This window comes from Lepidochelys olivacea (genome assembly GCF_965140295.1).
Source record: "Lepidochelys olivacea isolate rLepOli2 genome assembly, chromosome: 3".
NCBI lineage: Eukaryota > Metazoa > Chordata > Testudines > Cheloniidae > Lepidochelys > Lepidochelys olivacea.
Window position 1 is genome coordinate 4,358,657 of NC_140413.1, and position 139,941 is coordinate 4,498,597.

The following is a 139,941-nucleotide window of genomic DNA, read 5'->3' on the forward strand; positions in this document are numbered from 1 at the left end:
AGGCATGTCAGCCTGACACGGATCCCAGGCAAGACAATAGACCAACGGGTATGGAACTCAGTTGCTAAAGAATTAAAGGAGGAGGATGTAATTAATGACAATCAATATGGGTTTATGGAAAATAGATCCTGTCAAACTAATGTGAGATCTTTTTTATGAGATTACAAGTTGAATTGATAAGGGTAATAAGGCTGATGTAATATACTTGGACTTCTGTAAGGCATTTGACTTGGTACCACATCACATTTTGATTATAAAACTAGAATGATACCAAATTAACATGGCACACATTACATGGATTAAAACTGGCTAAGTGATAGGTGTCAAAATATAATTGTAAATAGGCAATCATCACTGACTGGGTGTGTTTCTAGAGGGGTCCCACAGGGATCAGTTCTTGGCCCTATATTTAGCATTTTTATCAATGAATGGAAAGAAAACATGAAATCATCACTGTAAAGTCTGCAGATGACACAAAGATTGCGAGAGTGGTAAATACTTAAGAGGACAGGTCACTGATACAGAGAGATCTGGATCACTTAGTAAGCTGCTAAATGTAAACATGTACGTCTGGGAACAAAGAGTGCACGCTGCACTTACAGGATGGGGGACTCAATCCTGGGAAGCAGGGACTGAAAAAGATTTGGGGGGTCATGGATAATCAGCTAAACATGAGTTTCCAGTGCAAAAGAGCTAATGCATAAACGGGGGATCTTGAACAGAGAGGTCATTTTGTCTCTGGGTTTGGGACTGGGGCGACCGCTGCTGGAATCCTGTGTCCAGTTCTGGGTGTCCACAGTTCAAGAAGAAGGTTTATTAATTGGAGACAGTTCAGAGAACAGCCCTGAGAATGATTAAAGGACTGGAAAACCTGCCTTGTAATGACAGCATCAAGGAGCTCCATCTATTTAGCTTAACAAAGAGGTTACAGCATGACTCGCTCACAGTCTCTATTTACCTACATGGGGAACAAATATTTGTGTTAAGAAAGGGCTCTTCAATCTAGCGGAGAAAGATCTAACACGATCCAATGGCTGCAGATGGACAAATTCAGAGGGAAACACTGTAAGGCGTACATTTGTCAGAGTGAGAGTAATTAACCATTGGAACAATTTACCCCAGGGCCTGGTGGAGTCTCCATCACTGGCAATTTTTAGAATCAAGACCAGCTGTTTTTCTAAAAGATCAGCTGCTCTAGGGATTATTGTGGGGCAGGTCTCTGGCCTGGGTTACCCAGGGGGTCAGGCTACATGATCACAGTGGTCTGGCCTCGGGATCTGTCCACGTTACTGGGCTGGGTAGAGCCGTGACGGGGTGAGATTTGCTCTGTTGGGTCAACAACCATCTGCACAGAAGTTACTGTCACCCCTTGCCAGGAAGCGGCCAGAAATCGCAGCCAGGGCGGGTCCCACCACCTTGTAGACGCCCGGCAAGGCGAGGCCTGTTTCCTGGATCTTGCCTTGGCGCCGTCTCTCCTTGGCACAGCCTTGCCTGCCAACCCCCCACCCCTTCCACCTGAGCCCTGGCAGGTTTGCGCCCCCCGGCCGTGGGGCACGGCTCCCCGGCTCAGAGCCCCCCAAGCCCTGCCTGCTGCCCTGCCCCACGGGGGGCAGCCCGGGGGGCCCGAGCCTGCTCCAGTCCATCCCAGGGCTTGCGGCCGGGCAGCCCCTGGCCCCAGCCCCGCTGCTCGGTGGGGCCGGGCGAGGATCGCCCCCCCCCCCACGGGTGGGGGAGGGGGGTCAGGTTGCAAAAAGGGGCCTGGGCTGGTTCTCTCAGCTGACTGCGGTCATGTGACCTCCCTTCCTCCGACTCCTCTTCCCCCGCCCGGGGCTCGCTCCGCCCCTGGAGCTGCCGCGGCGGGCCCGGGTGGCGGGGGGAGCGAGCCCGGCGCCGCAGCATGGCCTGGACCCGGTACCAGCTCTCCCTGGCCGGGCTCATGCTGGCCACCGGCTCCATCAACACCCTCTCGGCCAAGTGAGTCGCCGCGGAGCGGGAGCGTAGCTTGGGGGGGGCCCTGCCCCCGGGTCCCGGGGAGCAACGCGGGGGGCGCTGCTGGGGGGGGGCCCTGCCCCCGGGTCCCGGGGAGCAAGGCGGGGGGCGCTGCTGGAGGGGGGGGCCCTGCCCCCGGGTCCCGGGGAGCAAGGCGGGGGGCGCTGCTGGAGGGGGGGGCCCTGCCCCCGGGTCCCGGGGAGCAAGGCGGGGGGCGCTGCTGGAGGGGGGGGCCCTGCCCCCGGGTCCCGGGGAGCAACGCGGGGGGCGCTGCTGGAGGGGGGGGCCCTGCCCCCGGGTCCCGGGGAGCAACGCGGGGGGCGCTGCTGGAGGGGGGGGCCCTGCCCCCGGGTCCCGGGGAGCAACGCGAGGGGCGCTGCTGGCGGGGGGGGCCCTGCCCCCGGGTCCCGGGGAGCAACGCGGGGGGCGCTGCTGGCGGGGGGGGGCCCTGCCCCCGGGTCCCGGGGAGCAACGCGGGGGGCGCTGCTGGGGGGGGGGCCCTGCCCCCGGGTCCCGGGGAGCAACGCGGGGGGCGCTGCTGGAGGGGGGGGGCCCTGCCCCCGGGTCCCGGGGAGCAAGGCGGGGGGCGCTGCTGGGGGGGGGCCCTGCCCCCGGGTCCCGGGGAGCAAGGCGGGGGGCGCTGCTGGAGGGGGGGGCCCTGCCCCCGGGTCCCGGGGAGCAAGGCGGGGGGCGCTGCTGGGGGGGGGCCCTGCCCCCGGGTCCCGGGGAGCAACGCGGGGGGCGCTGCTGGGGGGGGGCCCTGCCCCCGGGTCCCGGGGAGCAACGCGGGGGGCGCTGCTGGCGGGGGGGGGCCCTGCCCCCGGGTCCCGGGGAGCAACGCGGGGGGCGCTGCTGGCGGGGGGGGGCCCTGCCCCCGGGTCCCGGGGAGCAACGCGGGGGGCGCTGCTGGCGGGGGGGGGCCCTGCCCCCGGGTCCCGGGGAGCAACGCGGGGGGCGCTGCTGGCGGGGGGGGGCCCTGCCCGCGGGGGGCGCTGCTGGCGGGGGGGGGCCCTGCCCCCGGGTCCCGGGGAGCAACGCGGGGGGCGCTGCTGGCGGGGGGGGCCCTGCCCCCGGGTCCCGGGGAGCAACGCGGGGGGCGCTGCTGGCGGGGGGGGCCCTGCTCCCGGGGAGCAACGCGGGGACGCTGCTGGCGGGGGGCTCTGTCCCCGGGTCCCGGGGAGCAACGCGGGGGGCGCTGCTGGCGGGGGGGGGCCCTGCCCGCGGGGGGCGCTGCTGGAGGGGGGGGGCTGTACCCGGGTCCCGGGGAGCAACGCGGGGGGCGCTGCTGGAGGGGGGGGCCCGGGTCCCGGGGAGCAACGCGGGGGGCGCTGCTGGCGGGGGGGCCCTGCCCGCGGGGGGCGCTGCTGGAGGGGGGGGCCCTGCCCCCGGGTCCCGGGGAGCAACGCGGGGGGCGCTGCTGGCGGGGGGGGCCCTGCCCGCGGGGAGCAACGCGGGGGGCGCTGCTGGCGGGGGGGGCCCTGTCCCCGGATCCCGGGGAGCAACGCGGGGTGCAAAGAGATAGGGGGTGTTTTCTGTGGGCTCCCCCCTGGTCTGTCTGGTGGGGAGGGCAGGAGATAGGCTCTGATCTGGGTGATCGGGGCTCCCCTGGCGGGGCCCTCGGTCTCCCTCCAGCCCTCAGTAAATGGGGGGAGGCTGGGTGTTGAAGGGACCCTATTTCTCTTGGGAGCAGGGTTGGGGGAGCTGGGGGAATGGCCCTCCCTTCCCATGGGGGGAGCTGCGGTGGGATGGGCCCTTTGCTCCATGTTGAGGGGGGGTTGTAACCCTGTCACTACCCCGGTGGGGTTAAGGTCCTGCTGCTGTGCGTGTGGACACGGCCCGTTCCGTGCCTCAGTTCTCCACCTGCTGCGCCGTGTGTGGCCGGCGCTTAACCCACTGGCATGTGTGTGTCCCGTGCTCTCGGCTCCAGAAGGCTCTCGGCGGGGAGCCCGGCTCTGGCCCTGGAGTAACGGGGCACGGAGCCACGGGCCTTTGATGCAGAGCTAATGCTCTGAAGGTCAGCCGGGAACAGCCCCCCGCCAGGCACAGCAAAGTGAGTTAACCTGTTGCCGAGGTCGAATCCTGTCCGGGTTGGGGTTCTCCTTTCATAAGGTGGCTCAGCGTGAGGAATAGCGCCCGGAAACGGAACAGTCCCTCCTCTGAGGGTGGCAATGCCCCGCTCTGCAAGGGAAGTCGTAATATCCCTTGCTGGGCAGTGCTGCACCATATGGGGAGGGGAGATTTCTTCCACCCATTTCTCTCCCTGCCCCCAAAATGCCAGGCCACTGCCAATCAGGTATGCGCTGAGATCTCCTAGCCCGGCCCACACAGCTGCACCTGTTCGGCCCGACAGCTACAACTTATGCATCTGTCCATGGGCTGGTCCCGCCTATGGGACTTGACTCTTCACCAAGCTGGAGCTAATTCCTGCCGTGGGGCTGTGTGTAAACTCGCTGTTAAGTTGCTTCTGGTTTCTAGGCCTTGCACAGGTTGCAGTGCTATAAAGCCAAGGACATGCAGTTGGTTAGAAATGGGGCTTCCTTTCCCTCTGCAGCCAGTGAAAGAGCTGAGAGTGGGGATTTGCCCTCTTCCCTTCCTGCAAAGCCTGCATGGGGAGAGGGATAGGAAGCCAGCTCTGATCTCCCGGCTTCTTGCGCCCTCAGGCGAGTAGGGGGGCGGAGCGCTAGCTCCGAGCGTTGTCTACCCCGTCTTTGTTGTATCCGAGCGCTTTGCCGCAATGAATGAAATCGCAGATGCGGAAACTGAGTCATGGGGAAATTAAAGCAACTTGCCCAAGGTGGCCCAGGAAGCGACCCCACATGTCCTGAGCCCCTGCCTTGGCAAGCGTCTCAACAGAAACCTCTGATTAACTGTTTTGTATGCCTCTTGCGAAATGCAGAGCTGAGTCAGTGTGGTGGTCAGCTGGCGGGGTTGATGGGTGTCTGGTCATGTGGTAGGTGAGGTCAGGCTCTGCCCTGACTTGTGCAGAAACTCTGCTGACTTAGCGTGAAAGACGTGAGCAAAGTCAAGAAAGCGGCTTCCACTCTGTGACATACCGGGGCGCCTTCCGTCACACGCCCCCTGCCCTACTTCGTGACTGTCTGGGTTGTGACCTCCGGTCCCTCTAGCTTTTCCTGCTGAGCTTTGAGGTTGCATTTTAACACATCTTTCCTGGTGCTCAAAGCATGGCACAGATGCTACCTACACTCGTGGTGCAAGATGCAACCCATGCTCTCTGCTTCTCCAACAAAACTCAGCTTTGCCTCTCCTGATTTCCCCACCCCGGTTAGAAGTGACCTTGAATCCACGGGCAATTTAATTTGCATGGTCGATTTTTAAATTCAGGCCGGTGGCACAAGTGGCTCAAGGCCGTTGCTGTCATGGAGTCCCTGGGCGATGCTCTGGAACTGCTCCCTACGAAGCCAGTCAGGACTGTGGGGAAGTCTCCTTTCTGTGAGCAGCCTGTCTTCAGGACACACAGCTCCCACCTTCCTGGGTCTGACCTCGGAGCATTCAGCCTCCTCTGCCCCTCCGTGTGCTTCCCCCAGCGAGTCTGCCCAGGCGGATTCCGGGGGAAGCCAGAGGGTCTTGCCCCCCAACTCCGCAGTCAGACATGACTCTTAGCCAGCCAGTAAAACAGAGGTTTATTAGACGACAGGAACATGGTCTAAAACAGAGCTTGTAGGTGCAGAGAACAGGACCGCTCAGCTGGGTCCATTTTGGGGGGCAGTGAGCCAGACAACCATGTCTGCACTTCACTCCATGTCCCCAGCCAGCCCCAAACTGAAACTCTCTCCAGCCCCTCCTCCTCTGGGCTTTTTCCCTTTCCCGGGCCAGGAGGTCACCTGATTCCTTTGTTCTCCAACCCTTTAGCTCTCACCTTGCAGGGGGGGAAGGGCCCAGGCCATCAGTTGCCAGGAAACAGGGTGTCGGCCATTCTCTGTGTCCAGACCCCTGCACACACCTGCCCTCTAGGGCTCTGCAAGGATCATACACCCTTACCCCACCACCTAGATACTTAAGAACTGCCTAGGGGAAACTGAGGCACCCCCACTCTATTCAGAGGAAACGTTAAGAACAGTCCTGCTTCGTCACAGTTGCTGATCTGATAGGGGTTGTACTTACATCCAGAGTGCGTTGGACTGATTGAGGCTGGGAGACTTAAGGTGGCCTCTGTACGTGGCAGTAGCCCCCCATATGTTGCACAGGTTGGGAACCGGAATGGCCACGCCTGGGGATGTTGTGATATTTGGAACAAAAAAAAAAAAACTTTGGAGTCAGAACAAAAAAAAATGTTCCCACACGATGGAAATTCCAAAATATTTCCTCTTGGGAGCAGTCAAACCCGCTTTTGAGCCCTTTCACTTTCATATACAACGGTTTTGACTTTTTCCTGTTTGGGAAACTGCATCGAAATCCCCTTGTTTCTGTCACGTACGGTGGGTGCCGGTTAGTCTCAAACTCTCTGATCCCCGGGAAGTGTGTTAGCCGGAAGTTGCTGAGGAGTGAAAGGCCCGTGCCTGGGACAGCAGATTGGGGTGGCAAGGGGCCCGCCACCTGCACAGGAGGTAACACAGGAGTCCCGCCCCTGCGGCGTGGGAGGGGAGGCCAGTGGGTCGGGCAGCAGGGAGGGGGCCCTGCAGCCTGGATACTGGGGCTTTCCACTGGGGACGGAGTACTGGGGAATGTGGAACTGCATGGTACCTCTTCTTGTTTTCTCTGGGTTGTGTCCTGCCCTGGCACCTGGCCTCTTGGGCTTGGCATGTCCCAGGGCTTGCTTCCCTGGCTGCAGCCCTACAAACCTGCCTGCAGCCAGGGCCACGGGAAGCAGGATCCAAGGTAGAGTCCAGGGAGGGGTTCCGTGCAGCCCCATGAACTCCCAGCATCCTGCTCTCCATGGAAAACCCTGGCTGCAGCTTAGGAGCCTGGGCTTGACATGTCCCAGGGCTTCCTTCCTTTGCAGCCCTACAAATCTGCCTGCAGCTGGGGCTTTCAATGGGGAAGGGGGGCCTGTGGGCCTGCACGGTACCTCTCCCTGCTCCAAAACGTTGCTAGTATCCAGGGTGGATTTGATTTAAATCACTAGTCAGAAAGACTCGATTTAATCATGGATTTCTACATAAAAGTGCCTTCTTGTTGGTTGTTATAACCTCAGTACATATTCTTCACAACTCAGAGATAGATGTAGGTTTCATTTTTAGAAGGGACACACTACACACTTTTAATTTTGATGTTTTATTTTGAAAACTTTTCAGATGAGTTTTACAGCTATATCAGAAAATGATTGTTTGGTTATTTCATTTACCAAAGATAATTGAAGCAGATATTGAGGAAGTCATTGGGAGGTGAACTATCTCCAATTCAAAAGGTTAATCTTTAATATTTGGAGGACTTTCTTGCCAGGCTGTATTAGGAGGAGAACATCACCAGACAGACATTTCAATTGTTTTATTTAACAATTTCTCACCTCTATATATTATTTATTTAAAAGAATTTTTGCTGTTAACAAGTATCTTATCTCTGGAGACACAAATCCACAGTTTGAGAACTGCAAAACTAAGCATCTCTGGTGGTATTTTCTAGACTGAGCACTGACTCCCATTGGGTAGATAGAAAAATTAACCTAAATAATCTCTACAGAAGCCCCTGGAACCCCATAAGATTGGGTCCCTAATCCACAAAGTTTTGGAACTCATTTACAAAACTTTTCTTAAACGTGACATGAATATATTGTCTCAAACTATAGAATTAGAATGTATAATCCCTATTCCATGATGAGATCTTTGAGCTATAATGTATCTTAATTAAAACTATCTTTAGATTGATTTTTGAGGAAAAAACCTTTTTATCAAAAAAATCCGATTTAAATAAAAAACAGATTTTTTTTTAAAAATCATTGATTTTTATCCACCCTGCTAATAGCTAACTCCTGTTAAAGTCCGTGCGACGGGATCGGTGCTCAGGGGACCGTTGCTAATACTCGAAAGCTGTCTTCATCAGCATTGCCAGTGCGACGCTGGCAGACTAGGTGCCCGCTCATGCCGAAGCCCCGGCCTCGCTGGGTGCTGACAGATGCATAGGTGGAAGCCAGGTCGAGTCACTTGTCTATGAGCTCAAAGTGCTTGTGTTTGGTGTTTAAACTTCCTGAAAACTAGTGGGCTGTTACCTGCGTTCATAGGTGCTGATTTCCTCTCCAACCTAACCCGGAGGGTGCTCGGCCCTGCCCAGCCCCACCTCTTCCCACCCCTGCCCCAGGCCCCACCCTGCCTCTTCCCACCACCTCCCCTGAGCATGCCCCGTCCCTGCTCCTTCCCTCCCTCACACGCACCACGGAACAGCTGATTGCAGCAGGCGCGGGGGGGGGAGGGGGGGAAACGTGGCTGCCTTTCCATGTGTGTGTAACACCAACAGACCTCGGTCGTTGGCAGGCAGGAGGGATTGAACCTGGGACCTCAGGAACTAAATGTGTGAGTCTCTCCTGCATGAGCTGAAAGCCATGTGGCTCTTCGCTAAGGCTGTAAAGCAGACTCATTAATCTCGAAGTGGTCTTGGTGCCACTAGATGGGACAGAGCACCACGCCCAGAGGTGTGTGGGTTACAGGTGCTCCAGCCCTGGCGTATCCGTGGAGTCGGTTCCTATGCCTGCAGCGTTTTCACTTGTCTGTCTCCCGCTATAATGGAGCAGCGAACGTTTCCACTGCGTGTACCCCGTCACTGAGGCTGTGTCTACACTGTCAATTGAACGACCAAACGGTGGTCTTTCAGAGGAGTTAAACCCAACACCTCCCCTCCTGCCCAAAAAGACACAAGTTTTGCCGCCACGGTCCCAGTGTGAACAGCGCGTGGCCGGCAGGAGAGTGCAAATGCTGCTCATGGCGGGTGGAAGAGTTTTGTCGGCAGGAGAGCCGACAGACAGTGGCTACACTGCGCGGCTTTTAGCGGCTCGGACACAGCCACGTCACTAAACGCTGTGTAGTGTAGACGCAGCCTTAATAAGCCCTCGATGGGGAGAGAGAGCCTCGAGAATGCAAATGAGGAACTTTAGCAGGAAATGTCACTTTCAAAGCAAGTGGCCATTGTGTGTGGTGATCGGAGAGAAGACTCTAGATGCATTTCTCACTCTCTGTCCTCAGAGCCCACCCATGGGTAGTGACCCTGGCAGCTTGTTTTCTGGGAGAAGAAGACAGAAGTGTGGATTCAGGGAAAGATCCTTGTCTCTGGTCTGTCTGGATTCTAACGGTGCACCAGACGAGGGAGATCCCCAGGGTTATTCTGGGTAGCTCTGAGAGACTTTGGGGAAACTGGCAGATTGCTACATCTCCGCTACCATTTGGAATGATAGACTCTGACTCACCTGTGCATATATTTTACCTGCTTTAGCCCCTCAATAACTCACTTTTTCTTTGCTAATAAATCATTAGTTAGTTAACACTGGTAGCCAGTTCTCGAGTAGTCTTTGGTGTAAGATTTGTGGTACCAATTGATGGGGGTAAATGACTGGTCTCTTGGGACTGGGAGCAACCTGATGCGGTGCGCTTTTTGACGTAAGCGACCACTGATCACGAAGACCAGTTTGTCTGCGTGGCGAGAGAGACTGGAGAGGCCAAGGGGAGTGTCTGTGACTCCGTGGTAAGACTGGTCTAGTGACCCAGGAGTTCACATTCTCTTGGGGAAATCTGATTATAGACCACCCCACCCGTTTGGGGTGTCTGCCCTCTTTTCTGACAGTCTGCCCGGAGGTGGGCACTCACGGTCGCGAGCCGCTCCAGGCAGCGCGACAGCGAGTAACCGGCATCCACTACAGCAGACGGCGTGTGTGTGTGCCACGGGCACTTTGTGAGCAGCTCTGCCCCTATGAAGGGTGGACACGTGTGTGGCAAATCATGGGCGCTTAAAGATCGGGGAAGGGGGGCGGAGAAGATGGAGAGGCTGGAAGCCTGGAGCAGTGTGTTTGCCCTGCCACTGGTTACTCCCCTTGTTTTGTGGAAACGGGGGCCTTGGCTTCTCAGGCTTCAAACTCGGCTCTTCTCAGCAGCTCGGGGGTCTGAGAACAAAGCCCTGGAAACACCCCCTTTCCCCACATATCAAACTTCCCTTCCCCAGGTAGCACTTTGCATCCCCGTTCTGCTCCGCACTTCTGAGAACAGGCTATCCATCCCTGAACCTCCCCTGGAGCTCTCACCTCTGTGTAATTACCTGGGGACTGACCTTGTGAATTCCTCAGCTAAGCTAGCCGGGTTCATGTTGGCTCTCTGATGTGTGGGTGTCTGGGGGGTGGGGGTGAGGTGTTAGGCGCACATGGGAACTAGTTAAACTGCTGGCGAGACAGATCCATCCCTAGACCCAGTCACCCACCTCCCCTGGCCGTCATCGTCTAGGAACAAATTAGGAGTCCCGCAGAGGCAGACCCGAAAGCACGTCCGATCAGAGGATAGGAAGCTAGTTGGTGAGACCTTGGGTCTGAATTGCAGCCACCTCTGGGGTGGAGGTGATTGTGCCAGTATTGGAGGGGCAAGGGAGACCATCGGCTTGAAGCACGGGGCCGGTGGAGCCTCGAACGTAAGACCGGCTCAGCCCTGCGTCTTTCCAAGGCAGAGAAGTCGCTGCGGCCAGGATTCTGATCTGTCACGTGAGGAGTGGCTGGCATCCAGAGCTGGTGCCTAGACCCCGTCGCTGTTCCCTCTCTGGTTTGGCGGAACTGGATGCTGGGCCGGCAGCTCCCGCTGAGCAGCGCGCCTGCTGGCAGCTGAGCGAGGATGTGGCATAGAACGAGCGTGATTGGGGAAGGAAGCTAATCACAGGCCCTTGTCTCTCCTTGCCTGGCGCCTGCGTAACATGGGTGTGAAGGGGCAGGGCAGGGGGAATTGGGCCCAGGATCAGCCTCCGCCCGTCTTGCAGCCGGGGCAAAGGCAGTGCCGTTCGTAGGGGTAGAACGCTCTCCCCTTCCTGTCCCCTGCCAGCAGCTGATGCAAACCCCCCGGGCGGCCGATGGTGCTGTTCTGAAAGCTGCCCTTGGGCAAGCAGTGCTGGGCTGGAGCTGGCCCCATGGCTTGGACACACTGGGGCAGAGGAGGGGCCCCTCTCTCTTGCTAGCCTGTCGCTGCTGGATGCAGAAACCTGCCTCCAGATGGGTTAATGTTGCGGGGGAAGGGGATGGGAGGCGGCTGGACAGCTGGTTCAGCCTTCACCTCCCCAAGGGCTGCCCCGCCATTCCTATCTCCGCATGCACAGGATCACCTGTCTGCAAAGGAGGTGCTGCTCCCTGGTTGGAGGGATCCCCGGCTCTCACTAGGCATCTCTCTTTCCCCGCAACCATGGCTGATCTAGTGAAGATTAATGCGGAGCTGACATCTGATTCCCAGGGGCCAGCGCTCTCTTACTCTGTCTGTTACATAGAGGTGTCCGGTTCGCCTCACTGTCACTCCCTGCCAGGGTGGGGCTGGAATTGGTGCCAGGAAACTTAAAGCTTTGTGCTCACCACTGGGCTTGCAGGCGAGTCTGTACAACGACTGGCCACGTGACAGCCCTTGTGTCTGCAGGCCCCTTTGAAAGCAACCTTTTCCCTCCTGGGAAGTATCTGCTGCTGGGGTGGTCTCCAAAGAGCGCTTTATCTTGGCTGCATGTCAGGAGTTTTGTAAACTGTAACACTGGCTGGGAACTCTTTGACAAATCCCTGACAAATCCCTTTTTGTCCCCCAAAAATGCTAATTTGTCAAAGCAGAAAGGGTTCACAAGATGGGGCTGGTTTGGACGAATCTCCCAACTTGGGAGAAACGTGGCAAGTTTTCCAGTTCAAAGTGACTTCTTTTCAGAACGTAAGCTTGCTAGGCTGAAAAGAAAAAAGAGAGACGATCAAAATGAAACACTTGGCTTGACCCAAACAAAAATCTTCTGACAGCTCGTTCGGCCACAGACGTCAAGATCTTTGTTGCGGTTCCAATTCGGGATGGTAAAAAATTCAAAACTCTTGAAAATATTCCTGGGACGGGGCAAGCGTTCCCCGCTGAGTGTGAACTGCAGAGACGTCGGTCCCCTGAGGCAATGGCCCCTCTGCCAACCTGCCCCAGAAGTGAGGGCTGGAGAGGGCGGCCCAGCTGCAGTCAGTCTCCAAATCACCGACAGCAGTGTGGGTACGTGGGGCACTGTGTTGCCCACTGCTGGGAGGTGTCCCTGATACTGCACTGTCATTCTGGGTGGGTGTCATGGCCATGGGGGACTTGAACCCCTGACTTTGCTCAGACAGTGTTCTGTGGCTTGCCTACGCAGCTAGAGCTCTGACAGCTTCTCAAAGCAAGGCTCTTCCCTTTGTTCCCCGGCTGGACTGTGCACGCTGCTGCTCTTAACCGCTTCCCCAAATCTGCAAGCCTGTGAAGCACGCCCAACGGCTCCCATCAAAGAGAGCCCTGAGCGTCACTGGCCCAGACTAACTGGAACAGCTCCAGCCTAGTGATCCCGCCTGAAAAGTTGGACTTATTCTCTAGGAACAGAAATCTGGGCAGCCAAGGTGACTGGAGTGAGACAAATGCAGTCCCCTTCTGTTCTGATTCATTGTCCGTCTAGTCCTGGTGACATATTAGGCTAGATAAAGCAGCAGTATGTGTCCAGTAGGCCAGGCCCTGTGTATTCTGCAGCATGCTTCTTAGTTGCAAAATCTATCCTTTGCTCCAGAATTGCAAGGGTCTGGTATTTATGGCTGTCAGGTAAGCCTTCCAAATGCAAACGGATGCAGTGTAGTCCTTCTGGGGTGGCAGCCAGGCTGAAACGCCCGCTAAGGGAGGGGTGGAGTGCCCCCTTCAGGTTGATGTGTTAACTCTGCTTAAATTGCCAACTGTCTCACTGCTGATCGCTTAAAAGCCATCCAGCTGGTGGGTTTCTCCTACCCTCTCAAACTGTTAAAAGCCCCAGCTGTTCCCTCCAAAAACCCCTCACCTTCCGCCTTGCAATCTAATCTTCAGCAATGTGGGGTTTATGTTGTCAGAACACGTAACACATGGAGAACTTGGGTGCAGCTTAAAACACATAATGTCAAAACACATAGTGCAAAGGACACAGCCCAGATTGGATGAATCCCTTTAAATTCAGTCCAAAAACGCTGCTAGAGAACTTGCTGACACCAGACTGCCGGGTGCTGGGCCCGGGGCCTTGATGGTCGGCCATGATTTTGCATTTGCAGGGAGCTGGACTTGACCTGAAACACTTTCCACCTCTCAGTTCTGTCGTGCAGGCTGCCCAGGGCAGAGGCCAGGTTGTGTGACAGGAAGACGGCGCTTTCCCCGTCCTGGATATACCGTGATCTGTGGGGGGGTATTGAATAAAGCTCATTTGTTTATGAAATGCTGTGAGCCGCTCCGTGACCTCAAGCACTTTCCTAAAGGGCGGTGGGTTGGGGGTAACCCAAGAGCTTGTCCAGACCTTTACAAATCTCATTGGATGAGAAAAGGGGGTGGGGGGCAAAGAATTCCTCCTGTCTTTCAGCCAGCCCTAAGTAATCCTCAGTGGGCCGGTACAGGGCTAAGACCTGATTGAAGCAGAGATCAGCCTGTCCTCTCCTTAGCGCCTGTCATCCAAAGATCTCCAGATGGATAACCTCCCCTCCCAGCATCCTGGGAGGCAAATATTCCCCAACCAGCCATGAAACAGCGAATAATGGCTTGGGCTGATGGAGCAAGCTGGAACCTAGGAGTCCTGGGCCTCGGGCCCCTGCTCTAATACCTGGACCACGCTCCCAGTAAGAAGCGGGCCGAGGCGATGCAGCTGTGCAGAGAGCTGTTCATTTTTAAAACGCAGCACTCCCTTGGCGCAGTTTGCTCTCCACGTGCCCGGTGGGGAAGTGTCCTCGGCCGAGCCATGTTCCTCGGTAAATACCAGAGATCCCTCCGCTACCTAGTGCGATACTTAGAGACTACTTTTCCTCGCCAGCTGCGGAAGAACCTTGCCCCGTTACGGCTGCGCACTGGTTTCCCCTGCAGGCTAAAGGAAGGGGGCTGCCCGTCTGCTCTGAAAAGTGTCCGTTGGGCAGCGCCGCTCTTGGGGATGCGTGAGCCGGAGGAGAATCCAGCTCGCTCTGCCAGCGCTGCGCTGGGCTGGTGGGAGTGAGTCTTGCTCGACCCGGAGCGGATCTGGTCGGTCAGAAGGGGCTGTCTCCCGGTTGTAGCTGCATGCAAGAGTCTCCGGCCCCGGCTGTTAACCCTCAGAACGCTGGTGTTTTCCAGCAGGACTTAGCGCAGAGGTCCCCAGTCTGGGGAGGCATGCGCCCCTATGGAGGAGCATTCGGGAGGGTGCAGCTGGGGCCTGGGCCAGCCCCCACAGGGGGCAGGGAGGGAGCACCCCCAGCTCCGCTCCTGGACCCAGTCCCTGCTGCCGGCCCCATGTCCGAGATCCCGGCTGCTGGCACTGGCTGCCGGCCTCAGCCTCTAGCTATGACCCCAGCCCCCTTACCCCTGTCTGTGTCCCCCCCTCCCAGAGCCGTGGCCCTGCTCCTGGCCCCGGTTTGGGGGGACACGGGGGGGGTGGCGTGAGGTAAAACATTTGGGGACCCTGGCTTAGCGGTAGCTGGGGTCACTGTAGCAGGTCCCCGGTTCGTTGAAAGGGGAAGGGCCGGGATTTACGCTCTGCAGGTTTCCTATTCTAACGGCAACCCTCCCCCCCACCCCGTCTCGGTTTCAGATGGGCTGACAACTTCAACGCGGGGGGCTGCGGTGGGACTGCAGAGCACAGCTTCCAGCATCCCTTCCTCCAGGTACGGCCGGCGCCCCACGGGGCTGTGGCTTTCACCAGGCGTGCGGACTCGGAGGGCTCACGCACGCCCCGCTCGTGGCAGATCTCTCCTCCCAGCCCCCCTGGCGGGGGGAGGGGAGATGGGGCTCAGCAGAGCTGGGTTCAGGCCAGCTGTTGACCATGCTTCCTCCCTGGCCCGCCCTGATGGCAGCGCCTTTCGGGGAGCAGAGGGGGTTATTCTGGGGGTGTGTGTCATGTCCTCCCCCCACCTCCCCATCTCTCCTCCCCTTCCCGGATCAGCAGGTTTGCGCAGCTGATGGTATAATGTTTTAAGCTCTGGCCTGTCCCGCCATCCAGGGCCTGTGGGATCCACTGGCACAGCTGAGGGGGAGGCTGGAGCTGTGGGGCGGCAGAGCTTCCCGGGTCTGCCTCGCTCCGGGGAGCAGTCACTGGGTGCGGAGCTGCGGCTGCCCCTGAGATACCAGCGCCCCGTCTCTGCCGAGCCGCCTCCCCACAGAGCTGCCGTGTCCGTGTTTCAGGCCGTGGGAATGTTCCTGGGCGAATTCTCCTGCCTGGCTGCCTTCTACCTCCTGGTCTGCAGGGACCGGCGGCGAGCAGAGCCCAGCCTGGCCCCCGCGCAGCCCTTCAACCCACTGCTCTTCCTGCCTCCGGCGCTGTGCGACATGACCGGGACCAGCATCATGTATGTGGGTAAGTGCTGGGTGCTCCGGGCCTGGGGGGCGGAAGGGGGCACCTGATAAGCAAGGGGCAAGTGGAGTTGTCTTTAAAACCCTGTGGAACGTCATGCCTTTTTGCAGGTGGTCCTTCCTGGGGGGGTTAACGCCCCACAGTTAATCCCCCCGGAGCACTGCATTGCTCATCTGTTTTGCAGAGACACCAAACCAACAGGCCACCGAGCAATGTGTGTTCCCCGGTCAGCTCTCCGGAGATTGCACCTTCTCTCGGAATGAGGCCCGCTTCCTGTAGGGGGTGCCCTCTCCTAGGTGGGCAGAAACTGAAGTTATCTTAAGTACTTATCTGGCCCCGTTACTGTCACGTCTGAGCACCTCACACTCTGGAGTGCAGCTTTCCGTGCGACCCCTCTGTGAGGCAGAGCTATTAGCTCTAGTGTACAGAGGGGAAACTGAGGCACAGACGGGCAGCGACTTGCCCACAGTCGCACAGGGAATCTGGCGGAGCTAGGATTTGAACCCTGGCCTCCTGATTCCCAAGGTAGCATCCTAACTTTGGCACAGTCCTTCCTCTAAGCTAGCCATCCCCCAAATCATCTGCTTTGACCACTTCCTTCCTCCAGCCAATCAAGGTGAGGACGGAAGCCCTGTGTCCGCAAATGGCTAAGAAGCTCTTATGTTCTGATGTCCTTTATGAAAATAATCAGTTTTAATAACCCCCCCTAGAAACTCAGGGCCCGATTCCCCACCGCCCTGCCCCTTGGGTCATCCTCATTCACCCCTGTGCAGAGTGGGTGGGAAATGCTGTGAGTTGCGTGCACTTTGCCAGCTATAAATAACACAAGGGGCAAGGCTGGGGGGGAAATGGGCTTTAAAACCAGGGGCACAAATCTCATTCTGGCTGCTCCTGGACCTAGCAGCGAGAGAAGGCTCGGAAAGGGGTTCTTGCTCAGCTGGCTCGGTCACGTTAAAATCAGGAAATAAAACCATCCACCACAAAACGCAAGCTGTCCTGCCCTTGAGCAGAGGGGGAGGGGCCCTTTCCACAAGGTCTCAGCACAGAGCCCAAAGCTCCAATGAAAGTCACCCCAAAAACTCCCTCGCTGGGAGCGGCATTGTGCCAGTGACCCTCCCACGCGCGATGGATGAAGCACAATTAATTGCGAGCATGTCAAAGGAGACGTCGCTCAGACTGATGCTGATTAAATCCTATTTAACGTCCGGTGGTTGTGTTCTCGAGCCGCATTCTCCCGCAGGCTGGAGCCGTTGGAGGGACGGGGAGCGGGGGAAGCTTTGACTGCAGGCTGGGAAGGATGCCGCGGCTGAAACATTCTGCTGGGCACAATCGCTCCCTCCGTGCCTCCCAGATTTAAAAGGCCTCATCGTGCTGCCTTTTGGGGGGCTAGAACCGGGATCCTCGGCTGTGATAAACCAGAGCTCTAGCGTTTGAGTTGGAGGAGATGCTCTGCAAGCTGTACTGGTATAAAGGCATTTATCCTCTGGGCTTCCCGCCACCAGAAGGCGACGTAGTCATAGAATCATAGACTATCAGGGTTGGAAGGGACCTCAGGAGGTCATCTAGTCCAACCCCCTGCTCAAAGCAGGACCAATCCCCAATTTTTGCCCTAGATCCCTAAATGGCCCCCTCAAGGATTGAACTCACAACCCTGGGTTTAGCAGGCCAATGCTCAAACCACTGAGCTATCCCTCCCCCCAAGGAGTCACCCACCCGCATGCTACTCTGCAGGGGAACAGTGAGCCCCTTGCTTAATGGGCTCCTGTAATGGCCTGGTGTGGAGACAGCTGGCAGGACAGGAATAGCAATGGGGCTGCGGTGCATCTAGGGGAGAGGGGAGGAATGGCCTAGCTGGGGGTCAGGATTGAGGCGTGTCTGGTCCGGCAGCTCCACTCACAAGCACGTTCCTTCGCCGTAGCCCTGAACATGACCAGCGCCTCCAGCTTCCAGATGCTGCGCGGGGCCGTGATCATCTTCACCGGGCTGCTCTCGGTGGCCTTCCTGGGCCGCAAGCTGGTGCCGAGCCAGTGGCTGGGGATCTTGGTCACCATGGCCGGGCTGGTGGTGGTGGGGCTGGCGGACATGCTCGGCAGCCGCGACGAGACGCACAAGCTGAGCGAGGTCATCACAGGTACGTGGTGGGGGGGAGACAGCCTGGGAGGGCCACGAAGGAATCTGAGAGGGGGTCGTCACTGGGGATAGATTTTTCTGGGTGGGACTGGCTGCGGGAATGCGGGTCCTGAATGCAATAGATCCCTGCTGCGGTTACTCCGCCCGGCGGGTGGGGCGTCGCTGTGTCTGGAGACCCCCCCACGTTCTCTCTTCCCCGCCCCGCTCCAGGTGACCTGCTCATCATCATGGCCCAGGTGATCGTCGCCATTCAGATGGTGCTGGAGGAGAAGTTCATCTACAAACACGACGTGCACCCGCTGCGGGCCGTCGGCACGGAGGGTAGGTGGCAGCGGGGGGAGGGGGCTGGGTGGCGGGAGCCCCATACCGGGTGCTAGGTGGAGGAGCTGTGGTGACCTGTGGGCCGCTCTGGGCTACTGACTCCGAGCAGGGAGCCTGCGGCCGAGCCCCCTTGCCGCTCGCACTGGGAGACGCAGCAGGCGGCATCCTGCATCGCAGCCTCTGAGGCTGGCGCTAGGCTGTGGGGACTGAAGCGTTTATGGGGGACACCTGAAGTGTCCCTGTCCGCTGAAAACATGGGGTCCGGGGTCTGCACCCAGGCAGCAAGGGCAAACTGGCAGCTGGCGGGAGGGGAGCAAGGGTCTCTTTGTTGCCACCCACCACTCCAGTCACAGTAAATGGGGCTGGGGGTGCTTGGAAGAGCTGTCTTTAGCTAGGCTGCTTTCCATGTGACTGAAACAGCGTCGGGGGTGGATACTGCAGCAAGGGGGAGGAATATAGGGTGGGTCCAGGGGAGGTCTCCTTAAAACTCTGGTTCATTTCCCGCCCCTGCAGCTCACTTGTGCCTGGCGGGGGGGTGACTGGATCCTGCGTGACTCAGGACAGCCTCTGAAAAACTGCATCTTTCTCCTGAAATCCATCCCACCACAAAACCCAGATCCAGCGTTCAGGGGCCCCAGATGGATTCCCGGGGAAGGAAAGGCCCCATGTTAAAGGGGGGTGGAGGGGACTCTTGAGGAATGAGCCCCAACCAGCAGCGCCTGGTTTTTCTGCCCCCCCATCACCACCCCCTGCCTTGCTCCCTCCCAGGTTTCTTTGGCTTCGTCATCCTGTCCCTGCTGTTGATCCCCATGTACTACATCCCGGCGGGCAGCTTCAGCGGCAGCCCGCGGCAGGTGCTGGAGGACACGCTGGATGCCTTCTGCCAGATTGGCCGCCAACCCCTCATCGCCCTGGCCCTGGTGGGCAACATCAGCAGCATCGCCTTCTTCAACTTCGCCGGCATCAGCGTCACCAAGGAGATCAGCGCCACCACCCGCATGGTGCTGGACAGCCTGCGCACCGTGGTCATCTGGGCCGTCAGCCTGGCCGTGGGCTGGGAGACCTTCCACGGCCTGGAGATCCTGGGTTTCCTCATCCTCCTGGCCGGCGCCGCCCTCTACAACGGCCTGCACCAGCCCCTGCTTGCCAGGCTGCCCTGGCGCCGGCCCCCAGCGGGTGCCGTGGGCTCTGAGGCCGAGAGGGAGAATCTGCTGGGAGGGGAGAGGGCACCCATCAACGGGGACAGCTGAGGAGCCGGACCCCATGGGGCGTGGATGCCAGATCCCCGCCCTCGCCTCCCCCCACCCCAGCCCCCTGGCACGGTCTGGGACACCGAGCCTGCCGCTCTGTTGGCTCTACTGGGCCCCCAGGCATTCTGGGCACGGCGGGGCCCTGATCTGCGGGGGATCTCCCTTCTGCCTTGTATAGCTGGGAAGAAGGGGGTGGTGCTTTCATCTCCCAGCAAGTGCCTACTCTCCCATGCATGGAGGTCTCTATTCCCCTCCCCTGGAAGCTCTCTGCTTCAGCCATCTCCTGGCACAGAGCTGAAGCCGTCTGCAGGGTGGGGCCCTGTTTGCTGCACCCAGGGTGGTGTTGGGGGACTTTAATGCTGCCTGCTGGCCCCTAGGAGCTGGGCTGCCGGGGGCCAGTGGAGCACAGGTGGCTGGCAGGGGCGCGCCGTGCCATGTGCAGGAAGATGTGCCATTCCGCGCATGCGTGCAGGGTGTGACCTTGTGCAGACAGCGTGTGCAAGGTCACACTGGGTGGAGGGGGCCATTTTGTTCTACAAAATGGCGTCCTCCCTGCAGGGGCTGGCTGGAATCGGCTGTGGGGCTGGGGCATGCAGTGTGTACATAGGCACCACGCCCCTGCGGGCTGGTTCCTGCCCTGCTCCCTCTGTTGAGGGAAAGGTTGTCACGCCAGGCAGAGAGCGATCGAAGCTGCTGGACTCACCCCAGCCAGGGCGCTCGCAGCCTGACCCGCCCTGCAGCTGGGGCGATACAGGCGTGGCCTGGCCGGGGAGGGACATGATGCCCATCTTGCCTTGTCTCCTGTAACCAGTAAAGCACAGACCAGGGAGCCCCCTCTGCAGCAGCTGCCTGGGGTCGGGGGAGAAGTCTGGGCCTTGTCTGCCTTTTACCGGAATCGCTCACCCTCCTGCTGGGGCTTCCTCTGCCTGCTGCATCCCGGGTTGTGCCCAGCGGTGCCTGGGCCTGCTGGCCAGCTTCCCCCTCCTGCCTCCTCCTATGCAGAGCTGAGCCCTTACCGGGGCTCCACCGTCCCTCAATGTCCTTGAACTGGCCCAGGGCCTCGCCCCGAGGTACCTCCCCGTGCCCGTCCTCATTGCTTTCCCTGCCCCTTCCAGCGCAGGAGGGAGGTGGTCACATTTCAGAGCCCCCACCTGTATTCCCCCTTCAGCGAGGACACCTGCTCTCAGCCCCCAGGCTGCTACTGCTCTGGGGTGGAGCCCCCTCTCTCTCCCTTCTGACCAGGGTTCCCTGCCTTCCCTGGGTTGTGCCCAGCACAGCCAGGCTGCCCGGGCAGGCCTGCTTGCTTTCCCCTCTGAGCTGGTTCCCGGTGCCTGCCGGCGTTACAGCGATCGTACAGCACTTCCTCTGCTGGCCTGTGTTAGGGTTAAGGTAAAGGCACTGCAGAGAAACCATCACAGGAACTTGCGTGCCCAGCTCCCCCCCGTGTCGTCTCTTCTCCCCCCCCCCCCCCATGGGCTCTGGGTCCTTCACCGCCACGCTCCAGGGGTTTCCGTGTGGGTTCTAGCTCATCACAGCTTCAGCTCACACCAAGCACCCTGGCTTATGGGGCCTGGTCCTCCCACCCCTGCCCTGAGGCTTGGGACCTGCTATGGACCAGAGGTCCTGTCTGTGCTGGCTCAGGAGGAAGGCCCTGCGTGGGTTTAAAATCAGGGTATTTATCCAGAAATCTTTTCTTTGGCCCCTGGAGCATGGAGTTTGGACTTGTATTGCGTTTCTCCCCAGGGGCTGGCTTCAAAGGGCTGATAACCGGAGGAACTAGGGTCGTGTCCCCCCCCTCCAGGAGCACACTTTTGCATGTTTAACACAATGGACCCCGTGGTATTAACCCACCTTCACGAACGTTTAACTCACTTCAGTAGTGTGACTCTGAATTCCCCAAGGCTTGTCCAGGACCCTGCAGAACAGGGTCCAGCTGAACGGCTGGGGAGCCTGGGTTCTCTCTCTTCACTCTCCTCTGCATTTCTCCTCCCCAGCTCATTCATTCCCTCCTTCCCCCACACCCTCCCAACCTCCAATAAAATTCAAAACCTTTCTCCCTTACACAGTGGAGTAAAAGCAGCCCCATTGCTCTCCCTCTGTCCACCTGCTTTCCTGTTCGGTTTGCGGGGCTCAGGCCAGGAGCTGATCTGCCCTGGTGCAGTGCATGCCAGGTGGGATCCTCCCTCCCTAGGCCCCAGTCAGCTCTGGAAGCTGATTTCCTTCCCGGTAGCCAGCTGTGTGCAATCCCCTACGTACGTCCTCCGCTGCCCGCATGTTGGCAGCGTGGCAGGCCAGTGGTACAGAGAGGGCCATGCCCATCTTTAGGGCTGCTAAGGTGGATGTTACATCCCCCAAACCTTCCAGCTTTGCGGAAATGCTCACTTCCAGCCCATCCCCGGGGAGAGGAGGGGGCGAGTTACTTGGGCCGAGAGGGGTAGAGAAGCTGCATGCGGGGCCTGCTGGCTCCTATGATGTGGAAGTGCAGCCTGGGGAAACTAGCATCCTTGGAGCTGATGCTGGGGCAAAGCACCTTCTGGCTGGGTTGGCAGAGATGCCCCCCATTGGCATGTCACCTCTGCAGGCTCTGCCCTGTGTGTCTTGGCTGGACAGGTCACTGCTGCTGCGGCCCCACTCCGCCACCTGGGGGCACTGGGCACAGCCTGCAGCAGGCGCCCCGATGTCCGGGTGATGGGTGGCTCTTGAAGAGCCTGGGATTCATAGATTCATAGATACTAAGGTCAGAAGGGACCATTATGATCGTCCGGTCTGACCTCCTGCTCAACGCAGGCCACAGAATTTCACCCACCCACTCCTGCAATAAACCTCTCACCTATGTCTGAGCTATTGAAGTCCTCAAATCATGGTTTAAAGACTTCAAGGAGCACAGAATCCTCCAGCAAGTGACCCGTGCCCCATGCTACAGAGGAAGGTGAAAAACCCCCAGGGCCTCTTCCAAGCTGCCCTGGAGGAAAATTCCTTCCCGACCCCAAATAGGGCGATCAGCTAAACCCTGAGAGGAGGCTGCAGCAGAGGGTCCTGGGTGTCCCTTGCAATGCAATGCTCTGCACAGCAGTGTCTGGGGCCCTTTCCCTGGATTAGGGACCCCCATTTCCTGCAAGGCGGTGCTACCAATCCGACACCTCTTTCCTCTCAGTAAGAAGCATGAGGAGGCCATGACAGGGAGCTGGGGGTTGCACTTCCTTGCAGAGCTGTGGGAGAATGCATCCCTGGTCAATGGCTCACGGGGGGGGGGCGGGGAGGATTTGGCTCTGAGGAGAGGGGCAAAGGAAGGCAGAGGCACAAATTAAGTCCTGCTTATGGGGCTGAAGTGGGACTTGGGGGCTGCCTTGGCATTGCACTGGCCCTCAACCCAGGGCTGAATTCCTCCCCTTCCCCACTGAGGAACCCCTGTTGCTAGGTGAAGGGGTCGGTTCTCCGGGCTGCCATGCCGCATAGCCTCCTTCTCTTAGGAACTCCCTCTGCGGTGTCTGTAACTCTCAACAATTTGCATTCAGGCTTGCTGCATATGTGCAGCTTACTGGGGTGGTGCTTGGAGCATCTATCAGGATTGTGGCCCTGTTACGCTAGGTGCTGTACAGATCCTTAGAGAGAGAGCCCCTGGCCTGAAGTATAAGGTAGGAGGCAGCAGGCGAATACAGTGATCAGGATGAGCAAGGAAACCATAAGCTAATTATGAGAGGACGGATGGCTTAGGGTTTGGAAGACAGGAGTTCAAGTCTACTCCAACCTAGATTCCCTGCAGGCACTTGAGCTGTAGACTTAGCCTTTCTGTGCCTCAGTTTCCCCTCCCTAAAATAGGAGTGACAGCACTCTGCCCTACTTCACATTTCAGGACTGCAAAGATTGTGCACATGTGTTTCGGTTTAAAGATCATGAGGGACTCAGCTGCTACGGTGGTGGGAGCCTTATAAAATAGGCAGGTTTGGAAGGGTTGGATTTATGTCGGCAAACGTCAATTTCACAAACTGAGCGAACCATGTTTTCATCGATAACAATGAAAATTTACACACCATCAAAGTAAGAAAAACGCTGCTTGAAAACTTGCACTTAGAGTGAAAATCCAGTGATTTAGAGCTTGGAATTAGGCTGGTTACAAATGGCCGCATCAATGAACCATCAAACCAGATTTGCTTTGTTGATTCAAGGATCATTTCAATGTGTATTTTGACATGTGACATTGACAATTTGTCTTTGAACCGTTTATCAAGCTTTCACTTCTTGAATTATGAATGTCGACCACCATTAAATAAGTGCGGGCCTCTCCCCACCGTGATTTCCCACAATTGTGAACATTTACATTGATAAACATCAACAAATGCTTCAGAATAAAACAGAGAGATTAGCCCCGGACACTATATAAAAAAAAATTAAATTCTGCCAAGCCTAAGACTGTTTGTGGCGTCGATGCAGCTGTGTTGGTCCCAGGATAGGAAAGAGAGAAGGTAGGTGAGAGAAAGTCTTTTGTTGGACCATCTGTTGGGAAGTAGAAGCTTTTGAGCTTCACAGAGCTCTTGTACTGGTCTGGGGAAGGTAACCGGCGTGTCGGCACTAAATACAAATGGGGTCAGATTATTGGTTCACACGTGCTGTAGGACAGCGGTTCTCAACCAGGAGCCCCTGGGGCTAAGGGGTTGTATGAGATTCCATGGGGACCTGCAGCTGAAGCCTGAGCCCCAGCACCCCCAAGGGGCTGAAGCCAGGAGCCGTGGCGTGAAATCCAGAGTCTTGGTGCCCCCCGCAGGGCTGAAGTGTGGAGCTGCTGAGCTGAAGCCACGAGTCCTGGAATCCCCCATGGGGCAGAAGCCCTGAGCCCTGGTGCCCCCCATGGATCTCAAGTGTGGGGCCGAAACCCATAGAATCATAGAATATCAGGGTTGGAAGGGACCCCAGAAGGTCATCTAGTCCAACCCCCTGCTCGAAGCAGGACCAATTCCCAGTTAAATCATCCCAGCCAGGGCTTTGTCAAGCCTGACCTTAAAAACCTCTAAGGAAGGAGATTCTACCACCTCCCTAGGTAACGCATTCCAGTGTTTCACCACCCTCCTAGTGAAAAAGTTTTTCCTAATATCCAATCTAAACCTCCCCCACTGCAACTTGAGACCATTACTCCTCGTTCTGTCATCTGCTACCATTGAGAACAGTTTGGAGCCATCCTCTTTGGAACCCCCTTTCAGGTAGTTGAAAGCAGCTATCAAATCCCCCCTCATTCTTCTCTTCTGCAGGCTAAACAATCCCAGCTCCCTCAGCCTCTCCTCATAAGTCATGTGTTCTAGACCCCTAATCATTTTTGTTGCCCTTCGCTGGACTCTCTCCAATTTATCCACATCCTTCTTGTAGTGTGGGGCCCAAAACTGGACACAGTACTCCAGATGAGGCCTCATCAATGTCGAATAGAGGGGAACGATCACGTCCCTCGATCTGCTCGCTATGCCCCTACTTATACATCCCAAAATGCCATTGGCCTTCTTGGCAACAAGGGCACACTGCTGACTCATATCCAGCTTCTCGTCCACTGTCACCCCTAGGTCCTTTTCCGCAGAACTGCTGCCTAGCCATTCGGTCCCTAGTCTGTAGCTGTGCATTGGGTTCTTCCGTCCTAAGTGCAGGACCCTGCACTTATCCTTATTGAACCTCATCAGATTTCTTTTGACCCAATCCTCCAATTTGTCTAGGTCCTTCTGTATCCTAACCCTCCCCTCCAGCATATCTACCACTCCTCCCAGTTTAGTATCATCCGCAAATTTGCTGAGAGTGCAATCCACACCATCCTCCAGATCATTTATGAAGATATTGAACAAAACCGGCCCCAGGACCGACCCTTGGGGTACTCCACTTGATACCGGCTGCCAACTAGACATGGAGCCATTGATCACTACCCGTTGAGCCCGACAATCTAGCCAGCTTTCTACCCACCTTATAGTGCATTCATCCAGCCCATACTTCCTTAAACCCAGATTCACAAGCTCCTGTGCCCTCAAGGGGCAGAAGCCCTGAGCCTCCGTGCCTCAAGGGGCTAAAGCCGGGGAGCCCAGAGCCCTGGTGCCCTGCAAGGAGGAAGCCTGGAGGTGCCCCCCTACTGTCAGCAGCTAAAGCCCTGAGCCTCCAGTCATGCAGGGCTAAAGCCCTGAGACCCCCGCCCGCTCCGTAGCTGAAGCCAGGAGCCCTCACTGGGTCCTGGAGTTTTCATAGCATGTTGGGAGGGGCTCAGACCCAAAAGGATGAGAACCCCTGCTGTAGGAGAAAACAAAATTAAGTGGACAATTGAGGGTTAGGGTGTTAAGATCTGGGTACCTTCCCCAGTTCTGAACATAATGGCCATATAGGGTCAGTCCAATATCCATCTAGCCCAGTCTTCTGCCAGTGGCCGGTGCCCGAAGATGTTTCAGAGGGAATGAACAGAACAGGGCAATTTCAAATGATCCACCCTCTGTCGTCCAGCCCAGCTTCTCACAGTCAGAGGCTAGGGACACCCAGAGCAGGGGGTTGCGTCTCTGACCATCTTGGCTAACAGCCATTGCTGGACCTGTCCTCCAGGAACTTCTCTAGTTCTTTTCTGAAGCCGGTTATACTTTTGGCCTTCGCAACGTCCCCTGGCAATGAGTTCCACAGGTTAACTATGCGGGGGGAGGGGGGTGTGAAGAGCTCCATGGTGACATAACAAGAAGCTAAAGCATCATCGCCTGCTAAAGGCCACAAGGGTTAATGTCACAGGGCGGAAGCTCAGAGTCAACCACGCCTCCGGGCGCCTGCTTGTGTCCAGCTGAGGCTTTGCACCGGGGAGTTTGCAGGGCGCAGGGGGGCGGAAATCCCCGGCCGCGGGAGGAGCCGGCGGGCTGCGCGGAGCGGGGCTGGGCGCGCCGGCTCCCGGGCCGGGCTGCTTTCGCTTTCGCCTGGCAGGAAATGGCCGAGAGCGGCCAAGGGGCGCGCTGCAGCCGCACGGAGGGGCAGGCGGGCGCAGGGGAGTCTCCCGGCGGCGGGGCGAGCCCCGAGCCTGGCCAGCGCGCAGGAGCCGAGCCCGGGAGCGGGCCGGAGCTCGGCTCTGCGGCGCCGGGGGGAGGCGCTGACCCCAGCCCCGCCGAGTGGAGGGGACCCGTCCTGATGGCCTGGCTCCTCTCCGTATTTGCGAAGGGCCCCGAGGCGTCCAGCCGCAGGGACCGGCCGGACGGGGAGCCGGACACCCCGATGCCCCAGGTGAGGACGCCCAGCGCGGCCCTGCCTCAGGCCCTGGTTGTGGGGCTGCGGCGGCGCTCCACCCCAGAGCTGGGTGCATTGCAGGGTGGGCTGGGAAGGCACAGTTAGGGGGCCAGCCTAGGCCAGCGGCGCTGGAAGATGCTTTGGGTGCAGCCCTGGGGCGACAGCCCGAGCAATAGCAACTGGGTGGGGGGGGGGCTGTTATTTGAGAGGTGCCGGGTATGAGCTGGGGGACAGGAATAACTCTAGAATGGGCTCCCCCCTCCCTGCCTTTCTCCCTAGTTAACTAGGACTTTAAAAAAATAGCCAAGTTTCGATACTAAGGCCCAGATCCTGGAAGATATTTAGGCTCCTCCCTTCTGTTGATTTTTGATGGAAGGGAGGAGCCTAAATGCCTTTGAGGATTTGAGCCTAATTCCCTTGACATCCAGGAATCTCAAAGCCCAGGAAGGGACCGCTGTGATGATCTGCTCTGACCCCCTCTATGGCACAGGCCACAGAACTGCCCCAGAATAATTAATTCCCAGAGCAGAGCTTTTAGGAAAACATCCAATCTTGATTTAAACATTGGCAGTGATGGAGAGTCGGCCACAACCCTTGGGAAATGGTTGCTATTACTCTTACCATTAAAAACTGATGTCTTATTTCCAGTGCGAATTTGTCTAGTTTCAATTTCCAGGCATTGGATCATGTTAGACCTTTCTCTGCTGGATTGAAGAGCCCATTAGTAAACATTTGTTCCCAATGTAGATACTTATAGACTGAGATCAAGTCACCCCATCTCACAAAAGATACATTGGAATTGGAAAGGGTACAGAAAAGGGAAGCAAAAAGGATTAAGGGTATGGAACAGCTTCCAGATGAGGAGAGATTAATAAAACTGGGACTTTTCAGCTTGGAAAAGAGACAACTAAGGGGAGATATGATAGAGATCTGTAAAATCATGACTGGTGTGAAGAAAGAAAATAAGTAATTATTTACTCCTTATTACACAAGAACTCGGGGCCACCCAATGAAATTAACAGGCAGCAGGTTGAAAACAAACAAAAGGAAGTATTTCTTCACACAACGCATAGTCAGCCTGTGGAACTCCTTGCCAAAGGATGTTGTGAAGGCCAAGACTATAACAGGGGTCAAAAAAGAACTAGATAAATGCATGGAGGGTAGGTCCATCAATGGCTATTAGGCAGGATGGGCAGGGATGGTGTCCCTAGCCTCTGTTTGCCAGAAGTTAGGAATGGGCGACAGGGGATGGATCACTTGATGATTCCCTGTTCTGTTCATTCCCTCTGAAGCACCTGGCATTGGCCACTGTTGGAAGACCGGATACTGGGCTCGATGGACCCTTGGTCTGACCCAGCGTGGCTGTTCTTATGTTTTCTTTGCTAAGCTAAATGGATTCGGCTCTTTGTGTCTGTCACTAGAAGGCAGGTTTCTAATCCTTTAATCGTTCTCATGGCTCTTCTCTGACCCCTCTCCAATTTATCAACATCCTTCTTGAATTGTGGGCACCAGCACTGGACACAGGATTCCAGCAGCGGTTGCACCAGGGCCAAATACAGAGGTCGAATAACCTCTCTGCTCCTGCTAGAGATTCCCCATTTATACATCCCAGGATCACATTACCTCTTTTCAGAGTAAGAGCCGTGTTAGTTTGGTCACAGCATCACACTGGGAGTTCATGTTGAGCCAAGTATCCACCACGAGCCCCAGATCTTTGTCAGAGTCGCTGCTTCCTAGGATAGAATTCCCCAGCCTATAACTGTGGCCTGCATTCTTTGTTTCCAAATGTATACCTTTACACTGAGCCCTATTAAACTGCATATTGTTTGCTTGCGCCTGTCCTCTTCGTTATTTACCACTCCCCCAATTTTTGGCTTAGCTGCATGTTTAGGCATGTGAATTCACTGAGGATTGCCAGGAGGGAAGGGAAGTACCATAGTCCCCTGTTATAGATGGGGAAACTGAGGCAGAAAGAAGGGCTGTCCACCAGTGGTAGAACCAGGAATCGGACCCAGGAGGCCTGACTCCCAGCCCTGTTCCTTAAGCAGTTGATACTCACAAAAGATAGAGACAGAAAAGGCACTTTAGGTCCCTCTTGCACACAGCGCCCCCCCCACTCCCCACCCCCCGTCACTGCAGCTGTGTTCCAGGGCTGTGGGTAGTTCAGATATATGCCCAGTGGGAGACTGTTCCACAGTTTGATTCACTGGTGCTGAACAGTTTGTATCGTGGGGGGGCTGAGAGCCATTGAACCAAACTGTAAACCCTGGGTATGATCGAAGCCGCTTCAAGCCAGGGGTTGTGGCAGCCCCCCAGCACCCCTAGTTCCAGAACCTGTGGGTTGATTGAGCCCTTGATTTGAAGCGATCCTCTGATGTCCCCTGAAACTCAAGTGATGGCAAAGGACAGAGAGATTGAAACCAGGCCAAAACACTGGGCATTATTGCTATTGTTCGATTGTCTCTTTGTCTTTCAGCTCGGTGCTAACAGAGCCCGGGGAGCAACTGGACCAGCACAAGAGCTCCGGAAGACAGTGGAGAGGCTGCAGGCTCAGCTGGAGGTGAGGGACTTTCTGACCATTCAGATTCACTGAGACTTTGTCAACATGATCAAATCTACACACGACGGCTCATATTAGAGACAAACTACTGTGTACCTCTCAGAGTAAGAGACACCCAGGGTAAAGCTACACGCTGTCTCTGGGGCTCGATCCTGCATCCATTTGTCACTGATCTACTGACAAGGACAAGTAATAACTAGTAAATACATCTATAGTTTATTTCTAATATGATAGAGCCTGGCACCCCAGTCCTGGTCCAGGATGGTGCTGGGTGCTGTACAAAACGGCGGTCCCTACCCCAAAGAGCTGGCGATCGAAGGACCAGGTTGCTGGGTAGAGTGAGATCCCATTTCTTTCCTCATCGCTGGCTGACGATTCCCGACGACTTGTGGGATCTCTTTCTCCTGCTTCCCTGCACTTGGGACGCTCGGCTCAGGAAGCGTTTCTGCATCTCATGCCTTGTCTGCAGCATATAGGAGTCGTACCGCATTAGCTACTCCGGGTTCGAGTGGTACAACGCCCCCTAGTGTGGACACAGTTATGCCAGGACTGAATAAAGGTGCTTATATGGGTATAGCTAGCTCTGTTCAAGAAGGGGGTTCGTAGGTTCCAAGGCCAGAAGGGACCACTGTGGTCATCTAGTCTGTCCTACCGCAGGCTGCAGGACTTCCTCGGATGAATTCCTGTTTGGACTGGAGCATTGCTTTGCGAAACACGGAGGCTCCTAGAAACGTAGGGCTGGAAAGGCCCTCGACAGATCGTCTAGTCCAGTCCTCTGCACTGAGGCAGGACTAAGTGTTGTCTGGACCAGCCCTGACGGGTGTTTGACTGACCTTGACTTAAAAATCCCAGGGACTAAGCTCTCCTGATATCTGGCACCTCTATCCCGGTTAACTGTGTCCACACTGGGGCTTTGATCAGCATGACTCAGTAAAGAATCAGCTTTCTGTCCCCCATAGTTCTACTGGTACAAAACCCGTCTGTAGGGCAGCCCTCAGCCGCTCCTTTGTCACGTTGGTTGACCCATGGCCCTCTCTGGGTTTAGACAGTACCTGCTGCCTCCCAGGCTCCATCTGCCTGAGCTCCTCACAGGGTTTGATGTATTTATCCTCACAACACCCAGCGACTGGGATGTGCTATTATCCACATTGTACAGCTGGGGAAACTGAGGCACAGAGACACCGCAGCACTGGGAGTTAGGCGCCTAAACGCTTTGGAGGATCTGGGCCTGCCTGAGTGACTTGCCCAAGGTCACGCAGCGAGTCAGGGAGAGAACCCAGGAGTCCTGGTCCCTGGTGAGACCGGGATCTTGCACCGTCTCCCTGGCTGGTGCCTGTCCCCTGTGCTGGGATGTTGAATAGCACTGAGCCCCTTCCACTCCCCGCAGGCTCTGAAAGGCTCCTCGGACCCCGAGACACTGGAATTCCTGCAGGCACTAGACGCGCCCGTCAGAATCGCCAGCCGCGTGCTTGTTGAGAACCAGAGACTACGGCGGGAGGTGGAGGAGTTGAAGGGCAGGTTGGCAGCCCCACCACCCCTGAAACCAGCCAGCCAGCCTCCAGCTTGCTGGGCATCGTCCCCCTGGACCTCCCAGACATCGCCTTCCCTGGCCACCCGGAGCACAGGTAGGCACTGGCATGCCGTGGGCAGGCATTTCGCCTGACCGGGTTAACATCGGGGAGCCTGGGTAGGGCTGGAATGGGGGTTCCTTTCCCCTGGGAGGAGCAGGGACCAGAGACCTAAAGCCAGGCAAGCCGAGGGAGCAGTGGGGCTGGGGTCGCCTCGATTGATTCGGGCAGCAGTGCTCCACCCTGATTGAACTGCGGCCCCTGAAACAGCTGAAAGACCCTCCTGCAGCCCCTCTTCCCCCCATGACCGTCTTTACCCACAATCCTATGGGATTGAGGCTGCAGGAGCTGCAGAGGAGGATTGGCACTGCTGGGTGTGGGGGGGGGTTGGCACTGCTGGGTGCGTATGGGGAGGTGGGCGGGGGGAGCTAGCGCTGCTGGGTGTGTATGGGGGGAAGGGCATATTTTGTGCTGCTGGATAAGTGGGGGAACGAGGGCCAGCAAACTCATACCAGAGCCCCAGCTTTCCCCCCTGAACCAAATTGATACTTGAGAACAGCTGGATCAATTTGGCAGGGTTAAAAGAGACAGGCTCCTCCAGCCCCCTTGAGTACCAGTCTTCTGTGGCATCAGGGATTTGCCCTTACCCATAGTAGGGTTAGGGCTTATACCCCTTTGGGTTTGCAGCCACTGGGGGCAGACTGCCCTGCACAGGAACAGAGCTGGGCCTAGCGTACAGCTGGGCACACGGCCCTGCCGCTCCATCCCGCTAGCTCTCATTGGAGCTGGCTGAGCCAAGGACCGAGGGGAGACTGGTCTCTAACCCACCCTGGTCCTTGCCAGCCTTGCCCCTGCAGGTCTGCACGAGCGGTAAGACGGCTGGCTGCGAGAGGCAGTTCTTGGACCAGGTGGCTCACCTCCTTGCGGCCCAGGGCATCTCCCTGCAGGCAGGGGAGTACGAGCTGCACTCCAGCTGCCCGCTGCTGCTTTTCTGCCCCATCTCGTCCCGCTTGGGCACAGACATCAGCAATGCCCTGGAGGGGATCTCCGGTGAGTAGCCTTTCCCCTGCATGGGCTGAGCCGTTCTCCAGCAGTCACCCCCCACTTCCCTTAAACTAGGTGACTAAGAGCAGAGCCCATTAAACAGGTGGACCCTGGTGCAGGCATTGAATGGCCAGGGACTGGCCTGGCTGGTGCACCTCAATCCCCACCCCAGCCATCGCTCCTTGACCCTGCCCTCCCCTTTGTGCTCTGCCCCCTAACTTACAGTGGCAGATTAGCCCCCGGGCCCGTGCCTGGGGGCCTCTGGAAAAAATTCACTGCTCCTGGCAGACGCCTGGAGCCCTGGCTGCCAGGGCTGGGAAAGTCCCCACACCCTGACCCGACTCTGCAGCAGCAGCTGCCAGACGGGGTTGGGGGAAGCCCCCTCCGGTGGCCACAGCTGCTGGGTGGAGGAGGCCCCCACCAGAAGCCCCAGTGCTCCAAAGCACTGGGCAGAGTCAGGGGAAGCCTCATCACCCAGACCCCCACTGTGGCCTGGGGCTGTGGTGCAGGGATGGAGATTCTCTGGTCTTGTGGCTGCAGGGGACCCTGCATGGAATGGGGGCAGGCCTGGGGAAGGGGCTGCAGGCAGAAGGGGTGGAATGAGGGTGGGGTCACAGGCGGAAGGGGTGGGGAAGGACTTCTCCCTCCTACTTGCTGCGTCCTAAGGCCCCAGGAAACCTTAATCTGCCCCTCACTCCTGTTCTCTCCTCTGCGGCCCAGCGGCGAGGAAGACGATCCTGGTGGTGCTGCATCTCCAGCCCAAGGAGCGGGCCGAGCTCTATGCCAGCAGCAAGCGGGAGGCCCAGCACCCGGGCCTCCTGCACACCGTGGACGGCTGCTTCTCCACCCATTCCGGCTTCTACCACTGCCAGGCCAACACCGCCGCCGTCGCCTCTGTGGCTGCCGCCCTCCAGCAACTGGCCATGGGTGGTCAGTAGGGGGCACCCCCCGAGGGGGCACCAGGATCTGCGAGCTGCAATGTGGAGTGCCTGTGGGGCTGGGCTAAGCCCTGGTGACTGCGCTAAGCCCTGGTGACTGCGCTGCCCTGACAAGTCCTAGTGGGGATGGCTTGGGGGACCCCCACCCCTGCCTGGGCCAGGCCAGCACTGGAGCATAGTGGACTGTTACCTGGGGGAATGCCCTTCTATGGCCTGGCACTGTTCCTACAAACCTTTGCCCCCCAACTACCCTTGGGTCAGTCCATCCCCTCCCACATCACGCTTGGCCTCAGAGCTGTGCAGATGTATTAGAGCCTGCCACGTTACACAGCTAGCCCCCTCCCTGTGCTATGGGTGTTGTCTGGGCATGCCCCCCAATTTGCTCACCCCCTCAAGCTGCCCCTAGCCCCCTGTGAACATGGATCAGTCCCTGCAGGGATCTCATGCGAGCAGTGTGATGAGACAAGCTCTGGCTCTCTTGGGTTCTGGGCTGGGGCCTGGTGAGCGTGGAAGCGCTTTGGGCTGGACTCTGGGACCAGCTGTCTCGCCGGCACTGGGCACACGTCCCTCCCAGCGCAGTCAGGGCCAGAGTGTCCACTGGCTGCAGGAGGCGACCAAGGGAGGCTCTGCGGCCCACCTAATGAGCGTTGTGCTCTGGCCAAGGTTCTCTCTTGGCCTGTTCTTGCCCATGGGCCCTTCCTGGTATTTCAAACTCCAACCTGAGCTAGCTGCCTGGGCCCCAACGGGCTGGGGGAAAGGGTGTTGTAGGGCCAGATTGGCTGCAGCTTGGGGTGGATGTGGATAGTTCTTTGATTTTCCACTTGTGGGTTGACAGCCCCTGGCTGGAGCCAGCCCCAGGGGCTGTTCATGTGGTTAAGGGTGGGGCATTTTAGAGAGCTGTCCTAACCAGCACTCTGCACATCCCCCCCTGCCCTGGCAGCAGGGCTGCTATGGCACCCATGAATATGCTACCTGAGGGCTTCTCCTTTGTGCCACAGTGGGGCTCCTAGCTTGGCCGTAGAGGCTAGGGCCCACGTCTGAGGCTGCTGCCTGCGGTTGGTGGAGCTGCACCGTTAGCTGCAGGCTTGTGCTTTTCAAATGCACAAGCCCCGTGCTGGGTTCCTGCCTGCGACCCACCTCCAGGGAGTGCTGCAGGTGGAAGGTGTGGTAGATCTGGGCTGAGAGCATGGGTCATATGGTGGAATAATGACTACACTGATCTGGACCAGTGGGTTGGAATGCCCTCTAAAGCCCACCTCACCTGCGCCCTCCTTCAGCCACTAAAGAACCACCGCATTTCCCTCACCCCCCTGCTTCTTGTGCCTTTTTGGTCGCAGAGGCCAAGCCAATAAACTACACCAAGCCAGGCAGGTTCTCCGTGTCAGATCTAAAATTTTATTTCTCGTTTTGGGTCCCTACAACCCAGCAGCAAAGTACAGTGTTTAACCTACTAGTGCAGAGCGCGAATCAGGGCTGCGTGCCAGGCCGAGGGCTCCTCCGCAGCTCTAGGGGGTCTATGCAGCATGGAGAAGGGCATTGCTGAAGGCTATGGCTTATCTCTTCCGAAGACTAGACTGAAGATCAGGGCAGACGACGGTGTCACTCACTGTTGGAAAGAAGAGATGGTGCATTGAGTTTAGCACAGCACAGGTTATGGGGTGGCGGAGTGGGGTGTAGGGTGGCAGGGGGCCAGGAGAGGGTTAAGGAAATCAGATCCTCCTCAGAGAAGAGTTGGCCTGGTGCTAAAGGCCTAGTCTGGGGCTCAGCTCCCAGTTCTGCTGCAGGCTTTGTAGCTAAGCACTGGAATAAATTGCCCAGGAATAAATTCTAGAATCTGTCATTGGGGGGTTTTAAGAGCAGGCTGGACAGACACCTGTCAGGGATGGTCTGATAAAGCTTAGTCCTGCCATGAGTGCAGGGGACTGGACCAGACCTCTCAAGGTCCCTTGATTCTATGGGCAAGTCATGGAGTCTGCCTCAGTATACCCAGCTGCAAAGCAGAGACTATTTCCTGCCTTCCCCCCCCAAATTTTGTCGGTCTTGTCTGTTTAGAGCATGAGCTCTTTAGGGCAGGGATGGTCTTCGTGGGTTTGTGCAGCACCTAACAGTGTGTTGCTAGAATACAAATCATATAACGCAGCCCAGTACAAATGAGTGATGGGGGTTTGGAGAGGTTGGACCAGGGTTCCTTTTGATGGTGACTGGTCATTTCTCTGGCCCTTTCCATCCCAAGGTCATTTATGACGCTCACGGTTGCAAACCTCTGCCCACCCACCACTGAAATGCAGCCATTTCTGGAGTGGAACACAGCAGTACTATACAACATAGGATGGGAATGAGAGAAGCAGCCGCTTATCGCGGTTGAGACTGGGGGAAGGATTTTAAGGGGAGGGGAAGTCTGACCTGGCCTGACCCTACTTAGCTTATGAGCCCTGACGAGCTAACACCCCAGAGCACTCTGGCCTAAGCAAGGCTTTTCTGCTCTCGGCTGAGCTCAGCAGCTGCTCCGGGCTGGGAGCCTACGTGCCGGGGCTGCGAACTCACATGGCATTCTGCTTGTAGTGCTTCAGAGCCTCGTCCGCTACCACCTCCATGAACTTGGGGTCGTCCCAGGGGATCTCGCCCGGCACCGTCAGGGACAGCGGATCCGAGTCGAAGAGCTGCACGGTCACCTGGGTGTCAGAAGGCCTGGGGGAATCCTTGCGGTTGGGGGTCTTGGAAAGCACCTAGGAGAGGAAGCGGGAAGGAGCCTGTTAGCACAGGCCCAGGGCTTTAGGCATCCAGCACTAGGGGACGGGGGAAAGTGGAGAGCTCCGCTGGTGCCCTTCAATCCTGTCCCTGCCAGTCCAGCCCTCAGATCCACCGGGACCCCTCACTGCTGACCCGCAGCCCCCCTGCTTCTAGTCCAGCCTGGGGCCCCTGAAGCATGGGCAGATGCCAGTGGCAGCAGCCCCGCGTGGCCCTGCCCGCAGCTGGCCCTGTACAGCTCAAAGGCTTGTGTCAGGCTGTCTGGGGAGAGAAGCACTTTTGCCCTGGAGACAGCTGCCTGATTATATGCATCCCACTCCTGACCCACTTTGCCTCTTCCCAGCTCTCTGCTATTCAGGGGAGGGGACAGGGGGCCATGGGAGCCAGCGCTTGCAGCTGAGCCGAACTCAGGAGCACCACACCCAGCTGGTCACACAGGCAGCGTGATGCAGGATCCCCGGGGTGGGGGGGATATAGCTGGGGAGGGGGCCATGGGGAATGGGCCAGTCCTGGCAGCGTAGAGCCCCTCGGAAAGGTTGGTTTCCCAACTGGCCTTGATGCCTCATTCATTTGGGCGGCACCAGCTGGTGCCAACCAGGTAGCACCCAATGCCAGGCTCCAATGGGCCACCCTGCTCCTCCATGCCCCCTAGTCCCCTGCTCTGCCCCTCAGCTGGTCCCTCCTTGCAGTCAGCTGCCTCCAGTCCAGGCTCTTTGTGGTGAAGAGGGAGGGTCACATACCCACCAGTTCTCTGGAGACCACAGGGAGTGCCCCATGGGCCAGAGGGGGGGACAGGACAGGGGAGGGAAATCTATGGTTCCCATGCTGTCCACTGATCTTAGCAGCCCATGGCACCCCCCCACCCCTTCCAAGGGCCCCCCCAAGCAGCGCAGGAAGGGCAGCGGGGACCCACCGTGGTGACCTGCAGCATGCCGTCGCCGTTCTGGGTGAGGTTGGCCAGGCGGGACACCCAGCCGAACTGCTTGTTGAGCTGGTCCAGGAGGCTGGAGGTGTTGAGCATCTCCTCCTGGAAGGTCCTCAGCAGCTCGTCATACTTGCGGGTGAAGCGCTCCGCCAGGCGCAGGGCGTCCTCAAACTGCTCCCGCAGCTGGCCCTGGGCTGGGTCCGTCTGGGAGCAGTCTTCAACCCGGGGGGGGGGGGGGGGGCGGCAGGGGAGAAGAGGGCATTACAGACACAAGAAGGGGTCAAAGACAGACTTGCCAGGATCCCTGAAAGCAGGAGGGCAGCAGGACACCTGGCTCCCTGCCTACTGCCCTGACAGTGGGTCTAAACCCTGTCGAGACCCCCGCCAAGGGATCAGTGCGGGACTCTGGCTCCATGGCTTTGTCGGCCCTTGGTTACTCCACCAGCCAAGCCAACCGACCAGCGCCGCTGACGTGTTAGGACACGATTGCATCTCCCCTAACAGCACCAGGCCCTCCAGCCCGGCTCCCCTGCTGGCTAATGCAGGGCAGGGAGGTTAACAGCACCCGAGTCCACTTGCACCCCATCACCAAACCTGGAGCCGGCCAGCTGCCACTTGGCGCTCAGAACCACCGGCTGCTCGGTTGATTGAGGCCTGGGGGGTCTGGTGCAGAAGGCCTCCCCTCCCGTTCCCCTCCATGTTACATGTGGGCTGGTGACCGAGGTCTACGGCAGCTCTGAGGAGGTGTCGATTGGTGTGACTCTGCTCCAGCTGTGCCAGTTTACACCACTGAGAACCTGGTGCTGGATCTGTGGGGGCCTAAATGCTGGTTACACATCAGTGTCTAAGATATTGGACCGGTACTGAAATCTGCAATATTCTGCACCCAACCTGCCCAATCTAGAAACACAAAATACATGGGGGGGGGGGGGAAATCGCATCTGGAGAAGAGCCCATTTATCTCACCCAAGAGGGGTGAGACGCCCCAGAGCCAGTGAAAGGTGCTAACCAGGCAGGGATGGAACTAGAGGAAGCAGGTTCTACTCCCCCTGTGGTGTGTTTATCTATGAAGCTACAGGCAGTTACCAGCCCCTGGTTATACTGGGTCTCCTTTGCTCACCTACAGACAGAATTTCCTGGCATTTTTCACACTTGTCCTTCATCTTCAGGCAGCCAGCAGAATTGCGGCGGATTTCCCGGCACACCATGCGGTTGTCGCTGGAGTTGAGAGTCTCTGAAGGGGTGTGGGAGGGAGGAGACACCACAGCGGTATAGCTTTACTTCTCAGCACGGGCAAAACCGCCTGACACTGCCAGATGCACCAGCTCTCATGCATTCATACAGCACCTTGCACTCCAATGCTCTTTACAAAGTACTAGTCATGTAGACAGTAAGGCCTTCCTGCCCCACTAAAATGCAGCTGCTTCTGGGGTGGAGTGTGGCAGCTGTTTAGAGCACAGCAACTCTGCATAGCAGCTCAGGATGGGAAACAGAGAATACTGCAGCCATTCAGAACCAGGGAAATATAGCAATTAACCAGACCCTGGAGTCTTTTCAGTAACTCCTATCCCTAAGACACCCACACAAGAATTGAAGGTTTATATAGTCTGTCCTGTTATTCCTATTAAGTCTAGCAAATGATTTATGAACTTGTGAATTACCTACTTAGGAGTGTAAATAAGCTTCAGATTGCTTTTGCCATAATTCCCTGGCTCTGACATTTATTTATTCTACAAGAGGGTTTGAAAATGCTCCGTGATTGCTTTCAAGCCAAGCCAAGAGGAGGCAATACATCACCTCCTGTCTCCTGGAGTAATTCCAGTGGTATTGTTGGCACCTTTCATCCTCAGACTATTAATACATTAGTTAATCAAGTCTTGCCCACCCGGGTAAGGGAGGTGAGGCAACCAGTACTGCCCTCTACTGGACAGAATCAGAGCTGCTCATCTGTGTGTCATAGGCCTTGTGCTGCTATGAGCCCACAGAGCGACCCCTTTAGCTCAAATGGCCAGGGCCTGTGCTGTTATCTGGAGTGGGAGGTTACAGGGTCTAGCTTTGCTGCAAACTTCCCAGTGGCCCGAGTGCAGCCTAGAGACAATCTCTGAGCCCTAGGTACCCATGGATTTGTCAGAGTCAGACCCACTCGATGGCTAGGGAACATGAGGCAGAGACATGAAGCGACTCGCCCCATGCTGGAGCGGAAGTCAGCGTTCTCCCCCGCTCACCGCCTTGTGCTCAGCTCACGGGAGCAAACCTCTGTCATGGGATCTGGGGGCGCCTCGTGCCGTTTCCCCAAGGGGCTATTTGAACTAGAAAGGCCACCCCCCTGCTCAGCAGGGAGCGGACCAGTGCCCTTCTCCTGCAGCCTGCTCATTCCATGAGAGCGGCTGCCTCGCAAAATAAACCCAGGGATCGGAGCACATGTGGGGGCGGGAGACCGCTCCCCCTCCTTTGTGAGCAGCAGATGGGACTTGGACTGCTGTTGCAGTCTGCCCTGACCATTGCTGAAAGTATAACGGGGTCACGGGGGGGGACGACTCAGTGTGGGGCTTGCTCAGGGCAGGACTGGAGCTGGGCGGAAACCAGACATTCCATGTGGTGGGAAATTCCAGGATTTCAACATTTTTTGATTTTCTTAAAAACAACCCCCCCCCTACACACACACCCCCCTTTTGCTGAACCCAAACATTTGGATGGAAAAGTTTCCCCTCTAGCTCTACCTTGGGCTCTGCCAAGGTGCCCAGCTGTGGGGCCAGCTATGCAAACCAGACCATTTGTCCCCAGAGTGGAGGCCTTCTTGGGGTGGGGACCCCACAGATTAAGGCCAGAAGGAACCACTGATCACCTACTCTGGCCTCCTGTATACACAGGCCATAGGACTGCCCTGAGTTAGTTCCTCTCTGAACTAGAATATCCAATCTTGATTTTAAGATGGCCAGTGATGGAGAACCTCCCCTGCCCCCCATCCCTAGATAAGTTGTTCCAAGGGTTAATCACACTCACTGTTTAAAACAGTGTCTTTGGCACAAGGCTAGTGCTAGATAAGGGAATCCCAATTCCTTCTGGACTCGCCCCTGGTGACTAGTGTGTGCCTGGGGGCAGGTTCTCCAGCCCTGGTCATTACCCCCCCCCCACCCCCCAGCTCTGCTGGATCTGCCCCTAGGCCCTTGAATATCCCCCACCTGTGGTGGACCCTCCCAGCAGGGGGTCCTGGCTGCCTTCGAACCACTGGCCGTCCTGCTCCATGGCCTTCTGGGCTCCCTCGAACATGCGCTGGGTCATCTCAAAGAGCGGCTCGAAGAGGCGGTGGAAGCCATGGTGCCGGAGTGGGGAGAAGAAGGGGTGTGTGTCACGGACCACCCTGGCGTTTGCGAAGGGGAAGCGGAAGCGGAAGGGGGCATGCATGGCCCTGCGGGAGCTCCCCGCGAAGGGCGAGCGGAAGAACGGGGCCATGCGGCCGTAGGCCCGCGTGCTCTCCTGGAACAGGTCGTCCACACTGTCCTCCACCATGCTGTAGCGCTCCTCCAGGTCCTCCAGCCAGCGGCCCTGCTGCTGGTCCTCCTCTAGCAGGGAGTCGATGCGCTCGCCGTTCACCCAGATGGAGATGGGGGAGGAGCGGTTCAGGAACTCCTCCAGCTACCAGAGCAAGGCAGGGACAGGACGCAGTGAGCTGGCAGGCCTCTGCAGACCCACCCGCCACCCACCCTACACAGAGCTGGGGCCCACACCGCTGCATCACAGGGAGACCTGCTCCCTACCAGCCTCAACTGGGCCAAGTCAGTGACTGCTATGGACCACAGGGAACAGGTGCTGCGGACCCACATCCATATGGAAGGTGGGGTGGACAATGGCCATCATTTAACTCCTGTTGGCTCTCCAGCGGCCGGGAGATAATCAAGGCTAGAGCCCCCCCAGTGCATTCTGTCCATCTCAGAGTTGGAGCGATTGAGGTTGTCTACCAAGAAAGCACAGGCTCACGGGTCTCCTGGTGCCAAGGAGCCCTAAAGGCGCCATCCTCAGCCACATCACCTAATTCACATGCTACTCCTCTCCCGTACAAGCCCTGCTGATCTTCCACTGTGTCCCACACCCTGGTGGAAAGAGGTCCAGGCTCTTCTACAGCATGATGCCAAGCGCTAGAGAAGGGCCTAGACTGAACAGCTCGCTCACCTGCCGGCCAACCAGGCCCGAGCCGCTCCTGCACGTCCTGGAATAGAACCTCATGCAGGTCTGCTTCAGGCAAGGCTTACATTCCTCCCACAGGGCCAGCATGGTCTCATTGCACACATCCGGCTTCTCGGTCAGCTTCTTCTCCGTTTCCTTGGCTAGTTGCATGGCTTGCTGGAAGTGAATGGGTTAAAGCCCCGACTGTGAGGGGCTGGGCAGCTAACAGGGATTCTCCCTTAGCTCAAGAGGCAGGAGCCTGGGTCTTTAGTGCAGGAGAATCATAGTTCTAGCCCCACTCTTGCCAGAAAGCTGCTGCTGACTAGCATGGGAAGCCCACCACCACCACCCAGGGAACCTCAGGGGGGCTGTGGATTCATTAGAGATTGTCCCCCAAGCTCCCAATGCAGAGAGGATAAGTGACGCAGCCACGTTCCATGCAACCATCGGACCCCCGTGGCCCGAATCGTGGTGAGATTCAGCGGCAAGCTTTGCAGGGATATTCTCCCATTGGTTTCCCTGCCTGCCACTTGCTCACCTCTTTCTTCTGCTTGGTCTCCTCCAGCGTGGTCAGGATCTCCTGGTGGTCTTTGCTGGTTTTGTCCATGAGGCTTTTCATCTGCTTCACCCCGTTGATGGCATTCTCGATCTGGGTGTCTATGTATTTGCTCCCTGCTACAGACATTTCTGAAAGGGGCGGGGGAGGGGGGGAGGGGAGACTAAGTTAATTGCCTCAGGAGAGCTACGCTAAGATGGCCTTCTGCTGAGGACACCTCTTCTAAGATGGCTGCCCAGATTTGACATAACATCTTTCCCACCCAAATATTTGCATCTCCAAAGCCTATTTGCCCCCAAAAGGGTCAAATCCAATTCAGCTGAAATTTCACACAAACTTCTTATTTGCCCAGCTCCGTTTTAACCTTGCTTAGATTTGGCTGGGACCGTGCCAGAGGGAGGTAGCCAAGAACAACTGAATTTTGGTGCCAAAGATCTAGAGTAAAGACTGATCCCACCCAGTCCCCCTGAGCCCACTCCTCTCTCAGAGCCGCAACAGCCCGCTCTCAGGTCTGCTACTCGGGTACATCGTTGTCCACAGGACCCGACCTAGCAAACCCTGAAGAGTTGATATTTGTGCGGTGTTACCTAGCAGGAAGCTATGGGAGAAATGATCTCATAATGCAAGCACCTGGCTTGGACCCAAGACACTCCTGATGCCAGGGACTTGGGGGAGAAGTTTGTTTAGATGGTCCTGACCCACACCGCCCAGATCCAGATTTCCCCAGAGCTTGGGGTCCTGGCCTCAGGGGTTTGGACCACAGATTCCTAGATTCCTAGGCCAGAAGGGACCATTGTGATCTCCTGTACAGCACAGGCCAGAGACTACCCCTCAATTCCTAGAGCAGAGCTTTAAGAAAAACATCCAGTTTTGATTTAAAAATAAAAAAAATAAATACATCATTGATGGTGAATCCACCACTGCCCTCAGTAAATTGACCAGGTTCATCCCTGATCTTTTGTTTTGGTTCCTGGGGGCTCTTGCACCCAGTTTCTGGTTCTTTCCAGCCTAATCCGAAGAGAAACTCAGCCAAACTCCTGGAGGTTTGCCACGTTTCAGATCTAAACCCACATCAGCCTAGCCCCCTCCCCTGAGCGTTCCATATAAACACTGGGGTCCCACACCCCAGTTTAACCCCCCATGCACACGCTGCTCCCCTGACTCTTACAGGCAATCAGTACAATGGTGATGGGCGCCATAGATAAATAGAGCCGCTTTTTGGGGGTCCTAAAGGCAAGCCCTAGCAGGAAAGCCCAAGTAACAGCCGTGGTCAGTGGCTGGCGGGGCACCTGTCAGCTGGAGCATGGGGCACAAATCAGAGAAACTGATCCCTGTAACAGCCTGTGACGAAGTGGGCCTGTTCTTAATGTTTCCTCCGAATATTGTGGGGGTGCCTCAGTTTCCCCTAGGCAGTTCTTAAGTATCTAGGTGGTGGGGTAAGGGTGTATGATCATTGCAGAGCCCTAGAGGGCAGGTGTGTGCAAGGGTCTGGACACAGAGAATGGCCGACATCCTCTTTCCTGGCAACTGATGGCCTGGGCCCTTCCCCCCTGCAAGGTGAGAGCTGAAGGGTTGGAGAACAAAGGAATCAGGTGACCACCTGGCCCAGGAAAGGAACAAAGCCCAGAGGAGGAGGGGCTGGAGGGAGTTTCAGTTTGGGGCTGGCTGGGACATGGAGTGAAGTGCAGACATGGTTGTCTGGCTCACTGCCCCCAAAATGGACCCAGCTGAGGGGTCCCGTTCTCTGCACCTGCAAGCTCTGTGTTAGACCATGTTCCTGTCGTCTAATAAACCTCTGTTTTACTGGCTGGCTGAGAGTCACGTCTGACTGCGAAGTTGGGGTGCAGGACCCTCTGGCTTCCCCAGGAGCCCCGGACTCTCTGGGGGAAGCGCACGGAGGGGCAGAGGATGCTGAATGCTCCGAGGTCAGACCCAGGAAGGTGGAAGCTGGGTGAGCTGTGTGTCCTGAAGACAGGCTGCTCACAGGAAGGCGACTGCCCCAGAGTCCTGCCTGGCTTCATGGGGAGCAGTTCCAGAGCATCGCCCAGGGACTCCGTGACACAGCCTGCCTGGCCCTGCACCTGAGTGGCGCTGTATGTCCTGAATTACTCCACATGTGCCGATCCCACCAGCCCCAGCCACCTGGGGAGTTTCCGCCCTGGCGCACGGAGCCTCACCAATGCCACTTACGTTGCAATTCATTGGGTGGAACCAGGGCCTGGCCTTCCTCCCGGGACAGCAGAAGCCCCAGCAGCGAGAGCAGCAGCAGCCTCATCTTCCTCACCCCCGAGCAAACTCCAAGGTCCTGTGCAGGCCTGAAAGACAGGGAGGAGAACTTGGGCAGGCTCCCCAGGCCGAGGGCCTACATATTTACCCAAACAGGAGCTCAAGCGGTCACAAGTCTGTGAACACTCATAGGATGTTACAATAACCTAGGAGGACAAATCGTGCCAGGACAAGGTACAAGGAGACAGAGCGACTGAATGAATCTAAACAAAAAGGCCAGTTGATCTGATTCAAGGACAGTGTTGCAATTATGCTCATGACAACACACAGGACCTGGAGCCAGAAATAAGTATGTCAGAGTTTAGGCCTAATTCATGGACAAAATAACGAGGGGATGGGCTATTCTGCCCAACACTCGCTTTTGGGATCCGTAGAAGAAAAAAAAATAACTGAATGGGGAAAAAGAAAAATAAAAACAGACAGGCTACTCCAGCAAGCTTCCCCATCCCAACTGGGGCCCCACCTTCCCCTGGACCTTCTTCAGCCTCCCCCTGAGAGATGTCCTGGCCAGAACAGGCCAGAGAGAGCAACCCAGATGAGATCGCCGCCTCCAGATGTGTCCCAACCACTACCTGCCATCTTTGACGCCATCTAAGAGACGGCCAAACTGGGGGCTTTTCCTTCTAAAAATGGTCTCCAGGTAAAAGGAACAAGGGATGTTGTTCAAACAAAAGCCTGACTCGATACTTTACATTTCAAATACTCCAACGGCTTTTCTAGATCTTTCATAGGTTTTACAAACCATTTGAAAAGGTAGGTTTGCCATGGTGCTAACCCCCAGCCTTGTTTAACACTGGACGGTGACTAGGGACGTTGACAGCTTTAGTCCCTGCTCTGCATCTAAATGATTAGAACAGGCTGCTCCAGCCCAGATGCCCGAGAGACAGAAACGCATTCAAGATACAGGGCTAAAAATTGTCTGGGGTTTAACAAGAGAGCCAAACTCCACCAGCCTGACCAGAGGCCTGGGAGCCAGGAAGAACTAAGCTCTAACTTCTGCTCTGACCCAGGCTCCCATCATGGCCATGTCACTTATCCCCACACTACAGTGGAAGGCAGAGAGGTTACCTCACACAGGTGTTTGGGAAGCACCATGAAATCATCAGGTCTTTCCTAAGTGCTACATATTACAGCAGCCTGTTTATCCCTCTAGCACCATAGCTATGCCCAGCACAGACCCTGGATAAGTGCTTGTATTGAAGTGACTGTTTAACCCACTGGTTCAGCATCTCCAATACTTCAAGGGCTGGTCCACACAGAGGATAAGAGCCAACTACTGCTACCAGCTTATGGAGTTACTCATTTAGATCACGGTCCATGTTTTTTGTGCTGAAGGTCCCAGGTTCTATCCTGCTAATGACCCTTTAGGGAGGGATTTTGATATCAGCAAGCTGGAAAAATAGGATCTGGATTCTGAGTGCTCAGTGGTCTGGGGCATTTGGATCCAGCTCCAACTCTATCCCAGCCACATCAGAGACTTGCTGGGGTGGATGTCTGGACCGGGGACACGGAGTAATGCTCATGGGGGGAGCAGGGCTGTTCTCGGCTCAGGGGAGATGGCTCTTTGGCCACAGGCAGAGGAGGGTCTGCACCCTAGGAGTCCCCGATTCGCATGAACCCACAGATTTCAAAGCAAGAGGATTGAATAAAGGAGGACTGAAGAGTGACTGCTCCAACCATGAGCAAGACAGGCTGTCGCTCAGAATTACGATGGCTTAGCCAGGCTTTGCCCCGAGAACCAAAACAAAAAACCACAGGAGAAAAATGAGCTATGACTCATTCTAATGACTCAACCCCCCACACCCAGGGGTATCTGCTTATTTATACAAGCACAAGGCCCTGGTGTCCCTGCTGTGACCCAAATGCCCACGAATTTCTGGCCAGGGGAGCTACTGCAGCCATGAACTCAGTCCGGGAGCAGATGCCAAAACCTGATGTCTGGGAACATCTCTATTGTGCAGCAATCGGAAGATCTTACATAAGAGCCCCCAACCGATGTTGTGAGCAGCTGGAGGACAACCAGTTCCAGCCCTGCTTGGGGGGACTCTTTCCAACAGGTTAGTGAATCACAACGCAATTGGCATGGGCTTGGGGGAGTCTGGGGCCAGGCTGCCTCAGATTTCTCGCCCGCAGTGTTCGTGAGCAGCTCCATCGAATCCTGACGGAAGCTAGAGACTATAGGAGGAGAAAAAACTAACCAGCAGAGGCCCATCTCTGCTGTCTCCCATTCGCTACAGCCGTGCGGGATGCAGGCACAGAGCAGCGCTCAGCCCTCGCTTTCGCACACCCCAAATCCAGCTGGAGGATGCGTAACAAAACACGGAGCCCCCGAGGCTGAGCAAAGCTTCCTGCACTTTCCAGCCAGGAAAGACCATGAAAGGTTTTCCTCCACCGGCGAGAGCCCAGCTCGCCTGTTTGTCAGAACCAGATGCCGGACAGGTTTGCCTTCAAGCGTAGCGCCTACAGCCGGTTACAATGGGGGCAAGTGCGTCAGACACCAGGAGAGTGGAGATCAGCAGAAATAAAGTTAATGATCAGGACCTCTGATCAGCAGATCTCAAAGATGGGCTGGTAGCACAATCCCCATGCAACAGCTGGGGAAACTGAAGTCGAGCAAGGCACAGGCCACACAGACCCTCCTGTCTCCTAGCTCCATGCTGTAGCCACTGAACGACACTGCCTCGCAGATCAGCAGGTAGCATGCACTTCACTGCATGCTCATTGCTTCCTGGGCTTCCCTTTCAGTCCTAGGCAGCGGGGGCTGCTTTGAACTAAGCCTTTGGCATAGGGGGCTTTTATAGGGGACAGGGTGGTCACTGGGGATTTTCACACCTGGAGACAGCAGGAATCAATGCAGAGTCCCGCATCAAGCGGGATTCTGCACAGGTGGCCCCATTTGCCAGCAGCACTGGGGAAGTGGGGCGGCAGCCAGACTGGGTTTAGCTCCAGCTCTGCGGTGGGGCTGGACCCAGCCCAAGCGAATGACACTGAAGTGATAAGATACTGAACGACCTTGCCAGAAACACCAGATCCCTCAGGGCCAGAGCCAGCAGGATCGATCAGAGCTGGCCCAGAGGGGGCTGAGCAGCAGGAGCTGCACGGCAACGGAGAGGGGGGTAGAGGGAAGTGTAGGAGTCCGGGGGGGGGGTGTGGGGGGGGTGAGCTGGAAAGTAGCACCTCTCACAGGGAGGGGGGACTGGACAGGAGGACAAGGAAAGAAACACAAGGCAAGCCAGGGAGATCAGAACTGGTCCAGTGCCATGGGCTCCAGGGTTATTTAGAGCTGTAGGAAGTGAAGGAACGAAGCTACTCCATTAATCCAGCCTGCACTCCCCTGTGCTGCAGATGTCCCCCAATCCTGACCCACAGCCCCCTGCTATTCCCCAGTTCCCTGAGACAGCTCCATAGATGCCCCCATCCCAATCCTGACCCCACAGCCTCCCTACTCCTCCAGGTCCGGCCTTCGCACACACAGCTCTGATGCAGCAGTCCTGAGTGAAACAGATCGACAACCCTGCTGAATTGGGGGGTTGTTTTCATCTAAAGTTGTCCAGCATCTAGTTGGAGTTAGGATAAGATTGGAGACTCATCTCGCTTGTGATGGAAGCCCGGAGCACAACCTGACTGCAGCCCTGGGCATTACCCCGGCATTCCATGGGTCCCACGTAAATCTCTTCAATGTGGTTTAGGAGGGGGAACAATATGGCCTGTGGGGCCCCCCTCCCTACAGAGCAATTGCTTCAAGGACAGTGGCGTAGCTGTACAGTGTTGTGGTTGGAGAGCATTGTGCCTTTACCTTGAACTCCCACTCCCCACCAGCGCAGGCTCCCTGAACCAGGCGCTGCTATGAAACTACTCCTGGTTTTGACGAATTCCCCCCCCAAACATCCATGCATTCCCCACCCCCACACTAGGCAGCTAGCCAGGTGCATTGTGGTTATCCTCCCCCCCACCCTGCATTGCTCAACTGGTGAGGTGCATTATGGTTATTTTCCCAATGTTTAAATACAATGAGTCAGAGCCCCAAGAGATTCTTTTTGTTTTAAAACAATCTGGAGATTAAAAACAAAAGCTGGATTTTTTTTTTTAATTGGCCTTCCGGGCCTCGAGCAGAGGTCCCATTTTCAAGCTTCTCTGCCCCTAGCAGGGCTGGAAGGTTACTTTTTAACAAGAAAGCCAGGATGTGACTTCCTGGGGTTTTGAAAGAAAACAGCAACTATCACAAGACCTTCAATAAAATAGTCCCTGGCAGCAACACTGTTGCTCACTGCATTGCACCAGGCGAATTTCTCCTTCCTTTGAAGCGTCTGGCACTGGGAACTCCTAGAGGCCAAGTTCCCAGGTTTGCCAGGCCAATGGTCTGATCACGAGAACCAACCGTGAATGCCAAGATCCACTAACTGTATCACTCTTTCACGCTCAGGGGGCCTTCTCTCTCATACATTGATTATTAGCACCCCACTTTCATGTCACCGTAAGCAAGACATGCCAGTGAAAAGCTAGAAATGGCCATGACATGGCAAATCATAGGGCCGGTAGCCCAGTATGACATGTCCAAGAGCAGCCCATTCCCACTCGAGGCCCCAGAACTGGCCAAGATGTAGGAATTCCCTCCTGACGCCAGGAGGGGAGCCTTGAAGCATGAGGATTCAGAACCATTAAAGAATTCTCCTGGGTTACATACCTGCAGGGAAGGTGGAAACACGGGGCTGCTGCTGAGAGCTGGCGGCGGGGGGGGGGGGGGGGCAGACAGTTAAATGCCCCCACCCCATTGGGCCAAGCAGTGCACAGCCCTTAGTTACACCCACCAATCGGTCAGGGAAAGCCCTTGCAAGCCCATCCCTTCTCTGAGGTGCAAAAGGGGTGTGCAGGTCCTCTCCCCAGACGGGCAGGGTGAGCTAGGGCCACTAGCCAGCCTAACCCGGCTCCCTCTTTCCCTAGAGATCGCTGCATGGATCCATCCCCCTCCCACCCACCCAGGACGGATCAGGAGCCCCCCCCCACCCGTCTCTCTGCCCTCCCCAGGGCGCGCACAGCCCCGGACGCTGGGGAAGCGGAGAGCGCCCCTTCCCCGCAGCCTCCAGCGCCAGCTTCGTGCCCTGCGGCAGCTTTGCCCAGCGGCGAGGGCCGCCCCTGCGACGCGCACACGCCTGGCCGCAGACCCTCACCCCGGCAGGGCGCACGGGCAGCTGCCGGCGGCCCGCGGAGTTTGCGCGACTAAGGCGGCGGCGGGGGTCAAACAATATCCCAGCCAGCCAGCCCCAGCCCCCCGCGAGCTCGCCCCCCGCAGCCCTGCGGGGCTCACCTCTGCGGCTCCGCGTCCTGCGCTGCGCAAGCGGGGACTGCGGCGCTGGGCACCGTATTTATAGCCCCGGCTCCCACCGCCGCCGCGCTCTGAGTCACGCCCGCAGAACGGCCTGGAAGGGGGCCCCGCCGGCCCCCGCCTCCCGCCGCGGCGGCCGCCAGTGGGCGCCCTCGCACCGCGCACGGCCGGGCTGCCGCCTCCCTGCCCAGCCGCAGGCCCGGCGGCTCCCCGGCTGAAGGGGGCCGCTGGAGCGAGGCTGCGGTGAGGGGCGCCCGGCCGCCCCGCTCTCTGGCAGGGCCGTAAATGCGCTCCTGCCTGGGTCCCCCCGGTCCAGGCTGGTGCCTTGGGCTGCTCCAGCCACTGGGTGCCCCTGAGGCCCTGCCCCATTCAGTCAGCCCTGCCCAGCCCCCTGGGGGTCACTCAGGCCAGCAGCGACCATGGGGGCTCAAGGCCCCGACGGTGACCGGTGCTGGGTCTGTTTGCAGCCCCGCCCCATACCCTGGTTTGGGAAACACCAGGCACTTCGCTGCCCCTTTCCTTCCCCCCCTGCCCCTCGCTAGGAGCCCAGGTTGCCCCCTTCTGCCGCAGGTGCCTTAGGAGAGATTAAAGGGTCCGATCCTGCCCCCCTGCAGGGGGTGGAGCTGGTGGGAGCTGCAGAGCTCAGGTTTGCCTGCCCCTTCCCTGTCTCCGGCTAGCTCTGGGGCCTCAGGCAGTGAGCCGGCCTGTCTGGCCATCTAGGGATATGTTACCAGGGATGATGCTACGCTGTGCTCCTTCCTGCCCCCTTTTCCCCCCGACAGACGGCTCAGGAAGAGCGTCCCCCTTTGGGAAGGGGAAAACTAAGGCCCAGAGTTAGTGGTAGGGCTGGAAATAGAACCCAGGAGTCCTGCCCTCCCCCTCCCCCCATTAACCGCAAACCCATTCAGGCCTCTCTCTACCAACTACATCTTCTCTTCTCCCTCCTCCTCCCTTCTTTCTCTACCCACAGCCTCCTCCCTTCTCCTCCATCCTCCCATGGCCACCAGCCGTCTCCACATAAGGTCCCCAATGGGACCCCCACCAGTCTCTTTGCTGTGTGCATCACCTCCTGAGGCCTGTCTCCCTCCTCACAGCTTGTCCAGCCAGATCCTGGCTCCGTTGGGGGCTAGCAGATAAGTTGTGCTCCTCCTTCCCAGCTGCCTGCCCTTCTGTAATGAGAGGCACAATGGGGGGCGGGGAGATTGGGGGCGGAATGGCACAGCAGCCCTTAGGAGGTGGGTGGCTCATTCCCAGGTGAATGAAGTCCTGGAACAGCCTTCCAAGGTGAGCAATGGGGGCAAAAGCCTAACTGGCTTCAAGACTCAGCTTGATAAGCTGATGGAGGGGATGGGATGATGAGATGGCTTACAACGGCATGTGGCCCGTCAGCGACAGCTAGTAGCAAATATCCCCAGTGGCCAGAGATAGTCACTGTATGTGGAGGGCTCTTAGTTACTACAGAGAATTCTTTCCTAGGTATCTGGCTGGTGGGGCTTGCAGACATGCCCAGGGTCTAACTGATCGCTGTATTTGGAGTCAGGTTGGCAGAGATTGTTTGTTTGTTTTTTCTTTCCTCTGCGTGTGGGCTCATTTGCAGGTTTAAATTAATGTAAATGTTGGATTCTCTGTAACTTGAAGTCTTGACATCACGATTTGAGGACTTCAGTGACTCAGCCAGAGGTTGTGGGTCTATTATAGGAGGGGGTGGGTGAGGTTTTCTGGCCTGCCATGTGCAGGAGGTCAGACCAGATGATCATGATGGTCCCTTCTGGCCTTAACATTTGAATCTGAGTCACAGTTCAGGGTAACTGCATCTGTACTTCACGCTTATAGGCACCCCCTGTTGGGCTTCTGATTCCTAGCCAGCACCTCTCTTGGGCAGAGACCACTGTTCCCATTAAGCTGCGTGCATGTGCGTGCTCACAGATCCTAAAGCCTGTGCACACGGCGAAACACCGCGCACACAAACATTTGCACAGAAGCACAACAGTTTGCACAGAAGAAAATTTTTGCGCACACGGCCCATCAAAAATTTGCACAGAAGAAATTTTTTGCTCGCACGGCCTGTCAAAAATTAGAGGGAACATTGGTGGAGACCCACATCTCTCTCCCTCCTGACTGGGGTATTTCCAGGCTGCACAGTTCCCTGCCTACACTGTGATATCCCCAGCAAGCCAGACTGCCTAAACAGCCCAGTGTCTACACTTTGCTCTCTCTTCGGAGGCCATAAAGAGCATAATTGCCCCCAGTTAGAAGTGACCACCCCGCCCTTTCTAAGCAAGTGCCTTTATTCTTAAGGTGAAAGCATTACCAAGAGAACATAGTAAAAAGACTCAAAGAACCTACACAAGTGCTAACGGGCTTACCAAAGATCACCCCGATTCCAACAAGGGCTCTGGGAAGAGTCAGTCCTTCCAGCCCCACCACAGGGTTTTGCTGTGGCTGCAAGTTTGCAACAGCCTCAACTCAGATTAGTTGGGCCACTTGGCCTGTTTCTTTATATCACCTGGACCGTTGATCTTTAGGAACAGGTAATCCGCAGACAATCACCCTCATCAGGGGGTAGCTTCAAAGCCTGAGTTTTTGCGTAACTGGAGTTGGGAATTTGCATTTCCATTCGCCTCCCGCTAGACTTTCCCCAGGCACTTCATACTCTTTGTCTCCAAAGTCCCTCTTGTCACTGTCGAATCCTTTGAAGTTCAGAACACTTCCCAGAGTTCATGTCCCATTGATCCCCTGCAGAAAGGTTACCCACGATCCTCGCCCACAATAAAACAAACCCTTTGTATTTAGCACAATGGACTCCAAAGAGATTTAAACATCATTCAATAAGGTTTTCCAAGCAGATTGCAGGAAACTGTCCCTTCTGTCACTCCGGGCAGGACTGCGGACAGGGGACGCTTGGCAGGTGTTCGGAGGCTACACGTGGCTTTTTAACCCTTCCCATCTCTCTGCTGCACAACTTATTTTTCCAGTCTTGCTGCCCTTTCTCCTGCCCCCCCCTTTGCCCAGCCTGCTTCCGGCAGTTTCCCAGACCGGGAGGGCTAGATGTGGTTGTGCTGTTGGTAAATTTCATAATGTAACCCACATATAGGTTTATTTTAACTAGAGTGTGGCATTAGGGGGCCTATAAATTGCCCTGGCCCTGGGGCTAGCTGAACTGGGTTAAAACCTGGCAGTGAAGTGACTGGGCCAAGGGAATATATAGGGCCTAATGACGTCCCTAATAAGCATAAATACCACATGTGAGTGGGGCCTGATGGCACCTGTGTATAGGCTTGTGGTGTATAATGGTGCTTTACGGTACAGGATCAAGTCAGCACATTCCGGCCAAACACTGCAGGAATCTGGGAACACTTGGATGAGACTCTGCCGGTAAACTCCCCAGCTCAGGCTTTGGTCTATAATGACCTAGAACTGGATTGATTCCCCCAGTGCAGCTCTCCTCCCCTGGCTCCTGAGGGAGCTTGGACTGCATCTGGATCTCGGTCATGGGGTTGGCTAAGCGTGCATCTCTTAGGAGATGGCTCCCTGGGCTGTTAGGGGTAGCATGCCCCTAAGTCATGGGTTCAAATCTAACCCAGCTTTGGCATCATGCAGCAGCTACTGATCAGGCAAAATTAGTGGAGTCTTGTTCAGGCCCAAGGAGAGAGGTGTCTGAGGCCTATAACTTCAGCAGATTTAGGTGCCTGAGTCTTGGGATTAGAAGGGACCTCGAGAGATCATCTAGTCCAGTCCCCTGCACTCATGACAGGACTAAGTATTAGACCATCCCTGACAAGTGTTTGTCCAACCAGCTCTTAAAAATTTCCAGTGATGGAGATTCCACAACCCGCCTAGGTAATTTATTCCAGTGCTTAACCACCCTGACAGTTAGGAAGTTTTTCCTAAAATCCAACCTAACCCTGCCTTGCTGCAGTTTAAGCCCATTGCTTCTTGTCCTCTCCTCAGAGGTTAAGAAGACCAATTTTTCTCTCTCCTCCTTGTAACAATCTTTTATGTACTTGAAAACTGCTCTCATGTCCCCTCTCAGTCTTCTCTTCTCCAGACTAAACAAACCCAGTTTTTTTCAATCTTCCCTCACAGGTCATGTTTTCTAGACCTTTCATCATTTTTGTTGCTCTTCTCTGGCCTTTCTCCAATTTGTCCACATTCTTCCTGAAATGTGGGGCCCAGAACTAAACACGATACTCCAGCTGAGGCCTAATCAGCGCTGAGTAGAGCAGCAGAATTACTTCTCCTGTCTTGCTTACAACACTCCTGCTAATACATCCCAGAAGGATGTTCGCTTTTTTTTCAACAGTGTTACACTGTTGACTCATATTTAGCTCGTGGTCCACTGTGACCCCCAGATCCCTTTCCACAGTTCTCCTTCCTAGACATTTTGTATGTGTGCAACTGATTGTTTCTTCCTATGTGAAGTACTTTGCATTTGTCCTTATTGAATTTCATCGTATTTACTTAACACCATTTCTCCAGTTTGTCCAGATCACTTTGAATTTTAATCCTGTCCTCTAAAGCACTTGCAACCCTGCCCAGCTTGGCATTGTCTGCAAACTTTATAAGTGTTCTCTCTATGCCATTATCTAAATCAATGGACGTTAAGTGCCTAAATACCATTGAAGATCAGAGTGGAACTGCCCAGCCCCTTGCACCATCGCAGGCATGGAGCATGCTCAGCCCTAGAGCAGGGTTCCTCCGGTGGGGAAGCCCGTGCTGCCCATGCTGTGTCAGGGGCCTACAGCCTGTAGGGCCATCAAGCGAGCGCTGGATTTGAAAGGCTGCGTTCTGTGCTCTCGCTTCCGCAGCAGAGGGCAGCAAGGGGTCACGCAGCCCTTCTCAGGTCTGGCTCCAAGGCTAGAGAGAAGCATGCAGAGGCAGCATCGGCCTCTTTGCCTGGCTCCCATCGACCCCGCTACTGTGGCGTTCCTCACTTGCAAATGGGATCAGGCATCCACTGGGACCCTGCCCAGAGCAAGGAGGGCTTGCTGTGCCCAAGGTGCCAGCTCAGAGACACCAGCACCCCAAATAGGAAGTTTAGGATTCCCTGACTGTGGAGTCCAGGCCAGGGCTTAGGGAGACCCTGCGTGGTGAGACCAGGCAGCACGAATCATGAGTCAGAGAGAGTCACCAAGTCTCCCTGTGCCCTGCACCCCTGGTAGAGTCATTACAGCCCAGCCCCAGCTCTTCACCGCCATGGGGGCTGCTATCTGCAACACCACCCGGACTTCTCAGCCTGGTCCCACCACGTCCCCCAAGCTGCCTAGGACCCCATTGTTCAGAATTCTGTGGGCCCCTGCCCAGGAGCCCTTGGTGTTGCTGCAATACACCAGGAGCCTTGGTGGGTGGGCCATCTGGGGTCAAAGTCCCCACCAGAGTGCCTCCAAATCCGACCGTTTCCCGTGGCCACGGTGCACTCGCTGGCCCGAGCTGTCATCGACGGAGGGGTCAGACCGGCTCTGCCTCGTGAAGTGCACTGGGACTTAACTTAGACCCCCAGGAAATAACGCCATTGCCCTGCGTTCTTCTTCCTGTGCTTTGTGCACTTGCCATGACTTGCTACAGACCCAGAGACTCTAATTCCTGGGGGGTCCCTTCCCAACCAGAAGGGCCTGTTTTTAGACGCACCCTTGGATTCCGTCGCCACCCCAGCAAGTATTGGCAGGGCCTTGGTGAGACACTCCAGACGGGGGACTGCTCAGAGCAGGGAATCCTAGAAACCTGAAACCACAGGGTTAGAAGGGACCGCAAGGGTCATGTAGTCAACCCCCCTGCCGAGATGCAGGATTTGTTGTCTACAAGACGCTGGGACTCGCTTCCAAACTGGTTTGGGTGCAAGCTGCCCGTTCCCAAAAAGCCGTTGCGAAATGCTGGTGACCGTGCTACACCCTCGAGAGCAGCAGATGTGGGAGCCGCTCCTCAGGTGAGGAACCGAAGCTGCCCGTTCTCTGCGTACCAGCCCCTCCGCTCACTTGCTAACCCAACATGGCAGCAGCCGCGAAAGGGTTAATGCGGCTCCACTTTCCCCGTCTCTGCGACCGACAGACCCAGCACCCCAGAGCTGAACGTCATTCCCCCAAATGCCCCGTATAAATGGACTGACGCAGGACCCCAGATCGGGAAACGTGCCCTCCCCGAGCCAGGTGCCGGCTCCGTTTAGGATCTGGCCCCTAGGGTTGGCAGGACCAGCATCACTGACCAGCTCCCTCCCCCCTGAGTTTGGGTCTGAACTGGATCCCAGCTGTCCCCGATTTCTGTAGACGGGCAGACCCAACCCCCTGGCTCCAAACGCTCCTGCAGTTTTGTAGAGGCTCAGAGCCGACCGAACTTTGCAGCGAGCTAAACCCCAGCTCTGGGGAGGCCCGTTCCCCACCCCAATCCCCACCCCAGCTGCCCCCGCCCCGTTCCTCCCACACAGCAGAGTCCCCGCTCTTTGCTGGAGCCTGGACATTTGTTAGCAATTAGGACTGGCGGGAGGGAGCGGGGAGCAGCCTGTCTTCTCCAGCACATACTTTGTGTGTCGTATTCCGGTGGGCGAACTCGGGCGGAGAGAACTCCGACGCTGGCTCGCCCCAGCCAGCCCCCCAGGCCGCGGCCATGGGAGGAGTGGAGGCTGCCGGGGGAGACGGCGGGGCACGGACCCGCTGCTCGGGGTGGTTTTGAAATAGCGAGGAAGTTGATCTGGGCTGCCGACCAAGGAGCAAGAGCAAGAGAGAGAGGAAAGGGGGAGCCAGGAGGAGCCAGGATCATGCACTCGGCTCGTTGAAGCCAAGCAGGCCAGACGGGGATGCCCACGAGGAGAGGCGACCCCGGCTCAGAGCACTAAGGGGGGTACGTGTCGGCAGGGAGGCGGCTGTGGGGCCTTTCCCATACAGGGGCTGACCAGCCTCCCTTCCTGGGCGTTTCTCTCCCCAGAACCCGCTTGCTTGGACGGAGCAGCAGCTTCCGGCCCCTCCGTGCCCCTGACGAGAGGACCATGAAAGGTGAGTTCTGCACCCGGGGACAGCAGCCCCTGCAAGGCACAAGGTGCTCTTTTGTCTCCTGGCTGCCCTGGGCGAGGTGGGAGTATCCAGCCCAGGGTTAAGGGGACCGGGGAGGCAGCTGACCGGGAATGGACCCAGTGAATTGGGGGTGCTGAAAGTGGGGTGGTTGAGGAGAAACAGATTCACAGATCCCAAGGCCGGAAGGGACCCCCTGCTCTGAGCCTCCCTGTCTAACACAGGCCAGAGAACCTTCCTCGGTATAGACATTGCATTGAATTCAGATACAGAATTGGGGACAGCAAGGGGGGCAGACAGGGGTCGGGGAGAGAGCGTTTGGGAGCAGAGAGGGGAGGGGACAAGGGATAGTTTTGTGGTATAAGGTGGGGAAGGGGCTGAGACACTGGGGTCAGGAGCTGAGAAATCCCCTCCGACCAGCCCCTCACTGTCCCAACCCCCCTGCTCCATCTGCCTGTGGCAGGATCCTGAAGAGGGAGCCCCCAGCGCGGATCCAGGGCGTCCCCCATCCCTGTGCCAAGGACATCATCCCTTCAGTGCTGTGTGTGTCCATGGGGACTGGTGCAAGATCAGCCATGCGAGGAGCTGCCTTCCCTTCCCCCAGGGCCAGCCGCTGCCCTCCTCACCCCTGTCAGCCCTGCCTGTCGAGCAGTGGTGAGCAAGGATGCTGTGCTCTGGTACTGCACACCATCCACGCTGCCTAGAGGGATTCATCTTTCCTGGTGCGCAGGAGAGCATATGGCAGGCTGCCAGCTCCGGGACAGGGCTTGGGAGTGAGTTTGTTCCGGGCCTGGGAGGATGGAAGCTTCTCCGATTGCATCTTAGCTCACAGGGATTTCTGAGTGCCCGCCTGGCAGCCCCCTGCCGCCCTGTATCCTCTGATGGCGCTGCAGTATCTTCACCCCTGCTCAGAGACACTGGAGAGCATTGCGACCCCGGGGGGGGGGTGCTTAGGGGGCTAGGTGGCGGGTTTGCAAGGTCCTAAAGCTGCAGTTTCCCTGCCCAGGAAGGTTAATACAGGAGAAAGGGTTTGCGATGGTAACATGCTTGGATGCCGTGATAATGGGGGCCGGGTAAGGACCCGACAGCCACATGGGAGGGTTGGCTCCGCCTTTTGTCTTTTCAAGGCAGATAAACTGAGTTCCATGCAGCACGATCCCTCCACCCCAGAGCGGGCTGCACTGCCTGCATACAATGTGTAAAGCTCGCTAGGGTCAAAGGCAGAGTTTAGGATGATGATGGTGGCTGATTCTCATCGGAGCGGGTCCAGCCATTCCCCCACCACCCCGCAACTATAATGCCGGTCATGGAGAAATGCCGTGCCCCAGGTGCTGGGAGGCAGCATGGGCACGTTCCAAACTGGCCGCCCAGAAATAACCATCCGAGGGCTGAGAGTTCCAGGTAAACTGTAAACTTGCTGCCCGGTGCACTCCATCAGATGGCTAATATTTGAGCCGCTCGCCACGATGGTGCGTGTGTGATGGAGAGTCAGAGGGCAGCTTTCCTGCCTTGGCAAATGACACGCATGGCCGGGCTCCGACAGCCCCTGTGTAAAGGAGAGGGAGTTTTTTAAACTGGTGCTAAATGCAACCCTGTCAGAGGCTGAAATTCAAGCCCCGTTGAATATCTGTTTGCAAAGTCTGTGGAGTCACACATGGAAACCTTGGTTAATTTAGCGCTCGAGAGCATTTGCTCAGAACACTGCAAGCATTAACTAGGAATCAGGAGCACAGGTCTGGAAAACCTGCCTTACAATGAAAGGATTCAGGAGCTTGCTCTGTTTAGTTCATGGAAGGGAAGGCTCAGAGGTGACCGAGTCAGGGTCTGTATGTTCCTACTCAGGGAGAAGATCTTTGATATTAGGGGGCCCTTCAAGCTACTGGCAAAGGCAGAACAAAGTCTAATGACTAGGGGTCGAAGTTAAAGCCAATTCAAGGATAATTAACCTTTGGAACGATTTACCAAGGGTTGGTAGTGCATTCATAGAATCATAGAAATTTGGGACTGGAAAGGACCTCGGGAGGTCATCTAGTCCAGTGCTCCGCCTGAGACAGGACTAAGTATTATCTAGACCAGAGGTTCTCAAACTTCATTGCATCTTGACCCCCTTTTGACAATAAAAATTACGACATCGCCCCGGGAGGGGGGAACCGAAGCCTGAGCCAGCCTGAGCCCCAAGTTGAGGGGGGACAGACGGATGGACAAATCTGAAGCCCAAGGGCATCAGTCCCAGGCAGGGGCCTGTAATCTGAGTTCTGATGCCCAGGGCTAAAGCCCTCAGGCTTCGGCCCCGCACAGTGGTACTCGGGCTTCAGCGTCAGCCCCAGACCCCAGCAAGTCTAAGCCAGATTTCGTGACCTCATTAACATGGGGTTGTTTGAGAACTGCTGATCTAGATCATCCCTGCCACGCATAGGCGCTGACTCCGTGGGTGCTCCAGCCCTGGAGCACCCACGGGGAAAAATTAGTGGGTGCTCTGCACCCACCGGCAGCCAAGCTCTCCACCCTCCCATGCCTCACCTCCTCGTCCTCCCCTGAGCACACGTGTCGCCGCTCCTCCTCCTACCTCCCAGTGCTTCCTGCCCGGCCGCCACCAAACAGCTGTTTGGTAGCATGCTGGGAGGGACAGGAATGTGGCGTGCTCAGGGGAGGAGGCGGGGAAGACGCGAGGCCGGGATTTGGAGAAGGAGTCGGAATAGGGGCAGGGAGGGGGCGGAGTTGGGGTGGGGACTTTGGAGAAGGGGTTGGAATGGGGGCAGTGGTGGAGTCGGGCGGGGGGGGGGACAATGGCAAAGGGGGGTTAAGCACCCACCGGTGGGAGCAGAAATTGGCGCCTATGTCTAACCTGCTCTTAAAAACCTCTCTTGACAGAGATTCCACAGTCTCCCTCAGCAATTTATTTCAGTGCTTAGCTACCCTGACAGGAAGTTTTTCCTAATGTCCAACCTAAGTCTCCCTTGCTCCAATTGAAGCCCATTGCTTCTTGTCCTGTCCTCAGTGGATAAGGAGAACAATTTATCACCCTCCTCTTTGTACACACTTAAAGACCATTATCGTGTCCCGCCTCAATGTTCTCTTCTCCAGACTAAACAAACCCAACTTTTTCAATCTTCCCTTGTAGGTCATGTTTTCTAGATCTTTAATTATGTTTGTTGGTATTATCCACAAACTTTATCAGTGTACTCTCTCTCTGCCATTATCTAAATCATTTCTGGAGATATTGAACAGAACCAGACCCAGAATAGATCCCTGTGGGACCCCACTCATTATGCCCTTCCAGTCTGGCCTGGACTATTGGTAACTACCCTCTGAGTATGATTTTCCAACCAGTTGTGTACCCACCTTATAGTAGCTCCATCTAGGTTGTATTTCCCTAGTTTGCTCATGAGACAATCACATGAGACAGTATCAAAGGTCTTACTGAAGTCAAGAGAGATCATATCTCCATCACTGGCAATTTTTCACTCGCGAGTGGATGTTTTTTTAAACAGCTGGTCTAGTTCAGACAGGAAGTAGGGCCTGTGTGATGCAGGTCAGACTAGATGATCAAAACGGTCTCTGCTGGCTTTAAAATCTGCAATTCTCTGAGTCTAGGCAACATGCACACCCAACCCAATCCCAGTCGTCAGGCCCACTAGCATCGGGACACAGTCGGACCACTCACTCCCGCACGCTCCCTTCAATTCAACCAATAGGCAGCTTCAGTCAAAAAAGCAAATGGAATGCTGGGAATAATTAAGAAAGGGATAGAAATTAGGACAGAAAATACCATGTTGCCTCTGTATAAATCCATGGGACTCCCACACCTTGAATACTGCATCCAGATATGGTCGCCCCATCTCAAAAAAGTTATATTGGAATTGGAAAAGGTTCAGAAAAGGGCAACAAAAATGATTAGGGGTCTGGAATGGCTTCCGTATCAGGAGAGATTAATAAGACTGGGACTTTTCAGCTTGGAAAAGAGACGGCTAAGGGGAGATAAGATAGAGGTCTATAAAATCATGACTGGTGTGGAGAAAGTAGATAAGGAAGTGTTGTTTACTACTCCTCATAACACAAGAACTAGGGGTCACCAAATGAAATTAGTAGGCAGCAGGTTTAAAACAAATAAAAAGAAGTATTTCTTCACACAACGTACAGTCAACCTGTGGAACACCTTGCCAGAGGATGTTGTGAAGGCCAAGACTACAACAGGGGTCAAAAAAGAACTAGATAAATTCATGGAGGATAGGTCCATCAATGGCTATTAGGCAGGATGGGCAGGGATGGCATCCCTAGCCTCTATTTGCCAGAAGCTGGGAATGGTTGACGGGGATGGATCACTTGATGATTACCTGTTCTGTTCATTCCCTCTGGGGCACCTGGCATTGGCCGCTGTCGGCAGACAGGATACTGGGCTAGATCGACCTTTGGTCTGACCCAGTAGGGCCATTCTTATGTTCAGTGCACACATCAGAGGACTGAAAATCACACTTAATAATCCTGACCTCCCACTGCTGCATTAATTATAGCTTAAGGACCAGTATTATCTTCAGACCACACTCCTAGCTTCTCCACATCCAATAAGTGAGCCAGAGAAGCAGTATAGAGTTGCAGGACTGCTCAGTGTCTTTCACCTTATCAGGAACATGAGTGTCTTCCATCAAATTTGCACGTATAGTTGACATGGACTCATGTGCACCATTTCATACGTGTTCATAATATGCTGTCCAAGTAAATAACAGAAGAACTAGGTCTGAGTTATGGTTGAGCAGTGGCAAGTAAGTTGTCAGTTGCTTGATGCTTTGCGTGTCCCATTTGTACAGTGTTCGGCTTGGCCTCCTCATTTGTGTTCCTGGATGGATGCAGAGAGAGGAGAAAGACCTGAGAGGGGAAGCATGCCTCGTGGTTAGGCCACACACAGGACATCTCAGCTGCTGGATTCTATTCACAGCCCTGCCATTGACCTTACTTTGTGGTCTTGGGCAAGTCATGCTCCCCCGTGCCTCAGTTTCCCCATCTATGAAATGGGGACAATGACACTGGCCTCCCAGTGGTGGGCTGGGAGGCTCCATGTTTCTCATAACAGCCCTTTGCCGTCTTCCAGTGGCAGTGCTGTGGAAATGCAAAGTGTTATTCTTTGTGGTGGCAGTTTGCTTCTGGGATTTTTCAGATGCTAACGCTAAGAGGGACCCTTTATGATCTTCTAGCCTGACCTCCTGAGAACCTCACCCAATACTTTACACGTCCCATTACTGTTGGCGGGAATTGTCCTCTTCTCTCTCTGTCTCTCTGCGGGGAGAGCACAGTCGGAGCTCTGCTGGAGGGAGCAGCTACGTTGTACCCCGGAATCTGTTACGGCTGGGTCTTGCTGGGGCAGGGCATCTGGCTCCAATGACCAAGGCAAAGCACCAGGGTTAATGCCAGGCAAACTGACCTCATGGCTCTTGGGTGATTACAACCCGCTTTGGCCTGGCCTCCCAGCTTGACACCGTGCCCTGACACCACTGAGAGGTGGGGTGTGTGCCCATTCGGGGCTGCAGGCTGCCTTGATGTCGTACACAGAGGGGGAACAGAAGGTGGAGGAGCGGGATGGCTGCGCAGGTGACTGTGAGCGATATGTGCACCCTGGGAAGGTCTCTGGTGAGATCACAGGCATCAACAGAGCACGAATCAATTGGCTTTTTGATTCAGTCACAACCAGGAGACCACTTGCTGGGTTGTTTTGTTAAAAATACCTGACCGACCACACATTAATATAATCACACACAGGATTAAAACTACAAAAATTAAAATCTTGTATACAAATAGTTTCCTCTCCCCTCCTGGGTGTTTGTTTGGTAACATTTGGCCTTGCTAGAGATCAGGTGTTGCAAAGAGAGACAGATGAAATGTTTGTGAAGGAGCCTGTGAACGTGCAGAACTCACCCAGTTTTGCGAGGGGTTATAAAGCCACACTTGGGCTGGGTATCCTCGTAATGTGGGTGTTATGCATCCACAGAGGATAAGCGCTTACTAGTGGCACCAGATAATGGAGTTACTCCTCTAGCTCAAGTCTGTGCTTTGGTACTGAAGGTTGTTGGTTCAAACTAAGCTCTCGGACCACGGTGCAGGAGGGTTTTTCCATCTTGTGAACCTAGATCGGCGCAAACCTGCGACTAATTTATGGAGTCACATCAATTATATGCCTTGTTCTCAGCTCACCTTGGGTTTACACCGGTGTAGCTCTTCTGATGTCAGCGGGGTTAGTTACTCGGGAATTACACAGGTATAACTGAGAACAGAATCAAGCCATGTGTCATTTTCAGTTCTGCATGGTTCATGAGTCTAGGGCCATGTGAGAGAATCTCCGCGGAATTTGTAAATCTCAAAACCTGCAGGTTTGACCATTCCTGTAGAATGAATAGAAAGTAGCGTTGATCACAGAATGAAAACAGTAATTCAGGTTTGCGAACCTACTCACAGGTAAATGACTGGCCTTTGTCCACAGAAAGCTATTGCAAATGTCACAGTGTTTCCTTGGTTATTTTTGTGCCTTTCTAGTTTTGATATGAAACCTGGGGATTTTGACGGAGTTTTTGCACTTTGAGATTAGAGCTTTGGGATGGAGCCAGCTGCAGATCAGAACTGCAGCAAGTTTTCATAACCCCCATATTGCAGAACTTCCCCGGGCCCTGGTTAAGGGAGAGAATCTTTTTTTAGCCTTTACAATTTCACTTCCAAGCAGTAAATTACAGATTGTTCTTTCTTCTTGATGGGTAGAATTCTGGCTTTGGCAGGGGATTCAGCCACTCAGCATGAAACTGACTCTCAGCTATTTGCATAGTTTGATCCTATTGGCTAAACCGTCCTGTTTCATGGTAATTACATCAAAGCCGTGAGATGTGGCTCTTTCATGTGCTAGAAATCTCAGTGGAATTTTTTTGGACATATCTGTTAAGTAAATTTGGTTACATCCAAGACTGACAGATGGTTCCTAGCCGTCATCTGACTTCCCTGGGCACTAGGACTGATCAGGAAAATCAATGTTCATGTAATTCCCTAATTGATTAGACATCTGTCTAGACCTTGGTAGCCAAGTGGGAAATTCCCATGTCCATGGAAAGACAGTAAAAATCCTAATTACATAAATCTAATTTAACCTCTGAGGTTTTTCCCCCCCTACACCCTGTAATTTAAAAGAAACTCCAAAGCATGTTGTCAGAGTCAATGTAGCCTGTAACCTACCTATGACTGTACTCAGGGAGAATGCTAAGAATTGGGGTTCAGATCCAGAACAATGTACAAACTGTGCTCCAGATGGATGTTAATAAACACCACTTTTTATTACCTCCAGGGTGACATTCCAACCCTAATGGGGCACAGGTCATCTGTCAGCAAGGGCTGCTGCAGAAATGCATCCCATCCTTTGACTCTTTAAAGCACAACATCTTGTAACGAAGAAGCCTCTGGACATGGCATTGTCTAAAGTAAGATACTTAGTTGGGATGAGGCTAAGCCAAAATCCTGTCTATGTTCAACATTCTCTCCCCAGCAGCCCTGGAGTTTAGTGGGAAGTGGTTTGAAAGCACAATCGGTATTTCACAGTTGGCTCTCCCGTGTTTCTGACATGCCAAGGCGAAACCCCAGTCCAACCACCCTCAGAACCCACTTCCGAACGTTACGGCTCAGGAAATATTTGGAAGCAGATTAGGCCTCATTAGTGCCTTTATTCAATGCAGCGACTCGATGATGAGGAGCTGAATTGTGCATATTATCTGCAGTGTCAGGGGAAATTAGACTCAGACGAGATCTCTTTTTTCCCCTTTCCTGTCCTGTGACCGTTCTCGTGTGAAACAAAACACGCTACAGAGGCAGTGAGCGGCCTGGATCACTCCTTGTGTATTTCAGTCTTTCCTTGTCTCTGTGATTAATTTACCAGCCTCTCTAGGTCAAGGGGAGAAAGGAAGATGTGTCATTCTTTCCTCAGCATGCATGTGTTTGCCCATAACAGCATGTTTTACGTTACCAAGAGACATGGATTTGGTTCAGATACAGGTGAGGTTTAGGGAGTCCCCTGTGATGAAATTTTGCAGGATTTCGGTTCCGTCCAACCCAGACCTGGGGAGCAGATCCTTGGGACAAGTCGGGATAAGAAGCCATTTGCGGGGCATAGCCAGAGGGACTTGACTGCATCTTCTCATTTGTGAACAATGCCACCACGTGTTCTGCCCTGCCCTTTGGTTCTGGATCTGACCCAGCAGGGCTGCCCGGGGTCTCAGTCTGCATGGGAGGAGAGCCCTGCAGATTCTGAATGAGAGAGGCTGGATTTAGGGGGGGATTTTGAAAGGGGCCTTCCGCTTTCTAATGACGCTTTGAGGAGGACTCAGGTCAATGGGGCCAGACCCTCAGCTGCGCCGGTTCCCCTTGACCCCCCGGGCCCTCTCCACCCAGGAGGGGTTGAAGCCTTGTTCCCTGCACTGGTCAAGAACTTGGGGGTGATAACTTGAGCCCCTCGAGGAGTCAGGATGGAGCCCTCCATCTTTCAGCATGGGAGATACGCCAGGTTCTTCCTTCCTGCTGGTTAACAAGAAACCCCAGTGGGCTGGTCCCTTCACAAACGCCTGCACTGTTCAGGGCTCAGTGCGAAGGAAGTGTTGGCTAGTGCACTGGGCTGGAACTCAGGAGATACGGTGTCTCTTCCTGGCTTTGCTGCGGCCTCTTGGGTGAGGTGCTAGATCTCTGTGTGTCTCTGGGCCCCAGCTATAAAATGGGGTTAATCATTCTGTCTTTTCTCCTTAGAGTGTGAGATGGGCAGGGCAGGGCATGTTCTTTACTGTGCATGTGTACAGCACCTAGCGTCCCTGATCCACAAAACAACAACTGGACCAAATCCAGCCCTGGTGCCACGACTGGAGTTAAGGGCTGGCTCCAGCCCAGCCCATCAGCTGACCCCCTCCAACACCCCACTGGCCTGGCGTGGGAGTTTGTAACAGAAGGTGACATGATGAGGAGAGCAGATCAGAAGGGGCCGGGTGGTGGGCACATCAACCCTGTGGCTGCTGGAGGCCTCCGGTCAAATCCCGAGTCCTTCGCCGTGGGAACGTGGGTCTGGGTCGTGTCGAAGCCCTAGCAACCTTTTTGTCTGTTGCACGAGCTCAGTATGTGATTGGCAGCCTCTGCCCAAGAACAACGGGAAGAGGGGGCTGCGGGTCAGGATTGGGGGGCACTGGCAGAGCTGAGGGTGGGGAGCCCCAGCTGGGGTAGCAGGGGCTGTGGGTCAGTGTCCATCCTGGGGCTGGTGTCCCAGAGTAGGACTATGTCAGGTCTGGTGTTCTCCCCCTCTCTGATGAGTGGCTTTGGCCCAGCAGGGGTGCTTCTCGTGAGAGCGCTGCCTTAGCTAGAAATATAAATGCCTCCTATTCGAGCAGATACTTAGCACTTATCTTTGCTGAGCTTCACAAAACATTCAGCTAAGGCAGCGTCCTGTCCCCACCAGTGACTGGTCCCAGCTGCTTCAGAGGAAGATCCAAGAAATGCCCTGGTGAGCAATTATGGAATAACTTGCCCAGAGGGGAAGTTTCTTCCCAACGGCCATCAGTCAGGGATTCCCCTGAAGCAGGAGAGTTTATATCCCTTATCCCTTTTTCTGTCCTGTCTAATGTACTGGGGTTATTCTCATTATCCATCTAAATGCACAAGCCTGCTAAGCCCTTGGCCTCAGTGCTATCTTGTGGCAAGGAGTTCCACAGGTTAGTGTGCATCATGGGAAAGCCAGTCCTGAGGCTGGGAGCAAGGCTGTGTCTCCGGGAGGGGGGGACCCAGACAGGGGTAAGGGGCCGGGGCTGAAGCCACAGCTGGGGGCGGGTGTGGGGCAAGGAGTGGAGCCCTGGGCAGGGGCCAGCAGCTGGGACCCCACATGCAGGGCGAAGAACTGAGCCCCAGCCGTGGGGCTGGGCGCGGGGCCCCAGGCCTGGGGCCAGCGGTAGGGGAGCGGGGCCAGCGGCCGGGGCCCCAGGAGCAGAGCCCCGGGCACAGGGATGGTAGTGGGGCAGTCCCTGGGAGCAGAGGGCTGGGAGCGGGGGTGGGGCCGGCATGGGGCCAGCAAGCGGGGGCCAGCGGCCAGCGACTGAGACCCAAGCCCCACCTGAGCTGAGGGGTTGGGGAGCAGAGTGTGGGCAGGGGTCCAGGAGCAGGGCATAGGGGCAGGAAGCACCTCCAGGTTTTATGCATGGAGCCAGCAGCTGGGGAGTGGGGCCAGTGGCCCCACATAAAACAAGGGGGTGCTGCAGCACCCCTGCATCTCTACTTCTTGTGCATACGCCGGGAAAGCGTCTTGCTCTCAGTAACCTGGGGTCAAAGATGCACATGAGCCCGAGCGCTTTCCCCGCAGTCCGGGATAGGCTCCAGTGCATTGGAGTCAGGATCCCGGGATTAATCTAGCCCTTGATGGTTGCCAACAGGCTGAAAGTCTTTAGGACCCAGCAGATGTCTACAGGCAGAAGAGCAATGCTGGGAACAGGACAGGCTCCTTCCCTGTTGCTGAGCCGAGCCCAACCAGTGGCTGGCAGGGAAACCTGTGGGACTGCAGCTCGCTCTAGCTAACTGCAGCTGCTGGGAACGTGCGTCACTTGTTTAGAAACAAAGCGGAGCTCGGGCGGTGTGTTTTCCAACGCAGCCTGCCTGGGCGTCTTCCCACCTTCCAAACCGCCTGGCTGGCCCGGGAGGAAGCTCGAGGGAACTGAGCCCAAAGGAGTTTATGGGAGAAAGGCCCAAAATAGATCGTAACCATGGACCCAGCTTTGCACCTTCCACCGCCAGCTGGCTTCTGCTGCCCCTACTCAGGCCGAGTGGCATCCAACTGGAGTCCTTTGTAGAGTAAGGGGCTACGCAGGGTGGGGACGGGTGGCACAGTCTGGCCCTCTGCCGTCACGGCTAGTGATTCCGTGGAGCAAAGTCAGGGAAAGCTCTGAAGCATCTGCCTGTCTTTCAGAAGAAGACCTCATTGGAGAAGACGACGACATGCCATCCTTCAGATACAGACCAGACGGTGAGGGCACCGACCGGCCTGGGAAGTTCGGTGCATGCGAAGGCCCATCAGGTGTCGCCCACTCCATTCCCCGTGGTCAATGCAGGGATGCTCCCTAGATGCTCGCTCCACATGGCGAGGCCCCGAGGCTGTGACGTGCTGTATGGGGGAGAACTTTAATTAGCCCAGGTGCCCATAACTGAGGGGGAGGGAGGGAGGGAACCAGGGCCTTGTCTTGGGAAGGGTGTGAAGAAGGCGAGCAGGTTTTGTTCCCTGAATGGTGGCCTTTTCCCTCTGCTGGCGGGCAGGTGTAGGAGAGCAGAGACAGGAGTAGCTTGTAGTGTCCGGCGTCGGGACGCGAAAGGACCCTGGGGTTCTCCAGCTCCCAGATTCACTCTCAGTCTGCACAGTTGCTGAGCCCTGGCTCGGGCTAGGCAGTCACGGAGGGGGGCTGCTGCCCATATGGCAGGGGGGTCCCTATGAAGTCCCACCAGCCTGAGGCATCTGTCAGTACCATCACCTAATGGAAGGGCAGGGACTGCCCCAGGTCCTGTGCTCCGGGCTTGATGCTTGCTCTCTGGAGAAGGGAGCCCAGCCAGCTGGGTTCAGAGCCCTCGGCCAGCCCTGGAGAACCCCGATCTCTCCTCACTTTGGCTAGAGGAGGTGACTGAGGAGATGCTCAGGGCGGGCTCTGACAAGTGGGCTTCGGCCCTGGCTGGCTGGGACCCTAGGCCTGGGTTTTTGAAAGTTTTTAGGCACCTCAGGGTGCTTTTAAAAATCCCCCTCAGCACCCGGCTGCGTCTTGAGCTGCCCAAAAACCTGTACAAACCCGGCCCTCGTCATGGCCAGGCAGGGGCAGAGCAAATGCATCCAGGCCTAGTCCTCGGCCCACCAGAGTCAGTGGGAGCCTTTCCATTGCGTTCAAAGGACGTTGGCCTCCAGCCCCGTGTCCTGTCCACCCCCAGCTAGCTAACCCCAGCATTGGTTGTGCCCCGGCTGGAGCGGGCGAACGGCTCCTACCCCAAAACCTGGGCCGTGCCAACCCATGGGACTGTTATCCCAAAGTGGGCAACTGCAGGTTGCAGGGCAGGATCCTTGTTCATAGCCTTTGGAAGAGGGATGCGGGGGAGGGACTCTCTAAACGAAGGACACAGAGCCAGGAGGAGGCAGAAACACTGCGTTTTTCCTTTCTTTACCCTCTCTCCAGCTCTGCCGTTACCTCAGGCTCCCAGCCTGGCCTTTCTGCTGTCAGTACCAGAGGGGACCCAGGGAGATGCTCTTAGATCTGGTGGACAAAATGGGTTGATTTGTGGGGAACGTCCTTGATTCTACCCTCTGCTTAAAGAGATCCACCGGATGGCGCTGCGCGGCCAGCTGATGGGATGTAAATAGGGTTAGCTGCCCCAGAGCTCACAACCGGGAGGGCCGTGTGTGGCAGGGTGGGGGCGAACAGAGGGGCTTGAGGGGTGCATCCTTCCTGCCCATCTGCGGAGGGTGGACTCCAGGCCTTGTGCCAGAAAAGTCCAACCTTCCCTTCTCGCCTTTGTCCGTGTTCAGGCAGGACACGGACCAACTGCAGCCGGTGCCAGAAGAACCTGTCGCTCCAGACCTCCGTCAAAGGGCTGTACGTCTTCTGCGTCTTGCTGATCATCGCCGTGATGGTGCTGGCGTCCCTGGGTGAGCGCAGCCTCGGGGGACCTGACTCCCTTTTCCTTCCTGCCTGCCCCTCCCCAGGAAACACGAGCGGACCAGCGTAACACGGGATTTCCCTGCCTGGGAAACCCACCTGGTCACCATGGGGCTTGGAGGATTGTAATAATCGTGGTATTTAGCTCTTGAAATCCTCACATCACAAAGGGGGGTGGGCGGGAGAGAAAGACAATCACCCCCGTTTTACCCATGAGGAAACTGAGGCACAGAGGGGAAGTGACTTGCCCAAGCTCATGCAGTGGATCAGTGACAGAGCTGGACTAAAACCTGGGTCTCCTAACACTAGGGCCTGACCACTCGCCTGCTTGGGTTAAGTATGCATGTGCACCCCTGACATCACTAGCAGATAGAATCCAAACTGCTTTGCTGTGTGTTATAGCCCCTCTACTGCTAACAGAGACTCCCCTTTAGCTATGGCAGCAGGGGCCTGGGCTTTGGGAGCAGAAGACTCTGGGTGCTGTCCCCACTGCTGCTGTGAAGTTCTGAGTGTGGCCATATGCAGCCAGTCGTAAAGCCCAAGATTTATGGTGTCTATGTTCCCGCAACTGCTCCAGCAGCCACTCGTGGGTAACGGGGCTTGCTGCTGCAGGGATTTGTTATATGCTGCAGAGCCCTCATACCATAGAGACATAAGAACGGCCATACTGGGTCAGACCAAAGGTCCATCTAGCCCAGTATCCGGTCTTCCGACAGTGGCCAATGCCAGGTGCCCCAGAGGGAACGAACGGACCAGGGAATCATCAAGTGATCCATCCTGTCGCCCATTCCCAGCTTCTGGCAAACAGAGGCTAGGGACACCATCCCTGCCCATCCTGGCTAATAGCCATTGATGGACCTGTCCTACATGAACTTATCTAGTTATTTTTTGAATCCCGTTATAGTCTTGGTATTCACAACATCCTCTGGCAAGGAGTTCCACAGGTTGACTGTGCGTTGTATGAAAAAATACTTCCTTTTGTTTGTTTTAAAATTGCTGCCTATTAATTTCATTTGGTGACCCCTAGTTCATAACAATGACCAGCTCCAATCCACTGCCTGAACACTCATAATTCAGTCCCACCCATCAGCCCTCTTATATCACAAGTGCTCCCCTTTGCCTCCTACCATCACCATCTAGCTGTGTCTGTTCCCTCGCTGTCCCTCAAGCCCTTGCAGGGCCAGGAAGAGAACCCAGATCTCCAGTGCCCCGGGCACTAGACAAGCACCCGTCCAAACCAAGCCAGCATCCAACCCCCTCTCCATCCCCTGATTCTCAGCACAGAGCTCATGGTCTGAGACCCAGCGAGCATCCCGGCAGGGCCCCGCTCACCAGTGAGCCCGGCATCTTGGTCTTCTTGTGGCTGCTTCTGTGGGAAAGCAGAATGGCTCCCCTGACCTGCAGCCCACCGGGGAGCAGAGATCCTGGAGACAATGCCCTGGAGAAATTCCGCAGTCGCAGAGTAGGTTTCTGCCTCCCACAACAAGCGAAGACCACCCACAGTCCCTCAGAGCCGTAGGCCAGAAGTTTTGCCCTGGAAATCTCTTGTTTGGGACAGGGCCTTCGTGCCAGTTAAGCACAGTAATTGGCCGGGTGGTTTCCTTTCGGCTTGTTTTGCAGTGTTTTATTTTGGGCAGAGAGCTGCCAGATCCCACAGCCCTGGGTATCGGAGGAACCTCTGCTTGAGCTCCGCTCTCTCACCAGCTGCGAGGAGCTAAGCATGGGTGGCCTGGAACAGCCCTCTCCTCCCTGCTCCAATGGAAGTTCCTACACACCCTGGGCTTCTCCTCCTCCCCAGCTAGGATGGGCCACCAGAGCACAGGTCTTCTCCATGGATCCCTGCCATCTGGCTGGCCCACTGCACCAGGGGAGTGGAGGCCTGCTGGGCTGGCCCTGCAGCACCAGCTGGCTGCCACGCTGACATGGTGAGGCAATCTTGCCATGCTGTGCGATGACTGCTCCACAGCCAGGCTGCCCGCAGAGACCGGCCGGCTGGACCTGACCCAGCTGCAGTCTGTGCTGATGCAGTACAGTGCCATTAGATAGGGCCTCATCCGGCACTGGGGTAAAGGGGCTTCCCCTTCCCTGGGCATCCCCGAGCAGGGGCCTGGCACATTCCTTGGGCTCCGAGAAGCTAGCGGGGGGCGGGGGCAAAGAGAGGCTAAATCCATTAACGATTGTGAAGAGCCCAGATACTGCGGTGATGGGGGCCCTGCAGGTACCTGCGAGAGATTAGATAGAACAAACAAGTTGTTTTGTCACAGATGATGGGGCCAAACCAAGAGCTGGATCCAAACTCACCACCTTCGCCGTAGAACTGCGTCCACTTACAGGAAAGCTGCTCCCGCGGGCATCAGGGTGGGAGCTGGGAACACAGGCCTGGCCGGGCCCATCTGGGTCATCGAGTCTTCTCCTGGGCCTCCCCATCCTGGAATCCCATTTGTACAGTTGACAAGCTCCGTCTTCAGCCCAGCTAGGTTGTTAATCCCATGTCTCTGCAATGGGCCAAACCAGAACCTAGCACCCGCAGCCTGGGGGGCGCCTATTCCCAGATCTGAACCTGAACACGCCCAGTCAGGGGCTGAGTCAATGGTCAGACTTAACGCGCTTGAGACAGTGCTTCGGGCTGGGACCTCCGATCCAAACCCAGAACCTCTCCTGACCCTGTCTGCCCGCCAGCACCTGTCCCTTCTCCCCTGGCCTGCAGAGCCCTGGTGCAGCAGCTCAACGAATGCCCCAGCGTAGGTGACCTTTCCCTGGTCCATAACCTTTCCCTTTCCAAACTCCTGAAGAAGGGTTGGCTTCCCTTGGCGGGTCTGATTCCCGCCCGCTCTGGGCTCCTTGCCCACCCCGCACTCCAGAGCAGCAGGAGGCTAGTGTCGTTTTAGCCTTTGGCTGCTGCTCCCATTTGTCATCCCATGAAAATTGCCTCCATAATCAGGTTTGGACGGGAAGAGGCCCACCACAGAGCCATGATACGGGAGAAGCTCTTGGCAAAGGGAGGTGATGTGGGAGACAGCGTTTCTGCAAAGCTGACACAGGGGTTGGCTCGCTTGGCACGGGTTGGAAACGCCAGATGGTCCTTTGTAGAAATAGCATGAGTGGGCCAGACCTCAGCTGGTACAAAGTGGCCGAGCGCTGTTGACTTCCACGCAGCTCCCCCCGATTTCCACTGGCTGAGGGTGCAGCCCCGTCAATCCCACCCACCCAAAGGATTCGAGCAAATCCTTTCCAATGCTGGCTCCGCTTTCTCCTCCCCTTGTTACGCTCCAGCAACGGCTGGCCGCTCCAGTGCCTTGGAAGGTTTCCCGCATGTCCAGCGCCCATTACAAATAGACATTCTCTGGTCACGTTCATCGCTTGTAAATTACATCTAGGAGGAAATCAGCAGAGGGAGATGGATGGGGAGCCGCCGCTGCTCCCACTGGAAAGAGAGCAGCACCCAGCATGGAAATGGCTCTTGCCCCCGGGGGCCAATATTCACACACACACACACACACCTGCTCTCTCTTAACCACGAACGTAGTCTGGATCATGTCTGTGTTGAGCAGCGCAGACCCTGGTGCCCATCCCCAGTGGCTGATCCGATTGCAGGGTCAGACCTGCCTTGGTAAGAAAGGCAGAGGGGAGAGGAAGAATCTGCCCCAGGTTTAGGGTTAGGCAGATTCTCATGCTTCAGAGCTTCTGCTGGTCACCTGCAGGGGTCAGGAAGGGCTATTTTCCCCCTCAGTGTATTCTGGTTTGGGTTTTTTTGTCTCCTTCCTCTGAAGCCGCAGGTTTGGCCACGGCTGGCGAGAGGTTTTGTGGGCAGGAGCTGGGTGGGGCTAGTTGCCTGGAATACACAAGAGATCAGGTAGCTGATCCGGTGATCCCTTCTGGCCTTAGGCTCTAGGATGGGTGGGATGAGAGATTTCCAGGTCAGAAGTGGCCTTAGACCGTAAGATCCTCCGGGCACAGATGTTGAGCTTCATGCCAGCACCAAGCAGGTGCCCAGTGCCACCATCCTGATTTACACCACTGTGCACTGGTGTCATGAGGACTTGTCTCTCTGTTTAGTGCCCGGTGCTCTTGGGGGGGCTACAGAAGCATCCCTCATTCCCTGGGGGTTGCTGAGCTCCTGCGGAAAAGCAAGCCGATTTGGAAAGCTCCTTGTGCAGAGGGCAGGGTTCTATCTGTTTGTGGTCCTTATGTGGCACTGGAATGGGGTCACCACTCACCACCTGCACATCTAGGTTGGGGGGTGTCGCTCCGGCCATGTCAGGTGCCCCCTGGCTGCTTGGCGCTTGCTCCGCAATAGCCTTTCTGCAGGTAACTTCGCCCTCCGGCCAGCCCATCACTTAGACCACCCCTTCCGGGGTTACAAAGTCCAACCAGATTCCTGCCCGAATGCTGGTGCCAGCCGGTGTTCAACCCTTCTAGCTCTGTACCATTGCACCAGTGGCTGGCAGGGGTACCCAGGCCTGCATGCTACATGGGTTCCTGCCAAGGTCCTTAGCCCCATCCCTGTTTCCTTGGGCTCCTTCCCTATCTTCTCCCTCCTGCTTCTGGGTTCACCACTGGAGCCTTCCCCACTCCCCATAGCTACTACTTCCCCCCTCCTGGCTACTGGCCAGATGCCTTATTCCAGGGCAGGATCCCCGGACTTACCCTCCTGCTGCGTTTCCTCCTCTTCCAGGATGCCTCTTGGAGCAACTGCAGGCCCCTTCTGCTTTCAGCCTCTTGGCTTTATGGTGCTGGCCCAGCCCTTCCCCGGCTGGGTTTTGCTCTCAGTTAGCCCTGGCCCTCCCTCTCTCAGGTGCCACCAGGTAACCTAACTGGTTTCTCAGGCCCTTGCTAACTCTGTCAGGACTGGTGTGGGGTGCACACCCCATCCCAGGCGCTCATCACCCTGGTATCACAGCACCTCACAATCTTTATCCTCACTACCCCTCTGTGAGGCAGGGCAGGGCTGCGATCACCATTGTACAGATGGGGAAACTGAGGCACAGAGCGATTGAGTGACTCTCCTAAGGTCACGCAGGGAGTCTACAGCTGAGCAGGAACTTGTACCCAGGTCTCCCCAGTCCTAGACTGGTGGCCTAACCACTGGACCAGCCTTTCTCTTGTGGGGCCTGCAGTGCATTTGGCTTTGAATCGAATAATAAATAATTCTTCATCTTAAATACTGTATCCAGTTCTGGTTGCCCCATCTCAAAAAAGATACATTAGAATTGGGAAAAGTACAGAGAAGGACAACAAAAATGATTGAGGGTATGTAACACCTTCCATGTGCAGAGAGACATTAAAGACTGGGACTTTTCAGCTTGGAAAAGAGATGACTAAGGGGGGATATGATGGAGGTCTATAAAATGATGACTGGTGTGGAGAAAGTGAGTAATGAGGTGTTATTTACCCCTTCATGTAACACAAAAACCAAGGCTCCCCCAATTAAATTAACAGACACCAGGCTTAAAACAAACTAAAGGAAGTACTTCATCACATAACGCACAGTCAACCTGTGGAACTCATTGCCAGAGGATGTTGTGATGGCCAGAAGTATAACTGGGTTAAAAAAAGAACTAGGTAAATTTATGGAGGATAGGACCATCAATGGCTATTAATCAAAATGGTCAGGGGGCAATCCCACGCTCTGGGTGTCCCTAGACCTCCAACTGCCAGTAGCTGGGGCTGGACGATGGATCACTCAGTAATTGCCCTGTTCTGTTCTGTTCATTTCCCCTGAAGCATCTGGCACCGGCCACTATCAAAAGACAGAATACTGGGCTAGATGGACCATAGGTCTGACCTAATATGGTAGTTCTTATATTCTGTGTTCTTAATCTCATCACAAAAAGATATCAAGTTAGCTTGACAGGATCTATTTTCCGTAAAAACCCATGCTGATTGGCATTAATGACATTACCCTCTTTTATTTTTTTATTAATCGAGTCCCATATCAGCTGCTCCATTGTCTTCCCTGGAATCGATGTCCGGCTGACTGGCCTATAAATACCCGGGTCATCCCATTTGTCCTTTTTAGCTATTGGCCTGACATTAGATTTCTTCCAGTCTTCTGGAACTTCCTCAGTGTTACAAGAGTTATTGAAAATCTACATTAGTGGTCCAGTGAGCTCCTCAGCCAGCTCTTTTAAAACTCTTGGACCCGCTGATTTAGAAATGTAAACTTTTGAAGCTGCTGTTTAACATCCTCCTGAGATACTAGTGGAATGGAAAGAGTGTTATCATATGTTGAGATTGCATTGTCTGCTTTTTCCTCAAATACAGAATATAAATATTTATTGAACACTTCTGCCTTTTTTACGTTACTAATGACAGTTCTACCATTTCCATCTAGTAATGGACCAATACCATTGTCAGGATTCTTTTTGTTCCTAATATACTTAGAAAACTCCTTATTGTCCTTAACTCTGCTGGCCATGGATTTCTCCATGTGTCCCTTTGCGTCCCTTATCATTGTTCTCCAATACCTAGCTTATGATTTATTTTCATTACTGTCAACTTCCACTTTCTTCCATTTCTTATATATTCAAAAGATTAGAGGTCAGGACTTTAGCTGGTGTAAATGTATGCCAGCTGGGCATCTGACCCCATTGATTTAAATGGAGCTATGCTTATTTACACCAGAGAGGAAACTGGCCCCATTGAGTTCAGAGGAGCTTCATCAGTTTCTAACAGCTGGGGATTTGGTCCAAAATGTCTGCTAATGCTAAAACCGACTAACAGCTCTTTCTATTGGAAGAGAATCCATTTCGGACAAATTGGTTTCCAGAAAAATTTCATTATTCACTCACTTTACCTAGAAGAGCTGAAAGCACAGAGCACCCCTCATATTCCCATCTCTCTCTTCCCCACAGTCTTTAAGAAGGTCAATTCCATAGCCGATGACATCAGCTCGACCCAGACTTACTATGAGAAGAAGATCGTGTCTGTCCAGGAGAACCTCCAGGAGCTCGGTGAGTGTTCTGATCCCCACGGAGCACTGGCCCCATTATATCTCCTTACCATGGGCTGCGAACCCTCGGGCAGCAGAGTAGCCCTTGGAATTCAGGGACTTTGCGGGGTCACTAGTCAGATGGGATTAGGGGGGTTGGTGGTCAGTGGTGCAAGCACCGCATGGGAAGGGCAATTCTGCTGCCAGTCAGCTGGGTGGAAGCTGCTGTTTGCTCTAGCAGTTGGAAGGGGGCTGGTGCAGGGAAGGTCTTACAGAGCCTTCAGTGTGAGCCTCTATCCTGACTGGAGAAAGAACTAGGAGGAAGTCCGAGGGGGAGGAGGGAAGGCCTACATCTCTCCCACAATTTCCTTGTAAAAGTTCCCGTAGGAAATATGGGAAAGCTGGATCATAATAATCCTGAGCACACTCTATGGGTCGATGGCAAAGTGTGTTCCAAAGGCAGGTTAAGTATCACTATCCTTGTTTTACATGTGGGGGAAACTGAGGCACATAGTGATAGGTGACTTGCCCAAAGCTGTGCAGGGAGTCAGTGTCAGAGCTGGGATTAGAACCCAGGCAGTCCTGGTTCTTGGGCCTCCCCCACTGTAGAGATCTGTAGTTTGCCCACATGTGGCTTAGCAGTACCTGTGTCCAACTAGTAGGAATCCCAGAGCACATGGGGAGAAGAACGTGTTGTGGAGAGAGCCTTGCAGACACCGGGGTCTAGTCCGAGGGGGATGTGTCCATTCTCCACAGCTGACTTGTGTGTCGTTGCTTGGCGCACAGCATGACAGAGCTATGTAACTCTCGTTCAGATCAGAAATCCTCGGGGAACTGCTCCTTTTGCCACGACACAAGGCAGCTGGGGCAGGAGATAAGCAAGTTGCAGGAAGAGCTGGAGGAGATTCAGAAGATGCTCTTGGTCCAGGAGATCCTGCTGGACCGGACCTCGCAGAGTTACCAGCAGCTCTCATCCACCAGCAGCAAGATCACCAGTGAGATGGACGGCTGCTCATTCTCCATCCGGCAGGTCAACCAGACCTTGGGGCATTTCCTAGCCCAGGTGAGAGGCTGGCAGGCGGCCACCTCGGCTCTGGATGACTCCCTGAAGGGGCTGCTGCAGGAGCGGTACGACGTCAAGGCGGTGGTGGAGCAGATGAACTTCACGGTGGGGCAGACCTCGGAGTGGATCCACGCCATCCAGCGGAAGATGGACGAGGAGACGCTGACACTGCAGAAGGTCGTGACCGAGTGGCAGAACTATACCCGGCTCTTCGGAAGCTTGAGGGCCACCTCCTCCAAGACCAGCGAGCTGGTCAAGAGCATGCAGGCCAGCATGAGCTTGGCCTCGCAGAGGATCAGCCAGAACTCAGAAGGCATGCATGACCTGGTGTTACAGGTGATGGGGCTCCAGCTGCAGCTGGATAATATCTCCTCCTTCCTGGACGACCACGAGGAGAACACGCACGACCTGCAGTACCACACCAGGTACACGCAGAACCGGACGGCGGAGCAGTTCGAGACCCTGGAGGGGCGCATGACCTCCCACGAGATCGAGATCAGCACCATCTTCACCAACATCAACGCCACAGACAGCCACGTGCACAGCATGCTCAAGTACCTGGACGACGTGCGGCTCTCCTGCACCTTGGGCTTCCACTCCCACGCCGAGGAGATGTATTACCTGAACAAGTCCGTCAGCCTGATGCTGGGCACCACGGACCTGCTGAGGGAGCAGTTCAGCCTGCTCAGCGCCCGGCTGGACTTCGACATCCGCAACCTGTCCATGGTCATGGAGGAAATGAAAGTGGTGGACGTCAGGCACGGGGAGATCCTGCGCAACGTCACCATCTTACGAGGCGAGTTGCACGTGGGTACATCTTGGCCGGGGCTCGAACCCGGGACTGCCAGCGGTGAAGGACCAGGCCCCTGGGGTGGAAGAAGTAGCAAGCTCATAAAGCTCTTCTGTGGTGGTGACCCACGCGAGTGTGTGTGCGTTCACCAGGGAGCCCAGGGGGGAAACTGAGGCAGCAAACAGGTGACCCAAATGGGGGAGCTAGCTCTTGTTCTGTGTCTGAATGGGAGGATTTTGGCTGCAGACAGGGGCTTTTGGGGGTATCTTGGGCCACTGGTTCTACCACAAAAATCTCAGGGCCGTGATTTCAGAAGTGATGAGTGATCTTTGGTGCTTGACAGGAGACACTGGAAGGGGCCTGGTTTTCAGTGGTGGGGAGGGGGCTCAGCGCTTGCGGGCCCCTTTATGGTGTCTCCAGCCGGGCTCCCCACAGCCCTAGCCGCTGTGACGTGCTCGGCCCCGGGCAGCTGGGGTAACCGCTGCTGCTGCTGTGGGTGGCATCCACAGCGCAGAGGGAAACCACGGCCTGCCAGCGCCCTGGTGAAAACACGGCTGGAGTCCACACGTCACAAACACACACACCTCGCAGTGCACCTCCCCACCCCTCCACTCCCCACCAAGAGACACTCACCCCCCCACCGTAACACACACCTCACCCTGCACCTCCCCACCCCTCCACTCCCCACCAATAGACACTCACCCCCCCACCGTAACACACACCTCACCCTGCACCTCCCCACCCCTCCACTCCCCACCAATAGACACTCACCCCCCCACCGTAACACACACCTCACCCTGCACCTCCCCACCCCTCCACTCCCCACCAATAGACACTCACCCCCCCACCGTAACACACACCTCGCAATGCACCTCCCCACCCCTCCACTCCCCACCAATAGACACTCACCCCCCCACCGTAACACACACCTCACCCTGCACTTCCCCACCCCTCCACTCCTCACCAAGAGACACTCACCCCCCCACCGTAACACACACCTCACTCTGCACCTCCCCACCCCTCCACTCCCCACCAACAGACACTCACCCCCCCACCGTAACACACACCTCGCAATGCACCTCCCCACCCCTCCACTCCCCAACAAGAGACACTCACCCCCCCACCGTAACACATACATCACCCTGCACCTCCTCACCCCTCCACTCCCCACCAAGAGACACTCACCCCCCCACCGTAACACACACCTCACCCTGCACCTCCCCACCCCTCCACTCCCCACCAAGAGACACTCACCCCCCCACCGTAACACACACCTCGCAATGCACCTCCCCACCCCTCCACTCCTCACCAAGAGACACTCACCCCCCCACCGTAACACACACCTCGCAATGCACCTCCCCACCCCTCCACTCCCCACCAAGAGACACTCACCCCCCCACCGTAACACACACCTCGCAATGCACCTTCCCACCCCTCCACTCCCCACCAAGAGACACTCACCCCCCCACCGTAACACACACCTCGCAATGCACCTCCCCACCCCTCCACTCCCCACCAAGAGACACTCACCCCCCCACCATAACACACACCTCGCAATGCACCTCCCCCACCCCTCCACTCCCCACCAAGAGACACTCACCCCCCCACCGTAACACACACCTCGCAATGCACCTCCCCACCCCTCCACTCCCCACCAAGAGACACTCACCCCCCCACCGTAACACACACCTCGCAATGCACCTCCCCCACCCCTCCACTCCCCACCAAGAGACACTCACCCCCCCACCGTAACACATACATCACCCTGCACCTCCTCACCCCTCCACTCCCCACCAAGAGACACTCACCCCCCCACCGTAACACACACCTCACCCTGCACCTCCCCACCCCTCCACTCCCCACCAAGAGACACTCACCCCCCCACCGTAACACACACCTCGCAATGCACCTCCCCACCCCTCCACTCCTCACCAAGAGACACTCACCCCCCCACCGTAACACACACCTCGCAATGCACCTCCCCACCCCTCCACTCCCCACCAAGAGACACTCACCCCCCCACCGTAACACACACCTCGCAATGCACCTCCCCACCCCTCCACTCCCCACCAAGAGACACTCACCCCCCCACCGTAACACACACCTCGCAATGCACCTCCCCACCCCTCCACTCCCCACCAAGAGACACTCACCCCCCGACCATAACACACACCTCGCAATGCACCTCCCCCACCCCTCCACTCCCCACCAAGAGACACTCACCCCCCCACCGTAACACACACCTCGCAATGCACCTCCCCACCCCTCCACTCCCCACCAAGAGACACTCACCCCCCCACCGTAACACACACCTCGCAATGCACCTCCCCCACCCCTCCACTCCCCACCAAGAGACACTCACCCCCCCACCGTAACACACACCTCGCAATGCACCTCCCCACCCCTCCACTCCCCACCAAGAGACACTCACCCCCCCACCGTAACACACACCTCGCAATGCACCTCCCCACCCCTCCACTCCCCACCAAGAGACACTCACCCCCACACCGTAACACACACCTCACCCTGCACCTCCCCACCCCTCCACTCCCCACCAATAGACACTCACCCCCCCACCGTAACACACACCTCACCCTGCACCTCCCCACCCCTCCACTCCTCACCAAGAGACACTCACCCCCCCACCGTAACACACACCTCACTCTGCACCTCCCCACCCCTCCACTCCCCACCAAGAGACACTCACCCCCCCACCGTAACACACACCTCGCAATGCACCTCCCCACCCCTCCACTCCCCACCAAGAGACACTCACCCCCCCACCGTAACACACACCTCACCCTGCACCTCCCCACCCCTCCACTCCCCACCAATAGACACTCACCCCCCCACCGTAACACACACCTCGCAATGCACCTCCCCACCCCTCCACTCCCCACCAAGAGACACTCACCCCCCCACCGTAACACACACCTCACCCTGCACCTCCCCACCCCTCCACTCCCCACCAAGAGACACTCACCCCCCCACCGTAACACACACCTCACCCTGCACCTCCCCACCCCTCCACTCCTCACCAATAGACACTCACCCCCCCACCGTAACACACACCTCGCAATGCACCTCCCCACCCCTCCACTCCCCACCAAGAGACACTCACCCCCCCACCGTAACACACACCTCACCCTGCACCTCCCCACCCCTCCACTCCTCACCAATAGACACTCACCCCCCCACCGTAACACACACCTCGCAATGCACCTCCCCACCCCTCCACTCCCCACCAATAGACACTCACCCCCCCACCGTAACACACACCTCACCCTGCGCCTCCCCACCCCTCCACTCCTCACCAAGAGACACTCACCCCCCCACCGTAACACACACCTCACCCTGCACCTCCCCACCCCTCCACTCCCCACCAATAGACACTCACCCCCCCACCGTAACACACACCTCGCAATGCACCTCCCCACCCCTCCACTCCCCACCAAGAGACACTCACCCCCCCACCGTAACACACACCTCGCAATGCACCTCCCCACCCCTCCACTCCCCACCAAGAGACACTCACCCCCCCACCGTAACACACACCTCGCAATGCACCTCCCCACCCCTCCACTCCCCACCAATAGACACTCACCCCCCCACCGTAACACACACCTCACCCTGCACCTCCCCACCCCTCCACTCCCCACCAATAGACACTCACCCCCCCACCGTAACACACACCTCGCAATGCACCTCCCCACCCCTCCACTCCCCACCAGGAGACACTCACCCCCCCACCGTAACACACACCTCGCAATGCACCTCCCCACCCCTCCACTCCCCACCAAGAGACACTCACCCCCCCACCGTAACACACACCTCACCCTGCACCTCCCCACCCCTCCACTCCCCACCAATAGACACTCACCCCCCCACCGTAACACACACCTCGCAATGCACCTCCCCACCCCTCCACTCCCCACCAAGAGACACTCACCCCCCCACCGTAACACACACCTCGCAATGCACCTCCCCACCCCTCCACTCCCCACCAAGAGACACTCACCCCCCCACCATAACACACACCTCGCAATGCACCTCCCCCACCCCTCCACTCCCCACCAAGAGACACTCACCCCCCCACCGTAACACACACCTCGCAATGCACCTCCCCACCCCTCCACTCCCCACCAAGAGACACTCACCCCCCCACCGTAACACACACCTCGCAATGCACCTCCCCCACCCCTCCACTCCCCACCAAGAGACACTCACCCCCCCACCGTAACACATACATCACCCTGCACCTCCTCACCCCTCCACTCCCCACCAAGAGACACTCACCCCCCCACCGTAACACACACCTCACCCTGCACCTCCCCACCCCTCCACTCCCCACCAAGAGACACTCACCCCCCCACCGTAACACACACCTCGCAATGCACCTCCCCACCCCTCCACTCCTCACCAAGAGACACTCACCCCCCCACCGTAACACACACCTCGCAATGCACCTCCCCACCCCTCCACTCCCCACCAAGAGACACTCACCCCCCCACCGTAACACACACCTCGCAATGCACCTCCCCACCCCTCCACTCCCCACCAAGAGACACTCACCCCCCCACCGTAACACACACCTCGCAATGCACCTCCCCACCCCTCCACTCCCCACCAAGAGACACTCACCCCCCGACCATAACACACACCTCGCAATGCACCTCCCCCACCCCTCCACTCCCCACCAAGAGACACTCACCCCCCCACCGTAACACACACCTCGCAATGCACCTCCCCACCCCTCCACTCCCCACCAAGAGACACTCACCCCCCCACCGTAACACACACCTCGCAATGCACCTCCCCCACCCCTCCACTCCCCACCAAGAGACACTCACCCCCCCACCGTAACACACACCTCGCAATGCACCTCCCCACCCCTCCACTCCCCACCAAGAGACACTCACCCCCCCACCGTAACACACACCTCGCAATGCACCTCCCCACCCCTCCACTCCCCACCAAGAGACACTCACCCCCCCACCGTAACACACACCTCACCCTGCACCTCCCCACCCCTCCACTCCCCACCAATAGACACTCACCCCCCCACCGTAACACACACCTCGCAATGCACCTCCCCACCCCTCCACTCCCCACCAAGAGACACTCACCCCCCCACCGTAACACACACCTCACCCTGCACCTCCCCACCCCTCCACTCCCCACCAAGAGACACTCACCCCCCCACCGTAACACACACCTCACCCTGCACCTCCCCACCCCTCCACTCCTCACCAATAGACACTCACCCCCCCACCGTAACACACACCTCGCAATGCACCTCCCCACCCCTCCACTCCCCACCAAGAGACACTCACCCCCCCACCGTAACACACACCTCACCCTGCACCTCCCCACCCCTCCACTCCTCACCAATAGACACTCACCCCCCCACCGTAACACACACCTCGCAATGCACCTCCCCACCCCTCCACTCCCCACCAATAGACACTCACCCCCCCACCGTAACACACACCTCACCCTGCGCCTCCCCACCCCTCCACTCCTCACCAAGAGACACTCACCCCCCCACCGTAACACACACCTCACCCTGCACCTCCCCACCCCTCCACTCCCCACCAATAGACACTCACCCCCCCACCGTAACACACACCTCGCAATGCACCTCCCCACCCCTCCACTCCCCACCAAGAGACACTCACCCCCCACCGTAACACACACCTCGCAATGCACCTCCCCACCCCTCCACTCCCCACCAAGAGACACTCACCCCCCCACCGTAACACACACCTCGCAATGCACCTCCCCACCCCTCCACTCCCCACCAATAGACACTCACCCCCCCACCGTAACACACACCTCACCCTGCACCTCCCCACCCCTCCACTCCTCACCAATAGACACTCACCCCCCCACCGTAACACACACCTCACCCTGCACCTCCCCACCCCTCCACTCCCCACCAATAGACACTCACCCCCCCACCGTAACACACACCTCGCAATGCACCTCCCCACCCCTCCACTCCCCACCAGGAGACACTCACCCCCCCACCGTAACACACACCTCGCAATGCACCTCCCCACCCCTCCACTCCCCACCAAGAGACACTCACCCCCCCACCGTAACACACACCTCACCCTGCACCTCCCCACCCCTCCACTCCCCACCAATAGACACTCACCCCCCCACCGTAACACACACCTCGCAATGCACCTCCCCACCCCTCCACTCCCCACCAAGAGACACTCACCCCCCCACCGTAACACACACCTCACCCTGCACCTCCCCACCCCTCCACTCCCCACCAAGAGACACTCACCCCCCCACCGTAACACACACCTCACCCTGCACCTCCCCACCCCTCCACTCCTCACCAATAGACACTCACCCCCCCACCTTAACACACACCTCGCAATGCACCTCCCCACCCCTCCACTCCCCACCAAGAGACACTCACCCCCCCACCGTAACACACACCTCACCCTGCACCTCCCCACCCCTCCACTCCTCACCAATAGACACTCACCCCCCCACCGTAACACACACCTCGCAATGCACCTCCCCACCCCTCCACTCCCCACCAATAGACACTCACCCCCCCACCGTAACACACACCTCACCCTGCGCCTCCCCACCCCTCCACTCCTCACCAAGAGACACTCACCCCCCCACCGTAACACACACCTCACCCTGCACCTCCCCACCCCTCCACTCCCCACCAATAGACACTCACCCCCCCACCGTAACACACACCTCGCAATGCACCTCCCCACCCCTCCACTCCCCACCAAGAGACACTCACCCCCCCACCGTAACACACACCTCGCAATGCACCTCCCCACCCCTCCACTCCCCACCAAGAGACACTCACCCCCCCACCGTAACACACACCTCGCAATGCACCTCCCCACCCCTCCACTCCCCACCAATAGACACTCACCCCCCCACCGTAACACACACCTCGCAATGCACCTCCCCACCCCTCCACTCCCCACCAAGAGACACTCACCCCCCCACCGTAACACACACCTCGCAATGCACCTCCCCACCCCTCCACTCCCCACCAAGAGACACTCACCCCCCCACCGTAACACACACCTCACCCTGCACCTCCCCACCCCTCTACTCCCCACCAATAGACACTCACCCCCCCACCGTAACACACACCTCGCAATGCACCTCCCCACCCCTCCATTCCCCACCAAGAGACACTCACCCCCCGACCGTAACACACACCTCACCCTGCACCTCCCCACCCCTCCACTCCCCACCAAGAGACACTCACCCCCCCACCGTAACACACACCTCGCAATGCACCTCCCCACCCCTCCACTCCTCACCAAGAGACACTCACCCCCCCACCGTAACACACACCTCGCAATGCACCTCCCCACCCCTCCACTCCCCACCAAGAGACACTCACCCCCCCACCGTAACACACACCTCGCAATGCACCTTCCCACCCCTCCACTCCCCACCAAGAGACACTCACCCCCCCACCGTAACACACACCTCGCAATGCACCTCCCCACCCCTCCACTCCCCACCAAGAGACACTCACCCCCCCACCATAACACACACCTCGCAATGCACCTCCCCCACCCCTCCACTCCCCACCAAGAGACACTCACCCCCCCACCGTAACACACACCTCGCAATGCACCTCCCCACCCCTCCACTCCCCACCAAGAGACACTCACCCCCCCACCGTAACACACACCTCGCAATGCACCTCCCCCACCCCTCCACTCCCCACCAAGAGACACTCACCCCCCCACCGTAACACATACATCACCCTGCACCTCCTCACCCCTCCACTCCCCACCAAGAGACACTCACCCCCCCACCGTAACACACACCTCACCCTGCACCTCCCCACCCCTCCACTCCCCACCAAGAGACACTCACCCCCCCACCGTAACACACACCTCGCAATGCACCTCCCCACCCCTCCACTCCTCACCAAGAGACACTCACCCCCCCACCGTAACACACACCTCGCAATGCACCTCCCCACCCCTCCACTCCCCACCAAGAGACACTCACCCCCCCACCGTAACACACACCTCGCAATGCACCTCCCCACCCCTCCACTCCCCACCAAGAGACACTCACCCCCCCACCGTAACACACACCTCGCAATGCACCTCCCCACCCCTCCACTCCCCACCAAGAGACACTCACCCCCCGACCATAACACACACCTCGCAATGCACCTCCCCCACCCCTCCACTCCCCACCAAGAGACACTCACCCCCCCACCGTAACACACACCTCGCAATGCACCTCCCCCACCCCTCCACTCCCCACCAAGAGACACTCACCCCCCCACCGTAACACACACCTCGCAATGCACCTCCCCACCCCTCCACTCCCCACCAAGAGACACTCACCCCCCCACCGTAACACACACCTCGCAATGCACCTCCCCACCCCTCCACTCCCCACCAAGAGACACTCACCCCCCCACCATAACACACACCTCACAATGCACCTCCCCCACCCCTCCACTCCCCACCAAGAGACACTCACCCCCCCCACCGTAACACACACCTCACAATGCACCTCCCCCACCCCTCCACTCCCCACCAAGAGACACTCACCCCCCCCACCGTAACACACACCTCACAATGCACCTCCCCCACCCCTCCACTCCCCACCAAGAGACACTCACCCCCACACCGTAACACACACCTCACCCTGCACCTCCCCACCCCTCCACTCCCCACCAATAGACACTCACCCCCCCACCGTAACACACACCTCACCCTGCACCTCCCCACCCCTCCACTCCTCACCAAGAGACACTCACCCCCCCACCGTAACACACACCTCACTCTGCACCTCCCCACCCCTCCACTCCCCACCAAGAGACACTCACCCCCCCACCGTAACACACACCTCGCAATGCACCTCCCCACCCCTCCACTCCCCACCAAGAGACACTCACCCCCCCACCGTAACACACACCTCACCCTGCACCTCCCCACCCCTCCACTCCCCACCAAGAGACACTCACCCCCCCACCGTAACACACACCTCACCCTGCACCTCCCCACCCCTCCACTCCTCACCAATAGACACTCACCCCCCCACCGTAACACACACCTCGCAATGCACCTCCCCACCCCTCCACTCCCCACCAAGAGACACTCACCCCCCCACCGTAACACACACCTCACCCTGCACCTCCCCACCCCTCCACTCCTCACCAATAGACACTCACCCCCCCACCGTAACACACACCTCGCAATGCACCTCCCCACCCCTCCACTCCCCACCAATAGACACTCACCCCCCCACCGTAACACACACCTCACCCTGCGCCTCCCCACCCCTCCACTCCTCACCAAGAGACACTCACCCCCCCACCGTAACACACACCTCACCCTGCACCTCCCCACCCCTCCACTCCCCACCAATAGACACTCACCCCCCCACCGTAACACACACCTCGCAATGCACCTCCCCACCCCTCCACTCCCCACCAAGAGACACTCACCCCCCCACCGTAACACACACCTCGCAATGCACCTCCCCACCCCTCCACTCCCCACCAAGAGACACTCACCCCCCCACCGTAACACACACCTCGCAATGCACCTCCCCACCCCTCCACTCCCCACCAATAGACACTCACCCCCCCACCGTAACACACACCTCGCAATGCACCTCCCCACCCCTCCACTCCCCACCAAGAGACACTCACCCCCCCACCGTAACACACACCTCGCAATGCACCTCCCCACCCCTCCACTCCCCACCAAGAGACACTCACCCCCCCACCGTAACACACACCTCACCCTGCACCTCCCCACCCCTCCACTCCCCACCAATAGACACTCACCCCCCCACCGTAACACACACCTCGCAATGCACCTCCCCACCCCTCCACTCCCCACCAAGAGACACTCACCCCCCCACTGTAACACACACACACACACACATCACAACGCATCCTCACATCCAACCCTCTCTCCCCTCTACACCCATATACACTCACCTACCCACCATAACACACACATACCTCATCACAACGCATCCCCCCACAGCTCCAACCCCCTCTCCCCTGCACACTCATATACAAACAGCCACATACCATAACACACACACATCACAACGCATCCCCACACCCAACCCCCTCTCCCCTTCATACCTATATACCCTCACCCACACACCGTAACACACACATCACAATGCACCTCCAACCGACACCCTCTCCCCTCTACACCCATATACACTTACCTACATACCATAACGTACACACAATCACAATACATCCCCACACCCTACCCACTCTCCTCTCCACATCCACATCCACTCACCCCCCACCGTAACACACACATCACAACACATCCCCCTGCACCCAACATCCTCTCCCCTCTACACCCATATATACTCACCCATACACCATAACACCCCCCCCCAGTCCCAAAGCATCCCCCCCACACCTCCAACACCATTGGCTCTGGGCCGCTGATGCTGTCTTGCCCGCCCTCCGGGCTGCCTCTGGAGGGAAGACGGATTATCCTTGATTATGGGATGTGCAGAGCGCGGGCTGGGCTGGCTGCGTGCCCGGCTCTGCAAGGACACCACGAGACACGGCCGCAGGGCTCTCTCTCGGCCGTGGCCCACCCAGCCCTGCCAGACTTGGAGGCATTCATGGACCGACCTCAGCTGCACCCTTACTGGGTTGCCCGCTCCTCTGCTGTCATTAACGGGCTCCTGCTGTTCACCCGGCTTCCTCTCTCTCTTCCCGTCCCCAGTTTTATCATGCCCCATGCGGTCACTCGAATGGCCCTGTCTCCGGCAAGGGGGCCAGGCCTGGGACCTTCCCCATCCACCGGCAGCTCATCTATTAGCAAACCACCTATGTCTAGCCGGTCATTTGTGTTGTAGGGCGCTCATTTGTCAATGACCCTGCTCACTCTCCTCCCTCCTCCCCGATCAGGGCTGGCTCCTTTAATTAAGATAATTCACCCTGGCCAGCAGCTGGCTTCCCTGTTATTACCCTCCCCGCGAGTGCCCCCTAGTGCCCCAAAGCGTGTGTTGCAGCCCCTCACTCCCCGTATTAAATCAGCACTGGACCATCTCAGCCAAGCCTCTGTCCCGTCCTTCCCCTGGGGTCTGATTGAGCGATGTCTCCTGGGTTTTCTAATGACTGCGGGATTGATCACGTGGGGGTGAGCTTAGCAGCGTCACGGGCCGCTGGAGTGACGGGCTTGTCGAGCGTGTGTTGGCTTCGTCCCTCCCGTAGCTGCCCTGCTTGCAGGATAATAGCCTATTACTGCTGCCTCGCAGGGGAGCTACCCCGTCACCTCGGGCAGCAGCAGCTCTGAATTCTAAAGCCACGGCCCATTTCAGGTCTGCCGTGTCTTGCTCTGTGATGAGGGGGGTCTGACCCACACAGGGGTGCTATAAATAACACTATCATCTATATCCAACCCCTGCCCAAGCAGCTACAGAGCTCTCCCTCCCCATCTCCTGCCCCCCCCACCCACCACTGGACAGGTGCCTAGGCCCACTCTCCCACCTCAAACCCTTCCCCAGCCTAGTCACTATTCCCCCAGCTGTACAGGCAGACTTCCAAACCCCGCCTTCCAGCTGTCGCATGTTCCCCCGCACCCCGGCCCCAGCTCTCCTGCCTCCCCCTGCTGCCAAGCCAGCCCCACTCTCCTATTGAGCGTTGAGCCTGGGTGCCTTTTGGAAAGCGCTTTGGGAACCTGCTGGGCGAAAGCCAGGGCATAGGAATTACTTTAGCGACCATTGAAATGCAGCCACCTCTGGGATGGAGCACAGCAGCTGGTTGGCAACACACTGCAGCCAGGGCAAGAGAAAGCTGCAGGAGGGAGTATAGAGAGGGAGAACATTGCCCATGCTGGAATTTGGCCAGGACGCCCAGGGTGCTCCAGCACCGGGGAACCTCCTATTGACATCCCATATTAGCTAACCCCCCTCTAGCAGCATGTTGCAGTCCAGAGACAGAGCATGCCTCTAGTGCTTAGAGGTGAAGGGGGAGCAAGGGTTAATCCCAGCTTCCCAGAGAGCAGGGAACCTCCCTGGCACAAACACACCCAGCTCTCCTGGCTGCCATTCTTGTTGCTGTGGTCCTGTTATGGAAAAAGGGAGCAATGCAAAACAAGCTGTGGACCTGGCAGGGCCGGGCAGTAGGTGCAGTTCCTCCCACAAAGCCCCTAGCTTCAGACAGTGCCTCGCTGTGTGTCTATCTGCTGGCAGGGCCGCTTGAGTCAACACATGACGGCATCTCTAATGGGCAGGGAGGGTAAACAGGAGGAGCTGGCAGGGGATGGGCACCTGGCGCCTTCCCTTGGCTCCTGCTGGTGGACTTCTCCATGTGGTTCCCAAGGGATGCCAGTCAATTCCACAACAGTCTCCCCCAGCTGGAGATCGGACAATTACTCAGACACCAGCCATTTCCTGGGAGCTGGACGATTAACCCCAACGATTCTGGCAGAGGGTCAACCCGCTCTCCAAACCCTGGGGCGGGGAGCAGGGGCAGAAAAGATGCTTCCCTCCCTGGGTGCATTGGCTAGGCTCCCTCTCTTCTGTGACACTGAGCAGGGTTAGGATGGGGTAGGCATCTCCCATGTGATTCGTGCCCATGGACTTTGGTCCTTCGTTGCCTTAATGTGTCATCCGCCTGGGGTGGGGCGGGGGGGTCTCCAGCTGCAGAGCTCAGTGCTGTCCAGTGGCATGCCCCTTGCGGGGCAGGAGGACCACTCAGGCTCCCATTGCCAGGACACTGTAACCCAGGTAACACTGGTTAACGATGTTCTGCACTCACCACTTGATCCTTTCCCCCGCAGGTGTGCCTGGCCTCCCTGGACCCAGAGGACTCAAAGGCGACATGGGAGTGAAGGGGCCCGCAGGAAGAAAGGGGGAGAAGGGTGATGCCGGGGGCCTGGGCTCTCCTGGCCCACAGGGCTCCAGAGGACCTCCAGGCATCCCAGGCCCTCAAGGCGAGAGGGGACCTATTGGCGTGAAAGGCGTGCCGGGCTTTAAAGGTGCTAAGGGCAGCTTTGGGCAAGCTGGCCTCAAAGGACAGATGGGCCTGAAAGGCGACATAGGCCCTCAGGGGCTGGAGGGAGCTCCAGGGCCAGTGGGTCCAGCAGGGCCACAAGGGAAGCCAGGGATCCCAGGGAAGCCAGGGTCACCAGGCCAGCTTGGGCCACCGGGTCCGAAGGGAGACCCCGGCGTGCGTGGGCCCCCAGGCTTACCGGGGCCGCCGGGTGTCTAAGCCAGCCCCACCCGCAGCCCTGCCCTACGGGACGCTGGCCCAGCTGGGACGGGGAGGGGAGGTCTCTGCAGTGCTGAGTAAATGTGCCATCTGGCTGGAGGCGCATCCCAAGGTCTGTCACCAGCATCCCCCTGGCCCTGCAGGAGATTCAGCCGGTGATCCCAGCAGGCAGCCCGACCCCCCACATCCCTCCCGGGACGTCCTGCCTGAGCAGAGCGGCTGGGATCCCCGCTCACTGTTAGGACCTGGATCCATGCTGACCTGCACAGTGCCCCCAGCAGCCAGCACCCGTTGTTCGTTCACAGGCCCTCAGAGACAGCCAAGGGCAGCACGGCCCCCCCCGGATGGGAAACCAGCGCTGTCCACATCCTGCCCTTCCCTTTCCAAGATCCTGCTTGTTCCTGTTTGACCCAGACACGCGGGGATGTTTGAAAGGCAAAGAGCTAAATCTTCGTGCGTCAATGGGAGTGCGTGTGTGTGTGAGAGAGACTCTGGCTTCGGGACTCTGCTAGGCCTTGCCAAGAATGCACTGGGCTTTGCCCTGCTGCTGGGATCTGGGGAGCTGGGCCCAAGCAGGTTTCCCATGTCTCCCTTTCACTGGCAGAGCTTGGGCGTTTTGCTGCCTGGCAAAGATGGACGTGCCTCCAGTCGCATCATTGCCTTGGTTTCCATCATCCACTTCTTTCCCTGCAGCCTCTGCTCCAGACCTCGCTCACTGCAAGTGGGTCTGGGCACCGCGCTCTCATGCCACAGCTGGTTGGGGCCATCCCTGAGCATCCCACAGTTCTGTATTCGGACACTTCGATTCTCCCTCCTGACCCGCACGGCAGCCAGTTGGGCTTGGTCCAGGTGGCCTCAGCTGTCGGTACCCGTTCAGCTCCTGGTAGGCAGAGGCCCACGGCACCATCACCCACAATCTCAGATGGCACCCTCCCTGGCCGCTTGCGATAGAGGGGCCAAGGATCGAATGATCCCTGGAATCCCTGCTCCCCGTGAAAAGGGTTCCCTCTAAGTCAGGATCGAGGGATTTGGGGAGCAGACACTGTGCCCTAGGCAGCCAAGCCAGCAGGCTCCAAATTCCCGTGTAAAACCTCCAGCCCCTTTGCATCGAGAGCCCCTAAGAAGGATGCTGACAAATTGCAGGGGGGTCAGAGAGGAGCCATGACTGATGAAAGGGTCAGAGAACGTATGCTATGGTGACAGGCTCAAGGAGCTCAATCTATTTAGCTTCACAAAGAGCCGGGTGGGGGTGACTTGATCACAGTCTACAAGTATCTAATCATGGGCTCTTGAGTCTAGCTGAGAAAGGTCCAACACTACGCAATGGCTTGGAGTTGAAGCTAGACAAATTCAGACTGGAAATAAGGTGTGCAATTTACAAAGTGGGGGGTACTTAACCATTAGAGCAACTTACCACGGGCCGTGCTCGATTTGTCATCAGTGCCATTTTTAAATCGCGATTGGACTTTTGTCTCAAAGCTTCTGCTCTAGGAATTATTCTGGGGCAGGTCTCTGGCCTGTGTCATGCGGGGCGGGAGAGGGGGGGTCAGACTAAATGATCACAGTGGGCCCTTCTGGCCTTGGGATCCATGAAAAGCTCATTTGACAGCTACCGAGGCCCTGGTGACCTGCCGAAAGCCACTTGCTGAGCCAGGGGTAGGGCTGGCGTTAGACCCAAAGCCCCTGACTCCCTGGCCGGTGGCTGATCAAGAGGAGCACCGCTACCTCCGTGGCTGGTCTGCACAGCTCGGAATCGTGTTTAGATCGCCCCGTGCTCATGGCAGAAGCTGGGTGGGAGTCAATGAGAGGCTAGGAAGGGGTAACACAGCGAGTCAGCCAGACAGCTGGGAACTGAACCCGGGTCTTCGGATACCGGCTGCGGGACGCGGCAGTCCCTGGCAGAGAGCTGCAGGAGCCGGCGCCTGGCGGCGGGAGCCAGTAGACCAGGGTTTCGCAGGAATTGGCAGACTGGCTCAGCCCCGCGGCCCAGCTAGCCCAGCATCCTGTCTCCGGCAGCCGTTAGCATCAGATGTTTCAGAGGATGGTCTGAGACACCCTTCCCTCCCCCCACCAGTTGCTGATGAGGGAGAACCTGCCCCTGACAAAGCGCTAATCCTGATCGCTAACGGTTAGTTATAAGTCTGGATAGTCCTGTTATCCACAGACATGCCCAAGTCCTCTTTGACTCATGCTCAATTGTTGGCCTCAATGGCCTCCAGTGGCAGTGAGTTCCACAGACTAACTGTGCCTTGTGTGAAAAAAATATTTCCTTTTATCACCTTCTCAATCTGCCCCCTTCTAATTTTCTTTTCACGTCCCCCTCAGTTTCCCCATCTGTGAAATGGGAACAACCAGACCCCCCCCCCCGCCACCAGCTTCAAGAGGTGTGGCTGGAGAGTGCTGCTTGTTACAGCCATTTGGGCCTGTTTGCAGCGGTGGGTTAGATAGAGACGGAGGGAGATCTGCCGCTGGCCCAGCTCAGTCCCCATCTGTTCCTATTCAGCAATCCATCACCATGGGGTCAATGTCTGTTGGAGCATGGGGGAACCAGCCATGGGGGGGACTTTACACAGCTGCAGCGGCTGGGAAGTACAGGGGGGAGCAGGAAGCTAGTGGTGGGGAAGGAAGGGGAGGCCTAGAGAAGTGGCAGAAGGCCGGGGAGAGGCACAACGTGGCTTTTGGGGAGCACCCAGGGCGGTGGGGGAGGCTGAGCTGTGGGACTGGGGTCATGAGCCAAATGGAAGAGGAAGTGTTTGGTGGGAGACAGTGCTGGGGAGCAGTCTGGATGGGGGGCCTAGAGGTGAAGCAGGTTGGGGGAGGTCTCGGGCTGTCTGGGGAGCTGGGGGGGATTGGGAAGAGGAGCGGTGAAGAGGCTGGGGAGACCCTGGATCTGAGACCCTGACCGGCAGGCGGCCCCAGCGCTGCACCAGGATGACGGGCCCAGGCCCTGCCTCTGTTCAAACATGGGGCCCACGGTTCATGGCAGGCACAAAACTTTGGGCAAAACGGCCTCCCAGAGGCCCGTGGGAACACAACACTCAGCCTCGCTATCTGAGCCGGCCCTGCCCCGGAACAGCCACTGTATTATGGTTCAGACCCTGCCTCTCGTGCTCTGAGCCCGGGCTGGCGTGGGCGTCTACCTGCAGGACCGTCCCACCCCATCCCCCAGCCTGCCTCAACCCCCCAAACCCACCTAAAACACCAGCACGCTGGGGAGTGCCCGGTCTGGCTGTCACCCCCGTGCCAGGCCCGAGGAACCCATCCCCTAGACAAAGTCCCCTGCCCTTCCCTTGAGAAAGGGACAAGCGCTTGGATCTGGGACCAGGCAGCCGTAGGGCGGGAGCGGGTCCTGCCCCGTTCCTGCTGAGCGCCGAGGGTGCCGTCCGCGATGAGACATGTCGCAGGCTGGTGTGATGTCGCGTGTGTGCTACATGGTGCAGCTGGGCTGCGTCATCTCCTGCCCTTTTCACCCCAGTATCTACCTACGATATAGTGGCAAATGTATTCCTGGCTCAATAAAGATACGACTGTATGGGGAGAGCCCGCGCCCTGGCTTTGTGTGTGCGGCATTTCCCATTGCTTTGATGTTTAGGCAAAGAGACGACTGCCCAATGCACGGCTGGCTCCTGGAGACACCCCACTCCCGGCTGGCACCTCGGGGGGTGAGGGGCTCCCCTCCTGACGGGGAGATTTCAGCATCAATCATGCTGGCAGGCCCCAGATTGGTGCTGACCAGCTGTTTAGGGACAGCAGGGATGGAAGGGTGGACCCTCCCCGCATGAGGAAGGGAGCAAGAATTGGGGATCCAAGAGGAGACACCTCCTGCCGCCCCCAAATGAAGCCGGGACTCACTGGGTGTGTCTATAGCAGGGTTACTCAACCTGCGGGTCACAACCATGTGGGAGGGCCAGAGAGGTGGGGGAATCAGGTCCTGTCCCCGGGAGGCTGGAAGACCTGTGGGGGTCAGGTCCTGTCCCTGGGGGAGGGTTGCAGACCTGCCCCGCACTGACCCCACAGTGGCAGTCTGCAGCTCCAGTCCAATGGGGCTGGCTGGGCTGCTCCCCACTGCGGAAGCTGCGACCGGGTGCACGGGGTTCACAGCACCACTCAGCTTCGGCCCCGCCACCCCTCCGGCATGACGGCAGGAGATCGGCCAAGCCGAAGTTGAGCAAGCAGCACTGCGCCCCCATGCATCCGGGCACATGCCGCTCGCACACGTTTTGACCCAGCCCCTCTGATGTGGGGGCCTTGCTTGCAGACCCTGGCTGCAGCAGTCGCACCGCCCAGACCAGCAAGCCACGCCGAGCCTGGAGCTGTTGCTAGGGTATGCTCGGTGCACTTATTTAGTGCTTATTACGTTCCCGCCTGTCTTACTATTGTGGGTAAGAAATATTTCAGACATCCGATGGTTTTTGCACTAAAGCTCTTTCCAGGGGCACGACCGACCATCAAGGTTTACAAGAACCACGGAGCGATCCTGCAGTCCCGGGGTGTGATCGCAGGTGGGGTATTCACAGCGGCAAAGCTCCCAAGATGGGTAGTTCACCAGTACAACAGAGCTGCTTTCTGAGAGGACATGGGAGGCTCTCCACTGCTCCCAGCTCCTGCGGCCGCTCCGGCACATCTGGCCCCCTCCAGAAAGAGGTGGGCAGTGATCAGCTGGTGTGGCTCAAATGACTCAAGATGTTACAGGGCTTTTCCCCTCCAAGGGGAATTGGCCTTCTGAAACCTCTGTCCACCCCCCACCCCACCCCACCTGGCCCCAGCCAGATCCATTCCCTGGGAATGGCAGGCACCAGCCATGCCCTGGGGTATCAACTAGAGATGGAAGGTATCTGGACTGCCAGATTGGGGTGAGGGAGGATGGTCCCCCAGGGCATCTTGGTGAATGTGACACTTCCTGGGGGTACCCAGCGTTGCCACCTGCCCTTAGCGTGAGGGAACCTTGTCTGTGCCTGCCGGAGGTCAGCTCCCCGACTCCACCAGCCCCCGGCAACTCAAGCACTGCCCTCCCCCAGCCTACGCAGACCCTGCTCTCTTGCTGCAGATTAGCAATAGCTACACCCCGACCCCCGATCCCTCTAAGCATCACCCTGGCACGCCCAGCCCCTGGCCCACTGGATGCTCCCCGAATTCACAGACCCGCTTGTCACACTGTCTGGAGGCACTCACAGCCGTGAGTCCCCACCCCCGGGCAGACTGTCGAAAGCAGGGCAGACACCCCAAGCTGGTGGTGTGAACTCCTGGATCTCTGCAACAGTCTTACCATGGGTCAAAGACAGTCCCCTTGGGCTCTCCGGATCTATGTTACCACCAGGCAAGCTGGATTTAGAGATCCCTGGTCACTTACACCAAAAATCACACCACATTTAGGTTGCTCCCAGTGCCAAGAGACCAGTCACTTACTGCAGATCAACTGGTACTCTAGATCTTACACCAAAGACAACGCCTGAAGACAATCCTGGCATAAAACTAACCGTTTATTAACTAGGAAGAAGAAATGAGAGTCATTTTCATGTTAAAGCAAGGAAACATACAGGCACCTGAGTTACCATCTATGGTTCCTAAAGGTGACAAGGCTGTAATAATCTGTCCCTTCAAAATGTCTTTCAGGGCGGACCCAGGTTGACCCCGGGGGTCTCTGCTTTAGCTACTGTCTCTGGCCCCGTGAGAGTTCAAAGAGACGATGCTTTTTCCTTGTGAGGCATTTTTATATCTTCTTCCCTCGGAAATCAAGCTGATAGCAACAGTTCCCACACAGGTCCCTGCTTCATGCGGGTGGAGGGGATGCACTTAAAAAAGTCTTTGATCCTTGATCTAGCACAGTGATTCTCAACCAGGGATACACGTACCTCTGGGGGTGCGCAGAGCTCTTCCAGGGGGTACCTCAACTCATGTAGATATTTGCCTCGTTTTACAAGAGGCTACACAAAAAGCACTAGCCAAGTCAGTACAAATTAAAATTTCATACAGACACTGACTTGTTTATACTGCTCTATATGCTGTACACTGACACGTAAGTACCATATTTATATTCCAATCGATGTATTTTATAATTATATGGGGAAATGAGAAAGTCAGCCATTTGTCAGTAGCAGTGGGCTGGGACACTTGTATTTTTATGTCTGATTTTGTGAGCAAGTTGTTTTGAAGTGAGGTGAAACTTGGGGTACGCAAGACAAATCCGACTCCTGAAAGGGGCACAGTAGTCTGGAAAGGTTGAGAGCCCTGTTCTAGCACAATGGCTCATTTGTGTTTAATGAACAGGATTTAGCATCTTCTAGTTAGAGACCGTCGTCTGCATTCTACAAGGCTTTCTCTCTGTTCATAAACGATCCGGAAAAAGGGGTAAACAGTGAGGTGGCAAAATTTGCAGATGATACAAAACTACTCAAGCTAGTTGAGTCCAAAGCAGACTGCGAAGGGATCTCACAAAACTGAGTGACTGGGCAAGAAAATGGCAGATGAAATTCAAGGTTGATAAATGCAAAGTAATGCACATTGGAAAACATAATCCCTACTATAAATAGAAAATGATGGGGTCTAAATTAGCTGTTACCACTCAAGAAGGAGATCTTTAACTGGGTGATGATTTAACTGGGAATTGGTCCTGCTTTGAGCAGGGGGTTGGACTAGATGACCTTCTGGGGTCCCTTCCAACCCTGATATTCTATGATTCTATGATCTTGGAGGCATTGTGGATAGTTCTCTTAAAACAACTACTCAGTGTGCAATGACAGCCAAAAAACAGAACAGAAAGCTGGGAATCATTAAGAATGGGAGAGATAATAGGACAGAAAATATCATGTTGCCTCTATATAAATCCACAGTACGCCCACATCTTGAATACTGCATGCAGATCTGGTCTCCCCATCTCAAAAAAGATATATTGGAATTGGAAAAGGTTCAGAAAGGGCCACAAAAATGATTAGGTGTCTGGAAGAGCTTCCGTCTGAGGAGAGATTAATAAGACTGGGACTTTTCAGTTTCGGAAAGAGACAACTATAGAGAGATATGATAGAGGTCTATAAAGTCGTGACTGGTGTGGAGAAAGTAAAGAAGGAAGTGTTATTTACTCCTTCACATAACACAAGAACTCAGGGTCACCACATGAAATTAAGAGGCAGCAGGTTGAAAACAAACAAAAGGAAGTATTTCTTCACACAACGCACAGTCAACCTGTGGAACTCCTTGCCAGAGGATGTTGTGAAGGCCAAGACTATAACAGGGTTCCAAAAAGTACTAGATGTGTTCATGGAGGATAGCTCCATCAATGGCTGTTAGCCAGGCTAGGCAGGGATGGTGTCCCTAGCCTCTGTCTGCCAGAAGCTGGGGATGGGCGACAGGGGATGGATCACATGATGATTCCCTGTTCTGTTCATTCCCTCTGGGGCACCTGGCATTGGGCACAGTCAGAGGACAGGATACTGGGCTAGATGGACCTTTGGTCTGACCCAATCTGGCCGCTCTTATGTTCTGCTCTGTTTGATGAGTTACATAGTCACAGAGGTTTACAGCGCAGATGCTGGCTATCACTTTATAACCTGGGGTACAGGTGATTGAGGACAATACATGCAGTGGCTTACAAGCATTTTTAAAAAACACGAAACACCACTCATCAACTGAACATCTGATGTCCATTGTGGTGATGCTAACACACAGGGGAGCAAGCCCGCTTTCCAGCGATGCATTTATAAGTGTCCACTGAGGCCTGGGCACGAGCTGGCATCTGGTCTGCCAGCGTCACACCGCTATTTCCAAAGGAACAGTCGTCCCCCCTGCCCCCCCCAGTTTACCAGTCACCCCTCCGGATCACCGCGCCACTTCACTGACAGCACGTAGCTCCGACTGCCCCCTTCACAGGGAACGCTGGGTTCAGTCACTGAAACCAGCCGACACCGCGGTGCTCGCTCCAGGTGCAGGGACTGCGCTGATTAGACAGTGACATTATACTGCTGAATAACAACAAGGTAGAAGGGGTCCACGGTTATTCAAAGCCAGGAGAGACTCGGTCACAGGAGAGACTGGAATATCAACATTGTTTCAAGACGAGCCAAGCAGGAGAGCGCCTGATTGAAGCCTATGAAATAATGGATGATTATGAAGCAGGTAAATCAGGAGTTCCTTGTATCATGCGCAGTGTTAACTAGAAAAAGGGGATACCAGTGAAACTGTAAGCCAAGCCTGCGGCCAGCTTGTCCCCTAGGGGAAGGGTGTCTCTTTGCACCCCAAGTTATACCCCCAACAATCCATTGTCTTCACTCATAGACAGGTTATGCCCTCCCCGCCCCCCCGGCCCCCCCCTGGTTTTGTTTTTTTCCTGCAGGTTCCTTTCCTGTTGCTTTTACAATGGCTTGGTTTGGCTTGGACTGCAGACAGGCCTCCATTGCGACATACCCAGTACTCAGTTTACAGCTAGCCAGACTGGGAGATAAGCATGAAAGAAACTTGTTTATCACCTTCTGGTGACCAGCCCCAACTCACAGCCCTTAAGCCCGTAGTTTAGTGGGGACACATTACTCCTTCCCTTTTACCAGTACAGACAATTCACAATGATTGGGCTTTCAGGAGAGACCTTACTTGACACCCTTTGATGATTATGTCGAGATCAGACCCAGGGGATCCCTGTACACTCTGAGGCTGCCCCTAGTGAGCATCAAGGGGTCACATTGGGGCCTCGGTGGATCTTGCCTTCCCCATTAAAGCACCGATTGGGGATCGCTCGGGGAGCGCCCCTGTTAGTCTAACACCAGGTGGGGGACTGACAGATCAGTGGAGCATCTCCCACCTCATCAGTTCCCCCATGATTCCAAGGGGGCAGCTGTTCTCCTTTCCATTGTCTTCTCTGCATGGCCTAGTGGCCTGCACACAGGCCTGAGTGCCAGGAACTCTGGGGTTCTACCCCTGACTTTCTGTGTGGCCTTGGCAATTGATTCGACCTCCATGTGCCTCACGGGGACGGGGTGAGGCGTGCAGGGAGGGAGCGTGTTAGAGAGCAAACCGCAGCCTGCGGGCACCCTGAGGTGGAGAGGGGGCAGGAACCGCAGTGGAGATTACGGGCTGGACTAGCAATGGTGCTCAGGGCTGAGGAGCATCAGTGGAGGGGCTCAGCCTTGGGGTAGGCCCCAGCCTCATTCCTAATATATCCCGGCCTCATTCTCTGGGCATCACCCAGAGGCAGGGTCCTGGAGAAAAAAAACGTGTGGCTGTGAAATTAGAGCGTGCCTCATAACGCACACACAAGGGGGCAGAGTTAAGGGCATACAGGCTGTCTGGACGATGGCACTGATGGGCTTTTGGTATTCTTTCTTGGATGGAAACACCCGTTCTGATTCCGCACTTCCTTCCACGTTCAGTACCGTCCTCATGAGTGCAACCCCACCGATTTCACGCGCCTTGGGCTGGCGGGCGTAGAGAATGTGCGCCTGTGTGTGGGTGTGAGTGGGTGTGAGTGAGTACGAGCGTGCATGTAGGTGTGCGCTTGTGTCCATGGGGGTGGGGTGGGGGTGGGTGTACGTGTGCGTGGGTGTGCATGGGTGTGGGTGGGTGTGCGTGGGTGTGAGCGTGCATATGGGTATGCGCTTGTGTCCATGGGGTGGGGGTGGATGTACGTGTGCGGTGTGGGTGGGTGTGCGTGGGTGTGTGGGTGGGTGTGCGTGTGCACACACATGTGGGGGGGCGGGTGCGTGCATGTGCCCCCCCCAAAGTCTTTAACTCACAGTTCTGATTGCTCATTTGCTACCCACATAGCTAGTAAACACCCAGGAAATCACCCGTTTAGGCAACGTTACAATCCCGACTGGCTGTCGCCCGCCCAGCTACTTAGCAGGACGTATCCCAGAGCCCGCAGTACACTGTGCCTCCCACGACACTCCCACCCTCTCCCTCACAATCGCACTCAAAGAGCCCACCTGAATTCAAGGCCCTGCCGCCATTCTGTGCTGCGACCTTCAGCGCACTCAGCGTAAGCACATTGGGTGGCATTAGGCCAGATCTGTACCCCGAAGGATGCCAGGCCTGGCCCCCGATATAAATTAGAGCAACCCCCAGGCTGCTCTAAATGCTTTAGCATCCAAAAGGGCCCACCAGATCATCTGTCTGACCTCCTGTAGATCACAGGCCACTGACAGTGTCAAGTGGAGTGCCCCAGGGGTCGGTCCTGGGGCCGGTTTTGTTCAATATCTTCATAAATGATCTGGAGGATGGTGTGGATTGCACTCTCAGCAAATTTGTGGATGATACTAAACTGGGAGGAGTGGTAGATACGCTGGAGGGCAGGGTTAGGATACAGAGGGACCTAGACAAATTGGAGGATTGGGCCAAAAGAAATCTGATGAGGTTCAACAAGGACAAGTGCAGGGTCCTGCACTTAGGACGGAAGAACCCAATGCACCGCTACAGACTAGGGACTGAATGGCTCGGCAGCAGTTCTGCGGAAAAGGACCTAGGGGTGACAGTGGACGAGAAGCTGGATATGAGTCAACAGTGTGCCCTTGTTGCCAAGAAGGCCAATGGCATTTTGGGATGTATAAGTAGGGGCATAGCGAGCAGATCGAGGGACGTGATCGTTCCCCTCTATTCGACATTGGTGAGGCCTCATCTGGAGTACTGTGTCCAGTTTTGGGCCCCACACTACAAGAAGGATGTGGATAAATTGGAGAGAGTCCAGCGAAGGGCAACAAAAATGATTAGGGGTCTGGAACACATGAGTTATGAGGAGAGGCTGAGGGAGCTGGGATTGTTTAGCCTGCAGAAGAGAAGAATGAGGGGGGATTTGATAGCTGCTTTCAACTACCTGAGAAGTGGTTCCAGAGAGGATGGTTCTAGACTATTCTCAGTGGTAGAAGAGGACAGGACAAGGAGTTATGGTCTCAAGTTGCAGTGGGGGAGGTTTAGGTTGGATATTAGGAAAAACTTTTTCACTAGGAGGGTGGTGAAACACTGGAATGCGTTACCTAGGGAGGTGGTAGAATCTCCTTCCTTAGAGGTTTTTAAGGTCAGGCTTGACAAAGCCCTGGCTGGGATGATTTAACTGGGAATTGGTCCTGCTTCGAGCAGGGGGTTGGACTAGATGACCTTCTGGGGTCCCTTCCAACCCTGATATTCTATGATTCTATGATTCTATGACAGCAAGCAGCCCCCGCACACGAAACCCCAGCTTTGAATGGCTGTCTATGGGCCACTCTGCTGCCCCAGAGAGCTGGAGGGCCATGTTCACCCTTCCCATCCCCCAGCACGTTCTGTACCAGGGGCTGCAAGTTGTGGGGGCCAGGGGCAGTTAGGGCTCCGGGGCTGGTCCTGCTCTCACCGGCACTGGACTAACTTGGCAACCTCGGGCCCGGTTTGCACCAGCATAAGTGAGAGGAGACCCAGAACCCGGTGCCGAGCTCTCTATCATGACGTGCTGCGTGGGCCGCATTGCAGCATGACTGGCTCAGCGCCCTGATCAAACCAGCCGGGGAACTCAGTCAAGCAAACAGACCCTGCGGGGGCCTTTCCACATTGTATCCATCTGATCCCACCCCTGCGCCAGCTGTCCCAGTGCCAGCAGCTAAGAGAGTGACAGTCAGAGGTTGGGAGGCGTCGGTTTTCACCGCTGGAGCCACCAGTCTGCTGGCCCTGGCCGATAACCGGCTCCGGGGGCTCTCCGTGTCCTGGGAATCTCTGCCATGGCTGTAGCTTGGCCTGGCACAGGAAAGGAAGAGGAGCCGGACGAGTCCCCCGGGGAACAGCCTTGGTAGCTACTGTGGCCTTTGGTTCTGTTTACACAGGGGCCCGCGACTGTGGGTGCATGAAAGGGAAAGCGAGCGGCATAACCACTAGCCGCATGGATTAGGGGGAGCCAGAGCTGGAGCCAGATGGGGAGAGTGAATGCAACGACACCTTGCTGGGATAAAATTACCGGGGGAGAGCGCCCCTCCGGCGACGGGCACAAGCCCAAGAGCTGCTGGGACCAGGAGGAAAAGTCCCCGTGTGTTGGACAACCAGCCAGAGGTGTGACTCTCCAGCGGGGGCAGGACCCTGCTGTCCGTCATGTGGACCCTTGGCCTAGTCCTGGGACAGCCCCTATGGCCCTGTTTATTTCCAGTTGGAACAGAACTCACAAAACTGGGGGACTGGCAACGAAATGGCAGGTGAAATTCAATGGGTCTGAGTCTGCGACAGCATCCCGCCCAAGGAGCCACAGAAGCTCAGGAAACCACCTCTGCATGGTCTCGCTTCAGCAAGGCTGCTAAGCAGGGGGCCGTGACTTTCAGTCCCTGGGGCAGATGGGAACCGATGAACAGGGGGGTGAAAACACCCCCACGGGGCCACACAGGGTGGGGTGTGCAGCAGCTCTCTCCACAGCGAGGAGCTTGCCTGGGAGTCTGCCCATCATGGCTCCAGGTAGTACCAAAGCCCGCCTGGGTCCAGACCAAACCCCGCTCTGGCTCGGTGCACGGCTGGATGGGCCGGTGGCTCCCCGCAGGACAGAGAAAGCCTGTAACAAAGTCCAGCTGGCGAAACCCCCTCGTCCCGTGGCAGAAAGCTTGCTGGGATCGAGTGACCGGCCTGCGCCGAACCCAGACTCATTTCCCTGAAGTCACCGCTCGTTCCACGGGAAACGGGCGACGCCAGGAGGGAATTACAGAGAGGCCCAGCAGCCTCCCCTCCAGAGACCTGTGCCGGCGCCCGATGGCTGGCAGTGGCAAGGGGTCGAGGCCGTGCAGTAGATGCCGGGGTCCAGGCAGTTGGCTCCAGGCCATCTTCAAGTGGCTCTCCTCCTGGCGCTGGGTGCCGAGCGGGGAGGGGGGTTGGGTGGACAGAGAGCTCTGTGTACTGAGGCTGCACGTGCCAGGCAGGAAGGGTTTGGTGGCAGGGAAGGGGATTTGGGCAGCCCCCCGACCCCGGGCACCCAGTGACAATGAGACACACTGAGGAAGAGTCTCCCGAGAGTATCTCATCTACTGGCTGGCAGCGAGGTGGAGGAGACAGGACCCAGCCGGCCTTGGCCAGCTCCAGAGGCCTCCCTTCTGTGCTTGGAGGAAACGCAAGCTCTGGGCTGAAGCGCCCGGCCCCTCGCTCACCCCCCAACCCCCAGCACTCTCCCCTCAACCCCTGCGCGGCAGGAAGACACCGCTAGCGCTGATCCCTAATTTCTACATGGCCTGGAAGCCAAGCACCTCCGGCCCTTCGCAATGGGAACGGCAGATGCCATGGGAACCAGCAAGCCATGAGTTGCAAAACGCTGCAGCCAACTAAAATTGAGGGTTTGACATAAACCCCTGAGATCCGGCCGGGCTCAGCGCTGTGGGAGGGACTGACGTTGTAAATCAGCTGGGGACGGGGGGGGAGAGCAGCCTGGGAGGGGAACAAGGGAGCAAAGACTCAGCTCTGTTGCCCCCGTGGATGATCTGAAAGGCCAGGAGTAAGCTGTACATCTCCATACGCACGTAACCAACTGGCCAGTGGGGGTGTACGCACGTGTGTGTGCAAGTAAGCATGTGTGCAAGTGAGCATGTGTGCATGTGTCCCTGCCCTATACTGGGAGGGGTCCTAATGGATCTACTGTGTGTCATAGGCCTTATAACTGCCACCAGCTAGTGGAGATTCTCCTTTAGCCCCAGTAGCAGGGACATGGGCTTTTGGAACTAGAGGATCTGAATTCCAGAAGGGCCGAGTGACTGCAGCCCAGTGACAGCTGTCGAGGTGGCCCCAGAGTTTTTATTCTGGACACGCGTGTTTAGCTCAGATTTTCCACTGGGAAATCTCCTTGCTGGGTCCCAATTGCCCAGGTGCATGCTGGGATCCAGGGTCTGATTTTCACCCACAATTCCAGTTGGCAGCAACGAGGCCTGCGAGGGGCCAGCGGTGCTGGAAAGCAGCTCCTGCGTGTCTCTAGCTGGGCTCCCAGAAATGGGGACAGCCAAAATCAAGGGCCTCAGGTCACACAACAGCTTGCCCGAAAAGGAGAGAGAACCCAGGAGTCCTGGCTCCCAGACGCCTGCTCTCACCACTAGCTGGCTTTCCAGCAGCCCTTTGGCCCCTATGTTGGCTTTTAATGCAAAGACTCGAACAAACCGTGATCACCCTGCAGCTCACCACTTTGCTAGCCAAGCTGAGAGCTCTGGGTTCGTAGCCAGGCTCAGCCCAAGCCCTGCTGGCCAGTTCCAGAACCGGAGCTGAGTCTATTGGCCCCAAAGCTCGGGGCATTTGGGTTGGTGTGCACAGGCTGGCCCTGTGCCAAGATGTCTGGGTCTGCGCCATCCACGCACGAGACAGATCTGAGCTTCCCCAGAGCCAGGTCCGGGGCGAAGATGGGGTGGGAGGGCGAGAGATGTCACTTTTAGCCTCCCCGGGTTCTGGGGCCGTGCGGGGTCCTGCTTGGCCCCTGCTGGAAGTCAGAGCAGCCTCAGGATGCTTGAATTTACGCTGTGCTGCCCGTGGCCCTGGACGGTCTCCGGGACATGAAGAACAGCCACGGTCCAACCCGCTCCCCGCCCCAGGGGCTGAGAGCAGGACCCTGACGTACTTTGTGCTGGAGCTGTTGTCAAAGGGCTGGTTCCACCCACGCTAAGGCCCTTTGCGATGCACAGAGGGACAAAGCACAGGTCCCAGGTATCTAGGCTGGGCTGAACTCTGGGAGGCAGGTCACACAATCCATGCCACCAGGAGACTGTTGTCCCGTCTCCTGCCGTGGCTTTGAAAGCAAGGATGACCCGGTGGAACAAAGGCATTTCCCAGAGCTGAAGCACAAGCTTCATGCCTTGCGGGAACCGATACGCCTGCAGCTCGGATTTCAAACAGCAAATGTCCATCGGCCACCATCAAAGGGAAACAAACGCCCCGGCAGCCGAGCCAGAGGCTGGTTCTAATTAGGGGTGATTCTGGCGCGAGGCAGAGGAAACAGCCTGGAAAGAGTCTGTAGAAAACTCTTCGAGGGAAGGGGCGAGCAGCCCCGACGCTGAATCAGCAAGAGGTTTGGCACGTTCTTCTACCTCGAGGTTGTAGTTCACGGCAGGTGATGGGCCCAAGCCGAGAATTTCAGCCCCAGATCCAAACCACCCCGAAATCCGGGCATGTTGCATCCAGGGCTCTGGTGCAGTCCATTTTTAAAGCTGCAGGCCTGCTGGCAACTTCAGAGCCACTCCGCCCACGGCCATCTCTCCCGTGGCGGCTGCTTGCCTCGGCTCTGCATGGCCTAGGAGCTGGCTGTGCTGGGAGTGCGTTGTAAGTGAGACGCTGGTGTAAACTGTCATGGGCTAAGAGGGAAGGTGCTCTCATGGTTCGGAAACTGATTAAAAGATAGGAAACAAAGGACAGGAATAAATGGTCAGTTTTCAAAATGGAGAGAGGTAAGTAGTGGTGTCCCCCAGGGGTCTGTTCTGGAACCAGTCCTATTCAACATAGTCACCAATGATCTGGAAAAAGGGGTAAACAGTGAGGTGGCAAAATGTGCAGATGATACAAAACTACTCAAGATACTTAAGTCCCAGGCAGACCGCGAAGAGCTACAAAAGGATCTCACAAAACTGGGTGACTGGGCAACAAAACAGCAGATGAAATTCAAGGTTGATAAATGCAAAGTAATGCACATTGGAAAACATAATCTCAGCTATACATATAAAATGATGGGGTCTAAATGATCTGTTACTGTTCAAGAAAGATCTTGGAGGCATTGTGGATAGTTCTCTGAAAACATCCACTCAGTGTGCAGCGGCAGTCAAAAAAGCGAACCGAATGTTGGGAATCATTAAGAAAGGGAGAGATAATAAGACAGAAAATATCCTATTGCCTCTATATAAATCCATGGGACGCCCACAGCTTGAATACTGTGTGCGGATGTGGTCTCCCCATCTCAAAAAAGAGATATTGGAATTGGAAAAGGTTCAGAAAAAGGCCACAAAAATGACTAGGGGTATGGAACAGCTTCCATATGAGGAGAGATTAATAGGACTGGGACTTTTCATCTTGGGAAAGAGACAACTAAGGGGGGATATGATAGAGGTCTGTAAAATCACGACTGGTGTGGAGAAAGGGAATAAGGAAGTGTTATTTACTCCTTCTCATAACACAAGAACTAGGGGCTACCAAACGAAAATAAAAGGCAGCAGGTTGAAAACAAACAAAGGAAGTATTTCTTCACACAATGCATAGTCAACCCAAGGAACTCTTAGCTAGGCTGGGCGGGGCTGGTGTCCCTACCCTCTGTTTGCCAGAAGCTGGGAATGGCGACAGGGGATGGATCACTTGAGGATTCCCTGTTCTGTTCATTCCCTCTGGGGCACCTGGCACTGGCCACTGTGGGAAGACCGGACTCCGGGCTAGATGGACCTTTGGTCCGACCCAGCGTGGCCGTTCTTCTGTTCTTACGGGAAAATAGGCAGTGACTAGAGCTGGCAACAGGAGGCGGCCCTCAGGGACATGGCGTTCCTGGGTCCTCTGAGACCAGTGAAACTTGTGCTGCCCCTTTACAGGACTTTTTAAACTCTTGCCATGTCCCCATCTGCTCACCCCCAGCCGCACATCGATCCACGCCCTGTGTCTTTCTCACACTCTCACCTCTGTACCCTCCTCCATGCAGTCCCCTGATAGACCCCCACCCATCATGCGCCCACGCTCCTTCCAGGTCGCTGACGGACTACAACCCTCCCCCCACCTAGGGAATATCTCCTGGCCGGGTCTGGGACTCGGAAGGTGTGTGTGAGCCATGCTGCCGTGGTGCCCCACATAGGTCAGACCAGGGTGGGGTGAAGCTCATGACCTGTGACCCAGAATGGCCATCACTGCAGCGAGAGGGGGACCAGGTGTCTATGGCCCACTCAGTCTGCTATCCCCACCGCTTCCACCAAAGGAGCCAGGTAGTTCCAGATGTGATCTGAGTTTCGGTGAGGAGGAAAAACGGGGGTCCTGTCCACTAGGAAATAGACAATTTACAAATAAGACTTGGGATAAAACTTTGTTTTCCACATGGACCAATAATACAACTTTGACAATACACAAGGTACAGAGTCATATGTCAAGCCTGTATAGATTGGAATATGGTTCGCATTAAAGACTAAGTGAAAGTTTGTATTGTTGAAGGATTTTCCACTGGCGGTCCAGAAACTTGGAGGAATTATTTTCCAAATTTTATTGAAAGGTTAAAAGTAATAGGTAAAAAAACTTGTTCTTAAATATGACATAAAAGAAAATGAACAAATGCCTTTTGTGGATTGAATAGAATCTCTCCCTTAATTAAGGAACCCTGGGGCGGGGAAGATATAAATCATATTAAAAGTGAAGGTAAATCTTCGCCAATAAATGATGAAATCCCATATGGATTATGGAAAAACCAAACCAAATGTCAAAGCTTAGTAAAAAATGGAGCATTGACCATATCTATTTAGCATACAGTGATTATATATGACATAACATGTTAGTTAATTGTAACACAATAAATGAACAATAAACTCAAATAACTGGCTACAAAAGGTTTAGAAAATCTGACCCAGGAGGGAAGTGTGAAGAAACCGGGTACCTTTAGTCTTGAGAAAAGAAGACTGAGGGCAACCTGGTAATAGGCTTCAAATCCGTGAAGGGCCATTACAGAGAGGACGGGGATCAGTTGTTCTCCATGCCCACGGATGGGAGGACAAGACATAAAGGGCCTTATCTGCAGCAAGGGAGAGCTAGGTTCGATATTATGAAAAACTTCCCATCTCTCAGGGTGGCTAAGCTCTGGCTTTCCAGAGAGGTTGTGGAATCCCCATGACTGGAGGTTTGTAAGACCAAGTTGGACACACCCCTGTTAGGGATGGGCCAGGTTTACTTGGTCCTGCCTCAGCGCAGGGGGCTGGACTAGACGGCCTCTCGAGCTCCCTTCCAGCCCCGCGTTGCTATGATGATTATACCCCCATTTTATAGCTGGGGAAGTGAATCCCAGAGAGACTCAGACTGAAGTTCTTAGCAGAGCTCTGTTGCTTAGGGAGGTGATTTTTCACTGAACCCTCGCGTGGGTACAATTATCCCAGGGTAGCTTGTGCCAGTCAGGGGAACCGACATCAGCTCTCCTGGTATGAGCACTTCTAGAGCCCTATCACTGCATCTGCGCTGGAGGGTTTAGCTGGCACAGGTACACCACTTGGTCCCTCCTCACCTCAAAGTGACTTGCCCATGGATGGTCACAGAGGGAACCTGTAACAGAGCCAGGCCTTGAAGCCAGGTCTCCTCACACCGAGCACGGCGCTCCGACTACAAGGGCAGCCGTGCTGAGCTCTTTGGCTGGCAGCGTATGGGAAGTCAAGGAAAGGATTCCCTTTGATTTCAACAGGAACTGAACCAGACCTTAAGTCTAGACATGCTGACACAGAGGCATGCAGCAGTCCAGTCATTTGCAGTCAGCCCATCCCCTGCTGTATTCCCCACAAGGGCCCCAGGAGCTGATCAGCCAGGTCACACACCTTATCTAGCTTTCCCATCATTGCTCTGGCTGCCGGCAATGGGGAGGGGCCTGGTGTAGATGAGGTGCTGGTGCCGTGACAACCTTGTCACCTAGGAGGAGGCAGTGTGGTCTAGAGGATAGAGTCCCAGACACATGGGTTTCTAGTTCCGGCTCTGCCATTGGCCGGCTGGGTGACCTCTGGCAAGTCACATCACTGCTCTGTGCCTCAGTTTGCCCATCGGTTACCTGGGGATAATGAAACTGATCGATCTCAAACCCTGCTCAGAGCAGTGCTTAAAATCCCAACTGGCTGTCTCAGCTCAGGCCCCAGCATAAAAATGCCAGGGTAGACAGGAGGGCAGGTGGGCGTGAGTTGTTTTCCTCTCTCTGTAAGTGGAACAGATGGTGTCTGCTGGCAGCCATCTCTCCCCTCTCTGCCTCCAAGCCAACTTCACTCTGTGTACCAGGTTTCCCTGGCATGGGGATCTGGGCTACAGCCGCCGGTGCCAAGAGAAATACACAGCTCAAGGGAAAAGCTGGGTTGGATGGCTCTCCCCATCTGCAGCATGGCAGAGGAGTTGGTTTATTTCAAGTGGCTGGCAGTGCTGCTCCCCACACCCGACCCCACTTAGCAAAATTTATGGGCTTGTTTCACTGGCTTCCTGGAGGCTCTGGGGGCCTGGCGGCAGCCAGCCCTGATTTCTATTTCTTGAGAAGGAGAAGAAAGAGGATCGTAAGTAGCACAGGGCTGTCTAGTAGCCAAAGCCGGGTGCTGGCAGCCAGGACACCTGCCTATTCTAAGCTCTAGGAGGGAGAGTTGTCTGGTGGGTAGAACTCCAGGCTGTGAGTCAGATCGCCAGGAACTGGCATTGGGAGGGTATCAAAGCAAGAGTCAGGACGCAGCCTGGGTTCCAGTCCTGTCTCTGCCACTGATTTCCTGTATAACCTTAACCAAGAGTCCCAGCCCCTCTTTAGGCCTCAGTTTCCCCATCTGTAAAATGATGCTCACCTCTGAGAGAAGGGGTGGGGCTTATGTTTGCAAAGTGCTTAAAGAGGCCACATAAGTGCGATGCATTTGTATGAGCCTGCATTACGGTTCTGCTATTATCACGCCCCTATGTCCATTGACGCTCATGCCGTTTTACAACAGTGTGGGTTGGGCTGGAAACACTTCCCCATCTAAGACCCTGTTTTCAGCTGCTTATAACTTTGTCAAACTTCAACCATTTAGGCTAAAAGTTTTCATGTCAGGTGTTGGCCTCAGGCTGAACGATTCTGGAAAAGTTCGGAGATTTGGAAACCATAGCATGTGAGCATGTAATTAAAGACCGTATCATACTGCATACACACAAGGGGGCTGAATTAAGGTTACACAGGCGAGCTTAATTCTGGCATGCTCTATCTTTAGAGCACTTGGCTTTGCAGCCTTAATAAATGTCTTTGAACATAGTTTTGTGTGTGTAATAACACAGAGTGTGAGAAAGGCTGCTCCAGTGCTGAGGGTAATAAGCTGAGATCTGAATTCAATCCCCAGTTCTCCCACAGACTTTGTGTGGGGCTTCCCCATCTCTGTTTAGACTGCAAGGTCATTGGGGCAGGGGCCGTCTCTCCTGCCATGTCTGTGCAGCGCCTAGCACAATGAGGTCTTACTCTCATTTGTGGCCTGTAGTCATTTCTATGAACTTCAGCTGACTTCCTCTGGTTCTGCTGGTGGGGTTCACCCCATGTCCCCTTTGCGGGGTGTCCTCCCTGCTCTGAGTCCCGTTGCCGGAACCTCACAGCTACTCACCTTACAGAGATCGCGGGAAGGGACAAAGGAACGGCTACAGAGGCAGCTGCTTGTGCTGAGCTGAGCGATTCCAGGAGGCCTTGGAGAGAAACAGCAACGGCTGCACTCCGGGTCCACCTGTGGACACAGGTGGGCAGAGACCTGCTGTGGGAAAGAGCAGCAGGGTGCATCAGAAAAGCTACAGAGCCCCCTCCTCTCGCTCCTCCTGGGTATACGCAGGACTCCCTGCTTTATACCGTTCGGCCTCGCCCCGCCCTGGGAGGATAACCCTGGTGGAGGCGGCTGTGCGGCCAGACGGGGCTGGTGCTTTGGCTTGGCCCGGCTGCCGTATTTGCTGAGCAGGGCGAGCGTGGGAAGTGCAGGCTGGGGCAGGCCCTTGAGGACTAATGCAGGAGGAGATCACAGCACGAAGGCACCTCCCAAAGGGTCCCCAGCCTGGTGGGTTGTGGTGGCCGACCATCTGTGTTACAGAGCCTTCTCTGTGCCGATCCCCGCTACCCCAGCCCTGGGCTCTCCACACAGCTCTGCCGATGCCCCTCAATCCTGACCCAGAGCCCCCCTTCCCCACAGTGCCAGCCCTGGGCTCCCAATACAGCTCTGCTGATGCCCCTCAATCCAGACCCACAGCCCCCCTTCCCCACTGTGCCAGCCCTGGGCTCCCAATACAGCTCTGCTGATGCCCCTCAATCCTGACCCACAGCCCCCCTTCCCCACTGTGCCAGCCCTGGGCTCCCAGTACAGCTCTGCCGATGCCCCTCAATCCTGACCCAGAGCCCCCCTTCCCCACTGTGCCAGCCCTGGGCTCCCAGTACAGCTCTGCTGATGCCCCTCAATCCTGACCCACAGCCCCCCTTCCCCACTGTGCCAGCCCTGGGCTCCCAGTACAGCTCTGCTGATGCCCCTCAATCCAGACCCACAGCCCCCCTTCCCCACTGTGTGAGCTCTGGGCTCCCCACACAGCTGTGTGGGGAAGGAGAAGAGGGAGGCAGAAGCCCAGGGCCCTGGTGAGGAGCCTGCTGGATGACTGCGGCTGAGCAAAGGATCGAGGTTCCAGAGCAAACGCGACCGTCTCCTGCTGCAGGGCCCAGCACTCTGACTAGTAACCGAGCACACACAGCGGGGCGGCACTGGGCTGGGGGCTGCCCCGTATGCAGCGGGGAGACTGAGGCCAAGGTCACAGCTGGGAATAGAACCCAGGAGTCCTGATCCCCACTCCCCTTCCCTAACCACTACAGATTGCTGCCTCCTGCAGAAGACTGTTTTTTCCTAAGGCAGGGGGCAGGGGAAATGCCTTAGCACATGTATTACCCCCCCCTCCCTCCGCACGCACCCAGCTCAGGGACCCCCCAGATGCCTGTATCTGTCCGGCCTCCTTATCTGCCACCCACGCCTCCTTCAGCTGTGGAGGACTGAATGGGGTCGGAGGCGCCTTTGCCAGCTGTCAAGCAAGGGGCCACGCTGCCCGCTCCTGCTCCTCCAGGGTGGCTGTCTGCATCTGCTGAGCTGCCCTTCGCGGTGATCTCCCGCCCACACACTGGCCAGGTACAGCTCTGCTCAGCTTGCAAGAGCCCAGCGCACAAAAGCTCTCTGTTACGTGCACGCTGCCCGACCCTGTACCAGCCATCCTTCCACGGAAGCTGGGCCCCCCCATTTAGGGCCACTGGGACCGTTGCCCTTGTCACTTTCCTGCAGCCTCTCTGAACGTCCCAGGGACAGCAAGGGCAGAACGCCGCCCCTCCCGCTCCACAGGCCCCTGCCACACCAGCTGGAATCGGATCCTCCCTCAGCAGCTGTGGGCAGTAGAGGGCTCGGGACACACACTGGAGCAGTTCTGGTTCTCTCCAGTAGAGGGCAGTAGAGTCACCGCTACACCAGTGGGGCCAACGCATGTGAAAGGTGAAGCCAGGCGGCTGCGAAGCTCTTCAGTTGTTTCAGGGCCCTGCTGAAGCCCCCGTGCCTGCTGGTGAAAGTCTGCCTGCAAAGGTGCAGGCGTGAGCGTCACGTGGCTCCAACTAGCCCAGCTGAAGGTGTCACCCTGCCCCTAAGAGTCCCGCTCTCTTGGAGGGGCCGGCCCCTCTCCCTGTATCCAGCAGGTGCTGCCCCGCGTTGGATGCGTTTGTCTCCTGTTCCCACCTGAGCATGCTCCTCCCCAGGTAGCTTTGGCCCAGCAGCTCCAAAGACACAGGCCTCTAGGCTCTGGAGCTACAGGACAGCTCCCTTAGCTAGCAGCAGTAGCAGGTCCTTTATCCTGTCTGGGGTCTCAGCCGCTACAGGGCAACCTCTGCCCTCCATCACCCCCATATTACATTTTCAAACAAGCACCCTTGTGCCTTCTCCCCTGCTGCCCCTCACGTGTGGGAGGCACTCCCGTAACCCACCACCAAACTACCTGTTATCTTCTGTCAAACCCCTCCTTTGCCATGAGGCCTGGACAAAGCCTGACAACGGTTCGGCTGCTGGTGTGCCGAGACCACCGTCAGGCTGACCAATAGCATCTCGGTGTTTCCTTGGACTCCCCGTCTGTCTCCAGCCATTGTCTCTTATACAGTGCTTTGGCTGGCAGCGCTTTGGGGCAGGGACTGTCTCTTGGTTCTGTGTTTGTACAGCGCCTGGCGCGACGTAGTCCGTGGTCCCAGGACCAGGCCTGCCAGGCGCTACTGCTGAAAAACTCCTCCAGAAGCTCTGGGCCACCATTCACTGGCCTGCCCCCTTTCCTACTGGTTAGGCTGCGTCTTTGCTGTTGGAAGGCGCTCGGAGCGCTGGGAAGAGCAGGGACGGAGCGACAGCGATTTGCACGGCACTGCCAAGTCTCTTACAGAATCAGAGACGTGGGGCTGGACCGGACCTCGAGAAGAGGTGCTTGGGGGGAGGGGCTCCCCTCCTGGCTCCGTTCCTTTGTCAGGGTGTTTGCAGACTTCCGGTGGGAAAGGCAGTCGCTCCCCACCCTCTGCTCCCCCGCAGGGCGCGGGATCCAGCTCCCCAGGCTGCTTGTTGCTGTTGGCAATGCTGCTTCCTGTTTTCTTCCCAGAGTTACTAATTGCCTAAGCCTGGCTGTGGGGCTCTTTGTTAAGCCAGTCAAATAACCCATGTCCTGCCACCTCGCTGCAGAAGGAGTGGGATGGGGGGGACGGCAAAGAAAAGATCCACTGGCAATGGAAGAAGTAAGAAACTGGGGGAATAAGTTTACCAGGGTGACACCAGGGGAGTGCGTGCCCCTGTGGAGGTGGCATCCATGGGCTAAAGGACAGAGCTACACGATACACTGTGCAATCACGGGCTGCATTAGGGGAACGTAGGTGGCATGAAAGGCCAAGGCCGAGGAGAGCAGAAACGGGTGAAAGTTGGCACCTCTGCTTTGGCTTTGTTGGGGGATTCCCTGGGAGAGCCCTGCACATCCCAGCCCTGAGGAAAGGCTGGATCTAGAGAAGCTGTGGGAGAGGGCCGCTGGCAGGCTATGGTAGGCAGAAGTCCAGGGAAGCCGCAGCAAAGAGTCTGAGGGAGCAGACCGAGGCAGCTGGTTATAGGGTCTCCGGACTGGAACCCCATATAGTGGGAGTGCCTGGGCCTCCCCAGCCAGCCACTGGGAAGGCAGCGTGCGGCCCTGAGAAGGGGATATGGATGACATGAGGATCCTGGGGCCCAGAGCCAGGGCTGAAGATCTTTTGTGAAGCTATTGGACTGGTTGGTTGGACTATTTGTTACCCTGGAAGGAGTGGGGCTAAAACAAGACCTGGCCAGAAGACCAAGTTGTGAGAAGAGGTCGACTGCCATGGGCCTGGACCGACTGTCAGCAGAGGGCTCTAGAGAAGGAGAGCCTGCTATGCTACACTCAGCCATGAGGAGGCGCCCCAGCAGTGGGTCTGCCCTTCTACAACTTCCTGTCCTAAACTGTTGTGTGGTGTTGCTGTGGGCCGTTAAACAGCTGCCATGATACACCCCAGAAGTGGTGAAATGGCCATTCTATTCCACGCCAGTGCCCCTCAATCCTGACCTATGGCATCTCTGCCCCTCTTATTCCAGTCCTGCCCTCTTGACTCTGTCAAAGTGCCTTGGGCTGTATCTGGGGAACTCCCTGCAATCGCGACGCAGGGTTGAAAAGCCACCTTAAATTCTGAGCCACGGCATTCCCTGTTAGCCCAGTCTGGGGCTCCAAACTTTGGAGCTGCAGCTCTTTCTGCTAGCCCAGCCCCGGGCTCCCCGCACAGTAGCTCTGCAGCTTTCCCTGGGTCCTGGCCTGCAGGCCCCTGCTCCCCGTTATCCCGCTCCCAGACATCTTCTAAACAGACCCTTCCGGCAGTACTGAACTGTGTGCGGTTGTGGGATGCGTGTGACCTCATGGTTGAGAGACCAGCAACCGCATCCTGCCTTATGACCTGAGCGGCTCGTCGGCCTTCAAACAAACTGTCTTCCATCCCAAACCGAAGCTACTTCTTAATTTTTTCTTTGCAAAGAATGCCAATATGCTACAAACCCAAGCTTTTGTAGGATGGCAGCTGGAGACGGGTCTGGCTGATATGAAAGGCCAGTGCCCTGAACCATAGTGCCAGCTGGTGGCTTCTGCTTCCACAGATTTCTTTCTCCATTGCTGGGGTAAACCAGGTTTGGATGATAAAAATATTCATAGATTCCAAGGCCAGAAGGAACCATTGTAATCATCTAGTCTGACCTTCTGTATAGCACTGGCCAGAGAACTGCCCCTTGATAATTCCTAGAGCAGGTCTTTTAGGAAAATATCCAGTCTTGATTTAAAAATGGTCAGTGATGGAGAATCCACCATGGCCTTTGGTAAATTGTTCCAATGGTTTATTACTCTCAGTGCTAAAAATGTATCCTTGTTTCCAGTCTGAATTTGTCTAGCTTCAACTTCCAGCCATTGGATCGTGAGATCCCTTTCTCTGCTAGACTGAAGAGTCCATGACTAAATATTTGCTACCCATGTAGGTACTTACAGACTGTGATCAAGTCACCCCTTAACCATCTTGTGTTAAGCTAAACAGGCTGAGCTTCTTGCGGCTGTCATTCTGAGACGTGGTTTCTATCCCTTTGATCATTCTCGTGGCACAACTCTCTTGAATTGTGAACACCACGTTAAAATGGCCCATTCTGCATTGTATTCCTTTGTTGTTGTTTGCTGAAAGTGGTGCCTAGGCGTTAGAGCGGGACATTGGGAGACAGGACACCTGGGTTTGCTCCCGGCCTCTGCCCCTGATTCCCTGGGCAACCCTGTGGCAAGTCACTGGGGCCAGGGGTTTCAAAGGCCTCAGCTTCCCAACTTGAGACCAGTGCGGCCTGGTTTTCAGGGGAGGCCGAGCATCCACAGCTGCAGCTGAAGTCAGTGGGAGGCTGACCCAAAATCAGAGATCGCTGTGGAAAACACTGATTTTCATCACTCTGTGCCTCCGTTTCCCCATAAAATGGGGCTAACCTGTCTCCTGTCTCCCGTCTCCCACTTCTTCCGCAGCTCCAGTCCCTTCTCCTGGGGACAAGGTAGCTTGCTCACACTGGGGGGCACCATTGATTGACTGGTTTGCTTTCCCTGATGAGCTGCGTCTCCTTCCCCAGCATTCTGGCTTGACGGCCGGAGAAGTAAAGAGCCGGAGGAAAGGTCCCGCGATGCTTGCGACGTGTCTGCCGATGCCGCAGAGGGGCCAAGCAGATTGGTCTTTGTTTATCAGGATGATGACGGTGAAACTTCTTTTTCCCCACAGTAACGAGAGTCCCTGTAATAACACCCAGCGCTTACGTAGCACTCCTCAGCGCTTTACAAGGGAGGTCAGTGTCATGCTCCCCACTTCAAATATGGGGAAACTGAGGCACGGGGAGGGGAAATGACTTGCCCAAGGTCACCCAGCAGCAGAGCCGGGCATAGAACCCAGGCTTCCTTTGGCCTAGTGCTCTATCCACTAGGCCACACTGCCTTTTAATACAGACTAATCCAGAAGCAAAGTGTAACTGGAAGCTGTCAACAGCCCCAACGGTCTCTACGGTCTGCTTTCATTTGAACTTGTAGTATACTGGATGGTGTGTGCTGTACCGCTGCCCTCTGCTGGTTGGAATCCAAACGGCTCACCTGTGTGTGTCATAAACCCTATACTGCTAAGTGCTAATGGTGGTTCTCCATTAGCTCAACAGGCAGAAACCTTTGGCACAGGAGGATCCAGTTCTAGCCCTCCTGACCACCACAGATTTGTTATACATTTTATGGCAAGAAAAAGGGAATTGGAGGGGGGAGAAAGTGGGAGGGAACTCAGAGTCAGCAAAGAGGCCAAGGACAGAGGCAGCATGGAGACTAACTCTCCTCTGCCACCCCCTGAAGGTCAGGGCCAGGGTACATCAGCGGAGGGCAGCGTGCAGCAGAACCCCCAAGAGATGGGTGTAGAATGGATCTAAGACAGAAGTGGGCAAACTACGGCCCGTGGGCCACATCCGGCCTGCAGGAGAGTCCTGCCTGGCCCCTGAGCTCCCGGCTGGGGACGCCCCTCCCCCACTGTCCCCCTTCCCCCACAGCCACGCTGCTCAGCGGACGGCGTGGCGGGCTCCGACCCGGTGGCGTGGCTACGAGCTCCTGCTGCTCTGAGCTGCATGGTAAGAAGGGGGCGGCAGAGGGGGGTGGGAGGTTGGATAAAGGAGTAGAGGGTCCGGGGGGCAGTCGGGGGACAGGGAGTGGGAGGGGGGGTTGGATAGGGGATGGGGTCCGGGGGGCAGATAGGAGCGGGGGTCCTGGGAGGGGGCGGTCAGGGGACAAGGAGCAGGGGGGGTTGGATGGGTTGGGGGTTCTGAGGGGGGCGGGAAGTGGGAGGGGGCGGATGGGGGGGGTCTAGGCTATTTGGGGGAGCACAGCCTTCTCTACCCGGCCCTCCATACAGTTTCACACCCCGATGTGGCCCTTGGGCCAAAAAGTTTGCCCACCCCTGATCTAAGCGGATCCTCCTCTCGCAGGGCGCTAGGCCTCTGGATATGTGGAGCAAAAGGCTCCCACAACCAGTTTGTATTTTCCCTGCTGGTGTCGCCTTCCAGGGCTAAGCAGCCTCGTAGTGACCGGCGAGTGGGGAGAAGGCTGGGGTGTCAGCTTGTTTCGTAGATCTGTTACCGTCTGTGATTACTGGGAACCGAGCGGGTGTGTGTGTGTCTGTGTGTTTTGGGAGTGGGGTGGGGTCATGTGCAGGAGCTGGGCATTTCTGCTGCTCTCAGCAATGGTGCCTCAAGCCAAAGGTACGTTCGATTTTCAAAAGAAACAACCAAAGAAACCAAAGAAGCCCCCAGCTTTCCAGAGTGTGGGTGTGTGTGTGTTTTCTTTTCCCCTTTGAGTCCCATGAAAGACAATGCTCCCACCCAGGGCGGGGTCAGGGCAGGGAGTGGGGAAGAGGGGTTCTTGGAGGGGTTTGGGAGGAGCACTTTTTGCCCACGATCCAGTGACCTCATCAGTCGATTCATCCAGTACCCAGAAGCCTCTATTCTGCCATTGCAAGAGAACTTAACAAAGTCTCGTCCCTCTGATCCCATGCAAGGCTGGGCTTTTGATTTTGCATGGAAGAAAACCAACGGCTTTCTCTCCCCATCCAACTCTATTTATAGCATCACGTTGCACCCACAGGGAAACTGAGGCACAGAGCAGGGCTGACACTCGTCCGTAGCAGAGCTAGGACTAAAACCCAGGTCTCACAGCACAGCCCCTTCTACACTAGCCCACTCTGCCGCCTCCTGCACAGACAAGAGCCCTGCCGCTAAATCCCTTTGCCGACAGTCCCTCCACAGGGCTGGATCCAAGGAGGAGCAGCTGATCTTATACCCAAAGCCCGAGGAGGTCTCCCTGGCCCTTTCATTCACCCCACTCGGCCCTTTAAATGGCTCCAGGTTACACCAGGGCTGGGTAAAGGCCCGGCTGGCAGGGATACGAAAACGCTTCCTCTCCCCAAACAAGCCCCTGGGGCTGTTAATGGAGCCGGCAGCCTCTTTCCCAGGATCTCCTCGAGTCCATGGAAAATTGCATGGCCTGGATCACAAAATCCCACTGGAACCGATGTCCCGGGAACACTAGGGTGACCAGATGTCCCGTTTGTTCACAGTTGCTATCTGGTCACCCTAGGGAACAGGCTCTCTGCTGGGGGAAGAGGGCGGGTCTAGAGCCCGGCTGGCAGGAGAGGCCTGCAAACCACTTGATGATAACACCGGCAGCCAGCGTGTTAACACTGGAGTGTGAATGCCTTCCCCTGCTGCGGGACAATGTGCAGGGCCTGGCTTGGCAGCCTCCCGTGGCCAGGGCAGCTGACTAGTGCCATGGGCAGCCCTTCCCGGGCATTCGCCTGCCGGGGAGGGAGGGTAACATTTCAAATGCATTAGCAAAACTCAGCCGAGGCGAGGAGCGGTCGGGGGAAGACACGGGGTGAGTGGCCTTTGGTCCTAGGGTGACCAGATGTTCAAAAGCCCCTGCGTCAGCCAGTCTCTGTGGCGGGTTGGACCTAGATTATCCGGCAGGTCTTGGCCTTTCCTCTGAAATTGGTGCTGGCCGGGGTCAGAGACAGGCTAGTTGGCCGGACGGATCTCAGGTCTGAGCCAGGCTGGCAGTTCCCATGTTTTTAATGCAAACCCAATTGCCTCCAGGGCCGGGTTCGGCTCCCCCCTGCCCCAGGGGCCGGCTTCCCCCACAGCTCAACCCCCAGCAGCCCGTGTTGGGGCATGGAGGGCTGGGTTTGAAACTGGCCCCGGTTCCTGCCGACCCCAAGGCATTGCCATCTGAGAAGGTGGGGGGTCTCAGCGCTGCTCCCCCCAAGCAGCCATGTCCCTCGCAAATCTACATCTCTATTGGAAGCGAGGAGTGGGCCGTAGATTTGCCTCCTGGAGGGGTTCTGCCAGGTCCCAGAGGTGGAGGGGCTGGCGGGGAAGCTGCTCCGGGGGTAGCTAGCGATCTCCAGGGCTGTCAGTCTGGTGCCTGTCCCAAGAGGACGATGCAGCTGGGTTATTTTGTCCAGATAATGGGTGTCGACCTCCAGGACTCCAGCAGCAGCCTGAGGGTTAAAGGCAAGGCTGGGATTCTGTGCTGGGCAGGCCCCCTCCGCTGGGCTGGCAGAGACCCTGGCAGGTCTCCAACGGCAGCAACAGGTCAGCAGTGAGGGAAAGGGCGAGGCAGGGCTCCAGGGACTCGGGGGCGTAAAAGGGACTGGCAGAAGTTGAGCACCATCCGCTAACCAAGCCCAGATGTGCGCTCTGCAGCCGCTGCCTAGGGGCTGTCACGGGGGAGCCACGGGCCACACCTGATGGAAGGATAAAAACACCTCCAGCCACAGGAGTCCCCTTGGCGCTGGCTCCAAGCCCCCATCACAGCCACCCCCACTTTGGGTGGAAATATGCCCAGGGCTGCCTCCAGCTGAGAGGCTCTGCCAAATGTTTTGGGTCCAGCCCTGCCTGTGATAATGGGCAGAACCTGGCCCTGCAGGAGGCATGGGTGATGGCTGATCCCGGGAGGGAGGCAGGCCCAGACGGGCACCGGAATTCCAGCCGCCCCAGCCCCGCCAGCTTGGGGGGTTCCCGACTCATGAGTCAGGGCCCATGAGATTGACCTTAAAAATCGTGAGATTTATATAACCGATGGTGGGTTCTGCTTCACTCCCTTCTGGCTCCAGAGCCTTTACGGTCGCCTGCCATTTGTGTTTCCAAGCATTGCTCTGCAGCAGGTGGGCTAGCAGCTGCCTTTTCTTGGTGTAACGCAAGCTGAGATCTCACCTAATCCCATGACTCCAGCAGCTGGGGCTTGAGGGGAACCCCCCCAGCATTGCAAGACTGGTGACAAAATCGCCACCCTCTGAGCCCCAATACGCTTAGCGAGAAGGAGAGAATCAGCAGTAGCTCAGGCTCTCAGGATACGCCTGAGCCAGAGGCCCTGGGAATAATCGGATGATCGTTTACATACGCAGGGAGGCAAACCTCCCCCTCGGCACAAGAGCCTCTTTCACCTGGAGCCAAGAGAGCGGCTGCTAACGTTTACCACTCGTGTTATCACTGGATGCCAAGAGCGGCATGCAAGGGCTGCTGTCCGGCCAAACCAAGTGAGAAGGGGTGAGAGATATTCCCGGTGCACCCTGGAAAGGAAGCCCCCCATGTGTAAATGGGGGTGAGAGCACCCCAACCCCCATCAGATTAACCCCTTGTCTCCTGATCTCTGTGCACACTTGCTGGGAGCTGAGACTCGGAGATCCTCTACCTGCCTTGCTCCATCAGTCTCCACCTGGCTGTTTCACATTGTTATTGCACCTAATCTGGGGGACTTTTAGACCCCAAGAAGAAATACCAGGCAAAGCAAAGAGGCACTGTCAGGTTAAATGACTGATGAAGAACTAGCTGGGGTGTCTGTGTTACCCTGACCCTTTTTTGGAAAAAAATCAGAACTGCTGAACTGTGTGTCCTAGGCCCTGTACTGCAAACATCTAATGGAGAGTCTTCTTTAGTTCAAGTGGCAGAAGCATGGGATTTTGGAGCAAGAAGTTTCTAATCCTGCTGCCATAACGGTCCAAATGGTGATGGTGGGCAGAATCTGTGATGTCCAGATTTGCTACAGTCCTATGTATTTCATGGGAGGGTCTCACAGTGCTTGAGAAGCATGAACTAAGCCTCAGAGCCCCTCCTTCCTCACGAATGTGGTAATAGCCCCATTTTACAACTGGGGAAACTGAGGCACAGAAAAGGTGAAGGAAGTGCCCAAGGTCACATGGTAAGGTAGGATTAGTATTCAGAACACCTTAACGTCCAGCTCCCTCCTCTAACCACCAGACAACACTCCCCCTTTCCAAAATGGCATCACTCCAGCCGGAGCACTGGAGGCAGGAGAGGGCAATTTTCCATAGCTAGGGGCCTGCCCGTGGGGTTAAAGGCCCCCACCCCCAGTCGGCCTGTTACTGAAAAGTGCCCCTGATGCCACCAGCTCAGCAGGAAGGTGCGCGATTACATAAAGATAAGTGCCGAGAGAACGCCAAAGCCTTGGGGCTTGGAGGCTTTATTTTCGAGCCACCAGAGCCAATGTCAACATTTTCCCAGCTGCGGGGCTGGCACCGGGCATTTCTGATGACAAAGTAACTTTAAAAGATGAGCTTTCAATGTGCGAACACTTGAAAAACACGGCCCGCTCTATGAAAGAGGCTATTGACTCCGGGGGAAGGATTAGAAGAGCTTAATCTAAATCTGCCTCGCTTGGCTAAGCAGCGACCGAGTGCAGGGGCCGGAGGAATGGCTGCAAGGTGCTAACGGGGCTAAACACCAAGGAGGGAACTGGGTTTTTTGGGGTGTTCCCAGAGGGCTACAACCAGGGGCGGGCAAGGAAATGAAGCAGGGCGTGATGGGAAAGCTTGCTGACAGTAGCTGGCTGGGGCTCAGAGGAAGCGGGCAAGCCCCGTCACTTGGGACATATAAAAACTAAACCAGACTGATGGAGAACATCCCCTTGGGGACAATCCCGCCCCAGCCCCTTGGGGATTGACTGTAAGGGCTGACACGGGTCAGGCCCTAGTAGTGCAAAGCATGCGCCAATTACTACATGGCTGCTGTTAACTCGGAGAGGATGACGGAGATACTCCCCACAGGAAAGTCACACTAGAACTGAAACTCTGGAGGTTGCGAGCGCTTCCGATGGGTTTGTACAGTGCCTAGCACAATGGGACCCGGAGCCTTAGCATGCCTCCTCCCCCCACGTTGTGTTCCCCCCCCCCGCATTGTGTTGCATCACAGCTGGGCCCTGAAGCTAAACCTCCCACACGAGCACCTCCCAAAATGTAAACATTGGTCTCACGCCACATTTTGCAATGACCCTTTTCTCTGCAACAGACCCAATGAAAACTCTGGCGCCAGATGCCCCTAGGAGATCCTGATCCTGGTGCAAGTAGCTCAGCTCAGTCTCCGCTGAATGGGCCATCATAGTGCCACTGAGATCTTTTGGAGTGTGCTCTTTATCGCTGAGTGGCACAAATACCGGTTTGGCTTCTAAGGTTCAAGTCCCAGGAGGGGACAGAAATTCTTACAGTTGCCTTCAAGCAAAAACCATCTGGACCCATTGAACGCTGCTCACTTGATAGAAAGCTCCTAAGCCACAGAAAAGCCTTTGTGTTTAAATGAATCTCGGCAGAGCAGGAGCCACCCATGGCGTAACCAGGTGTGAGGATCCAGGACCCTGCATGGAGATGCAGAGCTATTCTACTGACTCCCCGGTAGCTTGGAATTATACTTAGATTGGAAACTCCTGGGGGCAGAGACTGACTTGTTGTTCTGTATCTGTGCAGGGCCTAGCACATGGGGTCCTGGGGCGTTAGCGGAGAGGCAAGGTGAAGGCTCAGGAAGGAGAGGCGTTAGAGAGTGTGGGTGGGATGTGGGAGATACACAGGGTAGTGCCAGGATTTGCTGTATAAACAAGGGCTGGAGCTTTAACCTGGATCCAAAATTCCCTCACATCTAGATGGGTTGAGCTCCAGCTTCTGGCTCCCGCTCATGGAATTTGGGGCTGGCTCAATGGATTGGTGATGGTTCAGCCCGGCTCAGTCACGATGCCGATCGCTCTCTTGGGCACTTACATGGTCCCATCGCCATTAGCATCTGAGCACCTCAGCATCTCTGGTGGTGCAACAGGGCAGGGCTGGTGCCCTCCCCCCATTTTACAGATGGGGAAATTGAGGCACAGAGACACTACGGCCCAGATCCTCAGGTGTAGTGAGTGAAATCAATGGGAGTTAGGCCCCTACATTCCTTTGAGAAGCTGGGCCTCAGTGACTTGCCCATGTTAGGGCATCGACAACACCCGGAGAGAGCAAAAGCTGACCCCGTCCGATGGCTGCTGGGCCTGGGCGTGACTGGTTCTCGTTCCAGGCCACGTGAGACCCCAGCAGGGCAGTCGGCCCGCAAGCGGCTGGCCTGGCACTGAGCAATCTGGGGCTGAGTCTGACCAGCTGCAAGGGAGGGACAGAGGCACCAGAGAGCTTGAGTCACTCCTCGAACTGAACCAGCTGCCCTGAGGGACAGGGATGGGCTCACTGGCTCATTCCACCATCCTCCCTGCTAAGAGACACTTGCTTTGTCCTGGGTGACACGTTGTCGGTTAGCCCTGGTACAGTGAGGCCTGGCTGTGAACCTGAGTGCTAGCACGCTCCTGCTCCAGCCACGTGCTGCTGGACTCCCTGCTCTGCGCAGCGCGAGGGGGGAGTGCTCCTTAGCTGTCAGCCAGAATACCTGAACAGGTGAGAGCAAGGAGGGTTAGGAGCCAGGACTCCTGGGTTCTACTCCTCTCTCAATGTGACTGCAAGGAAACAAATTCACCTCTCTGTGCCTCAGTTTCCCCATCTGCAAAATGGGGACAAGGATTCCTAATTGGGAGGCAGGGGTGATGCACTAGTTTTCCAGTGTTTGTAAAGCACTTTGATCACCTGGTCTAGAAAAGGGTTGTTCCGGGAAAGTGCCAGGCCAGTTTGGAGCAGAGGTATGCAAAAGCTGGAGTGTCTGGGAATGTTACAGACTGTACGGGGAGGATCTCTCAGCAAAGGGCCGCTCAGCTTTACTAGAGATCACCTGGAAACAAACACTGATTCCATGTGCCCTGGAACCTGGATCAAGATCCAAATTTTCTAGCTAGATTTTTAAATATACCCATCAAGCTCAATAGCTCCTCCTTATCCCAGTGACTGGCACCCAGCCTCCCCATGGGCCCAAGTCTCCTCTCGCTGACCCTGGCATAAATCAGGAGTAACCCCGCTCCATCAATGGCCCCCACCTTGCGTTGTCGTGGCTCTCGCTTTGCACAGGTACAAAGGATGTCTCAGTGGTCCAGGTGGTTGGGAATCAGGCCCTACATGGGGAGACTCATGCTCCTCGGCTCCCACCCCGGCCAGCAACCCCCACTGGGTCTTCTAGCTGGGTGCTGTATCTGCTCTGGGGTGAGAGGCAGGTGTCTGCGGCCGTGGCAGGAGAAGTGGCTGTCTCCCTGGCACTTGGGAAAGCACAGCAGGGTTCGGGGGGTGGGGACGTTCTCGCTCTCCAGCCTGGACTTGCTTGTTTTGGAGTCGTTTGCAGAACACCGTGCATCATTCCTGCTGGTTTGCTGCCAGGGCCTCCCCGGGGCCGTGGGCAAGGCCCTCCCGGCTCGAATGGGTTTGGGCTGTTGAGAAGACGCTGGCTGAACATTGCAGGCACTTGGGTGCCTGGAATGACTGAGGTGGCCAGGCGTGCAGGCTGCAGCCCTTCTCCCACCTCCACTGTGGCCATGACGCTCAGGCCGTGGGTCCACCCGCCTCCGTCCTTTGAGGTGACTCCCCGACCCAGATCTTCACCTACTGAAAGCCAAGGCAAAGCGGGCAGATTACAGAAGGCTGGGACGGAGACTGGGATGCACTGGAATGACTTTCGCTCACAGGAAATCTCCCTGGCAGGGAACGGTGTCTGTCCATCGCTCTGCACAGCACCTAGCGTACCTTGGGTGCGGACCATTAGGAAACCCAAAGCCACGGCCTCAGCTAGTCAAGGGGATCACGTAGGCACTGCCCATGCACTGGGATCTCTGTTGGCCGTGGGAAGGCGATGGCTACTTGGCGTTCCAATGAGATTGTCTTCCTGCAAAGACCAATTCCCTGGCTCGTCACTTTGACCATGTCTCCCTCCCCTGGCTCCCCTTTCTCCCTCCCATCACACACCAACTGCTCAGCTGCACTTTCCAAGCCATGCATGGCCCATCCCCGCCCTCCGATCCTCCCATTCGCTAGTGCACCGTCGGCTCCTACCCTCAATCGGCCTAGGATACCAGCCTAACATGCCTTTGTGCGGCACACCGGTGGAAGGAGCTTCCTGTATCCACAAAGCCACCTCGTCGTCTTCCTTCGAACTCTGACTGGTGCCTGCAGAAAACTCGACAACGGCCAGGCAGCTGGTGGGCCGAGACCTCTGTCCATCCCCCACCCAGAACTGTTTGCTGTTTCCTCCTCTGTCTCTCTCCACCTGCTGGCTTTTGTCTGCTACTTACATATGTAGCTCTTCGGGCAGGCACCCTCTCTGTGTTCTGGTCGTACAGCGCCGAGCGCAATCCAAATAATTAATCCTCGTCGTTCTGCCGGAGCCAGGCAGATAATCCAACTCCACAGTCAGACCCAACTGCTAAGCTGGACCCGTGGCTATGACAATGGCTTCAGTGCTGCTAGCAGCCCCTGGGTCACCGAGAGAGCTCCCCAAGGAGTGCCTGGCTGCAAGACACGGCCGCGCTGAGCCTGGCAGACAGACCTACCCAGAGGAGATGCCCGGATTGATGCTGCAGGGTAGCGAGACCCGAGAAAGAGCAAGGAGTCCCAGGTGACCATGGGGGAGAGCCGCTCTGAGGGAAGGGTAGGTTTTCCCACATGGATCAGCTCAGTTAGGTGCTTTGCTGGGTTATTTCTGGGAGATCAGGGTCGACATGTTGATTCCCAAGTTTGTTTGCTGGGCCTTTAATTTTCCATTGACTTAAACGGTCAGTCCTGGGCTAGCTGTGGTTTGTGCAAAATTCAGTGACTGTGGAGTTTGGGATTCAGGAATAAAGGGACTGATTCTGACTGACTGATCAGCAGGTGGAATGGACAGCTACAACGGCACCAGCTGTCCATCAGTCGAATTATTTAGCTACCCACATGGCCCTCATCACTCTAGTATCTGAGCGTCTGCTGGTGCAATGTAGGTTTGTAATGGGTCTGAACCAAACACAGGGGCACCAGGTCTCCTGATCTAGTGCAAGCCTCGTGCTAGCTGGTGCTTTTCCTGAAGGTCTCAGCTCCGGCCCCCCTCTGGCGACTATGGGAGGATTGCAGCTTTCATTTAAAAGTAAAAGTTTCTCACCCTCGTGATGGCAGAGAAAAGCTTGAAAACACCACTCAAGGCTCAGGAAACAAGGCAAATAGAAAGATCCCAACATTTACGAGTCTTGCGATCTTGTGATTTTGGAGCCTTGACTCGTTCTTCGTGAACAAGTGAGGTTGGCCTTACCGCAAACTCCCTACATCCAAATGCAACCAACCACAGCTGCAGTAATACAGACATGGCAAGATCCCAAGAACTGCTGCCCCAAAACCAGAGACTACCCCTAATCTGAGCTAATGTTAGGGCTCCTTTAGCTGTGAGTACACAGGGGGCTGCAATAGTCAGTGGGGCCACTAGAGGGAGACAGGGTCCTGCCCACTCAGGGTGCGTCTACACTGCCATGGCCTTTGGTCTAGCTAGCTTAAAGCTAGCTCAGGTCCGTCTACACTAGCTCCAGTCACACGCCCCGATTGCAATGTAGACAGACACAAAGCAACTGTGTTGCACAAACACTTCCCAACAGAGGGAAGGTTCAGAGCCAGCTTTGAACATGCTGGCCAGGCCTTGCCTGTCTGGGCCAAGCCAAACCCTCGATCCAAGCACCTTTGATCTTTGGCTCCATCTCTGTTTTTAACTTCCCCTCTCCGTTAAACATCAATAATGCTGGAATATTTCACCCCAGCTGGGTTTTGGTTACCAATGGTAACAGATATTTACCATTTCAAATCAGATCCTTCCATGCCCGGGTGCAGCCCCCTCCTCAATCATCTTGTCATGTGACCTTTTATCCTGGTGGTGGAGCTCTGCTGGAAAGACCCAGGGGCATTAGGAGTTTGCGAGGCTCGAGGCTCGTCCACAGACGAGGCTAAAAGTCTGCTATAGCTGCTTGCTAACAGATACGCTCTTTTAGTTCAGGTTCATGCTGATGGTCCAGGGTTCAACTCCTGCTGCCAGCCCCAGGAGGGTCAGTTATACAGCCAGCCTACAATGTGCTTTTAAAGCCGGGGCAGAAGATCACACAGGTCTGGTGGGGAGCCGGAGGCCAAGAAGGATGCAGAACTCCCGCAAAGGGGATCCTGCTGGCCTGGGTAAGATATTCAGCACTAGGATGGAAGAACAGCCCCTCTTGTTCCAGGTAAGAGGTAGGTTCAGCCACCTTTTGGTCCCACCGCTGTGTGACCTTTGACCCCTCTCCACTACATGCTGTGTGGCTTGAGCCCTCTGATGTTTCAGGCTCACCTGGGGTTTTCTTGGATCAAGAGGACTGGCCCCGCTCCAGTGCAATTCTCACCTTTCATGCTCAACCGGCAGAGGGACTCCACGCCACGGGACTCCACCTGAAACACCCCGTGGAGGGGAGGGGACGGGGAGCTGTCACAGGCACCAGGGACTTTCAGAGCCTGGGAGGCAGACGTCTCTGCTGAGCAACAGTTGTTCTCTGCTTCCATCTAGCGGCCCCCACGTTAATCACACGTGGGGCGAGGGACAAAATCCAGGCGAGGGTGACCCGCCCGTCAGATCTCAGACCCTCCACGGTCTGCAGCGCTGAGAGCGCCCCGTTGCATGGGGACGTAATAAGGCAGGATGAAAACTAACTGCCCTGAACGTGATGGCAACAGATGAGCCTCGGGCACCTCCTGCCCTGCTGGCTCTGGGTTGTTTCTTTCATCTCCTCCCCAAGCACACTACAGCTGCAAAAAAGCACAGCTCTGGAGCGGCCGTTGCACTGTAGTCGCTCCCCATCGCCGTAGTTAACCCCCCCCCCAGAGGTGGTAACTAGCTCAACAGAATTCTTCTGTGAACTTCGCCATGTGCACACAGGGGTTAGGTCAATGGAACGACAGCGCACAGGGGCTGAGCCACGTTAGCTAGGTTGATCGGATTGTTGCATGCAGAGCAGCCTACAGATTCATAGGCCAGAAGGGACCATGGTGATGCGGAGAAGGGACTATGCTACATTGAAATGGTACGGATCCAGGGGGCGTCACAGGGTAAGCGTTAAGCAAAACTTGGAGGGGCTACGTTGTGGGACGACGACCAAAAGAACATGGTGGGTGCACGCAGAGACGGAGGCTGGGATTTTGGGATGGAAGCTCGGCGGGAACGTTGGAGCGGGTGGGTTTGAATCGGAAGGGGCAGCGGTTGGCGAAGGATCACAGAGAGGGTGGGGGAACTAGACTGTGATGAGGAAAGGAAGAATCGCTCGGGTGATATAAGGTTTCCCGAGGGGAAGGGTTACTGAATGCTGTTGTCATGTTTCATCTGATTAAGTAAAAGCTCAGTGTTTTGGCAAAGCCAGAAGTCAGGGACGTGTCGTCTGTCAGGGGTTGTTTAAGAGATCCGCAAGGCCCTCAAAAGAGAGTTAGGATATTGACAAGCAAGGGTCTTGAGAGGAAGAATAATGGGGAACAAGGCTATAGTAGTGCTCCACAGATAGTGGTGTCGAACAAGGTGTGTGGCATGGGGACGGTCAAGTCAGTGATCTAGTCTGATGTCCTGTATCTCACAGGCCATAGAATTCCACCCCATTACACCACTTTGACATCATCTGCACATCTGATTGCATATAAAGCGGATCCCTGCCATGCCCCATCTCCAGAGGAGCAGCTGACAGAGGGAAGCAGGAAGATACCACAGGGTTAGGCTCCAGAGGGGCTGGGGCTTGATGAAGATGTGGGCTCTTTGTTTCTGCCTTGCATCAGGGCTACACCCACCCCAGTTTGTTTCCTCTTGTTCCTTCACATTCCCTAGTCCCAGAGGTGGCAGCAGGGAGCTGAGAAAAGTTTACAGCTTAAAAACGCTTGGTTTTAGCCATACTTAAAAACAAACAAACAAACAAAAAAAACCAAATCATCCCCTCTACCGGATGGAATCAGAACTGCCCCACCGAGTGTCAGCAGCCCTACACTGCTAACAGCTAATGGAGAGTCTCCTTGAGCTCCAGCAGTTTTGTGCAGTTGTGAGTGGTTGGGATCTGCAGTATAGTAACACCTGTGAATTCTTAGAAGGCTAAAGCTTGGACACAATGGTGTGTTGTAAATCCTATCCTGCCCCGCCTGCATTTTAAAACAAATACTAACATGTCTGGCCACAAACTGATCAGCAGAACCCACTTAAGGCCATTTCTTGCCCTTAGGCAGCTAATTGAAATGTGCTGTTTTTACTCAGAGTCTATTCAGGCTATAAAAGTGAGGCAAAACACCATGAGATTTCAGACCTTAAGTGCTTCCAGCATTGTGTTAGCTGGATTCAGGGCATCCCAGCACAGAGAGAGGGCAGCTCAGACAGGAAATCGTCTTAAACAGGAAAAGGACCCAGAGTTTAAAGGCCATAATATTTTTATTTCCCATTCCCTTTCGTTTTCTCTGCCATTTGTAATTTATAACCCTGTCTCTGAAGCCATCTGTCTGCAGGGGAGCCTTCCAAACACATCGAGCAGAGCTGCCTCATAATTCACTGGATTCCTCTGCTTTGACAGCTTCAATTAATCCTACATTTCCCCTTCACAAGAGCACGTGAACTTTGGCTTCCCAGAGCTGTTAGAACTCAGAGGTGGAACCCAAAGTCCTGGGAGAGATGCCAGTTACTAGTCCTAGCCAAAGGTAGGCATATCTAATTTCCCAGATTCAGAGTTTACGGCTAATAGGGGCCATGATGATCACCTGCCGCTGACCGTGCTACAGAACACCGGCCATAGATTTCACCATGTGATTCCTGCATCAAGGCCAGAACTTTTGATTGGGCTATAGCACCTCTTCCAGAGCCACATCCAGCCTCGATCTAAAGCAAGGGCATCAAACTCATGTCCTGCGATGGGCCTGACCTGATGCCCTCCCACTTGAGCAGGCCACAGTCAGCAAGAGCTATTAAAACAGAACAGGCTGAAGAGAAACTCTGCTGGTCATTAATTACATTCATTCTGTTTAACGTTTCCTTGTCTTTGATTTGCCAGGTTGGAGTCTCTATGTTCCCGCTGGTAGCTAAGCGCTCTTCAGTGCCATTCCCCCTCCCATAGACACATATTGCTTCTGCCAGACTCACGCCTCCCCAGCACCTCTTAAATGCAACCAAGCGGGTCTACGCCGGTCCGTGAGGTTTGCTGACTTGCTGTGCTGGTGTCTGGACTACAGGGCATGTGATCTATAGAGCAAAGCCGCATGCTGTGCTCCAGGAGCCCCGTGTGGGCCCTGCTGGCGTGCACTCAGTGTTCCCTGGTGTCCAGAGATGTTGTCCTATTTGAAACAAGATGGACACTAGCAGGTTCCACACAGGGGGGTGAGAGCACCATGCAAGTGTGCTCTACAAATCACTGCCCCACAGTGCGGACTCCAGGACTGGGCAGCCAAGCCCAAAGATTCACGGGAAATCTGCAAGCTAAGTGAAACTGTTCTGTTTGATACACCTGATTTAAAGACTTCAAGTAATGGAGAATCCACCATATCCCATGGGAAGCTGTTCCAATGGCTAGTTCCCTAAAATTGGGCAGGTCCAATGGCTAACTAATAAAAAATTGCATCTTTTCAGTTTCAATTTGTCCCGCTTCAACTCCCAGCCATTGGCTCATGTTGGGCCTTCGCCTGCTTAAGACGAGAGCCCTCTACCATCAGATAGCGGTTTCCCAACCCCATTTGAGGTGCACAGGGTCCCCCCAGCAGTTGGGAGTCAAGTGAGGGAGCAGGGGTTGTGATGGGGCTTAATGAGAATTCTCTGAGATGCACCCCAACCTTGACACCTTTGAGAAGGACAGGGATTGTTTCCCCTCCCCTGCAGGAGAGGGGGAGCCCCGCTTGTGTAGAAACTGGTTCATGCCACAGCATGCTGCGGCTTCCTTTTAGATGAAGACAAGATTCTTTTCCAGGGGGCTCCCCCCGGCGGCCCCTGCTCACTGCGGGGGTTGGTGAAGCTCTTTTAGTGCTTCAGAGGCAAGCTAGGTATTAGCCATGACTAGGGGCAGGTACACTAGACTTTGGGAACTAGCTGTCTGTGGCAAACCCAATAATCTGAGCACAGCAGTGGGGTTGGATTAATAGAGCCCAGAATACCCAGCTAGTTGTTAGCAACACAGTCATTATTGCTATTAGGACCAGCTCTATCTTAGGTACTTACGTGGCCCCCATCACAGCCAAGCACTTCCTAACCTCTTTATTGTGTTTGTAGGGCAGAACTACTATCCCCATTATACAGATGGGGAAACTGAGGAAGGGAGACTATGTGACTTGCCCAAGGTCACACCTGGAGTCTGCAACAGAGCAGTGAACTGAACCTGATTCACTTACATTCCTGGCTAGTGCCCTAGCCACCAGAGCACCCTTCCAAGTGGGCCCCTAACGCTCGCTGTAGCCGCAAAAGCAAAGAGCGCGTATTCCCTATTTCATTGCAGCAGGCCCTCAGAGCAGCAAGGGCTTGCCCATAGCCTGAGCTGCAGTACCCGGGCACAGCTGAAGATGGGGTGGCAGCCATGAGCCTGGATCTTCTGACCTCCATTCCACATCAGAAGCCCCAGGGTTCTCTCATTCTTTCATTTCCTTCACATTAGTTTTACAGTAATATTATTAAAGCCAGGCAATCAGCCAGTGGCAGGAACGTTCCTTATGGCCACAAGAGGTCAGATGGGCATGGCCATAAGATTCCAAATACCTTGTTTAAATGGATAGAGGGATACATCTACACAGCAACTAGACACCAGCGGATTGAATGTCTACACTGCAATGAAACAGCTCCGTGTCCCCAGCCCGGGACGTTTCATTGCACATACCCTTAGCTTCAGGTCTGCAGCTTGAATGGAGTCTGGCCTGGCAGTGACCAGAAGGCTGAGAGAGCCACCCGACAGCCACTCCTCTAACGGGTCAGTTAGTCTCAATCCATCCCCTAAATAGGAGAAATTTGACATCACTAAGCTATCATCCTAGTGGGAATTAGCCTCCCCTGCAGACCGCTCAGGCATTGGGGTAAGCAGTGAAGACCCACTTCTCATTTCTAGAATAGACCCCTCTGGCACAGGGCTGAAGCGCATCAGCAGGGCTGCAAAGGAAGCCTGCTGCACTGCCCAAGCCGTGCCTGGTCTGTGGTTAGAGGGTTTCCACAGGGCTGCTAGACCTAGCCCCTTTCCAGGAGCAATTCAAGCCCCCACACTGGAAATTCCTAGCTAAATCCACACCAGGAGCCAGAAAGCAGAGTTTCCGGCCCCAAGTCCAATAATGGCTAACCGCGCTTTCAGTAAAGGGAAGCGGAAGCTGTGCTTTACAGCAAGCATGTGACAGCTACTAGCCCAAGCAGCAACCAAGTAAAATTCCCTCTGAATAACTGGCCGGCAGCTGGCTAGTAATCCTGCAATACACTCAGGCACTAGCCCAGCCGCACTTGCGTGCTTCAGAGATTTTAAGGCCAAAAGGGACCAGCAGGTTTGACCCTGGGAAGAACACAGGCCAGCCTGAGGGGGGCAGCCAGCCAATACCGCTACCGAACCCAATCAACTCCATTTGGAAAGACAGCTTGAAACCATCACGTGAGTTCCAGGACAGATGTTGGAGAGAAACAGAGACTAGCCTGGCTGATGCTGTGCAAACTGCTCCCACCCAGCCCCATCAGCATACCTGACCCCTGATCAGATAGGGTCGCCTCGCAGGAGAAGAATGTAGTCCCGGGACCTACTCAAATCACTGGCCCCTCTGCACAGGTGAAAAGCACCAAACACAACAGGGCCCAGCCTGACTGTGGGGTTCACAGTCACATCATCAACCCCTGGAGACAACACTGCAGGATTAATAGAATTGCTATCCTGGAGTCTCCAGAGAGAGCTCACTTTCGACTCCTCTAGATCACCTGCTTCCCTGGCAGAGGTGGAGGCTGCACTGGGGCATGACTAAGGGGGATAAAACAGCAGCAGTGGGGGCAGACACTGGATCTCTTTGTGCGTTTAAACTGCTCTTCCCGCACTGTAGCAAGAGAGGATACTCACAGCGCTTTTTCAGACCTGTACAACACTCAGCTGAGACACATAGATCCTGGTTAACATTGTTTCGTTGCTGATCAATTAGGGAACATGCTCGTTTAAAGTTGCGCAATGCTCCCTTATAACACTGTTTGGAAGCTGCCTGCTTTGTCCACTGCTTTCAGGAGGAGCAGCCCGTTGGCGCAAGCCCGGGGGGGGCTTGGAACCAGGGTGGAGCAGCAGCCCCCCCATCAGCTCCCCGCTCCCTTAAGTTCCCTGTGCGGCAGCCGCCCAGCAGGGTATCAATTGCGTGCAGCTCAGCTCTCCCTCCCACCCTGCCATGTGCTGCTCCTGCCCTCTGCCTCAGAGCTGCTCCCAGGAGCCTGCTGCTTGCTGTGGGGGGGAGGGGGGGTTAATATCAGGGTGCCCCCCTCCCCCACTTACCCTATCTCCACAACTACTCATACGCGAGCCCTCCCTCATGCTCCTCCCCCAGCTACAATCCCATGTTTTGAGTCCACACAACACTGTGAACAGAGGACCCCCGACAGCAACACGCTTTAACAGCTGTTATGATTTTAATTCTAACATATATACACGTTGCGATAGTTACCACCATCATTTTGAATGTACTATTATCCACATCACATCACGAGTTACTTAGTTACGTGTTCCGAGTCGGCTTACGGGCTTTTCAAACGCCAACACTCTTTATTTGCAAAGTTAATCCTTTAGAAGAGCGGAGCCATGCGTGTAGCCCAGTCCAATTTAGGACTATCCTCATCTACAGGTGTGCAGCCTAACACCACACCCCCAGCATGCATTGCTCCACCTCACTCAGAATGGTCAGGCTGCTATGCAGGCCAAGACTCGTCTCCAGAGGCGGCAGCTCCATATTAAAACGAGGGCAGCTACGCTTTACTACATTTGCAAGATAGGTGGAGCTCTCTGGCTCCAGGCGGATTTTCAATCTGCCCATCAGCTGGGCCAAATACAGGCACCCCTGGTTTATAGGGATCCCCTGGTTTTGATGAACACACACATCCCATCAACAAGAATCACTCAGCAAGAGGGGAGCAGAGTCCTCAGGCCAGCAATTCTGATTTCAGGCTTGAATTTATACCAGGGAGACATTACAGTAATGGAAACATTTTTTAAATAAGTCTATTGCCAATTCACTAAGGCAGCACAACACTCCTGTAGCTCACATTAAGAGCCCCTCCCTCAAAATAAATATATCAAGATCCTTGTAGATCCAGAACATATGCTCCACCCCCCCTTCTCTCACACTCACACACACACAGTTAAGATACTGTCTTTAGGAGATACATGGCACAGATCTGGTCAGATATTGCCAGTGAAGGTTCAAACAGGGCCTGAAACTGAAGTCAGAATTTGGTTTTTTGGCATCTTATTGAGAGTGAAAAATTAAGACAGAGTCCATCTCACGATTCAGAAAAGAGAGAGTGCCCAATTCACATGAAGTCATCTGAATCATTGCCATCCTGTGGAGAAAGAAAGAAGGGAATTATTGAGATACCTTTTTAAAATGGAAGTTTAACACTGGCGAGATAAGTTGAAAGCCACTGGACTACACTTTCTTCATTTGCTGACCCTAAAAAATTTCAAATGGAGGTGCAGACACCTTTAGAAATCTTAGGCAGTCTGCAGACGCTCAGACAAAGCTGCTGGTGTAGTCAGCTGTCTCTCCCATGGTTTAAGGAAGTGGCGGAGTTTTTTCTGGTTTCCATACATAGGCCACAAAATCAGCCTCAGCTTACTCAACAGGCTCATGGTCAAAGTTCTGAAACTAACAAATCCCAAAGCTAGGTCCTTTGGATGTTGCTGCTAACATTTCACATGTTGAATACTAGTATTCTCCTATTCATTCAAGAAGTATGCCCCACTGAGAGATTTCCCCTCTAACTCAAAGCCTGGGACCCAACCAGCCAACTGTACAACTACAGATGAAATATAAAATCTGCAACGCTTGCTAGCCATCCAGTAAATGAGCGCCACACGTTCCTAGTACAGCAGGTCATCCATCCATGTGTAACCCTGGGAGGCAGGGGCTGGCGATTAAGCTCGGATAACCCTTGACCTGGTTACTTCAGTAACCTTTACCTATATCATGCGACTCGTGCCATGAAGTGGAGCTCAGTCTCTTGCCAGCACTCCTGTGTATCAGCCCTTTGTGACCTTAACTTGATCTGACTCCAGCATAAAGGCACCAGTCTGACAACACATGTAGCTTAGACACAGAGAGGGCTGATGACCCCATACATGGGCATTTCCTTTATATTTCCTCATATGGCATGTCACTAACCAGACACAGCTTGCACATGCATAGCAGGAGGAGCCGCTGCTTAAACCGCATAGTTCTTTTCACTCTATCACGGTCATCTGTGATCTGGAAACCAGCCAGAAGAGTCACCCCTCCCCCCCAAAAAAACAAAAAACACCCCATGAAAACCATAAACCTATCCCAAGCAGCTGCTGAGCCTCTGGGGATGTGATGGGTGAACAGATTTTAAATTAAAATTTGTGAGAGGCACTCTGAGCTCCTCGTTTGCCTGGAGATATCACCAATGCAACAGAACGTGAGGGTACTTGCTTTCAGAGAAAGGATACCAGGCACAAAGCAAAGGGATGCAAGAGCCCTAGTACGCACAAGGGAAACGATGCCTTCCTCACTCAGTTTAGCTCCTTATGTAACCCAGCTCCCATTCATCTCTCAGCACTCATTTTCCTTATGTTTGCCCGTGGTCATCTCAGTCCTTGTCTCACTGCTCTGACTCCCAGCTCTGTCTCATAGCATGCGGCTCCTAACACAAGATGCTTCCTTCTCTCCTCCTTTAAATCCACCTCTTCAAGTAATCTCAGCTGCCTCTCTATAGTCTCCTGGCCCTTCCTCTCCTGGTCTATTGTCCCATGTCTTGGCTTCAGCAGGCCTTTAGATTGCCTACTCCTCAGGGACAAGTGAGACACCCTTGGTTTAAGGACTATGTACACCTTTAGTCACAGACTAATACAAAGATATGTGATTCCACCAGCCCCAAGACAAACCAGACATTGGACTAAACAGGCAAAAGGACAAACAGAATTTCACTTAAAATTCTTACTCCCCTTTTGGTGGCTGTCCCACCATAGCACAGTCATCCTTCCCACACAAAACGTCTCATCCCTACTGACAAGAGGCTCTGTACGCAACCAAAGGGAATTCAGAGCAGCAGACTGGAGAGAAAAAGGAGCGGATGCATCCTTGTCCCGTTTAACATCTCTGGAGGACGTTGCAGGAAGGAGACTCCCTTTCCCTGTAATCATGCACTTCCCCTCTCCTTGGATTTTGTTCTGTAACTCCAACGGTAAGAGGGGGATAACGCGTGGAACAATTCACCACATGCAGCTACTGGGCTGAAACTTGCTTTCGCATCTGTATCCTCATACCCTACTCTGATTCTTATTCAGGCTCTGGAAGCAAGGTCTTCACAGGTGCCAGCCTGAACATACCTGGTTGGAAGACATGTTCTCAGACTTCATTAGTGAAGAGTAGCTCCTGTAAGGGAAGAGAAATTATGTAGCAAGATGCATTTTTAAATGTACATTATGAAACAGGGCAGAGTGCCGACAAGATTAGCCCTCCTATTCTTCAGAGGGAATTCAAACACATCAGATTTCAACATCAGCTTGTCTTCCGAAGAACATACTCCGCCCCTAACTGAAGAATCAGTGTACTGTGGGGAGCAAAGATACCTTGGCACAAAAAACACTTAAGTCAGAGATAGAAGAGGTCACCATAGTCCATCAACTAGGAGCCAGTGAATGGGTTTTCTACAACATTCTTCACAGCTTTGTCCAGATACACTACCAGCGAGACAACTAAGAAGGGGTTATAAAATCCTTTGCTTGAGGATTACTATAAAAGTGGCTTGTGGATGGCTAAAGCAGCTCATAGGTGAGAGAGATGGTGTGAGCTGTAATCCAATGTCCCCACCAGCACTCCTCTTGCCTTCAGAAATTGAACTGGGACTCAGATGCCTCTGTGTTGGGGCTGTAAGTTATTGCTCCTTTGAATTACTGAGTGCACCAACAGGAGCTGTGGGATCTAGGCTCCCCGATTCCAGCCTCATGACCATCTAAATTACTTACTATTTATTGTAACATTTTATATGTACAAAGCAGTCATAGGGTCAGACACACTCATGTGCGTCCAGGTTTGTTTGGTAGTCGGGGGTTAACAGATCTACCTTATCTACTCTTTTCTCAAGGACCAACATGGTCACAAATGTTTTCTGCCTGTCTGCTGTCAGATTGGAAGATCAACACATGCAGCTGTTCATCACTGTGCATTTACAGGCGTACATAATGCCTTTCATGTACATTAGGATTAATTTGTGTTTTTAAAATCACTATTTGTGAAGTGCTTTGAAGCTTGACAAGCACTACACAGGCTTTGATTTTCACTAGAGCAATTCAGTGCTTTATAGATATAGCAGGCAATTCTACCCATTTCACAGAGTTCAGTGACTTGTCCAAGTTCATACAGCAAGTTGGTGGCACAGGTGGGAAAAGAACCCAGGAGTCCTGACTCCCAGCTCTGCGAACTATTCCTCACTCCAGTTTCTAGTAAGTGAATTGGATGAATACATCTAATTCTCAAGACAAAGGCAAAGAAAGGGTTGCCAGGTACAGCAAATACTATTTCTTAAGACTGTACCAGTCTAAGACAGAACAGAGTACGACTGATTCAGCAGGAACCACGACATGCCCTGATCAAAGTCTTGCTCCCACCACTGATAGGAAATACTCACAGTTAGAGTTAGTCACAGCCATTACTCACCTGAGATCTTCCATTTCTTTCTTTTTCTTCATTTCCTCCTTCTCTTTCCGTTTCATCTCTTGGATCTGGGCTTTTTTCTCATTCCTCTCCTCTCTGTCCCGGGCTTCCTTCTCAGCAGCTAGGTCAGGGAACCGCTCCACTTTGGTCTTCTCTAGCCTGTTCAGTATCTCATTCACCTTCTTCTCCACTGTCACTGTTCTCACCTTTGGGATGGAAAGAACTATAATCCTTACGAAAAAACGCTTCCACCTTGCATTTCACTGAGAAAGACTTTCCACACAGTGAGGTAAATTACAAGAAAAGGAGCATTTTCTCCTCTACATTTGGCTCCTGAATCTCATTTAAACAGATGGACAGTCATGGCCATCTGGTGCTGTTCAGTGGCCTGTGTGAAAAGAGCTGGGAACTCAGTACAATCTCCGACGGGCACAAGAACACAAACCACCATCGCAACTATCACTAATGGGTTTTCTTGGCTGCAGTCTCAGCTGAGGGGCCCAGGATTGACTGAATCATGCAGAATGGTCATCCACCCAATCCTGAAGTGAGTTTCAGTGGACATGCTGGCAAGGGAAGCTCATGCTGCTGAGTGTGTTGTGCCCATTCTGTGGACCAATGTCTTCAACCCAGGGTTCCCCAGTATTGATGTGTGTTTTAACAAGCACTTTGCACTTCTACAGAACCTGCCACCCAAGGATCTCAAACTAGTTTACAGTCAAAAGTCTTAACACACCCAGAAAGGTACAATCCCAATTCTCAAGACTGGAAAATCAAGCACCAACAGCCTGAGTCAAAATCTGTTGAAGTCAATGCGAGTCTATTGACTTCAAAGGGCTTTGGATCAGGGCCCCAAGAGATTAAATGGCTTCCCCAAAGTCACAGAGGAAATCTGTGGAAGGGTGAGAGGCGGACTCGGATCCAAGACCTGGGCCTTTACCGCTAGACGATCTTTCCTTCTCTCCCCTGACAACCTAGCTCTTTTACACACATCGTTCTAGTGCTCTGGAAGTCAGTCTTTACGATTTCCTGGCAGGATGCTCACCTGAGTGCTAAGAGAGAACTCTTCTCTGAACGCAAGTCTGACTGTCAGCAATTTTGAAAGTGACAACTAGATTCATGCTTTAAGTCTGGAAGTTCCTTCAACATTGAAAATTATGAAAAAACCCAGATTTTACAGGAAAAAGGATCCGATGAAGCCTGATTTTCAAGACTTCCCACTTCCAGAAGGTAGGGGTCACCTATTACAAATGTTACCAGTCAGAAGCAAACCAGCTGCGATTATGGTGTTACCAGGCCAGAGGGGCTTCAATCTTACTGAAGACGATAATCCAAGCGTAGGTGGAAATTCAAGCAGAAAGTGTATCTGACACTTGGTTGTATATTGGCAATATTTTATACTGACCATAACGAATTACTCAGCTCTGTATCCCTGTTGTAACTTGTGCCTTCCATTTGTTGTAGTGGTTTTACTTTACTACAGGGGTTCTCAAACTTCATTACACCACAACTCCTTTCGGACAACAAAAATTACTACATGACCCCAGGATGGGGGACCAAAGCCTGAGCCCATCCTAGCCCCACTGCTCCAGGTGGCTAAAGTCAAAGCCCAATGGCTTCAGCTCCAGGCAGGGGGCCTCTAACCTGAGCCCTGCTGCCCAGGACTGAAGCCCTAGAGCTTCGGGTGGTGGGGCTCAGGCTTTGGCGTCGGGCCCCAGCAAGTCAAAGCCAGCTCTGACAACCCCATTAAAATGGGGTCCCGACCCACAGTTTGAGAACCGCTGCTTTACTATATTCCGATACCCAAGTGGAAACTTAGTTTAGCCCACCAAAAAACAGCTGGGATTTTTCCCATGCCCCTGGACCACAGTAGTTTCCCCTGATTTAGAGCCCCTGTGTGAGACTCAGTATGCTCACTCTCAATATGGCAGTATGATGGAGAAGGAAGGTACTGCAGTCAGCTGGTGGGTTTCTTTGCAGCTGCATAGCAACCACTTACATCCTTTTGTCTGTGAAACCCTATCTGTCCCACATCCATGTCAGCTGTTTTCTTCAGGTTGGTC

General features: G+C 55.6%; 5 protein-coding genes and 1 long non-coding RNA gene across 10 annotated transcripts in view; 3 read left to right on the top strand and 3 right to left on the bottom strand.

Moving 5' to 3' along the window:
* The first annotated feature begins 1,805 nt into the window (after nt 1-1,805).
* SLC35F6 (solute carrier family 35 member F6) lies at nt 1,806-23,520 on the top strand. Of its 2 annotated transcripts, XM_084623421.1 has the most exons (6): nt 1,806-1,974; nt 14,653-14,725; nt 15,243-15,414; nt 17,330-17,542; nt 17,752-17,862; nt 18,631-23,520. In XM_084623421.1, exons 1-6 carry the CDS (start codon nt 1,898-1,900, stop codon nt 19,110-19,112), a joined length of 1,128 nt encoding a protein of 375 aa, XP_084479547.1. In that variant the 5' UTR covers nt 1,806-1,897; the 3' UTR covers nt 19,113-23,520. The 2 variants fall into 2 exon arrangements, with proteins under 2 accessions (XP_084479547.1, XP_084479548.1); XM_084623422.1 differs by lacking the exons at nt 1,806-1,974; nt 14,653-14,725 and adding an exon at nt 15,596-15,707 and having other exon boundaries at nt 15,280-15,414.
* Nucleotides 23,521-25,890: 2,370 nt separating this feature from the next.
* Nucleotides 25,891-33,807, top strand: LOC311518452 (uncharacterized protein). The gene is made up of 5 exons (XM_084624277.1): nt 25,891-26,324; nt 28,804-28,887; nt 30,275-30,512; nt 31,299-31,505; nt 32,220-33,807. Exons 1-5 carry the CDS (start codon nt 26,034-26,036, stop codon nt 32,435-32,437), a joined length of 1,038 nt encoding a protein of 345 aa, XP_084480403.1. The 5' UTR covers nt 25,891-26,033; the 3' UTR covers nt 32,438-33,807.
* Nucleotides 33,808-33,809: 2 nt separating this feature from the next.
* Nucleotides 33,810-48,571, bottom strand: CLU (clusterin). Its single transcript, XM_084624276.1, has 9 exons — nt 48,422-48,571; nt 43,021-43,145; nt 40,813-40,961; nt 40,281-40,451; nt 39,293-39,746; nt 37,231-37,344; nt 36,099-36,325; nt 34,982-35,163; nt 33,810-34,043 (listed from the first exon to the last, which is right to left on the bottom strand). The coding sequence occupies exons 2-9, from the start codon at nt 43,103-43,105 to the stop codon at nt 34,037-34,039; spliced, it is 1,389 nt and encodes a 462-aa protein (XP_084480402.1). The 5' UTR covers nt 43,106-43,145; nt 48,422-48,571; the 3' UTR covers nt 33,810-34,036.
* Nucleotides 48,572-54,870: 6,299 nt separating this feature from the next.
* SCARA3 (scavenger receptor class A member 3) lies at nt 54,871-93,673 on the top strand. Of its 3 annotated transcripts, none has more exons than XM_084623884.1 (7): nt 54,871-55,270; nt 55,355-55,422; nt 66,389-66,445; nt 67,982-68,101; nt 74,966-75,064; nt 75,858-76,901; nt 89,702-93,673. In XM_084623884.1, the coding sequence occupies exons 2-7, from the start codon at nt 55,416-55,418 to the stop codon at nt 90,130-90,132; spliced, it is 1,758 nt and encodes a 585-aa protein (XP_084480010.1). In that variant the 5' UTR covers nt 54,871-55,270; nt 55,355-55,415; the 3' UTR covers nt 90,133-93,673. The 3 variants fall into 3 exon arrangements, with proteins under 3 accessions (XP_084480010.1, XP_084480011.1, XP_084480012.1); XM_084623885.1 differs by having other exon boundaries at nt 66,392-66,445; XM_084623886.1 differs by lacking the exons at nt 54,871-55,270; nt 55,355-55,422; nt 66,389-66,445 and adding an exon at nt 66,483-66,613.
* A 1,921-nt stretch (nt 93,674-95,594) lies between these two features.
* LOC311519096 lies at nt 95,595-110,466 on the bottom strand. Its single transcript, XR_014711202.1, has 2 exons — nt 110,325-110,466; nt 95,595-98,212 (listed from the first exon to the last, which is right to left on the bottom strand). It is a non-coding gene; the product is annotated as an uncharacterized lncRNA (long non-coding RNA).
* A 23,134-nt stretch (nt 110,467-133,600) lies between these two features.
* Nucleotides 133,601-139,941, bottom strand: part of CCDC25 (coiled-coil domain containing 25) — a 15,508-nt gene continuing 9,167 nt past the window's right edge. For both annotated transcript variants that reach the window (XM_084624767.1, XM_084624768.1), the window contains 4 exons: nt 139,878-139,941; nt 137,882-138,084; nt 136,552-136,597; nt 133,601-134,546 (listed from right to left, as the gene is read on the bottom strand). The exon at nt 139,878-139,941 is cut by the window's right edge and continues 40 nt beyond it. In XM_084624767.1, coding sequence (XP_084480893.1) covers nt 134,517-134,546; nt 136,552-136,597; nt 137,882-138,084; nt 139,878-139,941 — 343 coding nt within the window. In that variant the 3' untranslated portion in view covers nt 133,601-134,516. The remainder of the gene's footprint in view (nt 134,547-136,551; nt 136,598-137,881; nt 138,085-139,877) is intronic.

What these genes read in the sequence shown, in the direction of transcription:
- SLC35F6 (XM_084623421.1), top strand. Translation starts at nt 1,898, where the DNA reads ATGGCCTGGACCCGGTACCAGCTCTCCCTGGCCGGGCTCATGCTGGCC. An exon ending in GCTGAGCGAGGTCATCACAG is followed by an intron (nt 17,543 to 17,751) that starts GTACGTGGTGGG and finishes GCCCCGCTCCAG; the next exon opens with GTGACCTGCTCATCATCATG. An exon ending in GCGGGCCGTCGGCACGGAGG is followed by an intron (nt 17,863 to 18,630) that starts GTAGGTGGCAGC and finishes GCTCCCTCCCAG; the next exon opens with GTTTCTTTGGCTTCGTCATC.
- LOC311518452 (XM_084624277.1), top strand. Translation starts at nt 26,034, where the DNA reads ATGGCCGAGAGCGGCCAAGGGGCGCGCTGCAGCCGCACGGAGGGGCAG. An exon ending in GGCTGCAGGCTCAGCTGGAG is followed by an intron (nt 28,888 to 30,274) that starts GTGAGGGACTTT and finishes CACTCCCCGCAG; the next exon opens with GCTCTGAAAGGCTCCTCGGA. An exon ending in TGCCCTGGAGGGGATCTCCG is followed by an intron (nt 31,506 to 32,219) that starts GTGAGTAGCCTT and finishes TCTGCGGCCCAG; the next exon opens with CGGCGAGGAAGACGATCCTG.
- CLU (XM_084624276.1), bottom strand. Translation starts at nt 43,105, where the DNA reads ATGAGGCTGCTGCTGCTCTCGCTGCTGGGGCTTCTGCTGTCCCGGGAG. An exon ending in TCCACCCAATGAATTGCAAC is followed by an intron (nt 40,962 to 43,020) that starts GTAAGTGGCATT and finishes CGCCCCTTTCAG; the next exon opens with AAATGTCTGTAGCAGGGAGC. An exon ending in CGGGCCTGGTTGGCCGGCAG is followed by an intron (nt 39,747 to 40,280) that starts GTGAGCGAGCTG and finishes TTGCTCTGGTAG; the next exon opens with CTGGAGGAGTTCCTGAACCG.
- SCARA3 (XM_084623884.1), top strand. An exon ending in GATGGTGCTGGCGTCCCTGG is followed by an intron (nt 68,102 to 74,965) that starts GTGAGCGCAGCC and finishes TCTTCCCCACAG; the next exon opens with TCTTTAAGAAGGTCAATTCC. An exon ending in GGAGAACCTCCAGGAGCTCG is followed by an intron (nt 75,065 to 75,857) that starts GTGAGTGTTCTG and finishes ACTCTCGTTCAG; the next exon opens with ATCAGAAATCCTCGGGGAAC.